The sequence below is a fragment of the Budorcas taxicolor genome, chromosome 5, assembly GCF_023091745.1.
Source record: "Budorcas taxicolor isolate Tak-1 chromosome 5, Takin1.1, whole genome shotgun sequence".
Classification (NCBI taxonomy): domain Eukaryota; kingdom Metazoa; phylum Chordata; class Mammalia; order Artiodactyla; family Bovidae; genus Budorcas; species Budorcas taxicolor.
This window is the reverse complement of record NC_068914.1, coordinates 155,761,852-155,874,516: the sequence shown is the minus strand read 5'-3', so window position 1 is coordinate 155,874,516 and position 112,665 is coordinate 155,761,852. Positions and strand designations below refer to the sequence as shown.

The following is a 112,665-nucleotide window of genomic DNA, read 5'->3' as shown; positions in this document are numbered from 1 at the left end:
CCTTCCCTGGTGGCTCAGAGGTTAAAGCGTCTGCCTTGGAATGCAGGAGACCAGGGTTCGATCCCTGGGTCGGGAAGATCCCCTACAGAAGGAAAATGGCAACCCACTCCAGTACTCTTGCCTGGAGAATCCCATGGAGGGAGGAGCCTGGTATGCTACAGTCCATGGGGTCGCAAAGAGTCAGACACGACTGAACGACTTCACTTAAGAAGGTACTGTTCAGGCACCCTCCAGGAAAAACCTTGCCCTCTCCCTGATGAGAAATTAAATGTGCCCTAGTGCGGGGATGCCTAGCAGAGAGACTGTTCCCTGTTTAGGCAGAAACTGGAATACTCACTCTTAGGTCCAATGGTATAAATGTCCCACATGCTTAAAATTCTGCAACACTCTACCTTGCATCACCATCTCCTGAAATAAACCTCAGATATGAGGCTCTCTGCCTCATTCTTTTGGGACCCACAACGGTCCTGTAAGGACCCACAACGGTCCTTACTCACAGTTCTAGGTGCTGTAGTAGAGCTTTAAAAATATATATATTCATTTGTTTGTCTGTGCCGGGTCTTCCTTGCTGTGTGGACTTCAGTTGCAGAGAGGTGGGGGTAGGGTGGGGGCCACTCTTCCTTGCAATTCGTGGGCTTCTTATTGCTGTGGCTTCTCTGGTGCAGAGCACTGCTCTAGGACACAAGGTCATTAGTTGTGGCACACCGGTTTAATTGCTCCACAGCATGTGGGATCTTCCCGGACCAGGGATCAGAACCCTGTTTCCTGCATTGGCAGGCGATTCTTTACCACTGAGCCATCAAGGAAATTCTATCATGGAGCTTTACAAACATCTTAAATCAGGGACAATCAGTCACTGTTTCACAAATGAGGAAACAGTGGCCCTTTGGGTTTAGACACTTTTTAAGATCACATTTGATTGGAATTCAAGATTTATTCCAAATTCTTTGCCTATGCTATACTATACTCTTAATTGAGAATCTAAATATAATAAGTAGGCCTTGACATGTGTTAAATATATTTCTAAATTTGAGGTCCACTAGATACATGTGAAAGTCTTTCTTAATTTATTTGCTTTCTTCAAGACTTTCTACCTCCAACCACATACCCACGCTGTCCACGAGTACTGTTGGTTCTTCTGCCACCAAAAGGCATCCTATATTTTTAAAAACTATGTATTTTTTTATTTGACTACACCAGGTCTAAATTGTGGTATGGGGGATCTTTAGTTGTGGCATGAAGGAGCTTTAGTTGAGGCATTTGAGTTCTTAACTGTGGCATGTGGGATCTAGTTCCTGAACTAGGGATCAGTCCTGGGCCCCCTGCATTGAGATTGTGGGGTCTGAGCCAATAGACTTCAGGGGAGTTCCCAGACACAGAATTTAGAGGAGGAGGTAAAGGGCCCTAGTTGGCAGAAAAATGTAACCACAAACCTGTAAAGATTTTTAAGGAAATAAGTAGATTGTTTAGATTTTGTTTTAAGAGCTCACTCTCTGGATGCTGCGTGGAAAGTGTTTTGGAGGTAGATCAAGGGAGCAGCAGGGGGACCACTTAGAAGGCTCCTGTGCTGATCCAGGGGAGGGATGCTGGTGACTTGGACCAGGGCAGACTTAGAGGATGTGCAGAAAAGTAGAAGAATTTGAGAAGTATTTTGGAGGCAGTAATTAATTGTATGGAGTAGGTTTGGAAGACGGTGGAATCCAGAATGACTTTGGGTAAATGTGTCAGATGGGTTGACCATGTTCTGTAGTGGGTAAAAACTGTACAAGGAATAAGTGAGTTTGGATGGTTGAATAGAGGGAATTAGGAGTTCTGCTTAGCCTGATATGCCTCCAAGAGGGCAAGAAGGTAGTGGAGTTCACCAGAGAGTCCTGAGTTAGAAATATAAACCCTGAAATTAAAAAAAAAAAAAATTATTTGGCTGCACTCGGTTTTAGTTGCAGCATGCGGGATCTTTCGTTGTGGCATATGGACTCTGTAACTGTGGTACACGGGCTCCAGAGTGCACAGGTTCGGCAGTTCGGGCGCACTGGCTTAGTTGCTCTGTGGCATGTGGGATCTTAGTTCCCCAACTAGGGATCGAACCTGCATCCCTCATGTTGGAAGGAGTCTTCTTAATCACTGAGCCACCAGGGTAGTTTCCTCAACACTTTGTTGTTGCAGTTTTCAACAACCTCCCTTTAAGATGGAATGAGAGTCCCTAAATCCATCTTCTCTGTGATGTATTATTTTTCACCTCTCAATGGATATATCATCAACAGTAGAAGAAAGCAAAAACCTGAGCTTTCCAGTTTCGTGGCATTTCCACAAAAGTACCCAGCTTTGGGGGAGGGAAGGAAGCTGAGGCAGGTCCCAGTGATGTGAACTGTTAGCCTAAGTTGAAATGGCAGTTAATGAGGAATTCAGTTGAAACATCTTATTAAACACAGGTTGCTAAGCAACAGTGGCTACCCTGAAATAGAGTGGCTGTTTCTTCTGCAGTGGAGCTCCTGGGTCTTTGGTCTGAGCTGTCACAAAGGTATGCTTTTTGGCTGGTCTGAGCTATGCCTTTATATACAGTCTTATATAGTCCCCTCTTTCTGAGGCCTTTCCTCTGTGAGTCACTGCCCCTGTCTCTCCTGGATCATTAAATCTCTTGCTCTCTGTTGGATCATTCCCAAATAACTGCACACATGTGCTCATGTGTCACCTATTCTAGACAAATAAATCCCTTGAAATCACCTCCTCTGTCCCTGACCATTGCTCTCTTCTCTTCTACCCCTCGATGTCTTGAAAGAATTGTCTGTGCACACTACCTACCTCCACTTCTACTTCTCCTCAATTCTCCATCTGTCCCTACACTCCACCAAAAGCGCTCTGTCAAATTCAAGTACAATTTCTCTGATGTACATCCACATGGCTCTTCTCTCAGTGGCATTTGCCAAAACTGATGCCTCCATGCTTCCTGAAACACTGTTCTTTCTGGGTCCCTCATGGTTTTCCTCCTGTTTCTCTGGCCAGTCCCTTCTCCTTTGCAGGGCCTCCCTCTTATACCAGAACTCTAAGTCCAGGTGATCTTCAGGGCTCTGTCCTGCTTGTTTCTTTTCTCTTCTCACCATAAGTGATGTCTTTCATTCTTAATGCTGTAAATACCATTTATATGGCCCGCATTCCCACCTTCAGTCCATGTGTTTGTCCGCTGAGTTCCAGGCTTTTATATCTGTAGAGATAACTTACATCATAAATAGAAAAACAAACACTTTATTCCCTTAACCTAAACCTATTTCTCTCCTAGTTTTCCCCATTTCACTGTCCAGCACCATCAGCCACTCAAGAACTGCTTCATTTCCTCTTGCTCCGTTCCCTACTTTCAATCCATCAGCAAATCCCCTTAATTCTCCAAAACCTATCTCAAACATTTCCCCTTCTATCTCCACTGCCACCTCCACTCCACCATCATCCTGCTCTGGGTTTCACTGAAGCCTCCTAGCTGGTCTCGCTTCACCTCTTCTGTAAATTGGATTAACTCCTCTGCACAAGTGCAGGCTGGGAGCTCTTTTCCATATCATACCCCTCCGATTCTTTTACAAGCTTTTGAGGAGAAGGCTAGGTGACTCAAAGTTGAAGTTAGAGAGGTAGGCAGGGCCGGAGTAAGTCATAAGTCAAATGATTTACTGCGTGCCCACTGTGCTCGGGGCACAACACCGAACCGCACAGTTCCTACCCTCTTAGGGCTTCCATTCCAACATAAGCCAAAGGAAAGGAGACCAACGATTTCCCGCCCCAAGCAGGGGCCGGCACGGTGCTAACCGCTTTGACACCGGCCGGCCTCCACCGCCTCCGCCTCCCACCGCCCCGTGACTCTGGGCTGGCCTCAGTTCCCCTCATCTGCAAAATGGGATGATAATTGCTAGGCCCAGATCTTGGCGCGCCCCCCTGGGGTTACGGGGCGGGAATGCCAGCCTGGGGCGGAGTTGCTCGCAATACCCGCCCCGCCCCATGGGTCACGTGGCCTGCCAGCGCGCGCGGGTTGCCGGCGCCAACCGCCGGCTGCCCCGCCCCGCCGCGGCCTGCGCCCCGCCCCCGGCCCGCGCCCCGCCCCCGGCCGCTCCGCGGGAAGGCTGCAGATCCTGCTGGTGCGAGCCCGGCCAGACTGGGCAGCTGCTGCGCGGGCTCGACCGGACTGCTGAACAGCCGGGGGCCAGCCAGGGCGGGTCAGTGACCGCCGTTTAGGGTAGGGGCGCTGGAGTCGTCGCGGGGCAGCGAGATAGAACTACTGAACCGAGGGCTGCCAGAGCTGGATGCCCGCCTGCCCGTGTTGGGGAGGATAGGGCGGCACGACCCCCCACACGCACACCACCACCATTTGTCTTGGGCTGAGGAGGGGGTCGCGGTCGCCCAGAGCCACGAGCACAGTGCCTGGCACTCAGCGAGCCCTCAAAGTGTCCCGGCCTTGACTGCAGCCCCCCGAGCGGGGAGAAAACAGGAGAGGGAGTGCCAGCTGGGCTGACAAGAAGCTAACTGCCATTGTTAGGTACCCAGGCTGGCCAGGCGGGGTCGCCACCCCTTCCTTCCCCTTAGGCGCACGAAGCAGACGTGTGTCCTAGGAGGTCGTGAGAGGCAGCGCTGTGGTGCGAACCCGGGGCCGTTTTGGTCTCTTGCCCGATGCGCTGGGCTGAGGAAAACGCGTACTTGAACCAGGCTTTGAAAGTTGAGAAGGGTTGGATGGTTGCAGATAACCGAGCGAGCTCTGCCCTGGTTCTCTGTGAGACCTTGGGAAGACGTTTGAGCTCTGTAAGCCACACTTTGCTCTGACGTGAAAACGGCTGGACTTAGGAAGACATAACTAGTATGTGAGTAGTGAGTGCTTTGCAAAGAATAGAGCACTTTCAGATACGTTGTCAGAGATAATTCCTCACAACGCACTGAGGAAGCGTTTTATTAGCCTCCCTATATAGATGGAGAAATTGTGTCCTAGAGACGTTTATAAGATTAGGGAGCAGGGGCAGAGCCTTAATGTTGAATAAATCAAAGGTATGCAGGATAACTGCCTGGCTGAGCATAGAGCTCTGAAACGCTCAAACATGCTGTGATCTCATCTGAGCTCCTAGCTATTTGTTTAAAGCAGCTCTTTTGCGAAATCTGCTTGCCCCTTCCCAAGTCTCAACGACTGTGTCCCAGCAAACAAGATCACCAGGCCGTTTTGACTCTTACTGTTTTTTAAACGTTTCTTGGTTTGGGCTGGACCAACTATGAGGAGTCCTTTAGGCAGAATCAAAAGTGGGAGGTAGGTGAAGTGGGGGTTGATTGAATTCTGAAAATTCCAACTGAGTGTTTTGGGTTTTCTAAGTGAGTGTTCTTTTGAGGGCGTTGGCGATAGATAATTTTTGTCCTTCTATTGACAGGTTCACCTCCTAGCAGATTACTGGAAGGCAAATGGAAAACGTAAGTAGGAATTTTGAAGTATCAGTTAAAGGAACTGAAATAGTTTATTTGTAGAATAATGGCAGTTAATTTGGTGGCACCATTTCTAGGTGTACAGTTAATTGATGGGTGCTTATCAAATGCCCATTTTGGAGGGGTGTATTTACTAATACATGTAGCAAGGTCTACGCAGGTGGCAGTTTATTATCACAGACACTGCCCGGGACCTTAAGAGATGCTGTGTTTTTCTCAGTCCCCACTGGCCTGTGAAAGGGAAGGAGGCCAAGTGTTTCCTACTGTGATGTGTGTCAGGTGTTTCCAGGCTGCCTGTTTTCACCGATCCTGTAATTTTGTTTTTCCCCACAACAAACTTAAAAGGCCGGAGGGGTTTTTATCCTTTTTAGAAATGAGGAGAATGAAGCTTAGAAAAGTTAAGTAAATCAGCCTTGTTGGTGCTGAAAAAGCTTTTCACTAAACCACACTTTTCCCATTGTTGATCAATTCAGGTTCAGAGTCTGTGAATAATAAACAGCTCCTTAGGCCTGGTGCCTTTGAGTATTTTATTCCTCATGACAACCCATCATGCTTTTTGCTCATTTCAGCTGATCACCTTGAAATCAACTAGGAAACCTTAAAAAAAAAAAAAAAAGCCCAATCCCTCCTGCAGGGAAGGGGATAAACATTTATAAATCCATGGTGATGTTCTAGCCCCTCTTTCTAAATGTGGTGCGGTGCTGTGGGGACACGTGAAGTAATTCCTTTAATGCAATCCTGACATTTCAAAAAGGGGGATGCAAAACAGGTGTGGGCCTTATCTAACAAATTGAATAGCAGAAGCATATTCTTCCACTGACCACAATTAAATCTGAAAATGTCACTGGTTTCCTATGATAAGCGCACTCAATAGTGATTAGTGAGACTAACCACTAGTGTGACACTTGGACCAATTCAGTTCGGTTGCTCAGTCGTGTCTGACTCTTTGTGACCCCATGGACTACAGCACGCCAAGCTTTCCTGTCCATCATCAACTCCCAGAGCTTGCTCAAACTCATGTCCATCGAGTTGGTGATGCCATCCCACCATCTCATTCTCTGTCATCCCCTTCTCCTCCTGCCTTCAGTCTTTCCAAGCATCAGGGTCTTTTTCAGTGAGTCAGTTCTTCGCATCAGGTGGCCAAAGTATTGGAGCTTCAGCTTCAACGTCAGTCCTTCCAATGAATATTCAGGAATGATTTTCATTAGGATGGACTGGTTGGATCTCCTTGCAGTCCAGGGGACTCGCAAGAGCCTTCTCCAACACCACAGTCCAAAAGCATCAATTCTTCAGCATTCAGCTTTCTTTATGGTCCAACTCTAACATCCATACATGACGACTGGAAAAACCATAGCTTGGATTAGATGGACCTCTGTTGGCAAAGTAATGTCTCTGCTTTTTAATATGCTGTCTCAGTTGGTCATAACTTTCCTTCAAAGGAGCAAGTGTCTTTTAATTTCATGGCTGCACTCACCATCTGCAGTGATTTTGGAGCCCCCCAAAATAAAGTCTGACACTGTTTCCATTGTTTCCCTTCTATTTGCCATGAAGTGATGGGACCAGATGCCTTGATCTCAGTTTTTTAAATGTTGAGTTTTAAGCCAGCTTTTACACTCTCCTCTTTCACTTTCATCAAGAGGCTCTTTAGTTCCTTTTTGCTTTCTGCCGTAAGGGTGGTGTCATCTGCATATCTGAGGTTATTGATATTTCTCCCTGCAATCTTGATTCCAGCTTGTGCTTCATCCAGCCAGGCATTTTGCATGATGTAGTCGGCATATGAGTGAAATAAGCAGGGTGACAATATACAGCCTTCTTGTACTTCTTTCCCAATTTGGAACCATGTGGTTCTAACTGTTGCTTCTTGACATGCACGCAGATTTCTCAGGAGGCAGGTAAGATTTTCTCAGGTGCTGCAGTTCATGGGGTTGCAAAGAGTCGGACATGACTCAGGGACTGAACAACAGCAACAACAACAACAATGCCTTCAAGGTCCACCCATATTGTAAATGGCAGGATTTTTTTTTTTTTTTTAGTGACTAGATCATATTCAGTTGTATCTTCTGTGCTCAGTCCTGTCTGACTCTGTGACCTCATGGACTATAGCCCGCCAGGCTCCTCTGTCTCTGGGATTTTTCAGGCAAGAATACTGAAGTGGGTTGCCATTTCCTACTCCAGGGGATCTTCCCGATCCAGGGATCCAACCTGAGTCTCTCTTGTCTCCTGCATTGGCGAGCACATTCTTGACCACTGCCCCACCTGGGAAGCCCCTATTCAATTGTATACATTTAACATATTGTCTGTATTCATTTATCCTTCAGTGAATGGACACCTAGGTTGTTAATATATCTTCACCATTGTAAATATTGCTGCAGTGAATGCAAGGGTGCAGATATCCTTTTTTTTTTAAATTTTTTTTTATTTTTCAGATATCCTTTTGATTTAGGGTTCATTCCTTCAGATAGACACCAAGAAGGAGAATGACTGGTTCATATAGTTCTATTTTTAATTATTTTAGGAAACTCCGTACTGTTTCCATAGTGGCTGTACCAAATTTACATTTCCGTAATGGTGTAGAAGGATTCCCTCTTCTCCACATCGTCACAGACACTTGTTATTTCTTGTCTTTTTTGATAATAAGTGTGAGGTGGTCTCTCACTATGGTTTTTATCCGCGTCTCCCTGATGTTTAGTGGTGTTGAACACCTTTTCGTGGGCCTGTTGGCCATCTGGTGGTCTTGGAAAAATGTCTTTTCAGATCCTCTGCCTATTTTTTAATTGGATTGTTGGCTGTTTGCTTTGCTGTTGAGTTATATGAATTCTTTATATATTTAAGATATTAAATCTTATCAAAGATACGATTTGCAAATATTTTTTCCCATTTGGTAGGTTGCCTTTTCATTTTGCAGATTGTTTCCTTTGCTGAGTAGAAGCTTTTTAGTTTGATGGGTGTTTATTTTTGCTGTGTTTGTTTGGTTTTTTGAATGCCAGTTTTTGTTGTATTTATGATTTACAGATATTTACAGATATCCTCTTCATATAGCTTGTTCTCTCATCATTTTTGCAAAGCAAGTTTTAAATCTTGATAAAGTCCGGTTTATCATTTTTAAGGAGGTATATCTGGGAACTCTTTGCCTAACCCAAAGTCATGAAGATTTTCTCTATGTTTTCTTCCATGAGTCTTTTTCCAAAAAAGATGTATTATTTATTTTTGGCTGCTGGGTCTTTGTTGCTGCATTTGGTTACTCTTTAGTTGCCCAGAATGGGTGCTACGCTCTAGCTGGGGTGCACAGGCTTCTCGTTTTGGTGACTTCTCCTGTTGTGGAGCACAGCCTCTAGGGCATGTGGGCTCAGTAGTTGCAGTGTGTGGGCTTAGCTGCCCCTTGGCATGTGGGATCTTCCCAGGCCAGGGATTGAGCCTGGGTCCCCTGTAGACAGTGGATTCTTTTCCACTGAGCCACCAAGGAGGTCCATGTTCTTGAATCTTCCTGCATCTCAGTTTTCTCACGCGAAAACTGGAGTACTAATGGAACTTACCTTGCTGGGATTCTGTGAGTGTTGGGTGAGGCAATGTATGTGAAAGCTTAGCGGTACCTGGCAGGTGAAGTTCCCAAGAACTTTTGGCTGCAACTGTTCCCACTGACCAGAATCACCCAGCCAGTGGGAACCAGGGCTTAAACGGGTCAACAGGGTTGAAACAAATAATCAACAGGAAAAGTATCGGTTAGAGACAGGGCTCTGGAGCACGTCGACACAGGGCAGTGTGCCAGAGGGCGGTGGACAGGACCTCTTTGAGGAGGTGATGCCGTCCCGAGAGCTGCGTGCTCAGCAGGTGCTCGTCACACGCTGCTGGGGGTGGAGGCAGGGCTGGCAGCGTGCGCACGGCTGGAAGGCAGGCCAGCAAGGAATGTGGCGCTGCACAGTGGGGATAGCATGTGGCCAAGAGCCCAAACATGCTGTGACAGCAAGTGCTCTGTCCCTCGAAGGAAGGAGTCTGTGCGCCAGTTATCAGGGCAGCTTCCTGGAGGAGGAGGCCTTGCGCCACCATCAAACACTTACAGTGTGTCCCTGGCCCTATGCTGAGCCCCATGGCTGGTGTGGTCCCCCACAGAGGAGACTTGCAGAAGACCTGGGGAGTCCCCTGGGAAAGGCCAGCTGCCCCTGGACAGAGTCCAGCGAGGGCCCCTCATCACTTTCACCAGCCAGCTTGGTCCGTGCGAATCTGCGCCTGCAGGCTCAGAAACCTGCCTCAGCACCAGGAAGCTCTTCCAGTTCTCACGTCCCAGGTGCCACAGCAAGGGTGTGGGCCTGATGGACACACGCTAGTTAATGTATTTGCCTGGAGAAGTAGAGGACTATTGCAGCCGCGTGGCCAGGGGCCGGGGGTGGAGGGAGACAGGCAGTCCCAGACTGTGGCCCCACATCTGGGACCGCACCCTGGGAGGTGGTTGGCATGGAGAGTCTGGATATCCCCGGGCCGACCCTTTGCCGGGGCTGGGACGTGTGTCTGTAACAGCCCGTCTTCTCTCAAAGCCATCGCTGATGGGCCCTTCTGATGGGGTAGCAGCGACGCTGGGGACGTCAATGTAGGCGTGGCAACTGTGCTGTTTCTTTGTGATGATTTTGTATCTTTGAGCTGATCCATTAGAGGACAATCAATTTCACGTTTCCTTTTTTAACCTGAGTGGGAGAAGCTTAATATTTTCGCCATAGACTGACATTAGGGATCTCGCAAGAATCCCACTTTATTCACTTGTAAAATAAGGATTATGGTCCTCACTTCTGGGAGAGCTGGAGCTGTGCTGTCTACAGTAGCCATTTCCCTTTCAATTCACTAAAATTAAAGAACAATTCAGTCCCCCAGTTGTAGGAACTGCCTTTCCAGTGCTCAGTCACCACGTGTGGCTAGTGGCTCAGTGTAGGACAGATGCTTACTTTATATTTTAGGGTTAGGGCCAAGGTCTGCACCATCGCAGAACATCCTTACTAGAGAGTTCAGTGAAACACTGTGTGTCACGCACTCTGCACAATGTGAAGTTTGGTGTTTGCTGGCGTCAGTGGCCTGGCAGTGGGGGAGGCTAGGAAAGATACGGCCTCTGGCTGGGAGTCTTCTCTGGGGTGAGGTGAGATGCGGTGAGTCTGGTTCAATGAGTACCCTCACTCCCACACAAGAAACCAAGCATTCCCACCATCCCAGGGAGTTTACTTCACAGTCGGGCCATATCTACCCCCATCCTGGCCCTTGGCAACCACTGTTCTGATTTTTGCCACTAATGGACTAGCTTTGCCTTTTCTAGAATTTCACATAAATGTAATACAGTATATGCTTTTAAATTTGGCTTTTTTCATTCAGCATCGCGCTCTTTCAAGACTCATCCTCGTTGTTGCATGAATGAGGTTGCTTCTTTGCCGGGCAGTGTCCTGGTGGCTGAGCATCCATCCACCTGGTACTATAGACATTAGGTTGCTTTCAGTTTGGGGCTGTTATGAATAAAGCTCCTGGGAACATGCATGTGCAGTTCTCTGCATGGACAAATGTTTGGGATAAGTACTTAGGAATTTCAAAGAATTCCTGGATCTTAGAATACTGGTATGATTGAATTTATTAAAAACCGTCAAACTGTCTTCCAGAGTTTGCCATTTTACGCATTGAATGGCACGCTGGGAGAATTTTAGTCGTCGGTGTTCTTACCAACACTTGGTATTGACAGCCTTTTCAATTTGAGCCATTTTAGTGGGTGTATAATGGTATCTTGTGGTTTTAATTTGCATTTCTCTGAAGACTAATCTGGAGAAGGCAATGGCACCCCACTCCAGTACTCTTGCCTGGAAAATCCCATGGACGGAGGAGCCTGGTAGGCTGCAGTCCATGGGGTCGCCAAGAGTCGGACATGACTGAGCGACTTCACTTTCACTTTTCACTTTCATGCATTGGAGAAGGAAATGGCAACCCACTCCAGTGTTCTTGCCTGGAGAATCCCAGAGACAGGGGAGCCTGGTGGGCTGCCGTCTATGGTGTCGCACAGAGTCGGACACAACTGAAGTGACTTAGCAGTAGCTGAAGACTAATGATGTTAAGCATTTTTCATTTGCTTATTGTCATTCACATATCTTATCGTGTGAAGTGTGTGCTTAAATCTTTTGCCTATTTTTTAATGGGTTATTTGTCTTCTTACTATTAAGTTGTAGGGGTTCTTTATTCTAGATGCTGGTCTTTTTTTTTAGTATATCAAGTATATGTATTGTGAGTATTTTCCCAGGTTGTGGGCTGTTCACATTTTCTTAACGGTGTTTTATGCATATTAAACTGTGTTTTACTCAAGTTAATAAAAAAATTTTTTTTATGAGTCTTGATTTTTGCATCCTAAGAAATCTTTGCCTCTCCACATTTGCAGAGATTTTTTCTTTTTAGTATGTTTCCTTCCAGAAAATTCAGTAGTTGTAGCTTTAACTTTTCAGTTCAGTTCAGTTACTGAGTCGTGTCCAACTCTTTGCAGCTCCATGAACCGCAGCACGCCAGGCCTCCCTGTCTATCACCAACTCCTGGAGTCTACCAAACTCATGTCCATTGAGTCTGATGCCATCCAACCATCTCATCCTCTGTCATCCCCTTCTCCTCCCACCTTCAATCTTTCCCAGAATCAGGGTCTTTTCAAAGGAGTCAGCTTTTCGCCTCAGGTGGCCAAAGTATTGGAGTTTTAGCTTCAACATCAGTCCTTCCAGTGCACACTCAGGACTCATCTCCTTTAGGATGGACTGGTTGGATCTCCTTGTAGTCCAAGGGTCTCTCAAGAGTCTTCTCCAACATCACAGTTCAAAAGCATAAATTCTTTGGGACTCAGCTTTCTTTGTAGTCCAACTCTCACATCCATACATGAGCACTGGAAAAACCATATCCTTGACTAGATGGACCTTTGTTGGCAAAGTAATGTCTCTGCTTTTTAATACGCTGTCTAGGTTGGCCATAACTTTCCTTCCAAAGAGCAAGGGTCTTTTAATTTCATGGCTGCAATCACCATCTGCAGTGATTTTGGAGCCCAAAAATATAAAGTCAGCCACTGTTTCCACTGATTCCCCATCTATTTGCCATGAAGTGATGGGACCAGATACCATGATCTTAGTTTTCTGAATGTTAAGCTTTAAGCCAACTTTTTCACTCTCCTCTTTCACTTTTATCAAGAGCCTCTTTAGTTCTTCTTCACTTTCTGCCATAAGGGTGGTGTCACCTGTATATCTGAGGTTATTGATATTTCTCCCAGCAATCTTGACTCCAGCTTGTGCTTCCTCCAGCCCAGCATTTCTCATGATGTATTCTGCATATAAGTTAAATAAGCAGGATGACAATATACAGCCTTGACGTACTCCTTTTCCTATTTGGAACCAGTCTGTTGTTCCGTGTCCAGTTCTAACTGTTGCTTCCCGACCTGCATACAGATTTCTCAAGAGGCATGTCAGGTCCCATCACTTTAAGAATTTTCCATAGTTTATTGTGATCCACACAGTCATAGGCTTTAGTTTCTATATGGTTTGATGTGTAAATCAATTTTTTTTTTTTGATGTTTTGCTTATAACTGCTTGTTTCACTATCATTTACTTAAAAGATTATTCTTTCACTGTCAAATTACCTTGGCACCTTTGGTGTGCATCAGTTGTCCATGAATATGTGGGTCTCATTTTCTTTCATTATTTCATTTCACTGCCCCAGGTCTTAGTTGCAGCATGTGGGATCTAGTTCTCTGACTAGGGGTTGAACTTCAGCCCCATGCATTGGGAGCACAGAGTCGTAGCCGCTGGCTCAACAGGGGAGTCCCTGACTCCTTTGCACTTCTACTTGCATTTTAAGATCAGCATGTCAATTTCTGCTAAAAAAAAAAGTACATATTCTTGATAGGGATTGCATTGAATCTGTAGATTAGTTGGAGGGTAGTATAGGCATACCTCAGATATAGTGACAGTTTATTTTCAGACCATTGCAGAAAGCAAGTATTGCCATAAAGTGAGTTACATGAATTTTTTTTATTTCCTAGTGCTTAACTCTTAAACATAAGAGTTATGTTTCCACTGTCCTATAGTTTATTACATGTGCAATAGCATTATGGCTAAAAAACAATGTACATATCTTTTAATTTTAAAATTGTGAGACTTCCCTCATGGTCCAGTGGTTAAGAATTTGACTGCTTATGCAGGAGACACGGGTTCGATCCCGGATCTGGGAAGACCCCACATTGCCTTGGAGCGCAAAGCCCATGCGGTACATCTGCTCAAGCCTGCTCACCTATAGCCTGTGCTTTGCAATGAAGAGTAGCCCGCGCTCACGACGAGAGAAAGCCCATGCACAGCCGGAAAAAGACCCAGTGCAGCCAAAAAGAAACAAGTAAATAATTGAAAAATACTATTGCTAGATTATTCTATTGTATAAAATTATACTATTGCTAAAAATGCTAACCATCTAAGCCTTCAGTGAGTTGTAACCATTTTGCTGGTGGAGAGTCCTGCCTCAATGTTGATCAGGGTGGTTGGGGTGACTGGTTATTTCTTCAAATCGACAACAGTGAAGCTTGAAACATCAAGTGACTCTTCCTTTCCCAGATGCTTTCTCTGTAGCATGCACAGCTGTTTGGTAGCATTTTACCCCCAGTAGAATTTCCTTCAAAGTTGGGGTCAGTCCTCTCAAGCCCTGCCACTGTTATCACCTAGGTTTCTGTAATCGTCTACCCCATTGTTGCCCACAGTCTTCACAGCATCCTCACTAAGAGTAGAAACCACTTTCTTTGCTTATCCATGAGAAGCAACTCCTCATCCAAATTTTATCATGAGGTGGTAGCAATTCTTCAGGTGCTACTTCTCATTCTCTTGCTGTTTGCACCACCTCTATAGTTACTTCCTCTCACTGAAGTCTTTTTTTTAAATTAAAAAATAACTTACTTCTTTTTGGCTGTGCTGGGTCTTTGTTGCTGCATGGCTTCTCTCTACTTGCGGTGAGCAGGGGCTACTCTGCACGTGTGGTGCTCGGGCTTCTCATTGCCGTGGCTTGTCCTGTTGTGGAGCACAGGCTCTAGGGAGCTCAGGCTTTAGTAGTTGTGGCTCCTGGGTTCTAGAGCACAGGTTTAATAGCTGTATCACACGGGCTTAATTGCTCTATGGCTTGTGGGATCTTCCTGGATCAGGGATTGCACTGATGTCCCCTGCATTGGCAGGCAAATTCTTTACCACTGAGTCTCCAGGGAAGCCCTCCACTGAAGTCTTGAATGCCTCAGAATCATGCACGAGGGTTGGAGTCATTTTCCAGACTCCTGTTAATTGTTGACATTTTGACCTCTTGCCTTGAATCTTTTGGCAGCTAGAGTGGTGAATCCTTTCCTGAAGGCTTTCGGCTGATTTTGCCTGGATCCATCAGAGGAATATCACTGTCTGTGGAAGCTATAACCTTATAAAATGTGTTTCCTAAAAATAAGACTTGAAAGTAGGAGTTACTCCTTGACCCACGGGCTGCAGAAGGGATGTCAGCAGGCATGAGGACAACAGGAATCTCATTACATCTCTGCCAGAGCTCTGGGGGCCAGGTGCATTGTCAACAAGCAGCAGTATCTGAGCAGTATGTCAACAGTGGGCTTAAAATATTCAGTGAACAACATTTATACAGATGTACTATCATCCAGGCTTTGTTTTTCCATTTATAGAACACAAGCAGAGTAGATTTAGCCTAATTATCAAGTGTCCTAGAATATTCAGAATGGCAAACGAGCCCAGGCTTCAACTTCAAGTCATCAGTTCTATTATTCCCTAACGAGGGAGTCAGCTTGTCCTTTGAAGATGTGAAGCCAGGCATTGCACTGACTTCTCTTTAGTTATGAAAATCCTATATAGTGTCTTCATTTGTTGTTGTTCAGTTGCTCAGTCGTGTCCAACTGTTTGCGACCCCATGGACTGCAGCACGCCAGGCTTCCCTGTCCTTCACCACCCCCTGGAGTCTACTCAAACTCATGTCCATTGAGTTGGCGATGCCATCCAACCATCTCATCCTCTGTTGTTCCCTTCTCCAGCCTTCAGCCTTTTCCAGCATCAGGGTCTTTTCTAATGAGTTCAATTCTTCACATCTTCATTTGCTGTTTTATCTGCATTGAAAATGTTTGGTGCAACCACTGCTGTTAATTATCTTAGCTAGAACTTCTGGACAACTTGCTGCAGCTTCTTCATCAGTTCAGTTCAGTTCAGTCGCTCCGTCTTGTCCGACTCTTTGCAACCCCATGAACCGCAGCACACCAGGCCTCCCTGTCCATCACCGACTCCCGGAGTTCACTCAGACTCACGTCCATTGAGTCCGTGATGCCATCCAGCCATCTCATCCTCGGTCGTCCCCTTCTCCTCCTGCCCCCAATCCCTCCCAGCATCAGAGTCTTTTCCAATGAGTCAACTCTTCTCATGAGGTGGCCAAAGTACTGGAGCTTCAGCTTTAGCATCATTCCTTCCAAAGAAATCCCAAGGCTGATCTCCTTCAGAATGGACTGGTTGGATCTCCTTGCAGTCCAGGGGACTCTCAAGAGTCTTCTCCAACACCACAGTTCAAAAGCATCAATTCTTCAGTGCTCAGCTTTCTTCACAGTCCAACTCTCACATCCATACATGACCACAGGAAAAACCATAGCCTTGACTAGATGGACCTTAGTCGGCAAAGTAATGTCTAGGTTGCTCATAACTTTTCTTCCAAGGAGTAAGCGTCTTTTAATTTCATGGCTGCAGTCACCAGCACTTGGTATTTCACTTTGTACTTCTGTGTCACGGAGGTGGTTTCTTTTCATTAAACCTCATGAACCAGTCTCTGCTGGCCTCAGATTTTTCTTCTGCACCTTCATCACCTCTCTCAGCCTTCCTAGATTAAAGAGTTAGGGCCTTGCTCTGGATTAGGCTTTGGTTTAAGGGACTGTTTGGGCTGGTTTGATCTTCTTTCCAGATCACTAAATCTTTGTTTTCCATATCAACAGTAAGGCTGTTTTGCTGTCTTATCATTTATGTGTTCATTGGAGTAGCAATGTTAAATTCCCTCAAGTATTTTTCCTTTGTACTCACAACTTAATCTGTTGGGTTCAAGAAGCCAGCTTTCAGCCCAATCTTAGCTTTTGACATATCTTGCTCACTAAGTTTCATCATTTCTGGCTTTTGCTTTAAAGGGAGAGATGTGTGACTCTTCTTTTCACCTGAACATTTATTTAGAGGCCATCATAGAGTTATTAATTGGCCCAATTTCAGTACTGTTTTGTCTCAAGGAATGGGGAGGCCTGAGGAGAGGGAGAGAGATGGGCGATGGCCAGTCAGTGGAGCAGTCAGACCACACATATTTATAGATTAAGTTCGCCATCTTAGATGGGCATAGTTCGTAGTTTCCCAAGACAATTTTAATAGTAACATCAAAGATCACTGATCATAGATCACCCTTTGGTTGTTTAGTTGCTAAGTCATGTCCAACTCTTTGCTACCCCATGGACTACAGCATGCCAGACTCCTCTGTCCCTCACTATCTCCCGGGGTTTGCTCACATTCATGTCCACTGAGGCAGCAATGCTCTCTAACCATCTCGTCTTCTGCCACCCCTTCTCCTTTTGCCTTCAGTCTTTCCCAGCATCAGTGTCTTTTCCAGTGAGTTGGCTCTTTGCATCAGGTGGCCACAGTTTGGAGCTTCAGCTTCAGCATCAGTCCTTCCAGTGGATATTCAGGGTTGATTTCCTTTTGGATTGACTTGTTTGGTCTCCGTGCTGTCCACGGGTCTCTCAAGAGTCTTCTCCAGCACCACAATTAAAAAGCATCAATTCTTTGGTGCTCAGCCTTTTATTTATGGTCCAGCTCTCACATCCATATATGACTGCTGGAAGAACCACAGCTTTGACTGTACAGGCCTTTGCTTTTTTCTTCCAAGGAGCAAGCATCTTTCAGATTTCATGGCTGCAGTCTATCGTCTGCAGTGATTTTGGAACCCAAGAAAATAAAATGTTACTGCTTCTGCTTTCCCCCCTTCTATTTGCTATAGCAAATATAATAATGAAAAAGTTTAAAATATTGGGAGAATTACCAAAATGTGACACAGAAATGAAATGAGCAAATATCATTGGAAAAATGGCATTGGTAGAGTTGCTTGATGTAGGGATTACACAAATCCTGCTTGTAAAAAAAAGTATCTGCCAAATTCAATAAAGTGAAGCACAATAAAACAAGGTATGTCCGTACTTTCTTAACAATATTTGGTCTTTCCAGTCTTCTGATCTGTGAACAAGGATGTCCTTTTATTTCTTTAGGTCTTTAATTTCTTTCAGTGATGTTTTGTAGTTTTCAGTGTACAATTGTGCATGCCTTTTGTTAAATTTATTCTTAAACATTTTATCCTTTTTGATGCTGGCCTGTGTGCTCCTTGAACAACATGACTACGTCATGAAACTCAACACTTCGGGAAACTGTCTAGAGATCAGGTTCCCTGGCTGGGGAAGCCTGGAACTTACCTTTATTATTGCTTTCAGTTTTTAGTCTGTGCTTTGGATTTGTTTGGGATACAGCCCTGTGTCGTCAGTTACTGTGCAGCCATCACAGGGGCTTCTCTGCAGGGAGAAAAAGGATGCCAGGGGAAGGCAGGGCTGGAATCCAGCAGCCTTTGGCTCGCTCTAGCTGTATGACCTTACGTACACACCCAAGATGCATTCTTCTCATTTGTCAGCTTTTGGAGCTGGTTTTCAGGATTCAGTGAGCTAGTAAATGAAAAAGCACCTGGACACTGCTGCACCCATCGGGCTCATTTCCTAGACTGATGTCTGAGAAACAGCCCAATTGGAAACTTGGGGCTCCTTTTAGACCTTTTCAGTTCAGTTCAGTCGCTCAGTCGTGTCCGACTCTTTGCGACCCTGGCGCAGCACGCCAGGCCTCCCTGTCCATCACCAACTCCCGGAGTTCACTCAGAGTTGCGTCCATCGAGTCAGTGATGCCCTCCAGCCATCTCATCCTCGGTCGTCCCCTTCTCCTCCTGCCCTCAATCCCTCCCAGCATCAGAGTCTTTTCCAATGAGTCAACTCTTCACATGAGGTGGCCAAAGTACTGGAGTTTCAGCTTCAGCATCATTCCCTCCAAAGAAATCCCAGGGTTGATCTCCTTCAGAATGGACTGGTTGGATCTTCTTGCAGTCCAAGGGACTCTCAAGAGTCTTCTCCAACACCACAGTTCAAAAGCATCAATTCTTTGGCGCTCAGCCTTCTTCACAGTCCAACTCTCACATCCATACATGACCACAGGAAAAACCATAGCCTTGACTAGACGGACCTTAGTCAGCAAAGTAATATCTCTGCTTTTGAATATGCTATCTAGGTTGCTCATAACTTTTCTTCCAAGGAGTAAGCGTCTTTTAATTTCATGGCTGCAATCACCATCTGCAGTGATTTTGGAGCCCAAAAAACTAAAGTCTGACACTGTTTCCACTGTTTCTCCATCTATTTCTCATGGAGTGATGGCACCGGATGCCATGATCTTCGTTGTCTGAATGTTGAGCTTTAAGCCAACTTTTTCACTCTCCTTTTTTACTTTCATCAAGAGGCTTTTTAGTTCTTCTTCACTTTCTGCCATAAGGGTGGTGTCATCTGCATATCTGAGGTTATTGATATTTTTCCCGGCAATCTTGATTCCAGCTTGTGTTTCTTCCAGTCCAGCGTTTCTCATAATGTACTCCGCATATAAGTTAAATAAGCAGGGTGACAATATACAGTCTTGACGTACTCCTTTTCCTATTTGGAACCAGTCTGTTGCTCCATGTCCAGTTCTAACTGTTGCTTCCTGGCCTGCATACAGGTTTCTCAAGAGGCAGGTCAGGTGGTCTGGGATTCCCATCTCTTTCAGAATTTTCCACAGCTTATTGTGATCCACACAGTCAAAGGCTTTGGCATAGTCAATAAAGCAGAAATAGATGTTTTTATGGAACTCTCCTGCTTTTTCCATGATCCAGCGGATGTTGGCAATTTGATCTCTGGTTCCTCTGCCTTTTCTAAAACCAGCTTGAACATCAGGGAGTTCACGGTTCATGTATTGCTGAAGCCTGGCTTGGAGAATTTTGAGCATTACTTTACTAGCGTGTAAGATGAGTGCAATTGTGCGGTAGTTTGAGCATTCTTTGGCATTGCCTTTCTTTGGGATTGGAATGAACACTGACCTTTTCCAGTCCTGTGGCCACTGCTGAGTTTTCCAAATTTGCTGGCATATTGAGTGCAGCACTTTCACAGCATCATCTTTCAGGATTTGAAATAGATCTACTGGAAGTCCATCACCTCCACTAGCTTTGTTTGTAGAGACGCTTTCTAAGGCCCATTGGACTTCACATTCCAAGATGTCTGGCTCTAGATGAGTGATTGCACCATCATGATTATCCTGGTCGTGAAGATCCTTTTTGTACAGTTCTTCTGTGTAGACCTTTTCATTGTGATAATTTTCAAATACACAGAAACACTGGAATTGCTTTCTGGTATCCCTGGCTGTGTATTAATTCACATCTTACCCCTCCCTAGTACTGCCTCCGGCCTGGGTGAGGACAGCTTGTGTCCTCCTCCCCATTTAATTATTTCTGTCCCTACTTCCTCCTTGCAAAATTGCTGTTAACACTTCAATCCAGCTGTATTTGGCCAGAGAGGCTAGGGTTACCTACGCTGGGAATGGACTGCTTGGAGATAGATGGAATTCTAAGTGTCTTCCTTGCTCGGCCCTCAGCTCTACCCTGGGTCTCTAGCTGTGGGGACCACACTGGGGACCTTTCTCTAACAGGCACTCACGTCTACTCTCTGGTCTGTCACGTGGACCTGAAGCTGTTTTTCTCCCAGTAGGAACTGACTCTTCTCTTCAGGGGCGGAGACCCTCCTCACCTCTCTCCTCTGGATCCCATCCATCTCCCCCACAAAGCTGTGGATAGTCCCCACAGAGGAAAGTTAAGTGCTGTCCTCCCCAGAAACTTCCCAATTGCCAGCTTTTACCCCTACTTCCTCTGTTCCCTGCTTGTACCACTTAAGACTTTCCACTTTATCTTGTTTAAGCATCATTCTGTCTTTTCTTCTAGATCACTAGCTGGCCAGCCTGAGGGCAAGGCTGCACCCCATCCACGTGTGTTGTCCAGCCTGGCACAGAACGTAGGCGCTGCGTGTATGTCTGCTGGACCACTGACCTGAGGCAGGTGAACGCTGGGTAACGTTTTCTGGAGTGGGCGCTGAGTATGCTGGTCCACCTCACATGGACAGACTGGTTATTTTTGCTGAGACCAAGTAAACTAGTGCCAAGGCCAAACAGGAGTTTGAATTAAGGTACTTGAAGAGGGTCTTCTTTCCTTAGCCTTTAGCAGATGATCGAGTCAGTGTAAACTAAAGCTCCATTAGAGGAACAAGGAAGACCTGCCAAATGCTGCCAGAGCAGCTCACTCCAGGGTCCTTCTGACTTTTCAGACTTGTCCGCAGCGGATGTAATATTCTGTAGAGGAAGGGCCGGTTCCCTTTCTGTTCTTCAACACCGTCTCAGTATCAGACTAGCCTCTCTCAGCCTTCCCATTGTGGGTTTTATTTCCAGAGTGTCTTTTCCTACAGCCTCGTACCCCTAGGACTCCCTGGCTGGCAGTCAGCAAAATAAAGTGTGTATCACAAGAGAACAGGGCTGTATTGTTGCCTCAGCTTCCAGTGGAGCTACCTGTGACTTCAGCAGGTGTGACTCCTCTTAGGTGGTCCTTCTTACTCCTGGAAGATGAGGATGACTGAATGAAGACCATGCAGTCATACACAGGGGACCACAGAGAAGGAGCTTTATCAGGCTGATGAAGGCTCGTATCAATTCAAATGGATAAAATTAACGTTTAGCAGGTACTTGTCTTTTTCCCTGACAAGTCTTTTTCCAGAATTTTGGATGAATTTATAAAAATCTTATCACAAAATCACTTCATGTAATAGTTAGGGAGGGCTGTTAAGCTAGTGCTTCCACCTTCCGCCCGAAATCCTAGGTGTCAGGCATTTAAACCAATGCATTCCAACACAAAGATGCAACCGCAAGAAGTGAAACAAAATCAGGTGTCTGTCTCACACGGTTTATTTAACAATAGGTAATAAGAAATCAAATTTAACAGTCTATACAGTGATCCAAAGTTCATATTTATAAGTAATCAATTTTAATCGCATGATTTACAAGTTGAGGGTTTTTGCTTTCTATTTTCAAGTTTTACAGAAAGTGTGTGTGTGGGGGGGGGGGTTCGGGGCAGGGTGAGGAGGAAGAAAGCAAGCACAGAAGAAACCCCAGGGACATTCTGCGTGTTAAAATCATCCCACTGGAATCGTTTCTTACCCTCTTTTTAATTTTTTCCTTTGTTAGATGTAAAAATAACGAAAAAAATTCTTTCAAGAAACAGAACCACAATATATATAATACATCAATTTGGCAGCTGCCCCTGTATATTTTGAAAAAGTCATTTTTCTCTCTACATGTACAAATTACTTTAATACTTGAAGTTTTTACCATCAGACTTACGGAATAGAAAATTTTCTGGAGCACAAAAGTTGACTTGAGGGGAGCAAAGGGGTTTTTTTTTTTCTTTTTTTAAACATTTTTAAAAGAATGAACGTCTTTGCACCCAGAGAAAAAAAATTGGTATTTTAATATATATTTATATATATTTATATATATATAGAATGTAATTTTAAAGTAACATTAACCCCTTTTGTCCTCTGGTTTTAGAAATGTTCTTTTTTAACTCTTTCATAAAGTGAGGAAAATAGGGAAAAATGTCAACCATCTGCACCAGTAAATAATAACTATTAATATTACATATTTTCATTAATTTAAAAAAAATAATAAAACCTATTGGAGGTGCAAGGCAGGAGCGTGTGGTTGGCTTCACAGACCTCAGCCTCCTCCCAGTGCACACTTGAACCAAACACACAAGGGAAAAAAACAGGCTGGTGGTAACCAGCCATAACAAAAATATATTCTTTGTATTCTATCACCCCTCAGGTTCATCTCGCATGTTTGCTCGAAACCACAAACAGCTACTGCACAGTTCTTATGTGTTCCAAGGAAAATTGTCTCTTAGGCTAAGAAAGATTCAAAAAAATTGTTTGCAGTACAAAAAGTCTTAAGAGAAAATAATTTTTTTTTTTGCTCCCAAAATACTACAAGGTGTCTCTAGTGTATGTCTAGTGTACTCTGTGAGAGGTTTGAATTCAAGTCTGAGTTGTCGGTGCCAAGTCCCAGGTCCGTGGCGCTCGCACCATGGAGGTTTGCCATGCCTGGATTGCTAGCGAGCTGAGAGAGCATCGAATTCTGGTCCGGGCTGGCAAAATGCCCTTGTTCCATGGGGTTGCCCTGGGCAGCGACCAGTCCAGGATGTGGAGAACTGGTCTGTGGGGAGACGTGGTGTGGAGAAGGCTGAGGCTGCATCCGTGGGGAAGGGCTGGAATGGGGGGGCTGGGACTGCGGCCGCGGAGAAGGGACAGGCTGGGGAGATCGCACTTGATTGGAGAGAGACGGGATCTGCTGGCCTTGGAGGTGCGGGGACTGAGCCTGACTCGGGAGCATGTGCTGCTGGGGGCTCATGGGGTTGGGCTGGGCCGGCGAGCCCATCTGTTGCTGAAGGAGCCGCTGCTGGTAGGCCTGCAGACTGGCTCCCGCCTCTGCTCCCAGGGCCTGCGGGAGCTGGCCCATCTGTCCCATGTTCCCTTGCGGCATCTGCTGCATGTGGTGTTGCATTCGTGGCGGCGGCTGCTGCTGTGGGGCAGGGTAGCCCACGCCCTGCGGGGGCTGGAACTGGTTGTGGTTGGCCAGCCCCGGGCCCATCCCTGGCCCCGCTCCCTGCTGCTGCTGCTGCATCATCTGCTGTCGCCTCAAGATGTCTCGGAATTGCGAGGGCATGGTGCTGTGATTCATGTTCATCTGCTGAGCCTGCGGGCTCATCCCACCCATGGGTGGTGGGAGCTGTTGCTGCTGTGTGGGCTGCTGGGGCAAGCCAGCCCTCGGGACACCTGCCTGCATGGGGTTCAAGTTCTGCATGGCGGGGCTGGAGTGGACCCCCTGCTGACCTGGCATGGCGGGGGGCTGCAGGCCTGGCTGCCCGGGGAGTGGCTGCGGGTTGGAGTTGGCATACTTGGCAGCCCGCTGTTTGATGAACGCAGCCAATAGCTGGGGGTTGGCATGAAGGATACTGAGCACCTGTTGCTGCTGCATGGGGGAGCTGGGAGACCTGAGAGTCCGCAGGAGGTTCTGTAAGGCTTGTTGAGACACAGTGCCTGGCTTGAGAGGGCTCACACCTACCTGGCCCAGGCCCGTCTGGGGAGGCATGTTCAGGGGCTGCCCATGCTGTGACACCGACATCATGGCTGGCCGGGGCATCCCAGACTGCAGCTGCTGGGGCGGGGGCAGTCCTCCCTGGGCCCACGGGGGTTGCTGCTGCATGCCGGTGGGCCCCATCCCTGGCTCCAAATGCCCACCAGGCCCTCTGGCCATGGGGGGCGGGTTCATACCCATGGGGGCCATGGGAGTCATCTGCGGCATCTGGTGCTGGATTGGCCGCTGAAAGATTTGCACGTGGGCCATCTGGCGTTGCGTCTCGGCTGCCCTCTGAATCTGCATAGCCATTTCCACTGCTGCAGGTGGAGGTCCCGGAAGTGGGGGCTGAGCAGTCTGAGGCGGGGTCGGGGGGGTCACTTGGCCTGCTGCCTTGCCCTGGGACACCGGGCCAGCAGCTTGAGTCCTGGGCAAGTAGGGCGGCATGTTGTTGGGAGGTGTGGGCTGGGGCTGAGAGGGGGGCGGGGGCTGGGGTGTCTGCGGGGTGGTGGGCTGCTGGCCTGTCGGCGTGGTTGGGGTGGCAGGGGTCGGGGAGGGCAGGCCCTGCTGCTGCCCCACCACGCCAGTCCGCTGCATGCTGGCCATCCGCCGGCGCAGCATCTGGGCCTGCTGGAGCCGGTGCTGCAGCTGCTGCTGCCGGAGCTTCTGCTTGATGTTGAGACAGAAGGGCACGGGGCACTTGTTCTCCTGGCAGTGCTTGGCATGGTAGCAGCACAGGGCGATGAGCTGTTTGCAGATGGGGCAGCCGCCGTTGGTCTTGCGCTTGCAGCCCTTGGTGTGCTGCACCACCCGCTTCATCTTCTGGCAGGACGGCAGCGAGCAGTTGGCGTTGCGGCACTGGCAGGCGTGCACCAGCGACTGGATGCAGCGCTGGATGCTCAGGCGGCGGGAGTCTCCCGGGCTCTGCGTGGCGGCAGCCTGCTGGTTGTTGCTCTCGTCATCAAGCCCCAGCCCGAGCTTCTCCATCTTGTGGTCGTGGTTTTTAGTGTTGTAGCAGGTGATACACAAGTCATAATCCTGGGGAAAACAGGCGCAGGTCAACACTCCAAGATTCAAGCCATTCAAAAGCATTTACATATCCTGCTTGGGCTGAAAAGCCCCATTTTAGAGAAAGCTTCTTTAGCCCAACCATTCAAATCTCACACCAGGCCCCACCTGGCCTGTTCTGGTCCTCACACTGGCCCCGGAGGCTGCCCTCAGGCCAGCACCACCTCTGAACCGCCTCTCAGGTACCTGGAATCCCCCAGCCCTCCCCGCCAAGGGACCCACCTCACACACGGTGCAATGCCAGCGAGTCTCCACGTGGTGCTTGCACTCGTTGCAGGTGTAGACAAAGCGGTCCTGGCTCTGGGTGTGCAGCTCAACCAGCATGCACATGGTGGACCACTGGGCTCTTCGCAGTGACGAGAACTCCAGGTGCTTGTCCCTTGCGAGGGTGAGAAAGGCATCCCGCCCATCCATCAGGTCACAGGGGATGAGGGGGTCGGGGTCAACAATGGGAGGCAGGGAGTTGGCGGCAGGGCCAGCGATGAGACGGATCACAAAGAAGACCTGCAACACAGACAGTCCCCTCTGGACTCTGGAACTGAACACTGCAGGCAGCTGGCCAGGCTCTGCACCCGGGGGCCGGGAGGCCTGGCTTCCTTCTGTGGCCACCCTGCAAGGCTACACGACACAGCCCGCGTTCTCCTGCTTCACGCATTTGTTCTCTTTTTTGAAACTGACTACAGTGGGCCTAAAACATCTGCATCTTACGTCTTCTATCTCATTCAGTTAATTCTTCAAAAGAATGGTCAAACACAGGGCCATACAGGGGACATTCTACTTCAACGAGGTCAACTTTTAAGATGCAATCCATGGTTTAACCTGACTCTAATTATAAGGAAATAAATCAGAAAAACCCAAACGGATAGGTATTCTACAAAGCAATTGGCCTGGAGTCTTCACAAAATGCCTATGTCATTAAAGAAAATAAAGCCAGGAACTGAGACATGGCAACTCAACATGCAGCAGAGGAGCAGATGGGAGGTGGTGGCAGGGGAGAGGTTTCCTGAGTGTGAAGTCACAGCACGCTTATGCAGAGCGTGTCCTCTGTCTTAGAAGGAGCTTACTGAAATAAAATGTAGTAGAACGTTAACTGATGAATCTAGCTGAAAGCAACAGGAGGGCTTCTTCTGTAGAACTTTCCTGTAAGTTTGGAAGGAAAAAAAATTGGTAGGGGTGGGAAGAATAAAAAAGCAAACTCTTTTTCCTTGCTACAGAAACAAAAAATTTTTGTTTAAAAACACAACACAACCACTGATTCCCATAACCACTGGTTTAAAGGCTGCAAGAAGAAGCTGCTATTTCTGTAATAATAAAATGTAAAAGGGAACCTTCAAGAGATCAAGAACTTGTAACTGCTGTATTGCCCACTATAACCTGTCCATTTTTTTGAGGCTGAAAATCTATGCAAACTGGCAATAATATTTGTTATATATCTGGGCAGCAATGTTGGCATAGAACAAGAGTCTAGAAAAAGAACACAGTGACTTTCTTGGTGGTCCAGTGGTTAACACTGCCCTGCCACTGCAAGGGCATGGGTTCGGCCCCAGGTGGGGGTGGGGGACGGGACATGGGACTAAGATTGCACAAGCCACGAACAACACAGGACAAGAGCATCCACACTAAGTAAAGACGTTCAAAGCCAGAGTTAAAAGCTCAAGGGGGGACTGTGATACTGGGTTTGCTACTGTGGCTCAAAGCAAGCACTCACAGAGTAAGGAGGAGTGTCCTGAAAATGTGATCACACACAGGGAAGTACTGTATCTAACAAGTGGGGGCAGATCAAACCATCTGGTGACTCCCTAGGAAACCTTCACTATGGCCAACCTCCAATAACAGCCATCGTGACTGACTGCTGAATGTCACCCTAGAGCTAAAACAATACCTAAATTTAATAAAATGATTACATTAGATTCTAACTCCTAACAGGAGACTACTACCCACATATTCTTCAGATGATGTATCTACAACTGAAGTCATACCTATTACAACATACTCTAAGGGCCTTTCCCAGTCGCTGTTATGACAGAGTTCCACACCTAAAATCAAACCATCAGTTCCCTCTCCACATTAATAGCCTCTTCCTGTAAGAACCTGATGTCTGAACAGGGAGATAAACAGATGTTTAAACAAACCAACATGACCCTTCAAAACGCCTCATCTTACCAACAATAATGTTGAAGGGGAAAAACCCCAACATACTCAGTTCTATTCCCAAACAACAAATAACCAATAATGAAATAATTCCAAGTTTTAACTTTGCTGTGAAGGCATTCATGAATGCATATATCAAAGTTTAACTTTTCTTCAATCCTCTCCATTCGCCAATTCCCTTTCAGTAAGGCAAAACATTCATTAGTTTCGCCAAAGTTCCATTAGAAACTTGAATGGCCAAATAGAGTTCTAAGGGGCTTTGGTATAAAGAAAGAGCACAAAGATACCCAAAAGATATCCAACAAGCCCATCTTCTGAACAATGGACAGAAACACAAACATAAAATGGTTACAAACAATAGGGTCAGACAAACTGCTTACACTTCTCCCAACACCATATAGCTTTGTAACAGCTACAGATCTAAGTAAGACACCTTACCATTTCATGTTCTCACTACCCTCTTTTTGCTTTCTTCTCCCTCAAATGATTTTCCTTTTTTTTTCTAAGGGAAAGTGAAGTCGCTCAGTCGTGTCCAACTCTTTGCGACCCCATGGACTGTAGTCTACCAGGCTCCTCCGTCCATGGGATTTTCCGGGCAAAGGTACCGGAGTGGGTTGCCATTTCCTTCTCCAGTATGATTTTCTTCCTTCTGAGTTTCAAACGATCTGGTGCTCACATCATAAATACCAACTATGGTGGGCAGTTCTGGAGGACCCTGGCCTTGGTTTTCCTACTCTGGGGGCTGTTCTTTTACCTCTTTGTGCTTCTCCATGGTGGCATACAACTTCTGTGAGAGGTCGTTGGATACGTTGGGCATGCCTGGCTTCTTCTTATTGCCCCGACTCAGGCTGCTCTTGTTTTTGCTAGTTTTCTTGTTGTTTTTCTTTTTAGCGTTTTTGCTGTCTCCCTTTGTCACCTGCAGGTTAGCATGAGAGAACAAGAAACGTTAGTAACTCTTTGTTAAGAGACTGTTTACAAGTTTAGAACAGTTATTTGTTAATAACTGTTACGAACAAGTTTCTGATGGAGCAATAGATCATAACCTTCTAACAGCTGCTCTCTCTTCATTGCTCCTTTCTTTTTAAAGCTGTAAACTAAGGTTTACTAATGTTTTTGCATTAATTCTCTCCCACTGAAAAATCTCTCTGCTGATCTCTCTTCATTAGACAACAGCAGCCTTAGCTCTTTGGCCAGCAGAAGCTGCGGACCAGGAGACACCTCAGGTGGAGCCAGGCCAAACCAAATCCGAGGATGGAGAGGAGCGAGCGGCAGGTAGTGAAGTGTGCGTGGGAGTAGGGAGCCAAAGGCCCTGGCTCTATTTCCTTCGACTCACTTTCTAAAATTTCATGGACTTACTATTAAAAAAAAAAACAACCTTGAAAAACATTAAATCAAGGAGTCTAAACTGCAGGCTGTAAAGAATTCTTAGACTAAGGGTGATTTCAGGAGTTCAGACTCAGCAAGGGCAACCGACACATACTGCAGGGAAATAAATGACAAGGAAACCTTGTCATTTGACCTTGTCAGATGACCTGCTATAAGGCAGCTTCTGTAGGGGGGACTGGTAAATTCTGGCCCAGATTTGTTTTTTGTACGGCTAAGAATGATGGTTTTTACACTTAAACAGTTGTTTAAAGAAGAAAAAAAGAACGTGCTGGAGACAATATATGGCCTGCAAGGCCTGAAACATTCATAATTCAGACTTTTGCAGAAACAGTTTATCAATGTCATGTTCTAGACAGGTAATGTTCTGTTCTCCAGGGTTTCCATTATTAGAAATCCAGGATTCCATTTAAAAATGAGGTCTGGTGCAAAAAGGGCTTAAAATCTCTAAGCTAGAACCACAGTAACTTATCTACACCAATATTCCGCGCCTGCCCGATTCAGAGAGCTAGAGCTTCAGGGGCCGCTGGAAGCCTCAGCTCACGTCCGGGTCACATGAGCGGAGGCAGAGGTGGGAAAGGGAAACGCAGAGCGCTCACATCTGTGCTCTCGCTGCTGGTGTTCTCCTCCCGCTTCCGCTCCTCCTCCTCCTGCTCCAGTTCCTTAATGCTCTCTTCCAGGACATTGGGCCAGAAATCTCCCTCAAAGTAAGGCAATTCCTTCGCGCTTGTCAATCGATCTTCAGTAGCTTGTTTTAAAATATCCTGTGAAAATATCCAAAAACAAATAGCAATATCTATTTTTTTGGGGAAAAAAAAAAAAGGCATTTATTATATAGCATCAGAGTCACAGCTAACGGACACAACAAGTGCAAAGAACCAGATGTGTCTTCTGGAAGACAGCAGGGATTTTGTGCCCAAGTCTGGTGCCTGGGGAGACAGCGTCACCAACAGGGAAAGGTCTGGTCTGAAGTCAGTATTTCTGGCTTCCTCTTTCCTCTTCCCGTGAGGATGGGGAGATTATCTGCCTTTATGTAACCAAGTGACAAATGCCTCTGTCAGGAACAAAGGCAGAGGCAGCAGCATTCACACCCATCCCTCCAACACTTCTGAGACAGAATGCAGTGTGATGGGAGGCACGCTGGCCTTGCAAAAATCCTAGAAATGCATTTTCTACTGAGAAATATGTTCAGAAAAATCCCAGTTACAGATACTGGAAACCATATAGCCAAGAACGATTTTCCGGGCTGCTTATTAGGACAATGCCAGTTCATGTTTTCCTCCCCATGAGTAAAAACAGGTGAGACATTTAATAGTTCAAGTTTCTTATTATGAGACACCCTACAGTCACAAACGGTTGTCAAATGTTTTGCCAAGTCTACTTCATCTTAAATTACATGGAAGAGTGAGAAGAAACACAAGATTTTTGTTAAGGTAGTAAAACAAGCCAAATACAGAGCAGCAGGACTAGTCAAGCCACGGTGCTGTCATCCCTCGTCCTGACCTTATAATCATGGACAATTCGCTCGGACACAGCTTTGTCGAGCATCTTTTTGTACCACTCCTGCAGTCGCTTGGGCTTGGGTATCTTCTGGTCAGGGGGGTGGCAATGGAAGATGTAGTCATCTCCTTCACTTGGCGGACACGCCCAAATATGCCCTGTTGTGTATCTAACAACACAGACAAAAGGAACATTGAAGAGAAAGATCATCCATTCTAGAAAAAATGCTCCACTTTAAACCACAGAGCAATCAGCACAGAAACTAACAATTCCCCAAGATAACATGAAGTGTGTGATCTATGCCAGAACTAGGCATGACCCTGGATCAAAAAAATCCTCAATTTGTATTTAAAGACCAAACAAAAGCTACAATGCAAAGGAAAAGTCAATCCATGTCAACAAGAGAGTTTAATGAAATGCAAAATATCAGGAGGAATAACCTGCAAGGTGAGGTGCTAAACATTCTCAAGCACATATATACCTTGAAGGTAAGGAACCCGTACGAAGGTTTTGATACTCAGAGGTGTGAAAGGACCAAGTGTAGTTTAAAGTTCTGGCTCTTCAAATCAAACTGTATCAAACAGCTTAATTGAACAAAATAAAGTAATTTGGGATGGGTGCAACTAGCATCACAATATCCATTTCTTTCCCATGGCAAAGCCAACAATTTCAAAGGGTCTCTAAATTATAGTTCTGCCAGATGAAAACCAAAGTGGAGGAGAAAAAACCAAAAAGTTACATATTTGCACATACTGTATCTCACCAAAATACCACAGTGGTGATCAGTTTAAAACTAATCAGCTTAAACAAGTTGTTTTTAAAACTAGCATTTGTTTTTATGCTTACCCTAATTTCTTGACATATTCCAAATATCCAATTAGGATTTCATGATAGACTGCAGTCCTCAAGCATTTAGGACGGAAGAAGTGAACACTATCGAGGTATGATATGTATACTCTCCTGTATCAAACGAGGAGAAAGAAGCCAGGTCAAGTTGCATAATGAGTTTCTAATGATGTGGCTAAACACATCTCTCTTCTCTGTGCCCTTTGCTCACCTTGTCATTTTTAATGCTTATCACACAATATTACGTTTATTTAGGTAAATGACTAGATCATGAGCTCATCAGGGGAGTTTTGTGGGTCTGTGGCTCTATTACTATCTCAGCACCTAGCAGGGCCTGAGACACAGCATAATTAGTCACTACTGAGCGATCCAAATACATTCTGGCAGACTCTTACTCTGGCCTTTATACTACGTGGAAAATTCTACACCATACTCTCCTTCATTTGTGTGACATTCTTTTACATCTCAAGAAGGTACTCAGCCTAGATTTAAGTACATTTTCTGAAAAGTCATATTTTAAGCTGCCATTCATATCTCTTTCCCTGTTATTATGAACATGAAAGAGCAGTATTTTCTATTTTTTTTTGTTTCACTTCTACACTACACACTTGAGAACTTACATTTCCAAAAGAAGCACATCAAACATTTTCTTATCCACTATGCTTGTTCACCTGACTGTAATTTCAAACTTCCACGCAAATTAGAAAGTAGCCACAGTAAAGTCCTACCTCTGGTTGGGCGGAGGGCAGTCAGAGCCATACTCTTGAACATGCATACCAAAGAAGCACAAGTCAACACCATCGATTTCTTCGAAGGCAAAGAGGGCTTTGGTTCGATATGGAAAGGATTCTGCCATCTCTCCACTATCTACAAATCTATACAATTCATAGTGGAGGGAAGAAGTACAACATTTCATTCAGATGAGAATCATCAACAGTAACTATGTGTGAGCAACTGTGGATCCACAGATAAGAAAGGGGGAAACTACTACATACCTTGCTTTCATGCCTGGTTTGACTTCCACAGTTTTGTCAGAAGCATGAACTACTCGAACAGTGACCTCTCCTGACTCAGGGTGATTTTGTCGCCTCAGAAACTCATTCACACGATTCTCCAGAAATGTCCCAAGCCTGGTAGATGGCAGTCCTAGGATTTACAAGTGCCAAGTTCAGGAGTAGCCAAGGTGCACATTTATTACTACCACTCAAATTTCAATACCGTATCTCACTTCTGCTTTTCCAGCACTAGCAAGATCATCACTGACTCAATGGCCATCAATGTGAGCAGACCCTGGAGATGATGGAGTACAGGGGAGCCTGGCATGCTGCAGCCCAAGGGGTCGCAAAGAGACGGACTCACCTTAGCGACTAAACAACACAGAACAGCAGAACCTGCACAGGCATCTATCTCCAGAACTAAAGCTACTGCCACCCACCACGTGAAAAGATCACATAGGGCTAAATGCAGCCCCTCCACAAAACTGAGGGAATCACTCACGGGATGGCAATGCTGGCCTCTGTCAGGAAATGTGTTGGAACAAGAAAAATACATCTGTGCTTTTTTACACATTATTAGGTGTAAGTAACTTCACACCAAAAAGGATACTACAGTTCAACTTCAAGTACATCATGGAAAAATTATTTGTTGTTTAGTTTGGTTAAATATTTTAAATAATGTTGAAACAAAATAATTCATTCTGGATGTTAATTTTTAACGATGTTTCAAGCAAAGTTTTCCCATAAGTTACCTGTAAGAAAGGAACTTACTTTTAGCAGAAAATTTATTTTCTTTTCTAGTTCGTGCAGTCTTCTTTAAACAACCATCACAGACAAATCTAAAATGTAAACCAAGACTTTGTTTAACAACTTAGAGGAGTATTTCAAATAATGCACTCTACAGAATCTATCTTATGTATGCGTAAGGTTGAAAATAAACAACCTGGGAGAAATACAACCAATATACAAAGAGCTTTCAGAAAACATTAAGAGAAAAAAGATAAATAGATAAAAGATACAAAGAGCATATAAACTAGCTTACATGTGCAAAGATGGTGAAGATCACAGATGAAAGCAGAAATTTTATTTTTTAGTCAATCACATTAGCGAAAGTGTATATGTTACCAGTGGGAATATAAAAAGGGACATTTTGAAAGCAGCATGAATAGATTTTATATGTACATTCTCTTTGTTCCTGAAATTACATAAGGATGTGTGCATAAGTAGAATTTTGAGAAAAACTGGACACCACATAAGTACTCATCAACCAGCTGGCTAACCTTCAGTTGCAAGGATCACTGCAAGTCTCATGATCCTTGCCTACTCTGTAATTAAGAAGAGAAACCTATCAAAAGACAAGCTTATCTACTACAATTTTCCTTAGTGTTTTTTTTTCTGGAAATTTTGTTATTTAGCCTCCTTTTCCCCCATGAACTCTAAACTATCAAGTTAGTCCAGCAAAAAAGCAGAGGAGAGAGTAGAGCTCCCATCTTGATGAGAGTCACTTAATGCACAGACATCCCCTCCCCAACCTTTCCCTTGAACAGAGCTGGGAGCAGCCTCATTCCTCGAGAGAGAGAGGTAGCCGTGGCAATAAACACTTGGCAGTGTCACAATGGACAAAAATCCACTTATTTCCATGAAAGGCACTGATGATATGCAGCCTGAGTAGATATGTGGAGAATACTCAAGAAACAAAACATGAGGCCCAAGCGTATCTAGTTCACTGAAGTCTGTATCTCATCATTTTCATGCATCTCTGCCTTTCAGTGGGGAACACCCGTGTTACCTGTTATCCAACTGCCCAAAAGACTTTAAATAATTCAAGTCTAACCAGGGCCACCATTCAGTATACAATCTCACTGTAATGGTCTCTCAGAGGCAGAAACAAAGTCATCGTTTTGGTGTTCTCCATTACTGATATCATCTAGTCTGTCCTCTGCGATATTAGCAACCCTCAACATCTCTCAAGTTTAGCTGACACAACTGACACTTTCAGGGCTTTCCTGTGGCTCGGTCAGTAAAGGGTCTGCCTGCAATGTGGGAGAGCCGTGTGCTATCCCTGGGTTGGGAAGATATTCTGGAGAAGGAAATGGCAACCCACTCCAGTATCCTTGCCTGGAAAATCCCATGGACATGGGAGCCTAGTGGGCTACAGTCCATGGGGTCACAGAGTTGGACATGACCGAGTGATTAACACTTAGTTGTGCCTAACATTTCCTTTCTAGTTTCTTGGTGCTACAGATTTCCTGTTACCTCTATTGATAAATCCTCTGTATTTACTTTTGATGCACAATAACCACCAAAGAATTTAGAAACAGTGAACCAGCAGGGCGAAGTGTCTCTACATGGACTAACACACTGTAGTAAGAGAAGGCCTGTTCTGGATTCCAGGTTGATTACTGTTCCAAAACTGAATTTTAATGACCTTTTCCCAATCCAGAGAATAATTCTAAGAGGCAGTAATTTTGACAATAAAATACAATCATTGCAAAGATGACAAAAACTTGCTGAAGTCTGGGGAAAATACTGATGCCTCACCCCGATGGCCAGATGATCTCATGATGAAGGACACAGATCTGATGCATCTTTCTCCCACACTCGGTACACTCAACAAACCTGCAAAGGCAAAACGTCGAGTTAAATCCAAAACTTGAACCAAATCAAAAGTGCCGGTATTTCTCGTTTTCTGACAATTCAAAAGATGGCCAAGATCATGTCCAAAGAATTGAAGTAACAGTGTTTAAAAGCTCTTTAGTGTAACAGGTACAGCGAATCTCAAACGCAGTTAAATTCAGTCATTTTATGGAGTAAAAAGTGATAGAAAAGATGACTGCTGTTTAAACCTCCGAGTCTGACACCATCCTGTCCATTCCAGGAATGTCTAGTACCAGTACACTTCTGTACCTCTGAAAGGTGTCACAATAAAGGAGGTGATTATGAAACGGTTGGAAAACACACAGGACAAGGCTGGAATAACGGCACTGAGCAGAAACAGCCTGGTGCCTCACATGAGCACCAAAACACTAGGGAGGGTTAGTGAAACGCAAATGTAAACCATAGCCTCGATTTTTCACATTTCTACCTTGTCTCCTAGATGTAGGCTACAGACTTAGCCCAAGAATAATAGCATCACCACACCGGCTGCACAAACCAAAAGAATGAAAGGAAGACGGAAAATGAAAGTGTGCTACTCAAGGGGAACTACTTACAGTTCAGGGTCCAGAGTGTCATTTTTTCTCTTTGAAAATTGTTCTTTATTTATTGTACTAAGGAAAGAAGAGGATACAATAAGAAAAAGCAACCCAGGAAGATTAGCAAGTTGACTACTGTTCTAATAACCAAATGATAAAAACCCCCACCCTGTAAGATTATTTAAACCTAAGACTATATCAAGGATATAGCTGGTACATTCTTAGCTCCCGCAAAACGCACGTGTAAATGCCTATGTTTTGGGAAATGACTTTATAGTACCTCTGTTCCCACTGACAGGAGAACCCAGTAAGATCTAAAAGCATGAATTAGTACTTTTTTATCTTCCTTTTAAAATCTTGCCTACTACTCTTAGTGTTAGGTATTTATGCCTTTGACTAGTTTACTGTTTCTAGACAGCTCAGTCTAGCAGTATGAAAGACAGTGTGTACAGAGGGAGCTAAACCACTATTAAAAAAAAACAACAGCATTTTTTAGGACAGTCCAGTCAAGCAACTTTTTATATTAATAAAAAATTTTAGCATTAAGAATACATAGTTCAGGTTACTGACAGGATTAGTGGAAAAAAAGGGGGGAGGTTCATTAAAAAATTTTCACATGGCCTTCTATCCTGAAATCTAGCCTCCTACTCTGCTCATAGTCTCACAAACACAGGAGGCCACCTACAACAAACTTTTGACTACTGTGATTCTTCCTCATAAAAATGGAGCAATTTCCCCATTGAAACTGTTTTCTCCTAGTTACAGGCTCCAGATTCATTGCTACGTGCCCTAAGGTATTGCTATCCGAAGTGTGTTTGGAAGACTATCAGCCTGGATGGACCTGGGAACTTGTCAGTAACGCACACTCTCAGGCTCACTGCCAACTGTAGAACTGCAAGAGGGGTTCCTACACACTTCAAAGTCCTAAGGCACAGAACTTGTGGTAACGGTGCCTCCCTTTTTTCAGGGAAACCGACCTAGACCTGACTTCCCTGGTTAGCCAAGGGTTAGAAAATCTCAAGGCTCAAGGGGACCGGTACCAGTACCTGAGCCCACCATTTTATATGTCAGTGGTGACTGAAGGAAAAGGACAACTTCAGAATCCAATTCGAAGACACCAAGCTTTTCTCAGAAGCCCTGTTTTTACTAGTAACATAACAATTCTGAATCGCTATGGGAAATGTTCTGAATTGTTTGTTTATTGTAGGTTAAATCGGAAGAGAAGCTGAAGAATATTTAAAGGATACCAAATAGTTCTTTCTTCCTAAAAGAGTTAAAATTTGACAGTCTGAATCTTATAGAGATTAGAGGCAGTTTAGGCAATGTTTAAAAAATTTTCTTGGCATTTACCGAACTACAAGAGCTTGTGGAATGCAGAAGTCCAACCAAGTCTCTTTATAATAAGTCATTCTCACAACCTCCTAAATCCCTAATGATATTATGATACACATGATTCTAAGGATTTTGGTATTGTTAACTTCTATGAGAAGGCTGTATGGTGGTTATTTGTTCAATTCTCCTCAAACTCAAAACAATTAATGATGAAGTTACCTTGCACTCCACACTTTCACTTTTTGGGAGAAGCTATTTCCTTATAGAAGGAATCTATGACCATCCAGTACTGTTGTACCCCCCTGAATCAGTACCGAGAGAACTTCTGCTATGATCAAAATGTTCTCCATCTATGCTGACCAAAATGGCAGCCACGAGCCACAAATGTCTACTGAGCAACTGAAATTAGAAATTTTAAATCTTATTTAATTTGTATTTAAATAGCTACCTGTGGCCATACCATCCTGGACAACAAAATCTAAGACCACTTAGAAGCCTGAGCACGATCATCTGACAACAAACTGAAACGAGAGTACTTTCTAAAATAATAGCTACTTACGTTTGAGGTTGGGAAGGGTCATCCCCCAAAGAAACGCTCTCCCCTTGGATTTCATTGAAACACTTCTCACAGAAATGATACCTGTCGGCAAGAAGGCCATACTGGGGTGAACTGTTCCGTTCACACAACACAGCCCAAGCCAAGCAACGAAGCCACCAATCACAGCAGGCCAAGGAGGGGGACGGGAGCAGAGAGCAGGTCATCAACGGCGACAAGGACATTCAATGATGCAGATTTATGGGCACCACAGTTTGGGTTTTGGTTTTTGCAATCAAAGCCAAGTGCAGACAACGACAAGCATGAGGAGAAAAAAAAAAACACAAAACAAACGAAGAAATGAGGGATTGCAGGGCAACAAAAAACATAAAAGCAAGACAAGACAACACAAAGCAGAAAGCCAAGGCAAAGCACAGATTAGCATTAAATCTCTCAATGAGATCACAAGTAGCAAATGATCACAGCAAATAAACAAGTCTCACACAGACCTATACCCTTTCATTTGAGTAGTTAATGCTACTTGATGCAAATAATCAAAGATAGGATAGTCAAAAATCCACAATGAACATAGTACTAGGAAATAATCATCTAGAAACAATTTTGGTCTGAAAAAAACAAAAAACACCACTTTCTCTTTGATCCCAAGGAAACCACAATGTACAATAAAAAGTCTGCACAAGCAGTTAAATACTGATTGTAGCCACCTAGCTTGAGAGGTAAATTAAAGGCAGTGGTATGTGCAGACACGCGATTACATATTCCTTGGTACAAAGACTACAAGCGCTGTAGACTGGTGTTTAAAATCCAAAAATGGTATATAAATGCCAAGATTATAGCATGAGACTATAGCATGCCAGCTGTCCCTTGCTTTTTTTAAACACAAGGTACTAACAACTTGAGACCCATTTTTCCCTAGGTTTTCGTGAGTAAAAAACTGTGGATTCTTACAACTACAAAGCATTAGGAGAATGCACCTAACTTTTTGTAAATAAAACAAAAAGTTTAAGTGACTTTTTCAAAGCCAGAAATACAGCTGTAGTGCACAAGTTCAATAAAAAGCCACCACCATGGGGCTGCTTTATCAAAGTACTGACTGTCCAGCCATGCTCTTACACTGTCTTAGAGCCCCAAGTCAGCACCCTATGCCAGGCACACTGCTGACTGATTTCACAAAATAAGAGACAAATCATGATTAATGAATGCACTCTGTATGATCACGGTCCGTCCTTTAGCAGGAGAAAAGAAGGCAGAAGTGTCTAACCTACTAAAAGCATAACCATCCACTGTCATGTGCATCCTGTAAGGAACAGTCCAGTACTGAGCTGTTTTTGGAGGTGTTCCTTTTGATGTACTTAACAGAGAAAAAAGCAAGTACCCTGGGATCCTCTGATTTCATATGCTCCAAGAAAAACTGAGGAATCCATTGCACACAAAAAGGGAATTATTTCTTAAAAAGATACAGCTGGCTAACAAATTTATGGTTAAAAGTTTTCTGGGTAGTTTTGGGAATTTCATGGAAAGACAGACCAATTAGTTTGACAATTTTCTGTTTGGCCAGAGGCTGTGGTAAGCTATAAAAATACAGTGGGAAAAGAATGTGGGGCCTGGGACATAATCCCATGTATGCTACCAACTCATAAAGCTGCTTGACTTCTTCATGCCTTGGGTTCCTGCTTTATAAAAATACAGGCACAGACAATTGACCCAAGGCTCCTTTCTACTAGAAAATCATGCAATTTCGCAAAGGCAGAATGCTAAGACCAGGACTTGTGCTGTACAGCTGTTTTCAAGCAAGCCACACACGAACCATGACTGTATGTGTGCTGGTCCATCCGCATGCACTCTCTGGACACGCGGACACTGTGACCTTGGTCCACACAGGTCGAGCTTACCTGTTCTGATAACTGTAGTAAGTGGCATCACGAGGAATTGTGCATAACTGTTTGCCATAGCAACAGAGTGTCTGTGGAGAGAACTCCAACTGCAAGAGAAACCATTCAATGAGTATGGTTTGAAGGGCAAGCTAAAATATTTACACTGGCAAATCAGAAAGAGAACGTAAGCCTTAGTCCTCATTATGTCTCTCACGATGGGCAGTTTCAGTTTCCAAGACAGTTCACCAAACTAAAACTACACTAGTTTACTGCTGTATTATTCCACCACTCTGAGGTAAGCTTAATAGTTGTTACTTCTCCACCAGTTGCCAAAGAACTGAAGAGGGCAGGAGCAGCCCAGTGTGAATTGGCATGCACAGGGAAACTAGCACATGCCAGGCACAGTGCCCCACAGGCAAATACGACCAAGTTCCTAATTCAAGATGAACTTAAAAACCTGATGATCCAAGGATTCAAACTGGTCAAGTTTTCACTGTAATTCTTATCTGTGCAAAAATTTCCTACCTTTCTGCCACAACAGTATCCAAGGCTTTGCATGACAGGGTCAATTTCTTGTTCAAAGACCTCAGACAGCTTGGAGCAGTATTTGTACACCCGTGATGTTTTCCGATTATATAACCAAGCATTGTTGAACATGAGCCAAATGTCATCCACATACTGCCAGGGCTCCTGATACTGTCCAGTGTCTAACTTCCTCTTGATGGTAGAAAGATCCATAGGGCTCTTCACAATATCAAAGTAATCCTAGAAGGACAAGTGACACCAAACAACATTACCAAAAACCTCAGTATATTCAAGGTCCACAGCATAACCATTCAAAATTTTCTAGGTAATGCTGAATCTTTGATGTGTCTGAATGTCCAAATAAATGACTGATGCCCATCACATCTTTATTATTTAAAGTATATGTCTGTCTATTTGGCTGCATCGGGTCTTAGCTGTGGCATGCGGGAGCTGTCCTCGTGGCACACAGGCTCCCGAGTTGTATCGTGTGGGCTCTGGAGCACTCAGGCCTGGTTGCGCCACAGCATGTGGGATTTTAGTTCCCCAACCAGGGACTGAACCCAAATCCCCTGCACTCAAGGTTGATTCTTAAGTCACTGGACCACCAGGGAAGTCCCCCAACACTTCCTTAAATCATCAGTCTATAGACATATTAAGCACACAGGGGCAGAGAGAACAACTATTCTCGACTTTCTGGTTGTTGTTCAGCTGCTCGGTTGTATCTGACTCTTTGCGACCCCATGGATTGCAGCACGCGAGGCTCTTCTGTCCTTCACTATCTCCTGGAGTTTGCTCAAACTCATATCCATTGAGTCAGTGATGCGATCTAACCATCCCATCTTCAGTCGCCCTGTTCTCCTTTTGCCTTCAGTCCCAGACTTTCTAGTAGCAAGCTAATGGTCTATCGGAGCGATTTCAGACACTTTATTATCATATGTGTGTGATCAACTTAAAGACCAAGAAGTCAAAGACCCTTAGCATTTTAGTACTAGATGGGGCCTACAGATGAAACAAAGACCATCTATAAAAACAGAGGGGAAAAAAAACAAAAGATTCCAACAGATCTTTATCCCTTGAAGCACTCCAATGCCTTATCCAACACCACTTAAAATCCTCAAATGAAACTTGCCAGTAGTTTGGTGTATAAAGGCAACTTTAAAAGCAGATGAAGCTAATTTGGGTCTATCTTTTCTATCATGAAACTACTGCTGCTCAACTGATAAAAATAAAGCATATGAGCCAGCAACCCCATTTTTAGATATATACCCAAGAGAAATAAAAAGACACACACACAAATTTGTACGTAAACATTTACAGGCATGCTATCTTCAACAGCCAAAAAGTATAAAAAACCCAAATAACTACTGACTAATGAGTGGGTAAAGAGAATGTATGTATATCCGTACAAATAACGGTGGGTCATAAGAAAGAATGAAGTACTGATTTGTGCTACAATATGGACAAATTTTGAAAACATTACGTTAAATGAAAAGAACCCTGTCACCAAGAACCGCATACTACAAGACTCCATTTGATGAAACGTCCAGAACAGACTGAAGGCAGACCAAAAGCTGGTTGGGAATAGGGGGGCTGTGGGCAAAAATGGAAGTGACTGCTTATGGACAGTTTCTTTTTTGGGATGATGAAAAATGATCCAAAACTGACTGTGGTGATAGTCGTACAATTCTGTTAATACAAAAACCCATTAAATTGTACACTTAAATGGGTGGTTTGTATAATATGTGAATTCTATCTTTAAAAAGCTGTTAACAAATTGTAAGAGAAATAAGAAGTACCACCCACATACTTACAGGGATTCCTAGAAGCTGAGGGTCCACAGGCTGACGAAAGGGAAGGGATTCCGGATCCTGTCGGTAAAGTGCCTCCAATGTTGGCATTAGTGCCTGCCGTAACTCTTCAGGTTTGAAAACTGAAGAAGAGCATATTAGAAATTAGTTACCAATTAAGAGAAAGAGGGGAAAAAGTTCAAGTCGAAACTATATAATATATATCTCAAGAGCCAGAAAACACTAAATTCCTTACGTGGTCCCCATGAAAGATCACTATGGGTGTTTCTATTTTCTGGTTCAGACAGATCCTTTAAAACACCCTGTCTAGGCATCTTTAAATACCCTTCATGATTTAGTTAAATTTCTTAGTCAGAAACCCACTTAGTCTTGACCAAGTAGCAAGAGAATCCTAAGTGCTCCAAAAATTTATGAAAAGACTTTTGTCAGCATGTTCCAAACGATACGATGGGCAGGGGATGCTGTCAAGCAAGAAGAGAAAGCAGCCCCCTCTTCACAATATCAGCGTATAACAAGTCAGAAATTAGACCTGGTATTGTCTTATCACCAAAGGAATCAGAACCACTGAAGGCCAAGAGTCCTTCGTTAAAATGTTTGATGTTTCAGAGCTTCAGCAGTAGACATATTTACTGTTTCAATGGCAAATGTTAGTTTTAATTCTAAAAAAAAAAAAAAACTAAATTGTTATCACCAGAACGATGTACTCAGTTATCAAATTATGCTCAAATGTGTTCTCAGTATGTTTCCCAAAAGTGAGGAAGATTTGCTGGTGTGTGCCAAATGGAATTACGCTCCGTTTAAGCAGCTGGCCATTCAGGGTCCATCACTCTGAGCAGAGGCTTATTTCTTCTATTTACAAATTAATTTCATCTTCAAGATGGTATATCTGTCAGTACCTTGAGTATTTTTTTCACCACATGGTGGGGGCTGCCATGAAAAATTCAAACAAATAGATGGGAGAAGCCTGTCTCATATTAATATTTTGCTGTGTTCAAAATAAACAGAATTTGAGCAAATTTGTGAGATTAGCTGTTTTAAATATAAATTCCTAATAGTAAGACTGGGTGTGTTGCAGCCTACATCAAAATCACATCTCCATATATAAAACTTTATTTTTATTTATTTTTTAGCAGGATCTTAGTTCCCCACAAGGGATCGAACCCCACCTCTCCTGCAGTAGAAGTATGGGGTCCTGACAGTAGACCACCAAGAAGTCCCAACAACCTTATTTTCAAGTAACTTTTTAGCCCCATCATTTTAAGGTACATTGTATTCATGGAACACTTTCATAGATATCGTCTCAGGAGCTAGCAGATCCCCTCTAAGGTAGGTCCTACTACCTGTGACACTGAAGGGGTCACTAGAGCCGTAAGAAGTTCTAGTCCTAAACTAGCTAGTAAACTAACTTCCGTGGGACCTGTTAAGCACTCTCTGCTTAGGCATGCTTGCTTGCCTCGTTACCATTCAGCAGCATGGTTCAGCCTGCCTGGACTAAGTGAGCTGGGTTAAGTTACTGGACCTTGCTGAGCCTCAGTTTTCCCGCCTGTGAAACAGGGGTCAGGGACCTCACAGAGGGGCTGTGAGGTTCTCAGATGAGACAAGGCAGCTTGTGGTACAGTGCCTGGTGCGTAGCAGTTAACAAAGAAAACAAAGATTATTATTACTACTGTTATTTCCTGCATTTTGATCCAGAGTATTATTTAATAATTTTTGTCTCTGAAAGAATTCTGAGAAGTTGTTTGCCACCCAGTGACTGCTGGAAACAAATACACTTAAAGGAAAGAAAACTCCTTCTCCAACATTAGTAATAATGAAGACCAGGCCCAGGGCACCAGGCTTAATGAAATCGCATGAAAGTTCAATTCCAAGGCCCAAGAAGCCCAATCTCACTCTACAGAAGTCTTTAGTTTTCCCTCTGCCTCCACGAACCCAGAGCCTAAGAAACTTACTCTTCTTCTTTGACTGTCCCGGGGCTGGAGATGACTGGGTTGCTGAAGTACTTGGCTGGTCTTCTTCCTCTTTCGTCTCAGTTTTTAATTCAGTGCCTCGCTCTTCGCTTTCTGCAGGTTCTACTTTACAGTCTTCGGCTTTAGGCTAGAAGGCATGGTAGGAATTTTTGGTATTCCAAAGACATGTAACTGAGTAGCAGTACCATCATTATCTTATTTACTCTCCCCTGTGGATGGAGCTCAAGACCCTTTCTCATATGGAAATCAGTAAAATGAGACCTAATTATCAGAGTCCTTTCCTGTAACATGTTCCTAACCCCAAAAGGCAGTAACTGCCCTCCTCTCACCTCTGGAATATCCTCCGGCTGAGTATCTGCTGGTTCTGGTGCCTCCACTTCCATTTTAGGCTCTATTTTTACTTCCTGTGAAGGCTGCTTCTCAGGAATGGTCTGAGAATTCACTTCCGTGCTACTAGTAGATGGAGGGTTTGATACCTGCCCTTCGATGCTGACAGCTGGCTGGGAAAGCTGGGTAGAAATGGGCAGGGCAGAGAAAAAAAAAAGTCTATTACAAAACCAGAATTTAGGCTATATGACAAGATGGCAGAATAACCACCTATTTCTAAGCTAGTGTCATTACACCCATTTATGGTGTTTTGGGGCTAGTAAAAAACTCGCCTGCAATGCAGGAGATGCAGGAAACATATTCGATCCCTGGGTTGGGAAGATGCCCTAGAGGAGGAGCGCATAGCAACCCACTCCAGTATTCTCGCCTGGAGAATCCCCGTGGACAGGGGAGCCTGGTGGGCTACTGTCCATAGGGTCGCAGAGAGTCAGACACGGCTGCAGTGATCTAGCACGCATGTGCACGCATGGCGCTTTCACTTACTCTGCCTAGTTGGCCCCCCGAAGTAAATTTTGCTTAAGAAAAGGAGACTGAGGACTAACAAATATCGGCCGGCTTGTTGTAGACACAAGAGTCAGCCACTGTTTCTCCAGTAACATTCTGGGACAGCGCCTGGGAGGGAGGCTTCAGAAAGGGCTGCCTCAGAGGAACTCATGTTTATAGAAAAATGGAAAGAAAATAAGAAGGACTGATGGGCAATCTTTTAGTTTTAACTTCTGCTTAGGAAAAGTTTCATATGTACAAGTTGGGAGAATATAATAAATTCCCACAATGAGCAGCTCTTTTGAGTCATCACATTCTAATGGATAACTAACAACCTCTATTCTTCCTAAGTCTTCCAATAACATACTTCTTAATGGGAAGTTAGTATTTTCAGAATCTATCCTATGTATAATACAGATGCCTTTTTGCATCCTGCCTTTTCTTACATATCAGAGGCTAAGATGAACCAGTCACACATGAACAATGTATTAAGAAGTAGCGATGACTCCCAGCACTTCTCAGTTTGCCAACAGGACAGAGAACTATCAGTGATCATGTAGGAAGTTTCAACAGTGGCACGCAGAGTTCTGTTAATAAGGATGTAACTGGTGGACATCTGGATCTCTGCTACACAGGTAACAAATCCTTCGCAAGGAGTGTTTCAGGCCCTTATGAAACACCTTCTCATGAATTTTCTAACTTTGGCTAGTACCATAGACATTCATAAATCAATGATTTTGTTCATCTGCTCTTGAGAACAGCAGTTCAGGCTGTTTGAAAAGATTCTTTAAGTATCTGTAAAATTCATGTGTAGTATTAAACGTCTGGTCGCTCTTCTCCCCTTACATGCTTTCAAGCCTCTGAATACAACGTGACCACGGTCAACGTAAGATCTAAAGAAAATCTTTGAGGTCCTTCTATGTGAGGTGTGACAGCAAAAGTCCGTGAACATAAGAGGTTCCAGTCTGAGGAGGCGACAGTGAGAGAAGAATGGCAGAGAACAGGCATGGCACAGGGACGCTCCCCCGAGGTCCAGTGATAGGGACTCGGCGCTCTCACTGCCATGGGGCCAGGGTGGACGCCTGCTCAGGGAACTAAGGTCCTGCAAGCTCACCACCCCCACCCACCTCCCACGAAACAAAAAAAGAAACCGCACTGAAGTAGTGTAAAACTACAGTACAGCTGACATGGTTCTGCCCAAAGCCCAGACTCTGCTTACTGGAGTTGCCGGCTGCGGAGGCAGCAGGGGTGCAGTCGGGGTGGGCACAGAGGCTGCTGTGCTTTGCTGGGACAGAGGCTGCTGCTGCGCCTGGTCGACTGAGGGAGCAGTAGGAAGCGAAGGCTGCACTTGGGGAGGAAGCTGCGTTGGCGGCGGCGTAGGAGTCTGTCTTGGAGGCGGATGGAGAACCTGGGACTGTGGGCCAGGTGGCATGGCTGGAGGCGTAGGAACAGGGGCTGGGATTGCTGTTGCTGGTGGCTGCTGAGCCCCTATGCTAGGGGGAGTGTGGTGAGGGGTGGGGGTGCGACTAGGTACGGGTGAGGGTGAGTTCTGATGCAGAGCTGGTTGAGGGAGAGGGGGACAGTGAATGTGGCTCCCTTGAGACCCGGGAGGCATTATAGGAGAGTTCACAGGACAGGAAGAACTGGACATCTGTGCCTGTTAAAAGGAAAAACATAACAAGATGCGATTCAGAACAGAATCAAAGAAGTATTTACATAGGCAGGCTATATACATTTAACAGAAATCAACAATGAATGCCTCCATTTCAAAATGTGTCAAAACCCCTATTACTGGGGGCCTGTCTTTGGGAAATCCAACCAGTACAGTACTCAGTTAAGTGGATGTCTCGGGCTGTGGGGGCACAGGACAGGTGAACCTATTTGTTTTCTAGCCGTCCAATGCTCTCTTCAGCCAAAGTTCTCTCTTGTGCTTCATAGCGCTCAGTAAGATACCATTTTTAAAGAGTTCACTGTTTTAAAAACTGGCCAAAATGGTTTCTTTAAAATCTAATCTCTTTCTTACTTGGGATTCCCTGGTGGCTCAGTTGGTAAAGAATCCACCTGCAATCCAGGAGACCCAGGTTCAGTCCCTGGGTGGGAAAGATTCCCTGGATAAGGTGATGGCAACCCACTCCAGTATTCTTGGCTGGAAAATCCCAGACAGAGAAACCTGGTGGGATATAGTCCATGGGGTCACAAAGAATTGGACACAACTGAGCAAATAAACCACAATCACTTTTTTCTTACTTATTAACAAGGAATACCACTGCTGCATCACACAGTCATCACTTCATGTTCAGAATACTATGTCTATAACTATTTTAATTAAAAGCTTAATTTTGCTGCCCTTCTCTGTAAAAACCTACATCAAGAGAAGCTTTAAGAACTGCACAAATTTAGAACAACCATCTGTGAGACATACTTGAGACACTGGTGCTTGACCGCCAGACGGAGCCAAAGGCATATTTGTTACATTCATTCCCTGTGTTGAGAATTGAGTCTGAGGAAGAAACTGGCTCTGGCTGGAAGGCTGCTGCATGCGAGGCCCGTAGCCCATAGGCTGTACACACACACACAAAACAAAACAAAACACAGAGCACCAAGTTGCTTCATTTTAGTTATTCTGCTAAGGCTGGAACCACCAATTAATTGCTCTGGCCCTGCTATGGGAGGGTGGAGAAGAAAAAGAAGAAAGTGGCATGAGATCAGCAGACACTCATGCCAAGGTAACAGAGAACAGCCTCACTACTTAACCTAAAGCCCACTCTAAGGAAGTTACACACACGCATCTAGACCGGGGTACAGAGGTAACAGTCTTTATACACTGCCTATTTTATAAGTGAGAAGAGCAAATCAGTTTCATGAGGTTTTTGCTTATGTAGGTATTATTAAAGCACAAGCTGTAAGACTCCACAGTGAGTAATTATGGATACCAAAGGCCCAAAACTTCATAATCTAAGAAAGGCATTTGTCTCATAGATTAAAATGAAAAATAAAACCCCTCATTAAACACAGCAGCTCAGAGGCGAGACAACTCCAAAAAGGCCCAATGACTGACAGTACTAACTCTGGGAGGTAGGCTAAGGGCTGGGGGCCAACATGGAAAGGTGGATGACAGGTTTAGAATCTGCGTAAGGAGCAATGAGATGCTCAGAGTCCCTCTTCTCCACTTGAGAACCAGACAACTGCCCCTCCACCATCCTTGACAGCTTCCTCCCTGGGCAGGCTCTGTGTTTGGGGAAGATAGGCATTACGGAAGAGAGAGGACTCTGCCAAAGTGTGCAGACTACTCAACACTGAGTGAGACTCTAGGCAGTGCTGGCTGGGTGCTGTTACAAGCTTTCTAGTACTGTGACTAGATATGAACAGTATTTGGAAGCAAATCTTTCTTTTAGTGTTTATATAAATTATAATCCAGAGAGTTCTTAACTGTACAGGATCCTATATACTTTAGACACATGCTTTTCCCAATTAAAGCTGTAAACAGCTTTCATGCTATCATATAAGTTCTGAAATTACCACTTATGAAGCATTCCAATTCACAGATGTACCATAATTTAACCATAATGAATCCCTTAATGTACATTCAGGCTATGGCCATTTTCTAAAACACATTATATAATATACCACCCTTAATATGAATTTTCTTCAAATGATATCCTTTCAGTATCTCAGGAATTATTTCTATAGGATAAATTTCTAAAAACAACAAATATAGGTAAAAAGAGATAAGTGAAAATTAAGGACTTTAGTATTCACTGCCTAATTGTGGTATATGGTTTAGTTTTAATCATTTAATCAGGTCTGTGTTAAGGGCTAAATACAACAAAATTCTACGCAAAACAAAAAAACCCAAAAACAAAAGCATTAAGAACTAATTGCATATAGTTAGCTGTTTAAGCAAGTGTTAGAATTTGTTGTCTCAGAGAAAAGAAACTTTAAAAAGGTCAAGTAAAGGCCAAAAAGATGACCCAGAAGTCAGACTTACCGGGTTAAGTGTTCCAGTTTGAGTTAACTGTACATGGTGCTGAAGAGGAGAGGTTTGCCGGGGTCCGATAGGGGGCTGAGGCATATTCATCTGGCCAAATTGATTCAAACCTGTAATCAGTACAAAATACTAAATCTGAACACCATGTGACTGGAGAATAAGAGAGCTCTTTACAATTCTATGTCATTTTATCAGGACAACTAAAGGAACCTGCTTCCAACTGTGAAAGAATCTCTGTTTCATTCCAAACAGCTACAGAAAGGCATTGTTAATTAATGTATGGTCTCAACCAAATTTGGATGGCATAAATCTCATCTTGGCTAGTTGTTTTTAAATGAATGCTTGATCGTTTGTATCTTTTGCTCCTAGACCTGCCAGCCAATCTGCTCTTCACCCTTCCTCCCTCCCTGGGCTCCTAGTCTCAAAGGCTTTCTGATTTCTCAAGTAGACAATCGTAATACCTGCTGCTGAGTGGCAGCAGGAATCAAGGTGACAATTTTAAGCTTGGACTACACTAGGAATTCTGCTAAAAAACAAAAACCTTACCAGGCTGTGGAGTTACCCGAGGCATCATCTGGTTTGGCACATTGCCACGGATCATAGACGGATCAGGGAGAGGGCCATCTAAAGCAGAACAGAGAAATGGTTAGAAACGCACCTTTCAGCCAGCTGTTCCCGTTTAAGTAAGAGTAGCAACTTACAGAATTCAGTCTATCAAAAGAATAAAGGTTTGAACTAGAGAGGAATCTGAAGAAAATGCTTTTCTGCAATACAAGAAAATATCTCGAAATGATTTTAGTCCATTTCTTTATGAATCAGGGTGCTTTTGGTGTTGATAGGAAATAATGTAAGATCTTATATTTAAAAAGACTAACATCGGAGAAGGCAATGGCACCCCATTCCAGTACTCTTGCCTGGAAGAATCCCATGGACAGAGGGCCTGGTGGGCTGCAGTCCATGGGGTCGCCAAGAGTTGGAAACGACTGAGCGACTTCACTTTCACTTTTCACTTCCATGCACTGGAGAGGGAAATGGCAACCCACTCCATTGTTCTTGCCTGGAGAATCCCAGGGACGGAGGAGCCTGGTAGGCTGCTGTCTATGGGGTTGCACAGAGTCGGATACGACTGAAGCAACTTAGCAGCAGCAGTATTTAATATGCTGTCATTTGATTAAGCTTGATTATTTCACTGGTAAAAAGAATATCTCTATAGACAAGAGCCACGGATTTTGTCCAGTGACCAATTTTGATTGTGTACCCCCCAATAATGTGTTTTGATGTATACATGTCCACTGTGAACACTGACTTTAAATAATATACATATTATATTGCACTATATATCATGTACCTCTTAAATACAAAAATAGAAATAATTAAGAATGATTAAAATCTATATAGTCTAAAATCACTTTTTATGAAAGGTGGTTTGCTTCGTTTCCCTGGTTTGCTCATTAGTTATGTTTATGGTTAAAAAAAAAATTTTGGATTCTTCTACAATTGATTTCTGTGTATGGGATAAGAGAGGGATTTCATTCTATAAACATGAACTTAGGGCTACTCAGTTCCACTAATATTTGTTCCTGCCTACACTAGAACCTGGAGAAGGCAATGGAACCCCACTCCAGTACTCCTGCCTGGAAAATCCCAGGAGCCTGGTAGGCTGCAGTCCATGAGGTCGCTAAGAGTCGCACACGACTGAGCGACTTCACTTTTACTTTTCACTTTCATGCATTGGAGGAGGAAATGGCAACCCACTCCAGTATTCTTGCCTGGAGAATCCTAGGGACAGGGGAGCCTGGTGGAGCTGCCGTCTATGGGGTCGCACAGAGTTGGACACAACTGAAACGACTTAGCAGCAGCACACTAGAACCACTGTTTGTATTTTAAAATAAAGACTACAATTTAATACCTGACAAACTTTAAACTTGGCTCAAATTTCTAAAGAAGTCAAGTAAATTGTACCACATTCAAATATCTCAAACTTAGCCACTTGTCTCTATGTTGTAGTTACTGCTCTAATTCAAACTATCAGCACTGAAGCAGCGTCCTCAACTCTAGTCTTAACTTTGTTTCTGAACAATCATTTTACCTATCTACTCAGGAAAAAAAAAAAAACCACCCAAACCCACACACCTGCAATTTTCCCTTGCTAGTGGGGCTTCAGTGCATGTTGCTCTCTCTGCCAAAAATGCTGTTCCCAATTCTTTTCACCATCATGGTCCAATGAGAAAATGCATCCAGCACACCACAGTTAACACATGAGGCTGCTGAAAGCTCTCCACCTGACTCCTTCAAGACCTGTGGGGTGTGAATTTCTCAGCCCATTCACCATCCACCAATGGCCTAAGAGTTGGTACCTGCTGGCTCAGTTGGCACTACTTATAGGTAGCCAGCTTTTCCTGACTCAAAAAACACCAGTTTCCCCATCATAGCCGTTCACACATCATTTAAACAGTTCTTAGCCTATGAACATACTGGGTCAAGAAGAAAGTGTGACAAGGTAAGTAATCTGATACTGTTTAGGATGTATCGAAGCCAGTGAGGTGCTTGCCTGCTGAGTCTACATCAATTGGCTGCCTACCACATGCAAGTCAGTAAAAACCCATGGGCTATCAGTTCCTAGGTGTCACTATGTGGCACTAAAAATGAAGCCATATTGTTAAGACAAGTAGCAAGTCTAGGAATCTTCAATATACTGTTTACTGTTTTCACTAGAGAACGAACCAAGTTCTTTGAAAAGGCAATAGTCATTTGAAAGCTCTAGAATAGTAACATAAGCTAATGCAAATTAGTGAATTTGGTTAGAAACCATTTTATTTCAGCTTCTCCTAAAAATACATAAAAAGCACTTACTAGAAGTCATTCCTGGTTGTGGCTGCCCCATGTTGGGCCCTGTGCTCATAACTGGCACCATGCTTGCAGCACTTGGTAGCATGTTCTGCTTCTGTAGTCTAGTCCTTCGCTTTTCTTCCAGTTCCTTCTGAATCTTATAGATCTTCTCAGCTAGCAGGTGGTAGTATTCCGCCTTTTTGAATTTTGTTAAGTAGAGATGAGGAAAAATGATGAACTACCATCAGGTAACAGAAAAAAATGAACTAAGAGCAAATATTTGCTTCATTTAAAAAAGGCAGAAATGAAAAGGGAAAGGAAGCATTCTAATCTACTTTCTTAGATCATTCCAAATATGAGCTCACATTTAAAATGATCAGTAAAAAATTGCTATATAATGATCCACATAGTAAGGCATGACTTCTCAAAGTACAATTCCCAACATGTGCAAAAGAATATGCTACTTCTTAAAGAAGTGCGAATTTAAAGAAAGTTCAACTGATACAAAAATACTACTTGAGATGAAGATACTAAGCAGCTGATTCACCACCATATTCCAGTGAAAATAGCACAGAGCATGGTAACAGCTCAACCACTGTTTAGCTGCCAGAAGGACAACCCAGATAAAGTGCCACATGAGTGCGCTGTATTAAGAGGAAAAATGTAAGATTCTTGACATACACTTTAAGAAAACTGTTTTGTTATCGCAACTCCACAGTGCATTACAGGACAGAAAGGCTAAAGGGTGTCTTCTGAGGTATAGTGTTCTGTGTACGTGCAACAAAGGGGAACAAAAATAAACAACCAGAAGAGGTGCACTTTTGCTTTAAATAGAAAAAACAGATGCTCACTCGATTGTTTGCCGATTCATACATGTCCCCTTCCACTTTCCGGGCATATGCAACTAGGTTTTCCATCCGTCTGTCTTTTAAAGCAGCAGGATCCGGAGTGGGAAATATGGCTTGAACACTAGGAATATAAAATCCTACCACTATTATATCACGTCAGCTTTTTTTTTCTCATCATAGAAACACACAGTATTTTAAATAGTTTCCTGGTTAGTATTTTCTCATTTTTATACAATGAATACTTTGGGTAAAATTTTAAAATAAGGCTTGAGATGTGTTCAAATATAAATTACTGACCAAAAGAAATATCTGTCTGTATTAATCAAATCAAAGGGTTTTCCTGATCAGAATATAAGAAATAACTCCATAGAAATACTCTCTGGTCCCTATTACCCTAATGTAGGGGAAAAAAACCACACCTGTGCTATCTGCATAAAGGGAAGTGAGAAAACCTGACCTCTCCTATAGCATCATGTAGCAAAAGCCTTAAGATTCTTCTACTCTCGTACTCAGCTTAGTAAAATAAAACCTAATAATCTCTACAAAATCTTAAAAGATCAAAAACTTGAAGTGAAGGGAGCAAAAATGCAAAGAAAATTCTGCTAAATTCAATGTCTTTTACTCTCTAGCAATTTCCCAAAATGCTTGGCACTAACTTTCCTGAAGGCTGACAAATGTGATTTTAGCTACGAATTTTATCATCTGGACAACTCATGGTCAGCTGTGTGTTACACCTGAAGGAACCAGGTGGAGAAGAAATAAATGGAAATCCGAGTTAGTAAAAAGTTCTCAAGCATAAATTATTAACATCAAGTCAGATGATCAATCCCAAATACCCTATTGTTTCTATTAAGTTTCTAAACAATTTGATCACAAGGTAAGTTTGTTTTGGTTATTCCTTATTAATTCATTGTATTAAAAATAATCTCAGTTTTCTCTTTGTGTCAAATTCCATTTCTGGTGCTATCATTTGAGAATTCCTAAATGAAGCTCAAGTATAACTGATGAGCTAATGTAACATAAAAATAAACTAAGAAGATAAGACAGACTACCTGGTTTTAAGATAATAAAAACAACTGGATGAAGTGGAGATCCCTCTGCTCTATTTTTAGGGTATTGGGTATATTACATTTTACCATTCTATATGCCTTACGCCTCTTTCAACCAACAAGACAGTGTTTGTGAGGCAGTGTGCCTGGCATACATTAACTTCACAAAAAACAGTGCACAGGTATTTCACAAGTAATTGCTATGTATACATTAGAAGACCAGAAGACCACAGAGGCCACCCAAATAGATTCAATTTGTCAAGATAATAAAAATTTTACCAAGGATAACAGAAGGCTGTGTTGCCACTACTATTCTAATGATCTAAGTTAAAACCTAGTTTTTCTTTTAAAATATGAGCTTTATAAAGGAAATGATTATTAAAATGAATAATCTTTAATATATATTGATTATTGTCACTAGACAGAATCCTTACACATGGTTAAAAGCTAAAAGACACCTAAGAAATGATGGAGAAAAAGTTGAGAAGCAGAGAATAGGAAGCAGGAAAGCCACAGGAGAAGTATCAGCAGCAACCAGGCTATAGAAAAATCAGTAATTTCTCGTGTTTAAGTGCCTGGCAGATTGACCTTGTAACTCCTTATGAATAAGACATGCCAACAAGCTTACAGTTTGTGGACAAGATGATTTCGAAGATCCTGAGTAATATCTTCATGCCATTGCTTCCGAATTCCAGTACTGGATGGTTGAGCTGCTGTTGGCATAGGACCCAGAGAGGCCACACTGCCATTGTCACTCATCATTGGGCTTTAAAGAGGAGTGAAACAGTTTTAGCAAAGAAAGGTAGGAGAAAGAGGCTCTCATTTAAGTAGAGCTAACAGTGATGACTGCAATAGGGCCAATACACTATGACAGGTCTATTTACACATAAATCTGGGGGAAATGGTATGTATGTATTTGTATTTGTGAGGGGAAACAAAACACGCAACATTTCACTGTGTGGAGGGGTGGCTGATAGCTTATGTTTAAAAGACACAAGATATCTTGTGTTAGAAGATTAAGCCATCATTTTGACACAGCTTACCCAGGAATCCACTGGGCAATGGACTAATTGCTAGCATTGGGATAAAGCAAACTTGCTTTTTAAGTAGCTGCATTTGTTAACTTCCTATTGTATTTGTAAAGGTGTCAGTTACTCCAAATAATTGATATAATTTCTAAAGAGGTTATACAGAGCCTAAAGAAAACACAACATTTGTTATCATTCATCAAGGATATTATCAAATCAAGTAAACTTAAAAAGCTCAAATATGGAGCTCTAACAAGTGTCTGAAATCTGACAAAGGGCACAAGCCAAGATTAAAACTTACTTTTGAGAATTTATGGCTGAATGCAACATCGAGTCAGAAAGAAGATTCGACGGTTGAACCCCTACACCTCCATTTACTCCCATAGGACTAGCACCTACGTCAAAACAAAAGGCAAGAGACGGTATTTTAAATACCAAAAAATGGTAACAAAAACAAAAATTAAGGATAAAAAGAAAGGAAGAGGGAAAACTATGAAAGTACTAGAATAAAACATTACAAGAATTTTTTGTCCTTTCAAAAGACCCAAAACAGAAGTTTTAAGGATATTTAGAAATGTAAAAGTAATTAGTAATAAGTAAAATAATCACCATAAACCAAGTCAAGAGACAGATGACAAATCTGGGGGGGGAAATGATAATATATGATAATTACTTGCAATATAATCAGCAACACATATATAAAGGCTACTACACAAAGTACCTTTATAGCATAATAAGAAAAACACGAACAAGAGGAAAAGAATTTACATTAAAAAAGAAATACAATAGCTTAAAAAATATACATGAAAAACATATAATTTTTTTTTCATGTATGAAATTCCAAAAACTTTTTTTTGGGGGGGCCACTGGGCTTGTGGAATTTCAGTGGCTTGTTGGGGACCTTAGTTCCCTGAACCAGGGGTTGAACCTGTGCCTCCTGCAGCTGAAGCATGGAGTCCTAATCACTATACCATCAGGGAATTCCTATGAATTCCCTTAAAGTTTGACAATATAAAATGTTGAGAAAAGTTTGGGAAAAGAAGCATTTACTATGAAACTTCATAGGTGTGTAAACTGATCCACTCTTGGGAAAGCTATCTGGTAACTGTTAAACAAATGAAAAAAAAAATGTACACACATTTGCACCAACTTAGATTTCCACTTGCTATTCCATCTTACAGTTATACTCACATATGTGTGGATAAAGATAAGAGTGATACAATGGAGTATTACTCAGCCATTAGAAAGAATACATTTGAATCAGTTTTGATGAGATGCATGAAACTGGAGCCAATTATACAGAGTGAAGTAAGCCAGAAAGAAAAACACCAATACAGTATACTAACACATATATATGTAATTTAGAAAGATGGCAATGACGACCCTGTAAGACAGCAAAAAAGACACAGATGTGTATAACGAACTTTTGGACTCAAGAGGGAGAGGGAGAGGGTGGGATGATTTGGGAGAATGGTATTGTAACATGTATACTATCATATAAGAACCGAATCGCCAGTCTATGTCCGACGCAGGATACAGCATGCTTGGGGCTGGTGCACGGGGATGACCCAGAGAGATGTCATGGGGAGGGAGGTGGGAGGGGGGGTTCATGTTTGGGAACGCATGTACACCCGTGATGGATTCACGTCAATGTATGGCAAAATCAATACAGTATTGTAAAGTAAAATAAAGTAAAAATAAAAATTTAAAAAAAAAAAAGAAAAAAAAAAGATAAGAGTGATGGTGTCAAAAGGAGCAAAAAACTAGAACTTCAATTGTTTAGGGAACCGAACTTAAAACATGCACATATTTTCATAAGCACCATCTATATAAGAACATAGGCAACCTAAGGATGATGATCCCCAGGGAGGGGAACGAAAGACAGTATTTGCATTACACATTTTAAATTGACTACTCCTTCAAACTGGCTTGGATAGCTCTGTGTATTCCTATTACTTGTTTAATTAATGATTTAATGAATATTACTTCCTTAAAACAAAGAAAACCATCAATGGCAGTATTTATACTAAACCAGATTTTCATGTGGTTAAAATTTTTTGATTAACCATTTTATTAATATATCCTTCAAGATATTTAGTTAAAAATAAGAAAACAAAACCCCTCCCTAAAATGCAAATAATTGACTGGATTTCTCAACAGTGTCTAATAAAAATCCTACTGCCTTCTTTCATCACACTTCCCAAATGGTTAGGCAGAACTCTCCTAACAGCATCAAGGCAGGCTCTGAAATGCTGTTGCAGGTAGTGGCTTATCTGTCACTATGAAATATTCATTTTTAAGAGAATTACACATCCTTAACACAGATTTGTTTCACTGGTGGCAACAGTAATGAAGGTAAAGAAAAAAGTGATTATACTATTACCGATTTGCTTATTTTACTGCCTTCTGATGGCATACAAAAAAAAGATACCGACAATCCCTCCAAAGTATCCAGGTTCATTTAATCTTTGGCATTGATTGCAAGTAATGGCTCAATCTAACTTGAGAAAGACACCTTTACACAGATTTGTATTTAAGACCCTAAGAGTGAGCATTCACTTGAGATACAAAAATGTAGGAATAAAAACACGACTGGCACTGACAGAGTAAGTCAGAAAGAAAAAAAAATGACCAGAAGAAAAATTCAAAGCACCTAGTAATCAAGAAGAAAACACATAATATTTTAAGCCCTAGGGAGAATCTTAAGCCTTAGGAGAACCTACATTTTTTTCTAAGTCCCGACAAAACCTTTATACATTAAGTGAATCCAACAGTAATCAGAAGATTAAGAATGTGGTTAAACAGGGTCATGGGGGCCTTACAGTAAAAAGTTCTAATGCAGAGTTCCAGGAGTGGCTCCCTCCTGGCCCTCTCTGCTACAGAATTTGTATTACCTGAAATATGCAGTAGAGATCCTGCTGTTTTGTCTATTTGTTCACTTACCTGCTCATCCACACTAGAGATGTCTCAAAAGTAGGGACAACCAATTACTGAGCCCCTGCGCCACAACTACTGAGCTCGCAAGCCTGTGCTTTGTGACAAAGAGAAGTCACTGCAAGAAGCCTGCCCACCACAACGAAGAGTAGCCCCTACTTGCTGCAACTAAAGGAAATCTACATACAGCAATGAAGACCGAGTGCAACGCCCCCACCCCCAAAACAGTAGAAGAGATCAAAATTTAAAAAAAGACTCAGAAAGGTAAAAGAAATCCAACTGCAAATAAATTAAACTCCTCTCTCAATAACTCTTTAACAGGTTAGCATTCCTTGCTATAAGAGAGTGTATACTTTAAGTTAAAAATAATAAAAATCAACAAGATTTATATTTTTATGAGTAGTGTGCCCAACTCTGCTTTCTCATTTAGAATCAAACAATAATGTGCAAAAACTAAAGCCTATTGCACCTATCAATAGAATAGCAAAAATGAGTTTCACAGAAAAAAGCATGGTAGATTACTTCAAATCAGACTGCTGTCTAGTTACAGAGAACTTCATCACCAAGAATGATTTTAGAGTAAGAAGCAAAATATTAAGTCATGGGCTTACCAAAACTGCTTTATAGATGTTTAACTGCTTGACAGTAAAGAGATAGTCTTAGGGCCAATCTCTTTCCCCATATAATTATAGAATAAAAACCACCCTCAAATTAGGGTATAAGAACACAACTCGCTCTTCCCTTCCCTCTGTTCTATAATAGAGAGAGGTTAGGCAAACAAGTATATCTGATAAACTATTTCAAAGGCAAATCACTCCAGCTATCAGATACACTGAAATCTATATAAACATAATCAAACACCTCAAACCAAAAGAAAACTTCCAGCCCAAACACAACCATTTCTTTCTATACTTTAAAATATCAAAAAACTTGGAAACTTAAATGTCCACCTGTAACAAGACTGTTCTATACAACAAAATACTATAGAAGCATCAAAAAGGATACATTAGGTACAGAAACAGAAAGATGTTCACACTGTATTAAGAAACAGTCTGTTAAAACTCATGGGATCCCATTCCTAGAAACAGAAACTAATATATGTACAACAAGATTAAGAAGGATATACATCAATAGCTGTTGCCTCTGGTATATGGATTACAAGGTGATTTTTACACTATAATCTTTTAAAAGTTATTTCAAAAACTTATTCACATAACAACAACAAAAAAGATGGGGAGATGGGGGAGCAAACAGAGACGGAGTAAAAGAGACATACGCATACACGTAGACTAAAATGAACCAAGGAGCTACCCTTGCATGTTACACGGCAATCACACACACAGCTGGTGTCACCTCTGTCATGACGAGGAGGACACAGACTTACTCATGTTGCTCATGGGCCGCATCCCTTGGGGAGACTGCCCAGACTGCTGGTTCTGCGGATTCTTCGCTTGCACCTGGGGCTGGGTCGGCATCTGATTTACTTGATAGGGCAGTCCAAGGGCTGCATAGGCTCTTTCTATAGAGCTGGGATCAATCTGACTGACAGTGCTTAGGCTGGGAGTGGACTGCTGACCCACCCCTAGAGAGCTAGTATTGCCAAGTCCAGCTGGTGTTCCAGTCAAAATTGCTAGGGAAAACAGAAGAGAGAGTATTACAACATTAAAGATGCTGAGACAGGAAATACTATCATGTCTGAGTTTTAAACACAAAAATACTGTTGTGTGATTATTAAATATATGCACCTTGTTTCCCATTATTTCCTTAAATTTCTAAGCATAGAACTGATTGGTCAAAGGGCATCACTGGCATGAAAAACTTTTGATCCAAAATACCCGAAAGCCTCCCCACAAGCTGTATCAATGTTCCCACCAAGAATACACGACAGCCTGACAGGAAAGAAATGGTATTTTATTTTATTACTTAATTTAATAGGGAACTTTTGGGTATTTCCTCCTTCTAGTGAACTATTTCCTAGTCCTAATTCTCTACTAGGATATCTATGATTTATTTACTAATTTATGGAATTGCATTCCTTTTAAAAATATGCTATATGCAGTTCCAAATTTATCTTTCAATCCTAAATGCTACCTTTCAATCCTAAATCCTAAATTTAGGATTTAAATTTTTAAATCCTAAATGAGACGTGCTGGCTGCACTTTCTACTTTTGATACTTTTTTTTCTCTAAGAAAAGCTCATCACTCCCAGGCTTCTAAAAATAACCTCAAACTTTTCTTTAACATTAATTTCAAATTATCTAAATATTAGGATCACAGGTAGAGAAGAAGAATCTGCCCAATGTCAAAGCAATGATCTTTCTGGATCTTATTTTAAGTAATAAATACTTCAGTTCTAACCTTATCATCATGAAGTCTGTGATAAGTGGAAATAATCTAGGATGGCAGCACTGGCAGTCACAGCAACTTCATACAATCAAGAAGCACATTAAATCTCACCTAACTGCACTGGTGAAGAGTCTAAGAATACTTTGATATAAGTTTCCAAAGATTTCATCACTTACACTGTTGATTTCTCTTATCTCCAGCATTTTTAAGGGGTAGACACACAGGACAATCATGCCTTGTACAATTCTTCCAGTGTGAAATGATTTGTCGAGAAGATGCACAGTGTGCCACTAATAAGAAAAATGATTTTTTACATTAGTATTAGCTAACTTAGCAACCATATAATGAGTGCTACAAATGTTATTAATGCATCTTCCTAACACCCCCTAAAGGGTAATTATTAATCCTTGTATTTTATAGTTGAGAAAATAGGCAAAAATTGGTTAAGTAATTTGAACGAAGTCACACAGCACCCAAAGTGGCATTCAAATTCAAGCAGTCTGATTTCCAGAGCCTCTATTTTTGACCACAACACTGTGTGAGAAAAACAGATTTAAAAAATAGATTTCTCTTTAAAAAATAAAAGGGTACAGGGCTTCCCTGGCGGCTCAGTGGATAGGAATCTGCCTGCCAATGCAAGGGTACCCTGGTCCAGGAAGACTCCACACGCTACAGAGCAACTAAGCCTGTGGGCCACAACTTCTGAGCCCTCGAGCTCGAGGCCCCGAGAGCTGCAACTGGTGAAGCCTGAGCTCCTAGACCCTGTGCTCTGCAACAAGAGAAGCCGCCACCAGGAGGAGCCCCCGCGGCCTGCATGCAGCAATGAAGAGCCAGGGCAGCCTTCCCCCCAAAAAAGGTACAAACGAACTTATTTACAAAACAGAAACAGAATCAGAGGTGTAAAAAAAACTTCTAGTTACTGGGCAGGGGAGGTGGAAAAATTGGGAGATTGGGAAGGACATATATATACTACTATACTCTATAAAACAGGTAACTAGTAAGAATCTACTATCTAGCACAGGAAACTTTACTCAATACTTGACTTACATGCGAAAAGAATAGAGAGTGGATATATGAATATGTATAATATTCACTTTGCTGTACAGCAGAAACAGACACACATCGTAAAGCAACTACGCGCCAATAAAAAATACAGATTCCTAATGGCTCTATAATTATATTAAGATGGGTAATATTCTTTTTAGTGTTTGCCTACATGACAGCAAACTCTCAATATTTAAAGCTATGCTGGGGCAAATAAAAGTTCCTTGCAAAAGAGAAGTCTCTAAAACTTCCTCTACTACCACATCTCTAGATACTCACTCACCAAATGATACTGAATTTTATCGTAACATAGAGTAAGGTATTATCAGTAAGGAATCTCAGGAGAGAGAAAATGTGATCAGCTCTAACTATAAATAAATATTGACTGCGAAGCATAAAAACCTCTGAGCCCACTCACCTTGGCAGGACTTGCCCGACTGGCAGTGTGTCATGTGGTTAAGGACGTTCTTCATGGTTCGACAGTGGGGAAGGTTGCACTGCCTCACCTCCCCGTTGGCCTGCTCCCGGCGCTGGCACTTGTGAGCGTGCAGGAGGAGGACAAGCTGCTGCTGGATGAGCTTGCGCTTCTCCGGATCAGCCGTATGTGCCCCAGAACCCATCCCCTGGGCCACCGGAGCCACCAGGCCTGGCTGCTGGACCTGTGGGGCCTGCTGCTGGCCCTAAGGGATACAACAGTAAAGACACATTCAATGTTAGGTGTCACTGGGTGCTACCTCCTGAATAAATACGGACCTGGAGATTTTCAATGAAAAACCTTTAACGACATGTCATCTACTAGGTGCCAGACCCAATTTTTTAACACAGGGGATTCTAAGATAAATAAACAATGGCTTTTGCCATCAAGAAGCTTAATTTAACAAGAAAATAAATTACTATTACTATATTAACAAGTAATATAATCAAAGGATGTGTAACATACAGAGAGTAAAAGAAAGAGAAGGACATGGTAAAGTCCAATGCAAGGGGGTAAATAAAGGAATTTGTTGTGAAGGGCATGTTCAAGTTAGGTCTTGAAATAGTGAAGAGCTTCTCGGGAGACCTGGCAGGGGCCTTTCAGGTGGGTGATAAACTAGTTTTTGTAAACTCTGGACAAAATTCGTTTTTTCCTATAGAAAAGTAAACATTTCTGGAGACTAAGAAACGTGTTAATCTTTTGTCTCCAGTACTTAGCAGAGCATCTGAAATACAGGCATTCAGTGACTATGGGACATAAAGCAAAAAACCTAAAATATCTGAAAAGGAAATAAAAATTTTTGAAGATGAACATGGACTATTTGACACATTTACAACTAGAGATAGTTTTACTTTAGAAAAACAACACTGTTAGAAGAGTTGGAGATTTTTCCATAACAACAGTCACTGTTAAAAATAATGTGTAACTTTGGGAGGGAGGGAAGTTACTTCTAACAGTATCAGATATAAATCAATAGATATCCAGATGACTGACCAAAGAGGAAAATGGTTCCACTTTCTTATCCTATAGAAAGAATTGCGTATACAAGGAGTTGAATATGGCAGGACCCCAAAACTTTCATTGTGGCAGCCCCATTTACTTCTGTTTGGACTAACACCCTTACTGGTGTTAGTTTTTTTACCCAAGTAAAAAAACACCATGTGAAATGGAAGGCAGGCATAAGCTTCCTTGATCACAGGGACCATCCCATTACAACCCTGTTCTGCTTTACAGCAGAATAGAAAACATAAAAGTTTAACAGAATTCTTAAAAAAAAAAAAAATCTTTTGGCTGCACGAAGCATGCATGGCACGTGGAATCTTAGTTCCCCAGCCAGGGATGGAACCCACGCCCCCTGCATCGGAGGCACAGAGTCTTAACCACGGGACCACCAGGGAAGCCCCAAACACATTTCTTTTGCTCAAGTGTCAGATGGAAAACAAATCTGCAGATAGATTACTACCCACCATATTGGGCATTCCTCCACCAGGAACTGCCTTTTTGTCCATTGCAAATGGAGATAAGCTATTTGGTAATACAGACTTTGTCGGAATCTGGAGACCAAGGCCACTGGCTCCCATCTGCTGTCCAGAATTCTGAGTGTATGGTGAACCGTAAGGATTAGGGTTGTTCATCATTCCCATCTGAGAACAAGAAACAGAAAAGAAATCACATCTTATTCCCCACACTAACAGGACATACTATTCCCTTTCCTTTTCCGCTTCCTAATTTACAGACAGTTTAAAAAGAAATTCTCCATATATAAAAAGACTAGGGGCCTGAGGTACAGTAAATTTAGAGGTATTTCCTGTAAATATGAGATGTTACTAAAAATTTGTCTTCATTTAGCTACACCTACTAAGCAGGTTCTGCCATTCATCTCCACTTTCAATGTACTAAATCATTTTCATTTAAATTCAATTCAACTCAATAAACTATCTAATCCTTAAATAATATTAGAGAACTTGATATATCAAAGCATTTGAATGCTTATTCCAGCATTAAAAAAAAAAAAAAAAGGGAGGGGACTTCCCTTATTGTCCAGTGGTTAAGACTCTGCTTCCAGTGTAGGGGGCCTGGGTTTGAAGTCAGGGAACTACGATCCCAAATGCTGTGTGGAGCAGCTGGGTTAAAAAAACAAACAAATACCAAAACAAGGTAGAAAACTGGTAGTTTGTGGGATATGTCTTTTTTTAAATTTAGGGACACAGTAGAACAGTGATTTAAAATTTTTTTGAATCTGAATTATCTAGATACAGCATGTAAGCTTTAAAGCCTGCATTTCTTGGTATCTTACCCCTAGCTGCTTTATTAAATTGCCTCCTTGGCTGGTAAAGCAATCTGAGTGTATTTGCAATCCCTATGTACTTTAAAAAGGAAGTTTGGGGACTTCCCTGGCAGTCCAGTGGTTAGGAATCTGCACCTCCAGTGCAGGGGACACAGGTTGGATCCCTGGTCGGAGAACTAAGATCCCATATGCCGCAGAGCGTGGCTTAAAAAAAGTATTTCCCTGTCTTTATTTAAGTCCATGTGGAACCATCATACTGTAGCTTAAAGAACACAGCATCAATTATTCAAAAGCCAAATGTTTTAATGATAACAATGATGCAACTCACAACTCTATTCTTCCACGTTAAGAGCCCTGTGTTAAGTCAATCACTGCCTACTTGCAAGCACTCAGGATAGAAACTAAGGATGCTAAAGGAGTCACGCCAGATTTCTCACCTTTCTCAGACAGATCCAATCCTATCAAAGGGTCCTTCAAATTCTATCTCTAGCCACCGAGTCCCATGTATCCGTGCCCACCATCACTGTCTTAACTCAAGTCCCTGATCACAGCTTTTGTAGACTGCATCTAACAGGTTTTCTTGCCATCTGTCCTCACTTTTTTCTACTAATAAGGGGGAAAAAACGATGGTATACCAGACCTTTCATTATCTTCATGAGAACTTGACTACTTCTCCATGGCAGAAGTACTACTTATCTCCCTTACTCATTTACTTGCAAACCTGAGCATCATGTTTCTTGACTCTCCAACATTTGCTTCAGCTTTTCCCTTTCCCTATAACTAGGCAGTGAGTGGCACACCTTCCTTCCCTATTTTTTGGCTCCTGAATGCTAACCTGTAAAGGAAATAAAACACTAAATTCACAAAGAGGCAGGGATGATGATAGGGAATGAGACCAAGGGAAGTGGCATCGTTCCGGTGAAAGCATAAAAAAAAAAGGCAGCCTCAGTGGGACGCAGCCAGAGTAAAAACTTATCTGGTCTCCGATAACTGGAACTTCCTATGTGAATCTGACCAGTGAAAATGTAGGGATACTCAAATACAAAAACAGGCTTACGTGAAGTTCCAGTTTCTTCTGGTAGTTCCAAATGGGGCTGGGAGCACTGCTGCTCCATACTGCTTTTAAAGTACTGATATTTACACTAACACAGTTGCAACAGTGTGATCGCCTACACTTGGGGGAGTTGGATTTCACTTGTGTTTCTTATTAGCATGGAAATTCACGGTAGATGTAAAACGAAAGCCATTTAAGAGTCCACAATTTATATAAATAAAACATTGGAATTAGTAAGATGCCTTCATGTCTCTTGTTAAGATGCATAATGTCTTTATCAAGTACATCCTAGTAGAGTTTGGTCCTTCAAACATTTGTTCACAAAGACATCACCTTGACTGCCTACAACAAGTTTCAACAATTCCTGACACTGCTTCTTCCCTCAATCACAATGCATAGCCTGGAAACTCCAAGTTCCCTCTAGCAGACCCTGGTCTCAAATATACAGACTGCACTAACTGCTGATCAGACGGCAGTAATTCATTCCTAACACTTCTGGTCACTGTGACCAACAAAGACCCTCAGGCTTTCTGTGTGCCATCTCCCTCAGAGTTTTGCTGCCTGTGTTAGAAAATAAAGACAACCAACCCCTCACCCCTACCGTTTCTACCTACTCAACCTCCTCTACTCTCTCACCAAGTATAATAGGAAGGGAATATACTGTACTTAACTTCTGCTACACTGTAGTTAGTGATCCCACCTTGTTCCCTTCTCTACAGCTAATGTGATCCAGGTGTCCAGCTACCTGCCACCTACCTGGACCAGAGCGATACACATCTCCACCTCAACTGGAAAGGCAGAGGACTAGGAAGCCACAGTTAGTTCTAGGCAAGTAAAACCAGAGGAGCTGCAGGGGAGTATTTTATCTTTCTTTAAAAATAAGTCTGACTCTACAGGTTGTTTCTTACCGTCCGATGCATTAAAAACAGAAACTTAGGGAACACAGGAACACATAAGACACACGATGGTAACAAACACTGACAAACAAAAACAAGTGCCCAAAACACAACAGTGTGAACAGTCCAGGAATATCTAAGAGACAGAATCCCCGTAGTAAGACTTGCATGTATCAACAGTAATGCACACCAGTAGTAAACGTGAAACGTGGAAATGTGACTCCATGAATCCCCAAATAATAAAAACAAAATTAAACTACATCCTGACCTGGTCTACCTAATGGATTTGATAAATACATCTATATCCAGTCATTCCCCAGGCACTGTGTGAACTGGTGGCGGGTGGGAGAGGAGGTGGCAGGGGGATATGTACAACGATAAGCAAAGACGACAAGGCATCTTTCAGAAGTGAAGACACCTAATCCTGAACATTTTCCATACTCATTCCTAACTCTTACACTACTGACTTCATTCAAACTGATACAGCACATCTAAAACCACACCCATCAAGACTGCAAATTTGGGAGTAAGAGTCTCCTTTAAAATCCATCAGGATTTGGCATAATGACTTGTCTTTTTCTCTCTCAGGATCGATTCTTCCTCTCTGCCTTATACTTAATACTCTTACTTTTAAACTTTATGGGTTCAGTACTCATATAAGTAATAAAGTCTTTATATTTGAATTACGCCTCCCCATGAAAATATAGGCTCCACAGAGCCAAGGATTTTTTTGTCTGATTAATTTACTGCTATATATCCAACCTGAAACAATGCTGATGTAGAAATGTGTGATTGAGATTATAAATAGAACAGTGACCCACTCTTAACCTAGGCATTCTCCTAATGAGCCTTTTCTTATTTTTCTTCACAGCACTACCTGGAATACTATTAATTTACATCTTACGTGTACCCTAGAAAGTAAGTTCCATGAAGTGAGCTTATTCACTGCTCTAGCTTCATCATCAAAGCTACGACTCAGTAAATATTTGCTCAATCAGTGAAGGTGTAATGTTTGTCATCCCTGCCCCCATATAAACATCAGGAGGGCAGGGACTCTTAACAGGCATATCCCTAGAATCTAGAAGAGGTACTTAATAAATACCCTACCTTTCTGTTTCTTTCTCAGTCCAAATATTTTAAGTAAACATCAACACAGCAACATGAAAGTGCCAGAAAGGGAGAACCTACAGAGTAGGTAGTTGACACCAAACAGAATCTTTTCCTAAGTTGTCTATATTTTTCACCCTGTAGCTATAAAATATATATATACACACACACACCACACACCTTTAAGGGCTTTCATTTATCTACTTGACCTCAGGGTTCCCACTCCCAATTCATCCACGTTTTACTTTCATTCTAGAACTCTCACCATCATGATTCTCAGGAATACACAAGTCCTAATGTTGCTCAAATTATTCTTACAGAGCACGCTTGCTCCTAACTCCAAGTGAAAAATCTCTCCCACCTCTAATATCACCTTACAAGTGAAGCCATCTCTTTCATTCAACAAGAACTTAGGAATAATTACATGTCAGAGACTGGCAACTATAGTGTGATGTCATTTCAAGAAAAAGAAATAAAATGTGTAGAAAGAATATGGAAGAATAAACATCAAATGTACGCTGATAAAATTTTAATTATACAGAGAACATATTTAAATGTATTTTAAAATGTATTTAACATTCTCTACTTGATAAGGCTAAGAAAGTAGGCTTTTTAAAAAAGAAAAGTCTTTCAAATAACAGCCAAGATCAGGTTAATTAGAACACCTGGAATGTTGGTTGGGGCCTAATGGCAAACTAACGCATCTTAGGGTTTCCCAGGTGGCTCAGGGGTAAAGAACCTGCCTGCTAACGCAAGAGACGTGGGTTAGATCCCTAGGTTGCAAAGATCCCCTGGAGAAGGAAATGGCAACCCACTCCCATATTCTTGCCTAGAAAATCCCATCCACAGAGGAGCCTGGCAGGTTGGAGTCCATGGGTCGCAAGAGTTGGACACAACTTAAGTGACTAAACAAAAACGCATCTTAATATCCATCAACCAATAAGGAAAAAAAATAACACATCTGTTAAAAACCAGGGACATTCCAAGCAATGGGAACAAATGAAGTCTATCTGAAGATAGTATGCCAGCTCTCTCAAAACTGTGTTTTAAGGGAGGCTATGAAGGCTAAAATGAGATGAAAATATTCTAATATTTGTGTCACAGAGAACAGGAATTAGCTGGCAATCAATTTGAAACAAACTGTGAAGGTACCTTCACAGCTGTTAAAATAAATGTATCACTTAACATTTAATGTAAGAGCATTATAAAATTTGTGACAATAGATCCCTGGCATAGAATATGTAGGAAATGCTACATAATGTAAGAAGATTAAACATAAACAGTAAAGAATACATGAGTAACTGACCTCAGGCCCTCCTCCTCCACCCCTGAACACTCAGAAATACACAGACAGGGCACACAAACTGCACTCACCTTAAGAGGCTGGGGCCCTCTCAGTCCCGTCTGTCCTCCCATCTGGGGAGAGCCTTGCTGCAGCGGCTCAGTCATTAAGTTGCCAGCATTTCCCATGCCTGGGTTTGGGTACTGCATATTAGGTCGCCCCCGGCCTGCTCCAATTGAACCGTTCATGACTTGATTAGGCATCATCCCTTGGCCACTGCCGGCAGTCAACATTCCAGGATTCATGCCAGCATTCATCCCCGTGTTCATTCCCATGGCAGGCTGATTGACTGGACTGCTCATCATACCTGTTGCAGACGGCGTGGGACCCTGATTTGGTCCACTAGTGCCCATCCCCATGTTGGGAGAAGTCAAGCCTGCCTGGGCCATTGGGCTTTTGACCATGCTATTTATCAAACCTAATCCAGGACTGTTCTGTTGGGCTTGGCTGGCCATGCCTTGGCCTGGGCCACCAACCCCCATATTGAGGTTAGGGGAACTACCAGACCGTAGCAATTCTGACAGTTGTTTATGTTTAGAGGCTGCATCTTGTACTATGCCAAGACTTGTCTGAAGCTGACTAATATCACCACCATTGGTTAGTCCCAATTCTGTAGAGTTGATTAATTCATCTGGTAAGTCGTGCTCCAAGTCAAACAGAGAGCCAAAATCTAAAAACAAAGAGGGAAGATAAAGGTTAAAATATGACAGTCAAAATTACAAATTTCTCTACACTTGCTCTTGATAAGCATTAAATGTCATTTCTAACCCTCACCCCATGGAATACTATCTGCTTGTATTAGTTTTTCATGTTACACTAAAGTTTTATCTTACATGTTTGTGTGTGTGTACAAATAAAATATACATAAAAGAGTACTATCATGCCAACAAGTTTAAACATTTATAAACTGTACCTAAAATAAAACCAAAGTATACATATTAGTGTGATACCCAGAATTTCTTACAAGAGGTTAAAATAACTAATCTGTACACAGACTAAATCCAGAATCTATACACAGACTTAATTCAGAATGAAACAAAAGATTAAAACTATAATTATAAAAAAGACAACTGATAAAAAGGAAAAGATCTGTTCTTTGTAGACCACTCAGGGTAAGCTCCGGGAAGACGGGGGCTGCTTACCTCTAACTGCTATCACACAGCACCTGCCACAAAGCTGAATGAAGTTGTGTTCACCTGACTTCAAACCACAGATTAGTGTTCCTTAACCAAAATCTAGCTGACTAAGATACGAAACCATGCATCTAGTTTCTTCACCAACCTACAAACCATTACCACTCCATCTCTGCCCTACCCCTGTGCCAAAAAGAAGATGTGAAAATTATAGATTAACCTAGGTTTCCTTGTCCTTGGCACTATTGAACATTCTAGGCTAGATAATTCTGCTTGGGAGGAAGGAAAAATTGTCCCGTGCACTATGCTCAGCAAATCCCTGGTCTCTCTTGTTAATGCTAGTAGTACCTCTACCAATTTGTGACAATCAAAAATGTCTCCAGATATCACCAAATGTGCCTTGGAAGTGCAAAACTGTCCCTGGTTGTTGACAGTATTAATTCATTATATGCTGATGGTGGAATGTTTCCTTGTGTACTCCAGGGGGACAGTAGAATGAAAGCTGCTTAAAAGTATACACGATTGCTGCTGCTAAGTCGCTTCAGTCGTGTCCGACTCTGTGCGACCCCACAGACGGCAGCCCACCAGGCTCCCCCGTCCCTGGGATTCTCCAGGCAAGAACACTGGAGTGGGATGCCATTTCCTTCTCCAATGGATGAAAGTGAAAAGTGAAAGTGAAGGCGCTCAGTCGTGTCCGACCCTTGCAACCCCATGGACTGCAGCCCACCAGGCTCCTCCATCCAGTGTTATGTAAATAGAAGGACTGAGGTGTTCCGAGTTTTAATTCTCCAAGTAGTTTTAACATTAAAAGGGCACTGCTGAACTTCCTTGGTGGTCCAGCGGTTAAGAATCTGCCTGTCAGTGCAGGGCAGTTCCACCCCTGACTGGGCACGGGGGCATGTAAACCTGTGAACTGCGACTCCGAGCCCAAGTGCCACAGCCAGTGACCCCACGTGTCCCAGAGCCTGTGCTCGGCAGCTAGAGAGGCCACTGCACTGAGAAGCTCCAGCACCACAGCCAAAGACTGCACGCAGCAAAGAAACACCAGTGCAGCCAAAAATAGTTAATTTTAAACAAAAAAGGCCCTACTGGGTATTTAAAAAGTAAATATAGTTGAATCTACAACTGATAATCCTATTAAACATAATTCATCCAAAGACAAGATACCACTTTAATAATTATCTTCTTGGTCTAATTACCCTCAGTTCGTAAGTACAATTCTTCTTTTATGTGAACTTCCTGTTCTTTTGCATTCTGTCATGGCACTGAAATTACGTATGTGTCTCTCTTCCTCCTCTCCTGCCATCTTTTCCCCACCACCACCCCTCACCCCACCTATGCACCCAGACTGTAGCTCTGGGAATGACATGAGTTACTTATTTACATACCAACTCCTCAAAGGGTGATATTTTAGTTGAACTGAATTGTACCTCAGGATCTCAGGACGTGATTTAGAGTACAGAATTATTCTCTTTCCTTCTGAAAAATCATGTGCCCCTCCATCATAAAAATAAAGTATCTCATGATAAGTTTTGGAATATAAATAAGGTTTCAAATAAAATTTACCTGACATCACTACTCAAGACAACTGCTTAATATAATTACATATTTCCTTCATTTCCTTCTATTTACATAATTCACAACACTGGAATCATACAAACTTTTAAGCAGTTTCCATTCTACTGTCCCCCGGGAGTACACAAGGAAACATTCCACATCAGCATATTTTTAGTGTTTAAGAAAAAATAATCTCTACCTATTTAGAAATTTAAAATATACACATGGGGAATTCCCTGGCAGTACAGTGGTTAGGACTCCAGGTTTTCATTGCTTGGGTTCAATCCCTGGTTGAGTAACGATTAAGAATATGTTTCAAAACTTAAAGGAAATAAAGCTAGAAATCAACAAATATCTAAGATATTTGAAAAAAAAAGTAAGAAAAAGATGATCAAATACAAAAGCAACGCAACAAAAAAGAAAAATGGAGAGGTTACTAACAAAACCGTAAGTTGGTTCTTCGACGAGAGTAATAAAAGATAAACTTCTGAGAAACTTAAGGAGAAAAGACAATAAAAAGAGAAAGTGGCATTACTAATCGATTTTATACCAAAAAAACCAGAAAAGAGACAAAGTCAATAAATCCCTGTTAAGCACTCAATAAACCTCAATCAAAAGGCAATTTACACGTATCCCGGCATCTCCAACAAGCCAACGATAGACGTTCTCAGGAGACTCAACAATACCTCGTTTGAATACCTGATTCAAACCCAACTGTGGAAATGCATTTTAAGAAGAGAATCAAGATAACACAAATACTGATTAATGGATAATATTAAGAAAATCATTAATTTTGTTGGGTACGACAACAGAATAGCTATTAAAATAAAGCCTAAGAGATACATATTTAAGCATTTCTAGTGAAACAAGAAGCCTTGGATTTACTTGTAAAAACTCCAGCAGAAAAAAGAGGGGAGGAGGGGACAAAATTATCAGTAACCTGAAGTAACAGGCACGTGGGAATTCTTTTTTTCTATTAAATTGAATTCTTCCATTTAAAAAGTTTAAAAGGAAACAGGGAAAGCCTGAATATTCCTATTACTATCAAAGAACAATTGCTTAATTTTCCCATAAAGACCAAATATAAGTATTTTTGCAGGCATGTCCTACTGAACTTTCAAGGAAAAGACAATTCAACCTCACACAAATACTTCTAGAAAACAGAAATACTCTAAAAACCACACATGGCCAGTACAAGAAAAGAAAATCATTAACACAGAAGCAAGAATCCTTAAAAAAGAGCAAACCAAATTTATCAGTGTCTTAAAAGTGTAATATCATGACCAAGTTGGGATCATTTCAGGAATCCAAGAAAGAGAGGTTTGCATATTCACCATAGTAACAGAGAAGAAAGAAAACATTAGGTTCAATGACTGGAATAAAGGCACTGGATAAAAGTCAATACCCAATCACGACTTTAAAAACAAAACTACAGCAACCAAAACCTGATGGGAAACAGAACAGAGAAGCGTATAACTGAATCACTTTGCTGTAGACTTGAAACTAACACAAGTGTAGATCAACTATGCGCTCATCTGCAGTCGCGTCTGACTTTTTGCGACCCCATCGGCTGTAGCCTGCCAGGATCCTCTGTGGGATTTTCCAGGCAAGAATACTGGATTGGGTTGCCATTTCCTTCTCCAGTGTATCTTCCCCATCCAAGTATTGAACCCACATCTCATGCGCTGGCAGGTGACTCTTTAGTCACCAGGGAAGCCTGTGTAAATCAGTAACACTCCAATAAAACACACACACACACAACTGGTTAAGAACTTCCTTAAATTGATAAAAAGGGCTCTTCCAAAACCTAAAAACTGACAGCAATTATGGATAATGCACCAACATTAAAAATAGCCTCTTCAGCATCAGAACAAGACAAAGATATCCAAAACAACCATTTCTATTCAGTGCTGAACTGGAGTCTCTAGTCAAAGCAATAATACAAGAAATATTCATGAGTCAAAACTGAAAAAGAAGACACATAACTTACTGTATGCAAACAATACACCTGTCAACAGTGAAATTCCAAAGCCAAGAAGTGGAAATAGTAAGAGGTTAGCAAATTAAATTGCATTTCTGCATATCAGCAAAAAATGATTAGAAATAATTTTAAGAAATGGGGGGATCTTCTAGTATTAGAAAATATACGTGAACTATGAAACTAAAGACCATCTAAATAAACAGAATAACATCACAAAACATATGGGTACAAATCCTCAATATTATATAAAGACATAATTTTAAGAAATGGGGGGGGAATCTTCTAGTATTAGAAGATATACATGAACAATGAAACTAAAGACCATCGAAATAAACAGAATAACATCACAAAACATATGGGTAGAAATCCTCAATATTACATAAAGACATCAATTCTTCCCCAATTTAGACCTATAGATTCAATGCAATGCCAATCAAAATCCTAACAGGGGACTTCCCTGGCAGTCCAGTGGTTAAGACTATGCTTCCACTGCAGGGGGGCACTGGTTCCACCCCTGATTGGGGAACTAAGATCCCAAATGCCAAGCAATACCACCCCCCACAAAAAAAAACCTAACAGTTTTTCAAACCACCAGACAAGACTATTTTAAAGTATACACAGAAGAACCTAGTTTCCACAACAGGAGAAGTACTCACTTCATGGGTTATTTGTGAGAATTCGACAAGTTACTATAAGTATTCAGAGCAGTGCTTGGCACATATTAAGAACTATGAAAATGTTACCTATTATTATTCAATAGAATCCTCACTCTGTTAGGAGGTAAGACTAGCTTATAATAACGAAAACAAATTTTTATAAGGCACTTCCAATGTGTCATATTGTTTGTTTCCTCAATAAACACATTATTCTCATTAATCCTCCAAGAATCTCAGAAGTAGTTAAAAGCCACATATAGAGAGTTCATTGAGGAGAAATCAACTTCAGTAATGCAGAAGCCTTACTCTAGGCCCTCATCTTGAGGATTTAACTTAACCTGTACTACAGCCAAATCTGCTGCACTCGGTTACTGTTTCAAAATATTCAACATCTCATTACAAAGTTAGGCTCCACTGTGAAACAGATAGGAAAGCTAACACTGGTAGACCTTGACAACGGTTATAGGGTTGTTCTTTTAATGGCAATCCTGTATTTTCAACAGACCTAATTTAGTGATCACTACAAAAGATCCACTCAGGTTTCAACTCGAAGTCTGATTCAAGTACTCCTATTTTCTAAGATGGTTCACTGTTACAACCTCAATTGTGTACTCCCTATTCTACTTGTTGTTATAGCTAAATATTTGTGTGCATCTTCTTTACCAAATTTTAAGTATTGAAAGGTAAGGGTCTCATTTAACATTTACATTTCCCATAGTACCTCACATATACTCAATTAATGAACATGATAATAAACAGTTCCAGCAATTCTGCAACTGCACGCTATATTTATATCTGATTGGGTAATTTACAAATTTATAAAAGTTCTCTTAACCTTTCCTTAAAACTTGTTATTTTCAATGATTAAATTAAATTTGGAAGACTATGCCAGAGTGTCACGGGCTTCCCTGGTGGCTCAGCGGTAAAGAATCCGCCTGCCAATCCAGGAGACACAGGTTTGATCCCTGAATCTGGAAGATCCCACATGCTACAGGGTAACTAAGCCCCTAGGCCACAACTAAGGAAGCCCATGCACCTACAGCCCATGCTCCCCAACAAGAGCAGCCATCGCAGTGAGAAGCCTGCGCACTGCGAGAACAGCCCCGCTCACCGCAGAGAAAAGCCTGCAGAGCAAAGAAGACTCAAGAGTCGCATCTACTGTGACCCATGACTAAACAGATCTTACTATTTCATTTGATTACCACTGACTGTTCTGAGCTAGTCTGATTGTGCCTCAGAGTTCTGCACATTTAAGATTCCCCAATGCCATCAGCCATCACTGGTACCTAACTTAGCACAGTTCAAGGGGTCCAAATATCTGGAGTTTAAAAGCTAATTCTTAAGCCGACTTAATTTACCAATTACTTTCCAACTGAGCTCATGTTACCTCTTCTATCAAAAGGCTACTTATTCTACCCCCATGAATGAATGGAGTTTTTTTAAAAGAACGAACAAGATGGTCCTTACATATTAAAAACAGAGAAAAATTCCAAAGTATATAAATGTATGTGTCTATTAAAAAACGTGTAAATTCATTAATCCTCTTTTTAAAGTTATATACCAGGCAGGACTGAGCAAAGGATCCTCAGGATCACCTAGTAGTGTTTACTTGCAAACAGACAAAATATAAAAGCAGGACCACATTGGGCTTCCCAGGTGGCACCAGTGGTAAAGAACCCACCTGCCAATGCAGGAGACTCAAGAGACACGGTTCAATCCCTGGGTGGGGAAGATCCCCTGGAGGAGGGCATGGCAACCCACTCCAGTGTTCTTGCCTGGAGAAGCCCATGGACAGAGGAGCCTGGTGAGCTACAGTCCACGGGGTCGCAGAGTCAGACACAACTGAAGAGCCTGAGCGCCCAACACACACCAGGTAGGGAGGAATCGGGAGAGAGAAGATGTATTTTCCTCAGGCCTCTGAGAGAACACTGCCCCTCTCAGGGAGAGCCCAAGATTAGAAATGACTGATTCTCTCATTTTACAGGTGCAGTTGGTGATCCATCACTGGCTTCCCTGAGATTGTACTATTTTGTTACTGAATAGGGACTCTGTTAAAGTCCCTGGATCCCAGCTGAATGTTCTGTGTAAGTAAGCAAATAGACTTCATTTTTAGCAGTTGTTTTATAGTAGTAGGGAATCTTATGAGAAGCATAACTTTTCTGAACATTTTTAAACTGCGAAAACATTTTTAAACAAAACTTAAATACTTACAGACTAAGAAAAATTACCCAAACTGTATCAGTTCTATGTTGGTACAGTTAAGAGGTGTGCTCAGTCGCATCTGTCTCTTCCAGACTCTCTGTACTACAGCCCGCCAGGCTCCTCTGTCCATGGGATTTTTCAGGTAAGAATACTGGAGTGGGTTGCCATTTCCTTCTCTAAGGGATCCTCCCAACCCAAGGATCAAACCTGTCTCTCCTACATTGCAGGCAGACTCTTTACCCGCTGAGCCAACAGGGAAACCCCAAAGGGTTAAGAGTACTAAAGCTCAATAAATGTAACATGAGGGTTTTATTTTAACAATCAAACTTCCAATCTTTCCCGATTAGGTTCTTCTGCAAGGGGCTTCCAAGAAAAAAACCTGGTTGTGAGTTCATGAGCAGCATATAGGAAAAAGATTACTAAAAATGAGAGATTATGTCTTTAACCAGTTTGTCATAAACAGAAATAAAACCCAATGGTCTAAAACTAGTAGAAAAGCAAATCCCAAACAAAAAGTAGTATGTATGAAGATGCAAGGGAAAAATAATTAAAAATTTAAATGCCAGGATTTAAACAAACACTGAACAGTGTGTTTCAATACTGACCAGCCTCAATCCATGACTCTTACTAAGCTCCTCAGCTTCTTCCTTTGCCTTCAAGGAAAGGAAAAATATAAAGGTTTAAATAAATCACCTTCCCAGGCCCCCATTTCAACTTGCCCTTCACAGGGATTAGTTCAGATCAGCTGAATAAAATTTACGTGTTCAGCAAATAACAGCAACAATCTAGAGGACCCTTAACGTTAATACCTTGCGATTTTTATTGCAAAGAGAAAAATTTCCCAACTGAAGAGTTTTAAGCAAAATATGACATGAACAAAGGGCTTCCCTGGTAGCTCAGCTGGTAAAGAATCCACCTGCAATGCAGGAGACCCTGGTTCAATTTCTGGGTTGGGAAGATCCACTGGAGAAGGGATAGGCTACCGACTCCAGTATTCTTGGGCTTTCCTGATGGCTCAGCTGTTAAAGAATCTGCCTGCAATGTGGGAGACCTTGGTTCGATTCCTGGGTGCGGAAGATCCCTGGAGAAGGGAACGGCTACCCACTCCAATATTCTGGCCTGAAGAATTTCATGGACTTAATATAGTCCATGGGGTCGCAAAGAGTCAGAGAAGACTGAGCGACTTTCACTTTTCAGGATATGAATGAATCTGCATGCTCTAGCCCACTCAGACAAAGAAGATGAAGAATAAATCGACAGACAAGTCTAGAGTAAGGCAGACTGGTGAGGAGGCTGCTGCTAAAGGGGCATCAAAGAGGTCTATCAGAAGAACTCTCTAACTACGGTTGGGGGTTACAGAGAGAAAAAGAGGGATGACTCTGAAGTTACTGGCTTGGATAACCTAGACATGCCCATATTTAAGGGACAATGATCTTACCAGCAAAGAATGCTAAAATTCAACACCCTCCTCCAGCCCATCTACCAGGAATACTGTCCTGGAAACCAGGTTCCAAGAAGGCAATGCTCGTGGTGTTCCATGCTTGAGAGAGAATTCACTGAATACAGGTAACAGGAGATAGTCGGCGGTCTAAGTTAAGAGCAGTGAAGCACGTAAGCCAGACTGCAGTGGACTGAGAAATAGGAGGTTAAGATAGTAAATGACAGAACTTTTTCTGGATACTAAGGTGGGCTTCTAACATGTTTAATTTGCTGACTCCCCTTTCTCTTTGATTAGAAATGTACAAATCTGAAATTTATCCCATTACCTTTAAAGTATCCCATGACAAACACCGTAGAACGGTATCACGAACAACCTGAAACGAATGAACTCACACTATGCAGTAAGACCTTTCCTGCTTACTTTCCAAAGTATCAACCGATCAACATCAACAGCAGGCTACTTCTATCAAATAGTTTATTGACAGGTTTCCATATACAGTTCTCAGATGCTCAAATACAAAAGGACTTTGACTAAAATGCTTCTTCAGGACTTCCCTGGAGGTCCATGGTTCAGACCCCACACTTCCATTGCAGCGGGCTCGTTTCAACCCTGGGTTGGGGAAGTAAGATCCCAAATGCCAGGCGATGTGGTCAAAAATGATGTTTCTTCACCTGAGTATACATTCAGTCCAAACATGGTGGCACAAAATGAGGCTACCAGGACAGATTTTAATCTGGTTTGAAAAGTTCAGCATAATACATTAGGTTTATCCAATGGACTGTGGATAAGAAATGTGACTATTTAAACAAAAATGAACTTGGACTGAACATGTAGGAAACTAGTGTTGAGTCAAAACACCCTTTCATTCTTACATTCTGATTCTGTAGATTACCCTTGGTGTCTTCTATATTTCTGTGGTCCTCATGGCAGATTTAGCTGTATCATCTCTTGTACAAGAAATACTTAGCTGAGAAATTGGGCAAATGTTCACTACTGTGAAATATATGACTGAAGTATAACTTTCAAAATTAGGATTACTAACAATATAACCCCAAACAGTGGATTGTCTGAGTATAAAGAAAAGTTTAAAGCTACAAACTAGGATGCAAAACTGAAATAATTTTGGCTCAAAATCTAATTCTACTGCATAAGAGAATCTCTTGCACTAACTTTTTCCCCATTTATAAAGTTCAAACTTTATTTTCTGAATAAACAGGCTTACTTTTTGTACTTCAGGTAAGCTGAATTCAAATAAAAACTCACCTCTCTTAATGTAACTGTGTACATTAAGCAAAATACCTGTACAAATTATTCTGAAACTAGTCAATTTGCAAGTATCTGCTTAAAAGACAGAATCTATCCATCCACTCCTTTAAGCTAGCTTTCTCTGTGATATTAAAGGGCTTCCCTGGTGATATTAAAAGTGCCTTTAAATGAATGTACAATCCAGATCTCAAAACCTTTCTTTAATCCCTGTGGTGGGGCGAGAGGACGAGTAGGAATGGGACAAGAGTGGAGAGGAACTGAGTCAAGCAAACTGAAGGGGAGCCAGGTGAGTGACGAGGTGGGCAGAGATCTGAGGTTTTAAAAAAACAAGGATTGGAGACGAAAGTCAAATCTACAGAACTTTAATAATTCTGAAAACGGTTTGGCTAGATATGAAACTATCAATCTCACAAAGATCTCTCCTTAATGGTTTGGGGCACTTCTATTCTTACATTAACTCAGCTGTTTTAGGTGCTTAAAAAAGCACAATGTTGGCCTTTAAAATCAAGGCAATTTTGTAAACTTCATGATAAATAACTTCTACTCAGTACTGTAATTCAGAAGTATTTTAATACTCTGTAGATGAAGCAGAATTAATCTAACCATAAAAACCCACCTGTCAAGGAAAAGATCACAGACATTCAAAACTACAATACTGAGCTTAAAGGAACACTAAAAAATGTAATGAAATATCCACAGTGGGGGCTCCGTGGGGGCTCAGTGGTAAAAAGCCTGCCTGCCAATACAGGAGACAGGGGTTCAATCCCTGATCTGGGAACTAAGCCCGGGCACTGCACCTACTGAGCCTGTGCCCTAAGGGCCCAAGAGCCACCACTACGGAAGCCCAGCGTGTGCGCCCCAGAGCCCGCACGCTGCAGTAAGAAAAGGCGCTGCAATGAGAAGCCCGCACACTGAAACTGGAGAAAAGCCTCTGCAGCAACAAAGACCCAGCACAGCCAAAAAGTATATTATATTAAAAAAAAAAAAATCCACGCTGGAGAGACAGGTAAGACTTCTAATACTTTACAAAACATCTCTAAGTTATACAAGTTTGATCAAAGACAATAATCAATGTAAGTTTTATAATCAATATCAAGTTTTATAGGATCACACAGGTATGCATGTTGGCTGGTGCTGAATTTCAAAAGCCAACAGGCAACAGCACGTATTAATTTTCAAAATATGCATTCTTAACAGTCTTGCAACCATGACAGCAAAAGGTGTACCTATACTTGGGGAAGCGACTGACTGGAAGTTTTATTCTTTACCCTAACACATTTATGATATTTCTTGGTGTGAAATTAAAAAGATGAGGACACTATTATTTTCATTTTAATAAATACCCACTTTACCAATCAACTCAATTACATGTTTATATTAAGCCTAAACGGCATGCTAACTTAACTACCACTGATCATTTCTTGATTTTGAGTACAGTAACATCCTGTGAGAAGCTTTGCTCTGAGGGCTGGATTTGTTTGCCTAATTGGGAGTTTGTTCCAAGGGAATGCCTAGGGGGCTCCTAGGGAAGCTATCATACCCTTTTCTTTTAAAAAAAAAAAAGCCTCCTAGAAACTACATCTGTAAAGAAAAAGAGGAGCATGACTTTTTTTAATAGGCTTATTTTCTACATGTATGACAAACAGCTAGTAACAAAACCTGGATCTTAAGAAAATAAACAATTCACTTTGAAAATGACAACTTACCAAAACCCTCAAAGACAAAAGATATGTGCATGTCCAAGAGATAAATAAACCCTAAGTCTTCCAGCCATTAGGTTCTGTCACTGTTACCAATTCCGTGCAAGGCTTCTGGAACTACCCTTCCCCTGACCATGCCACTATTCTCATAAAATGTTTATTCTGATGGTGAGATAAATGTCAAATTCCTTAGCATATTTCTGTCTTTTTCAAAATAGGACCCTAATATCCTTTTCCATCTGTCTCCTACGAAAACATTCCACCATATAGTCATAGGTGTTCCAGTCACACATAAACCACTTACGTTTGTTCCACCTGAAATACCATGCCAACTTTCCCTACTTCTTGTTTTTTGTTTTTAAACTGCCCCATGCGGTTTGCAGGATCTTAGTTCCCTGCTAAAAGACTGAACCCAGGCCCTTGGCAGTGAAAGTGCGGGAGTCCTGACCACTGGACTGCCAGGAAATTCCCAACTTTCCCTACTTCTAAGAAAAGGCAGGTCATGCTCTCCTACCCTTATTCAAATATACATTTCCTCTATGAAGTTTTTCCCTAATACTTCAAACCCATTCTGTCAAAAATAATCCCTGGACTTACCTGGTGGCACAGTGGATAAGAATCCACCTGCCAATGCAGGGGACACAAGTTCGATCCCTGGTCCAGGAACATTCCACGTGCCTCGGAGCAGCTAAGCCCACGTGCCACAATTACTGAGCCTGTGAGCCACAACTACTGAAGCCCACTCAACCTAGAGCCAGCAAGTAGCCGACTACTGAGCCCGTGCACCTAGAGCCTGTGTTTCCCAACAAGAGAGGCCTGTGCACCGACAGAGAAGCCCCCGCTCCCTGCAACGAGAGAAAGCCTTCCTGCAGCAACAGAGACCCAGCATGGCCAAAAACAAATAAATAAATATAGCAGCTGTACATGTCAAGAAAGAAAGAATCCCTATCCTCTGCCTTCATCTAACCCATTTTAACAACTTGTATCAGAGTATAACTTATGGAAAAACTGTGTAGATATGTATACCAATTCCAGCAGATTCTAAAGGCTTTGAGACCAGAGACTGCACCTTGCTTCATCTTTATGTGTGAACACTTATAACTTGGTAGGTAGTCAATGTTTGTTAGCTGAAATGAAAAGTTTTCCAAATGAAAACAGTGACTACTCAATTCAGGAGAATTGCACAACTTCAAAATGTGCAAAACTTAACTCATCAAAACCCCTCCCCCATCCATACCCACACACATCTCTTCCTATGCTTGCTGTCTCAGTAAATGACATCCTCATCAATCCTGCTGCCCAAACTTGAAATCTGGGAATTTCCCTCTCTGGCAATATCCTGACATCTAATTAATCACCAAGCTCGGCTGACCACCCATGCCCCCTCAAGCCTCACTTCATCTACTAATCCAGGCCTCTCTCATCACAGCTGAAATTCTGAAACAGTTATCTCGCTGGTCTCCCTATTTGCTCCTTTTCCTTTCCAAACCATTCCTCATTTGTCTATCATCTAAGCCTTAGATTCTAAGGTACAATTCTGTCTACACATTAAAAAAAGCTAAAATGGAAAGTCTAAACTCTAGGAAGCAGTAACGCCAGTAAGTCCTGTATGACTGGCCCCTTACTAACCTACGCAGTTATATTTCTTGCTGTCCCCCAACTAGATGAAATGTAAAGATTCCCTGACAGACCAGACTCTTCTCCTTAACCTGTGCTCACTCTTAGCAGCCCTGTCTATCCTTCAAATCCCAAGATCAGATTCCAGTTTCTTCAAAGACAGCCACTAGAGCAACAGTAGCTACAGGTTAGGTATCCCCATTTCTCCCACTGTACACTGTACTTCCCAAATATAATACTGGCCCCATCAGACTTGAATGTTGTTCTCCTCTCCTTATCTGCAAACCCCAGGAAGGAAGGGTCCATGACTTTCTGGATTACCACAATATTCCTCATTCTGAGCAAATGCCTAGCACACAGAAAATGTTGGTCCAACACAGGAACACTAACTGGCAGACTGTCAACTCTTTTAAACTAGTATTTTTCAAATACTAGTCATGAGCCACAAGCCATAGTGGCTCATGAAATCAATGTAGTGGACCACAACCACCACTGTTTAAAAAAATAAAATGCAACAGAAAATATCACAGTAGATCACAAGAAGTAAGGGTAAACAGGATAAGTACTGTTTGTTCACTTGCTGAGACAGGGTCTCTGGTTCTCCATGTAAAATGTAGTTCTTATTGGGTGTGGCCAAAAATACTGAAAAGCTGTACCCTGCTCCTCCTACTTTTCTTCCTCCTCCTTTAAGAAAGTTTTAAGATCCAGATAAATAAAAAATAATGCTCAACCACACGATTCTTTAGGAAAAAAGACACTCTTACCTTGAGCATCTCCAATAAGAACAATCTTTCTTAATTGCCTTCAATATGTGATAGTATATATATATGTACACACACACACACACACACACACACACACACACACACACACTCGATCTCTGCTGCCATATTCTTATATTCTCAAAAAACTTCACATTTGAGTTGATGATGTATAGGCTAACTCTGCACCATAAGCCTTACTTTTAAGACTACTCTCTCATTATCTTTAGCCAACCTATCTGTATATCCATTAAAAAATATACCTAGCACTGCTTTGTGCGGTATATTTAGCAGTAAGGTTAAAAACACTTAACACTTAAAAAGCTCATACTATGTTACAGCAAGCACCATCCTAAGCGTTTTTAATATTTACTTATTTCATTTAGTTATTTGGCTGTGCCTGGTCTCAGTTGCAGCATGTAGGATCTAGTTCCCCAACCAGGGATCGAACCCAGGCTGCCTGCATTGGGACCACAGTCTTAGCCAGTGGCCCACCAGGGAAGTCTCTATTCTAAGCATTTAATAAGGAGAACTCTCATTTATTCCTCACCACAATCCTACACTTTGGGCACTACAGGTAACGAAGCTGAGACAGAAAGATTAAGTAACTAGCCTAAGGCTCACAGTTAACAAAGGCAGGCCTGGGATTCGAACTCTGCTAGTTGGACTCTAAAACCCATTCTCTCAGCCACTCGCTTTCCCAGTAGTGTACATTTTACTTTTTTTCCAGTAGTTTAAATTTTACACTCTCAACTAAATTACTCCTAACTGACTTGGGGGGCATTTATTTTAAAAGATGTACATTCAAAAACAAATGATATCCAAATTGTTCAGAATAGGCCTTAAAACCTCAATATTTATTCTCTTAAATCTTTTTCAAGAACTGAGGCAGTAATAAAAAATTTTCCCATTAAAATTTTAGAAGAAAACTACTATCCACCTAATTTAAAAAAATCATCTGCAATAGCCAATGTTTTAAATATTTTACACATGGCATAATTTAAATTTCAGCTTGCCCATTAATTTCTCTTAATGCCTGCCATAGTTGGGGGGGGGGGAATCAACTTCAGAAATTCTCAAAGGAGGAAACCTTAAAATTTAAATCACACCAAACAAGATGTCTTATTTTTCCATTAATTGTTGGGTGTAAGAACTGGCAGAATAACTCTTGAATTGTTTTTGTAAATATACCAGGAAGAAGCTTTTTACACTCCCACTTGCATCTGCAACATTCTTCCTACTCTTTTTTTCTTTCCTATTTACCGCTTACTGTTCTTACAAACCCACTATGCATTAATACTCAAGTTTTTCTTTTAATTCCCCTCCGTTTTATAGAACAGACTAAGGAGAAGGTTCAAAAGCAAAGTAAAACAGAAAACAATGCCAAAAGGCAACCAAGGCAGAAACCCTTTCCTCCCTCCCCTTCATCCAATCACTGGACATGGCAATGCATTTCTTACCTCTGCAAAATAATATGAACTCTAGCTGGAAAAGGGAACCCTACTGTGACACACACAAGATTTACAACTTAACAAACGTCATCTTATCTTACTATCAACCATAGACAACTTTCTGGGAGCGCTATAAGTGAACTTACAAAGTCTTAAGAATAAGCAATTGCCAGAGTTTAAGGCACTTAAAATGTTCTGTAATTTAACTTAAACACAAGGTCAGCAATACTTTGCTGGACTGAACAGCCATAACTCAAAAACTTCAGAACCAGAACTCTCAAGCAAACCTTCATGCCCCCAACATAAAATTAAAACATAATATCACCGGTGTAAGAGCTAAGGAGGAAATAGTCTCCAATCAAAAATATTTCCTTTGATGATAAACCACTAAGACACAATGGTGTCCTGAGAAAGAAACAGACATTTAAAAAATCCTTGCCATACACACAAAAAATCCATTGCATACCATAATCTAGTGTTCAAATGCAGCTATAGCTGTCCTTTGCCTTCAAAATGAAAACAGGCATAAAATCCAAGCTAATTCTGACACAGAGGACACTGTAGAGCCACAAAACTGTATCAAGACCAGAAAGAGCCTACTAAATATACCAGATCATGCTGTCATGCCTCTTTTCAGACTGTATACAAAGCAGTGCTAGAACATGTCCAGTGAGCAATGAAGGCAACGCATCATCCCCATCTTTCCCGTCACTCAAGGCATCACGACAAACAGGTTCAAGAAATATTTGCAGGACTTACATAGTAACTATCCTGGTCAATAATTTTACCAAAACAATTTTTTTTAAATAAATGCTTTTATGATGCAGGGCGGTAACAGACGTGGTAGGACAGAAAGTCATTCGATTTCTCAAATAATTCTGATCTAACCATACAAAGTTACATAAAAATTTCAACGGATCATGTGCGAATATTGAGACAAGAACATAAAGATGCAAAAGCTATAATTCTCTTTCTCCTCATTTTGACATGTAAAACTTGAACTTAATTCAAGCTACTATAATCAACCTGGAAAATTTTTTAGAAGAATCTCTGAGAATTAAATAAGTCATTTTCATTCTGCATCAGTGGATAACTTTAGAAGTTCAAATTTGGAGATTCAAGCACTAATTTTGTTTTGTAATGTTTCAGCATGTCAACCCAATTGGGTTCCAACTTTCTTCCCTATAAAACTGGCACACGCAAACACTCTTGGCAGGTACACGTACACTATTAAAACTGCAAGCCTCAATCATTCAAAAAAAGTTTCTGGAGTCTAGAATTTGGGGATCATTTTGAACAGTTCTAGATAAAATCAATCAGTAAGTACGGAGGCATAATTTACATTCACATTTATAAACTACCTAGGGTGGCAACTCTAAAAATGCAGAAGTTATAAGTTTAAAATGTGAAGTTTTAAAGAGTGAAGTGTTTCTATTAAAGTTACCTGCAAACTTAAAACTACATCATGCTGGATGTAAAAACAGTCTATCGATCAAAATACAATGATGCCCAATGTGAAGTTCACAGGGGGACAGTATATTCTTAATGCTCATTCTCCTTCCTCCAGCCCCAATCAAAAAATCCAGACTGGTGAGGATTAAAAATTAGACACCAACCAATTCCTGGATTAGAATCTTATGTGGGGCGGGGCGGGGGTACAAAAAACAATCTTCACTACAAAATTTGGAGAAAAGTAACTAACATAAACTCTTAACACTAAGACTGAGTTAAATCTCAGTGTTGAGGAATTTTTTAAATATAAAAACCTACTTGATACATTTAGTACTCTTACAATTATTCACAGGTATTTCAAGTAGCAAAACAGTTTCTGTGTATAAATCAGGGGAAACACTACCAAAATAAGTTAAAGTTACCAAGTACACAGATCAACCTGAACAGAACTATCTGAACAACAGAGCACAGTCTCCCTTTCAGGCTTTGCAGTACTCCCCAAGACTAAACTGCTTAAATGAGGAATTGGCAAAATAGTACAGGTAAAAAGTTTTCTTTACAATATCCCCAAGTCACTGGCTAACTCAAATCTATTACCATATTACACAAAAACTAAACAGCAAAAACTACCACAGTACACAAAAACTAAAGACACAACACAAAAATCCACAGGTGGAAAAGGAGTCTAAAGGTAATCTGAAAGTCCTCCCGGGCGACATTTTAATAAGCGCAAAGGAATACCACGCTCAATACGTGTATGAATTCTGAGGGAAAAAACAGGTTAAAAAAAATATCCCTGAAGACTACAGAAACTTCAAGTAATGAGGACAGATCAAAGTTCATGTGCTGTCAACGTTACAAGCCTGAAGCAGAGGAACTCTGCAAAAATCCTCAATCTTTGCAGGTTATCTTAAACTCAGGATACATCTTTTAAGAGCAAAAAATCCAAAGCATTTTGCCATATCCTTACATTTTCACCCACTGAAAGGAAACCTACTTAGAACCATGCTTTAGAAGTTCTCTACAAACTCAAAGGGCACATTTAACTCCATTATGCACTATCACTGGCAGATGGAGGGATGACGTTGAGCTTGTTTTCTCAGGGTGTTAAAGAGATGCTCCGTAGTAAAGGGGAACATCTTGTAGACTGTCAGATGGCCAGCCATTCTTCGTCTTCATTATCCTGGCACCTCAAACAACTATGACAGCCAAAGAGAAGGTCGGTGCCCATCAGGATAGCACCAAACTCACTGTGACAAGGGAGTGATACAAGTCTCATTTCTCTTGACAAAAGGCTGGTCCACAACTGAGTGAAGTAAAAAATTTTAAGTTTTTTTAAACTGCAATCTGGATCCCCATACATTGTTTAAAGTTTTAAATGACAAAACCTACAAATGCAAAACTTAACACACATTTTAAATTCTTGTATGATCAGTTTATGTGGGCAGTTCTTGATTGGGACTCTCTCAATTTCTAGTCTTGATTTCCAAGTACATAACTCCACAGAATCAGTTAACCCCCCAACTCTTCCCAAAGAGAAAGTAACTACAAATTGCAAAGAAAATGCCTCTGCTCTCCCCCAACCTAAAACCCCAGAAATTCAGACATTTTGGTCTGGCACCAAAGAAACGAGAGAGATAAAATGAACTGCGCTCCATATTGATTTTAAAAGCAAATAAGGGGGCGGAGGGAGCTAGGAATGGTTAGTAAAATAATTCATACCAAGTTTCAGGTTTGACGTTTAACTTCACATCAAGCCTGAAATCCTGGATCTCACACACACACAAACAAGTAAAACCAAGAATTTTTACACCTTCATCCTCAACAAAAAATCTTATGCAAAAAGGAATTCTTGAAGAGTAGTAGAAAGTAGAGAAAACAGAACAAGTAACGATCAGGAAGAAAGAATTCACAATTCCTCACTTAACCACAAATTACAACTAAAAGTGCAAAAAAAAAAAAAAAAAAAAGCCCTTACACTCAAATGCATTTCCAAAATTAAACTGCATGATAACGACAATAAAGGCCATTTTTACAGCACCACTCAAGAGCCCTAATTCCAGAACACACATCGATATGACATAGTGTGGCAACGAATGTTTAGGAAGCAAAGAAAATGGTTCGACTACTGGACGCCTTCGATCAGCTCATTCAAACACCTTTAAAATCAATCAAGAGGCAGAGAACTAGGAAGAGAAAAGAAAATATGGACGAATAAAGGTGCTGCGAGCAGAAAAGATTGAGAAGGAGGTGGAAGACCAGGGCTCCCGAGACTAACCTGTGCCATCGCTGGCGGACGCCGAGAGGGCCGGAGATGAGAGTTTAGGCCGCTTGGCTGAAGGCGGCCCCGGTTCCACGACATTCTCGGCCATTTTTAATTCTTTCGGAGATACGGGCGAGGAAAAGGAGAATCCTCGGGAAATCTCTTCTTCAGCCCGGGGTCCCCGCCCGGATCCCGGGGGTGGGCTTAGGGGGCTCCGCCGGCCCCCGAAGGGGGTGGGGGGAAGTTCCTTTTTCTCTCCGCCGGATCGCGGTGGCTGAAGAGGGATGTGGACTCGATAGAAAAGGTAGGGGCAAGTGCGAGGGGCCGGGCCTGGGCCCAGGCCCGGAGGAGGGCACAGGCACACAAATGCGCCGAGCGCGTCCGCTGCGGCGAATCCCCGAGAACTCGCGACTCTAGAGGCGCAGTCCCCGGCCCGCCACGGCCGGCCCCTGCCCAGCCGAGGTCTCTCGGAGCTCCGCCGCCGCCATCAGCTTCTTCCTCCTCGGCGCTGTCCTCCTCCTTCTCATCGCCACAAGGAGGCGGGGGCGAAAAGCGGGGAGAGGAGGAGGCGACAAGAGACACTCACCTCCTCCCGGTGCCCCCTCCCGGACCTGAGCCCCCACCCTCCGAACCCTCCTCCTCCTCCTGCCGCCGCGCTCCGCGCCGCCGCCGCCGCACCGGCCCCTAATGGCCGCAGAGAGCTCGCCCGAGCTGAGAGCCAGGCTGGCGCCGCCGCTTCACATCGCGCGGCGGAGGCACGGCGAGGACGCCGGGCGCGGAGCTCGCCGGCCCAGAGGGCCGAGGGGGGCCGGGCTGAGCAGCGCCGCCTGCCCGCGCCGACGCCGAACCCACCGAGGAGGCCCCGCTTCTGGCGAGCGGCGCAGGCGGCTTCCTCTCGCGCCGCGCTCTCTCCTCCTTCGCCCTCCCCTCCCGCGGAAAATAAATAAATACGGCCGCCGCTACGGCCCCCACCCTCGGCGGCCAGGTGCCTGGAGCGCCCGCCCCCCGGGGCTCCGCTCGGGGCCGCCCTCGACGGCGGGCGAAGGCGCCGCGGGGCGCGGGGTTATGTAATGGTCCCCCCTTAGGCGTCGACGCCGGCCCGGCTCCGGGGCCGCGGTGGGGGTGTGTGCGGGCGGGAGGGGGCTGGGGGTCGCCTCAGCCCGTGCGCCCCGGGCCCCCTGCCACTGTCTCGGCCCCCTGCCGCCTCTCTCCGGCCCAGCTCCCCTCCGCACTCTCACTCCCGCAGTTCGCACTCAGCCCGGCGTCCCGCTTGCCCACTCTCGCCCGCTCCCTCTCGCCCTCTCTCCCCCCCAGCCTAGCACACAAACAAGATGGCGGCTGTTGTTTCTTCCCTCTGCCGAATCCTCCTTACAGGCTAGCGGTAGCAGCGGCGGCCGGAAATGAGCCAAGGGGGGGGGGATGAAAAAAAGGGGAGGGGTTGGGCCTCCGGAGGGAGGTGGCAGGGGGCGGGGCCTGGGCCCAAGCCGCTCACACAATGGGGGAAGAGGAGCCGGGGGGCGGGGCCGGGTCAATCACGGGATCCGCCCAAGGCCCCAACGCGGTTGGCGCTTCCGCAAACTCCCCCGGCGTCACCCGGTGGCTCCCTTTAAAGGGGAGGATTTGGGGGGGGGTGGTCAGGGGCGGGCTTGGGATCTATTTTCAGTCGGTGGACATTTACGGGGGAAGGTGCCTGGGTTGGGTCTTTGCGTAGGAGATCGGTGGGAACTGGGTGGCGGGGTGACGGGGCCGCGCAGCTACTCAGGGAAGGCGACAAGTCGCCACACAGGTGGCCGAAGAGGAGCGCCCTGGGGATGGCACTGTTAATTTATTAGGCAGGGGTACCCCGCCGCCCAGTATTCCAGGCCACAGATCGTGCGTTCCTCTCGGTCGCCTTCCCAGGGCTCCCATCCAAAAATCACACCAACTACGGGTTGTTTCCTTTTTCTTTTAATGTTAGGTTTTTTTTTGACAGTGAACATATTTTATTTTGATAATCAGGAAACAAAAATCACAGCAGTGGGAAGATGTTTTAAGACCAGATCTACTAAACTCGTTTCTTGCCCACCACGTGTACACATGCCCCTACCAGGCGGCACTCTCACCAAAGGAGCATTAAATTATTTTTCAACCTGAGGACATTTTAGGGTGTTTCTTTTAATCCGCTCTCGATAAAACAGCTTAAAAAAAAAAAAAGGCCATGTTTAGGCAGTGCTTTAAAGATAATGTAGTTCTGGGGAAAATGATGGAGGAAAATGCTTGAATATAAATAAAATGTGTTTATGACATCAATTTTGCAGAGGAAGGCCTCACCAGCATTCTTTCAGGTACCTACATGTTACAGGATTTCTCTGTGTTTGGCCTTGGGTAAATTGATGGCAAGGTCTCCCCAAAGAAACCCCTAAACCAGTTTCTATGGAGATAGTTAAAAACTTTTACACATGTTTCAGATCTCATGCTTCTTAGTTGATGTTTCCTTACTGTCAAGTTTACTTTGATTTTTGTAGATGTTGTCTATTGCCTTTTAAATGAATGACTAGGAGGATAAATAAGAACCTAGAAGTGAAAATCTTAAGCAACTCAGGTTGCCAACAGGGATGAATTCTGTCCTGTGACTTCAGGCCTAATTTACCCCAAACTGCAGTAGACAGGCAGGCAAATTGAAAAGGGCAGTACCAACTTACCTTAAAGTTGTTATCGGATGGATTCACGTTGTTGGGCTAAAGTCAGAACTGGCCTTCAGGAATAATTCAGTTCTCTTTAGTGATTTATATCTGCGTTCACGGTAAAGAGGACAGAGGGAAAAAATATGCACAACACCTGAAAATTTTGCCCTTCATTTCCTCCTGAGAGGTTTCTCATCTGATTTTTTTTTTGAAGAGTTCATGACTTTTGGGGAAAGATTTGCCTTGTTTGCAGACGGTGCAGCTTGAGGCTAAACGCATTCAAACATCCCTGGCCCACCTAGCCCAAATACCGTGGGACTAGGTATGGAACACCTAATGGAGAAGATCTTGTGAAACATCTCAGGGGAAAATTCTGCAGAGAGTAGTCAGGGGCCATGGACCTGGCAAAGGGAAGGCTCTGCTGTAAACCAGGAATTCTGATTTGACGCCCTTCTCTCCAGGCAATTGACTCCTCTGGGTCTTCACCCTGAATCTGACACTGAAGTCAGCCATGTTGCGAGTGACTGAAGAAATTTTATCACACAAAAGGTGATCAGGGTGAAAACTTCACATGGTTTCAAAAACACGGAATTGAATCTTCAGCTTGGATTATATGTAGCCTAATCAAATGAAAATTTAACCAAATGTGGAGTGCCACGTGTAAATGAGAAGTACATTCATAAAGAAGAAATTGCCTGCTGATAGCTGGGTGGTGGGAAAGTGGGGGACACACGCTAGACAGTAGAGATGGGCAGGTAAGATGTCAGTCAAGACGGGCTTTAAATCCTGACTCTGTCACTTGGCAGGTGTGTGACTTGGTTCCTCATTGGTAAAGTGGACTTCTTGATTAGACTTACTTTACTGTTTCGCAGACGAAACATGATAACTTATGAATAATGTTTACACAGTGCCTGGCATACAGCAAGTACTCAGTACACCTTAGTTGTTTCTGGTCATTCCTTCTGAAAGGGAAGAGGTCTTACCTAATTCAGAGAGTTGCTGGGAGAATGCAAATGAGATCACTGTATGTGAGGTGATGAGGCCTGCATGTCAGGCCTGGCTGTTGCTCCTGAGCTACCACCCTCACTTCTCCATAGTCAGAAGGAAATGTCTCACAGGGCCATCCAACTTCTTTTAAGACATTCTCGGTTCACCTTGAAACCCTCTGATCACGAATTCAGCTTTCCAGATGCCCTGATTGCCAAAAGAGACGTCTAGATATTGGGGATTCCCAGGTGGCAAAGAATCCACCTGCCAATGCGGGAGATTCAGGAGACAAGGGTTCAATCCTTGGGTTGGGAAGATCTTCTTGAAGAGGAAATGGCAACCCACTCCAGTATCCTTGCCTGGAGAATTCCATGGACAGAGGAGCCTGGTGGGGTACAGTCCGTGGGGTTGCAAAGAGTTGGACATGACTGAGCACAAACTAGATAACGGGCACAAGAATAGGAAGAGATAGATATTACCGCAGGGTGTATCCATCAGTTGCATCTGGTCGAGATGCTACGCCTATGACCCACTGGCGCTGAGCTTAGTTCACCCCTGCCCCCTTCCCCCAGGATCTATACCTTTTGTTTTGTGTTTCTTATTCCTACGAACAACCCCACTATCCCTCTATTTGTGGATGGATATCTGGGCACCATCCATGAATCCACGTAGTCTTCTTCCCTGTTCCTTCTTCCTCACACCAAGTCATCAAGCCCTATGAATACTACTTCCTGAATTATCTTCCAAATTGAGGATGTTGAACCACGTGCAAGTATCACCTATTCACAAAAATTAAAGCGAACTCTTACAGGTGTGGCCTCAACAGAGTTTTTTCCAAAGCACTTGTCATCAAGGGAAAAACAGTTCACAGACTTGTGTTGCTCCGGCAAATGTGAACATGCACGGGGAGGTGAAAGTGACTGTACACTCATTACAAGGAATTATTGATTGATATGCTATATGTAAAATGTTGTCCACATTTGCAAGAACACATTTTTTATATCACTCATTTAATAAGATCTGTTCTTAAATTTAGTGATAGCCGATTTTGGCAAGGATGGGCTTCCCTGTCTCAGAGGTAAAGAATCTGCCTGCAATGCAAGAGATGCAGAACACGCAGGTTTGATCCCTAGGTCAGGAGGCTCCTCTGGAGGAGGAACTGGCAACCCACTCTATATTCTTGTCTGGGAAATTTCAGAGGACCCTGGTGGGCTACAGTCCACAGGGGTCACAGAGTCGGAAACAAGTTAACAACTAAATAACAACAACAATTGGCAAGGATATGGAGAATTGTGGCTTTCTTACACCGTTAGTGGGGATAGAGCATGATACGAACGTTTAGATTCATACCAAATGTTTACAGACTTTGAAAATTCCTGTATCTCTAGAATGTATTATACAAGTACACAGAGATGAGAATGTCCCTCACCCAAAAGGGGAAACAAACCAATTGCCTATCTCTATGTGAATGATTTAAAAAGCAAAACAAAACGCTATGGATATGTTTCCACTTATATAAAATACCTGGAGCAGTCAAATGCATAAAGACAGAAAGCAGAATGGAGATTGCCAGGGGCTGGGGGGAGGAGGGATGGGGAAAGTAAAAGAGAAAATCACTCAGTCGTGTCCGGCTCTTTGCGACCCCATGGTCTATACAGTCCATGGAATTCTCCAGGCCAGAATACTGGAGTGGGTAGCCCTTCCCTTCTCCAGGGGATCTTCCCAACCCAGGGATTGAGCCCAGGTCTCCTGCATTGCAGGTGGATTCTTTACCAGCTGAGCCACAAGTGAAGCCCAAGAATACTGCAGTGGGTAGCCTATCCTTTCTCCAGCGGATTTTTCTGACCCAGGAATCAAACTGGGTCTCCTGCATTGCAGGCAGATTCTTTACCAACTGAGCTACCAGGGAATATACTTTTTTTTTTTTTTTTACCACAATACAAAGCAATCAAACAGCCTTACAATGATGGGATATTATGTGGTCATTTAAAAACTAGTAGGTAGATATGTACTACCATAGAAAGATATCCGTATTACTAAGGACAGGGAGAAAATGATAAGACAGCAGGTAAAGAATGGCTCTATGTTTACAAATGTTATTAATGATAATAATGGGAGTGAATATGCACCCAACTGTTACCAGTGTCGGAGAGAGAGCTTTCATTCTGCAATATGAATTTCTGTGGTGTGTGACATCAGAGCCCCAAAGTGTTTTTTCAAAACCCTTCAATAGTTCCTCTTTATCGTGAGGGCAAAGTTTCATGTTCAAGAAATGGCTCTTGCCCACCTGTCTTATTCCTTTCAACTTCCCTCGTTGCAGCCAAATGGAATTATTTCTGTTCTGTTCGTGCCGTGGTTTCTCTGTGCCTGGGACAGTCATACAAATATTCTTTCTGTCTGAAACACTCACCACCCTCAGCCCTTTGCCCCACCTAATTGCCAATTCACCCTTCAGATCTCAGCTTACATGCCCGTTTCCACTAAAGTCCTCCCCAGTCCCTGAGTCCAGGTTAGTGATTCCTCCCAGGGCCTCCACGGCCAGCACCCTATACTTCTGAATTGCCCCACGTTACATGCTCTTACAGTCCTTGTTGGTGTTTCTCTGTGATAGTGAGAAGGGTGACCATATGGTCCATTTCTCTCTCCCCAGCTCCTAACTCAAGTGATGGATTAGTCGCTAAGTCGTGTCCGACTTTTGCGGCCCCAGGGAATGTAGCCTGCCAGTCTCCTCTGTCCATGGGATTCTCCAGGCCAGAATACTGGAGTGAGTTGCCATTTCCTTCTCCAGGGGATCTTCCTGATCCAGAAATCGAACCTGGGTCTCCTGCATTGCAGGCAGATTTTTTTACCAACTGAGCTACAAGGGAAAGCAAGAACTCAACTCAAGTTTCTTGAACAAATGAATGGATATCACTGGCTTGTGAATCTGGTCTGGGTGGGCGGGTCTCCCTTCCCACCCTCATCTGTTCTAATGCAGCAAGGAGGACTTTCTGGTGCTGAGAAGGACTTGGTCTTTTTTCCTTTCTTTTTTCCTGTCCATCAAGATGCCAGTCTACTTTCCTCTCTCCTGGCATTTTGAATATCTTGACCCAAATTATTTACAATTACAACAGAAGAAGAAGAAGTGTTTGTATTCATTGATGATCTAGGAAACTAGGACTCTGAGGCAAGTGAAATGTCCTGTACAGGACCCCAAACTGAGGCAAAGGCAAGGCTTTCTTGACTGTAGGTCTTCCAACCCCACATACAGGCTTCTCACCACTGAACCTTTGGGGCGGGAAGCACCACTTCTAGGAACTGCCACAGAATTCAGTGCCAATGCGTGTTTGTTGAATGAATGAATGAATAAAGGAAGAAGACAGTTGTATACATAAACACACAGTCACAACGTCTTTTCTATAAAATAAGAACACAGACTGCCAAGGCCACAAAAACAACCATAGATTGTGTAATAATTGTCCATATCATTAGGCATGGTGTCCCATCACCAGGACTGAAGTGGACTAGCAGAGCCTGAAAGGTTCCTGAGGAACTTGCATTCTTTATACCTGAACCAACCTTTCCTGAGCATCTTCTCTGGGCCCAGTGCTTCGCTGGATACTGGAGATTTCAACAAGGCAAAACCGCTCTTCCTGTTCTCTGGGCACACTATTTGGAAAGAAACTCAGGGAGGTAAATAGTTCCTGGACAGAGCGATAGAGGCTCTCTCAAGGCAAACAAAGATGGATAATTCATGAGCGAAAGCGTTTGTCACATTGATGCCTCGATGCTGCTCACCAAGGCTGGAACATATGCTAATGAGAACAGCCAGGGAGGAGAAGATCCTGAAAAAGCGGGCCTGGCCAGGCCACAAAGGGCCCAAGTGTCATGCCGGGAAGTTTGGGCTGAGACCTAAGTCCTGCTTTTTGTGGCCATTTGATCTCTAAATTAGCACATCTGTACAGTAATTCAGTGGAATTTTAAAATATGTTAGTAGTATTGCAGATGAAAAGCTCATTGACTGCACAATAAGATAAACCATGACCTAAAGTGTGGTACTTCATATTCTAAAAGGGTGCTCCAGAGGATGGCAAAAGAGACAGATATGCAAATAAGATGTTTTCAGTGCCTTGTACCTCTAAGCTGAGGGTAACTTGCCACAACGCGTGGGCCTATCAGACTGTGACTTTACCTAAAGGATCTCAAAATAGCTCTGCTCTCTGCGGCAGGCAAGCTTCTGCTCTCTGCGGCAGTAGCTCATTCTTTACTATTGTTGCTATGTGACAAACTATTGGCTCTCAGTGTTAATCCAAGCCTGCTAGAGAAGGAGGGCGGGCAGAAGACTCTGGAAGAAGCATCTTTCCTCGAATCTAATGGAACAAACGTGTCCTGAGCATTTCCCAGGTACCTGTATGGTACCTGGGCCTGAAGATATAGACACCCAGTTCAGTTCAGTGGCCATTTATTCAATAGCTCCTACATTGGAGGGCTGGGCTGGGCTCCAGGGATACAAAGATAAATAAAATTCATATGGTTCCTGCCCCCAGTTTCTCACTATCTAATGGGAGAGATAGTTTTGTAAACAGAAAACTACAACCTACATGCAAAATGCAATGAGAGGACTTCCCTGGTGGTACAGTGGATAAGAATCTGTCTGCCAAGGCAGGGGACACGGGTTCGATCCTTGGTCTGAGAAGATTCCACGTGCCATGGAGGAACTAAGCCCATGCACCACAACTACTGAGCCTGAGCTCTAGAGCCAGGGAGCCACAACTACCGAAGGCCGAGCACCTAGAGCCACCAAGTTGCAACTACTGAGCCTTTGTGCTGCAACTACTGAAGCCCGTGCACCTAGAGCCACCAAGTTGCAACTACTGAGCCTTTGTGCTGCAACTACTGAACCCCGAGCACCTAGAGCCACCAAGTTGCAACTACTGACCTTTTGTGCTGCAACTACTGAACCCCGAGCACCTAGAGCCACCAAGTTGCAACTACTGAGCCTTTGTACTGCAACTACTGAAGCCCGTGCACCATAGAGCCACCAAGTTGCAACTACTGAGCCTTTGTCCTGCAACTACTGAATCCCGAGCACCTAGAGCCTGCACTCTGTAGCAAGAAACATCACTGCATGAGCAACCTGGGCACCACCATGAAGGGTGGCCTCCACTCGCTGCAACTAGAGAAAGCCCTCGAGCAGCAATGAAGACCCAGCGCATTCAAAAATAAATACATAAAAATTTTGAAAAAAGATGCAATGAAAGAGGCTTGGGTGCTATCTGGACACTTGGGGGGTAGGGTGCATCAAGTGAGTTCAGCTTTGGACAGGGTGATCTGCTTGTGGGACACCTGTATGGAGATCTCCAGTGGACAGCTGGACATACAGGACTGGAGGAAAATCAAATTCCATCCTTGCCTTGGAGGGTCTTGCTATGGAGTGAAAGAAACAGAAATGTGAATATATTAATAATAGACTGATTACAAGTCTCTGCAGTGAAGGCTAACACAGAGGTTCACAAAGTTGATGGTATGACCACCCTGGCCTGGAAGTTGTGATGTCCCTCTAGGAGACAGCCTAGGAGCTGAATCTGGAATGATTCAGAGTGGTTATCCTTGTTTTTGTTTTTTAAAAAGGAAGAGGCCTTTGTGAAAGAGTTGAACAACTCCTTTTTGGCTCTGTAGTCCAGGCACAGGTAAGGGAAGAGTGCCCAGAACTGGCACAGCACACATTATAAAGCTCAAGCCGGGACAATGGCCCACTGGTAAAGTGGCTTACAGGGGAGCTGAATGTACCACCTGGTGACATAAAGTGCTTTGAGGTGCTGAGGACATTAGAAACGGATAAGATCGCAATCCTGTTGTTTTCCCCACTCTGCCAACCTACAGACATCTCATTCCACAAGACTCAGGCGGAATACCCTCCTTGTCTTCCTAGTGTCTTCCTACCTAGTTTGCTGATTCCTAGAATGTCGACGTTCACCCTTGCCATCTCTTGTTTGACCACTTCCAATTTGCCTTGATTCATGGACCTGACATTCCACGTTCCTATGCAATATTGCTCTTTACAGCATCAGATCTTGCTTCTGTCACCAGTCACATCCACAACTGGGTATTGTTTTTGCTTTGGCTCCATCCCTTCATTCTTTCTGAAGTTATTTCTCCACTGATCTCCAGTAGCATATTCGGCACCTAATGACCTGGGGAGTTCCTCTTTTGGTATCCTATCATTTTGCCTTTTCATACTGTTCATGGGGTTCTCAAGGCAAGAATACTGAAGTGGCTTGCCATTCCCTTCTCCAGTGGATCACATTCTGTCAGACCTCTCCACCACGACCCGCCCGTCTTGGGTTGCCCCGCAGGCATGGCTTGGTTTCATTGAGTTAGACAAGGCTGTGGTCCTAGTGTGATTAGATTGACTAGTTTTCTGAGTATGGTTTCAGTGTGTCTCCCCTCTGATGCCCTCTTGCAACACCTACCATCTTACTTGGGTTTCTCTTACCTTGGGTGTGGAGTATCTCTTCACGGCTGTTCCAGCAAAGCACAGCTGCTGCTCCTTACCTTGGACGAGGGGTATCTCCTTACCTCCTTTCTTTTTAAAAATGTATTTATTTATGGCTATGCTGGGTCTTAGTTGTGGCATAAGGGATCTTTAGCTGCAGCGTGGGGGATCTTGTTCCCTGACCAGGGATTGAACCAAGGCCCCCTGCTTTTGGAGCACAGAGTCTTAGCCACTGGACCACCAGGGAAGTTCCTCTTGGCACTATTTCTTTGGTTCATCTCCACATAAATCAAAGTCAGAGAAACTTTAAGTCAAGTCCAAATCAATCTTCTCACCTGTCCTTGAATTTTAATTAACTTCTGTGCTTTGACCCAGTTCCGCTTTCCAGGTAAGGGAAACAGACTCTACAAAGGCCCAGTGAAGTCACTGTTGCTGTAGCTAAAAGTGTGTGAAAGTGAAAGTTGCTCAGTCCTCTCCGTTTCTTTGGGACCCCATGGAATTCTCCAGGCCAGAATACTGGAGTGGGTAGCCTTTCCTTTTTCCAGGGGATCGTCCCAACCCAGGAGTCGAATCCAGGTCTCCCATGTTGCAGGCATATTCTTTACCAGCTAAATAGAAGATTCATGAAGTCATTTATTAATTTATCAGAAATGATTTGAATTGGCACTTCATGCGGCAAACAAAGGGTTAACTTATCCACCGGTCTCTTGCAAATAGATAAAGGAAAAAAATAAAATAGAAAAATATTGGGGAAAAAAATCTTCCCAAACAATAAACAGTTGTGGCTGACAAGCGCTAAGGTGACTCCCAGTAATTCCCACCTCCTGGTTGGTGTCCATGCCTCGGTGTAACTCCCTCCCCTTAAGTGTGGGCAGAATGTGTGACTCACTTGTAACCAGTAGAATACAGCAAAGATAATGGGAGGACACTCCCAAAACATGCTGTGTTACCTATGACTGCATTTAGAGCAGCCCCACTGGGAAGCCCACCTGGCAAAGTGGTCTCAAGGAATTGGGACAAAAACCTGGGGCCCTAAGTCATACAGCTACTAAGAAATGAATTCTGCCAACCATCTGAATGAGCTTGGAAATAGATTCTTCCCCATGTGAGCCTCCCAATGAAAATACTGCCCAGTCCTTATGCAGCCCTGGGAGACCCTGAGTCAAGGACTCAGCTAAGCTATGCCTGCACTCCTGACCCACCTAAGTTCAGTTCAGTTCAGTCACTCAGTCACGTCCGACTCTTTGCAACCCCACAGACTGCAGCGCGCCAGGCCTCCCTGTCCATCACCAGCTCCCAGAGTTTACTCAAACTCATGTCCACTGAGTCAGTGATGCCATCCAACCATCTCATCCGCTGTCGTCCCCTTCTCCTCCTGTCTTCAATCTTTCCCAGGATCAGGGTCTTTTCAAATGAGTCAGCTCTTTGCATCAGGTCGCCAAAGTATTGGAGTTTCAGCTTCAACATCAGTCCTTCCAATGAACACTCAGGATTGATCTCCTTTAGGATGGACCCACCTAAACTGTGGGATAATAGAGCCACTAAATTTGCCACCTAAACTGTGAGATAATAGAGCCACTAAATTTGCTACTTGTTATGTAGCAAAAGATCAAGAAAGAAAATATCAACAGAACTTGTTTTCTTTGATGCAAATGTATTTTTAAGTGAATAGTATATTAACATGGTTTAACACTGTGAAAGGTATCTTTTTCTTCTTCTTTTTTTAAAAAAATATTTATTTATTTGACTGTACTGGGTCTTAGTTCAAGCATGTGGGTTCTAGTTCCCTGATCAGGGATCAAACCTGGGCCCCTTGCATTGGGACCATGGGGTGTTCGCCACTGGACCACCAGGGAAGTCCCCCAAAGTGTCTTTTTCTTTCTATTCTTGCCCTTCAGTGACCCATTGCCTCATTCCAGTGATGATCTTTGTTACCAATTTCTTCCATAAGCTCCCAGAGCTGATCAGTGCATAGATGAGGAAATAAATGTCTATTTCTGTATATTTTTAAAACTTTTTTCTTTTTAATTAAGTGGTATTATACACATGTCATTCTGAACTTCTTTTTTTTTTTTTTATCATCCCAACAGAGGAGCGTATGAAACATACACGTACATTTTAAAGACATAGCCAGCACTTGTGGACCATTGTCCACACAGTGAAATAAAATAAAGCAGCATCTTAGCAGGGCTTTTCTTTGTTTGCGGTGAGTGGGGGCTACGCTCTAGTCATGGTGCTTGGGCTTCTCGTTGCAGTGGCGTCTCTTACTGCAAAGCACGGTCTCTAGAGCCTGAGGACTCAGTAGCTGTGGCACTTGGTCTCTGGAGCACAGGCTCAGTAGTTGTGGCGCACGGGCTTCGTTGCTTTGTGGCGTGTGGGATCTTCCCAGATCAGGGATGCAACCCACGTCTCCTGTATTGGCAGGTGGACTCTTTACTACCGAGCAACCATGGAAGCCCTTCTTTATCTTTTCAGTGTAGCTTTTCCTCCTGTGTTTGCATCCTCAGACACTGTACAGAAGTTTAGCTCCACCTGCTTTTGACCTTTATATAAGGTAAGTCATGTTCTTCTTTTGTGACTTATTTAGCTTGCATTTTTATGCAACCCAGCTATGTGGATGCATGAAGCTGTGATTTCTTCATTCTGTTACTGTATGGTTTTCCATTGTTGTGGAGGTTTATTTTTTCTAAAATATTATATATTTTATTTTTAATTATTAAACATTAAAATATTTTTATAAAAATTATAAAAATGAGTAAACAACTTATTTTCCACTTTACTAGAATGGATGGTTAAGGTTTTACATTTTTTTTCTAGTAGAAACAGTTTTGCCCTGAAATTCCTTTATACAACCTAGCTGGTACACATGGGCAAGACTTTCTCAAGGACCATAGATGCCGAGAGTAGAATTTCTGGGATATAAAGCGTTCATATCTTCAGTTTTTCTGAGCAGTTTATCAATTTACACTCCTGCCAGAAGTCTATGAGCGTTCCTATTCTCCACATCATCGGGGACATTTGGTATTGTCAGACTTCTTAATTTGAGCTACTCGGGTGAGTATACAGTGCAGTCTTGGTGTGATTTTAATTCATATTTCCCTTAATGCCCATTTGTATATCTTCTTTTATGAAGTGCCAGTTCAAGTTTTGTTTATTTTTTACACCTTTTTTTTTTTTTTTTTTTGCTGTTCTGCACAGCATATGGGATCTAGTTCCCCCACCAGGGAACGAACCCATGCCCTACAGTGGAAGCGTGGGAATCCTAACCACTAGAGCATCAGGGAAGTCCCCAGTTCAAGTTTTCGTTCAATTTCCTGTCAGTTTGTTTGTCTTTATCTGATTGATGATTTGTAATCTCCCACGTTGTCATTTGTCTTTTAACTTTGCAAATGGGATGCTCACCCTCAGTTATAAAAAGAGATGACAAAACTATGACGGCATTCTTTTTGCTATTACCAGATTAGCCAGAGATCAAGGAGTCTGGTAATATTGTGCTGACAAGCATGTGAAGGATATATAGCAGTACATTGCACACGGGCGTGTAAACTAGCGAACTTCTAGACTAGTTTGGCACATCTGGCACACTGTGGAATGCAGGTGTGATTTGACTCCAGCCATTTCCTTTCTAGGAATTTATCCTATGACATACAGACAGTCCCCAACTTCTGATGGTTCAACCTTAGGATGGTGTGAAAGCAACATTCATTCAGTAGAAAGCATGCTTCAAACTTTGAAGTTGGCTCTTTTCCCAGGCTAGCGGTATTTGGGAGAAAATTCTCTCAGGATACTGGTCAGGGCAGCAGCCACAGCTCCCAGCCAGCCACGTGATCACCAGGGTAAACAACCGATATGCCTACAACCATTCTGAACCCAGTCATTCTCTTTTTCACTTTCACTACAGTATTCAAAAAATGACATGAGATAGTCAACACTCTATTATTAAATAGGCTTTGTGTTGGATAGTTTTGCCCAGCTGAAGGCTAATGTAAGTGTTCTGAGCATGTTTAAGGTTGGCTTGGCTAAGCTTGATGTGCTTTAGGTAAGGAGTATTAAATGCATTTTTTGTAAAGATGTATTTATTTTATTTATCTTATTTATGGCTGTGCTGGGTCTTTGTTGCTGCATTTGGCCTTCTGCAGTTGCAGCAAGTGGGGGGTCACGCTGTGGTTGCAGCGTGCAGGCTTCTCGTTGCAGTGGCTTCTCTCGCTGCAGAGCAGGGGCTCTAAGCACACAGGCTTCCATAGTCGCTGCACGCGGGTTCAGCAGTTGTGGCCCATGGGCTTAGTTGCTTCTCCGCATCTGGGGTCTTCCAGGATCAGGGATCAAACCCATGTCTCCTGCGTTGGCAGGCAGATTCTTTACCACTGAGCCACCAGGGAAGCCGTGAAGGCACTTTTGACTTACAATATTTTCAACTTATGCTGGGTTTCTAGGGACATCACCACATTTTAAGTTTGAGAAGGGTATGGATTCAGTTATCTGTGGAGTGATATGTTCAAAGATCTTCAGGGTAACTTTGTTTATAATAGCAACAGATGGAAAAGGAATACCTAGCGGCTGGGGACTGCTTCGATAATTAAAGATACATCTTTACAAAGGAACATGCAGATTATTTTTTAAAGTTATACAGGCTGAAAATGAATCTCTTTTAAGATACATTGTTAAGAAAAAAATACAGGGAATTCCCTGGTGGTCCAGTGGTTAGGACCTAGTGCTTTTACTGCTGTGGCCTGGTCTGGGAACTAAGATCTTGAAAGCTACACAGTGTAGCCGAAAGAAAAGAAAGAAAGAAAAGGAAAATAGCCAGGTGTAGAATACTGTATATAATATGCTACCGCACCTGCAGTATATGTACATATATGCTTGGGTTTGCACAGAATATCTTGGAAGGACCCTTAAGAAAATAGATACAGTGATGATTGGATAATCAGGGTGAAAAGAGATTTATTTTTTACTGTACATCCCTTTGCACCTTTGGGGTTTTCTACCAGGTGTGCTGGTAGAAAATTTCACCTATTAAATGTAAGTTAAATAGTTTTACTTTATTTTACTTATTATTTCTTGGCTGTGCTGGGTCTTTGTTGCCGTGCATGGGCTTTCTCTAGTTGTGGCAAGCAGGGCTACTCTCTAGTTGCGGTGCCTGGGCTTCTTATTTCAGTGGCCTCTCTTGGCAGAGCACAGGTTCTGGGCACCCGGACTTCAGTAGTTTCAGCACGTGGACTCAGTAGTTGCAGCTCATGGGCCCTAGAGCGCAGGCTCAGTAGCTGTGGCCCATGGGATTTGTAGTTCTTTCGTGGCATGTGGAATCCTCCCAGTCCAGAGATCAGACTCCTGTCCTGTGTATTGGCAGGCAAATTCTTATCTACTGTACCACTAGGAAAGTCCAAATAATTTTAAAATGTACTGAGATCCAATTATGGGCCAGGCCTGTGCTAAATCCTAGAGATACCGTGGTGAACAAAACAGAGACTTTACCTTTTGGAGTTCCTGGTCTAGTGAGGGGTGGCAGTCACTAAAGCCTTCATTATGGTGACGTGATGAGTGCTATAATACAGGACATTGAGGCACTTTGGAGGAAACTGGCAAAGAGTAGGGCCATCTAAGAGAGCCTTGTAGGTGGGCAGCCTGATGTTTACATGAGGAGCAGAAGGACAAGGGAGCCAGCCTGTGGAGCTGGAGACCACAGGCCCGGAAGAGGAAACAGCATTTGTGGAGGGAGAACAGAGAGCTCTGGCCATTTGAGGAACTGAAAGAAGTTTGGCCCAGCCGGAAATTGACATGAACTGAGTTGGTTTTCAGAAAAACCCACAGTAGAAGTGTGAGGAAAGGATTGGAAGGGGACAAAAGTGGGGTCCAGAAGACTGGTTAGGAAGCTTCTGGCATCATCGGATGACAGAAGACAGGTGGTTGGACTGAGAGGGTGGCAGTGGGGCCAGTGAGGATGGGACACATTCCAGAGATTGAGAAAATAGAATCACCAGACTTACTGCTTGGATGGCAGGGAGAAGGAGAGAGAAGATCAGTATAATAATAAAAGCTACTATTTGGTAAGGACTTTCCATGTGGTATTACCTGCCCAGCATGACTCTGACGTTCAGTGGTCTCAGTGATCAGGAAGGTATGTCTGCCACGATGAGAATGTACAGATTTAAAGACGGTTAAGGAGCTTGCTTGAAGCCACCTAGGTACTAAGCAGCAGCACTAGCATCTGAAGTCATTTATCTGGCTGCCAAGTTCATGCTCTTAACCCATTTCTTCAGAGCGACTCCCAGATGTCAGGTTTGGGCAATTCAGTGGTCAATGATGCTATTTATTGAGAGAAAACACAAGGGAGGAAGTTTCGAGAAAGAAAGTGTTCATCTGATTCTTCCAATTTGAGGTTCCTGTGAGACCCTACCTGAGTAGGTTAAGTTCAATAGGCAGTTTTATATATATAACTGGAGAAAGTTCTGGGCTGGAAATTTGGGCATCATCAGGATACAGCCTGAGGTCAAAACAGTGGATGAAATTAGACTGAGACAAGTAAGTAAGGGCAAAGACAAGCCCAGGTAGTTTTTTTAGCAAGGAAGTCACATGAACAAATCTTGTTTATTGGAAGACAACTCTGGCAGCAATGTAGAAGATTGACTGATTTGGAGAAATAGGTCGTAGAAAATCCAACACGTGTATTCATGTGTTTCTATTGAGTCATCTTCCAAGTATCACCACACACTTTGTGCCAGGGATCACCAAGCCCAGGGACCACAGAGATAAACCAGACGCTGTCCTTGACCTTGTGGGACTCTGGGGCCAGGAAGGAGTGAGATTAGGGAACCTCGTGCTACAAGAGGAGTAGGTGGGCACACTGTGCTGTGAGAGCACAGAGGATGAAGAGGAGACCTAAGCCCACTGCGGGCTGGGGCTTCCTTAATAGAAAGTATGGCTGGGGCTTTCCTGGTGGTCTGGCGGTTAGGCTTTGGTGCTTTCACTACCATGGCCCGGGTTTAATCCCTGATAGGGGAACTGAGATCCCGCAAGCCATGAGTCATGCCCCCCCCGCCCAAAAAAGGCAAAGAAGATATGGATAGAGGTAGGCCTTGATGAGCAACTAAGCAACACCTAGGTGAGTGAGGAGCAGAACACTGTAGACAGAGCCAGCAGGGTGGGTGAAAATGAAAGTGAAGTCGCTCAGTCGTGTCCAACTCTTTGCGACCCCATGGACTGTAGCCCAGCGGGCTCCTCCGTCCATGGGATTCTCCAGGCAAGAAGACTGGAGTGGATTGCCATTTCCTTCTCCAGCGGATCTTCCTGACCCAGGGATCGAACCCAGGTCTCCCGCATTGCAGGCAGATGCTTTAACCTCTGAGCCACCAGGGAAGCCCAGGGTGGGTGAAGATACTGCTAACTTAAAATGCTGCATTCAGTAAATTCACTGGGATTCAGTGAGACTGGGGGAATGGCTGCCTGTATGGGGAAGGAGTAAGCTTGAAGATCTGGATAAGCTCCTGAAAAACTGGGGTGTGCTTAAAGGAGATTGAATTTTTAAATTAAAATTTTTTACCGCGCTGCTCAGCCTGTGGGATTTTAGTTCCCTGACCAGGGATCGAATCTGTGCCCCAGGCAGTGGAATCTTGGAGTCCTTACCACTGGACCGCCAAGGAATTCCCAGGAGATTGAATTTTATCTGAAAAATGAGGCTTTGGAGGTAAGCAGAGAGGTCGTGTGATCAGATATGCCCTTTAGAAAGATCTCTGTGTCTGCAATGTGGAGAATGGGCAGGAGGAGCCCAGATGACCAGCAAGGAGGACGGTGGGGAGGATGCTGCAGTGGGAGTGGGGAATGCTGGCGGTGATCCAGGTAGAAATGATAAGGACTCAAAATCAGGTGTATGTAATACTCAGCTTTCTCTAAGTTATGCTGCATAACAAATACTTTGAAATCTCATGGCATGTGGCCACATATACTTTATTTTTTGCTCATGGAACATGAAGGTTGTAGTTTACCTATCTTTCCTCTAGATGTGTGCATACTAAGTGGCTTCAGTCTTATCGGACTCTTTGCAACCCTATGGGCTGCAGCCTGCCAGGTTCCTCTGTCCGTGGGATTCTCCAGGCAAGAATACTGGAGTGGGCTGCCATTGTCTCCTCCAGGGGATCTTCCTGACCCAGGGATTGAACCCACGTCTCTTATGCCTCCTGCATTGGCAGGCTAGTTCTTTTCCACTAGCGCCACCTAGGAAGTCCCTTCTTCTAAATGCAGCTGCACAAATCTTTTCTTCCTGGAATCCAGGATGAAAGAACAGCCACCTTCTGAGACATGTTCTTATAGTGGAGTGTTGGCACAAAGGCCCGCTAGACAAGCCACACGATTGGGTTTAAAGCTCTGCTCAGTTGTGATAAAGGTTGCCTACACTCACATCCCAGTGGCCAAAGCAGATCAAGTGGCAAGATCCAAAGCAGTAGGCCAGGGAGATATGTGAAGGGTGGGGAAAAAAAAGTATTAGTCTCTCAGCTGCGTCCAACTCTTTGAGACCCCCATGGACAGTAGCCCACCAGGTTCCTTTGTCCATGGAATTCTCCAGGCAGGAATGCTAGTGTGGGTAGTCATTCCCTTCTCCAGGGGATCTTTCCAGACCTAGGGATCGAACCTGGGTCTCCCGCATTGCAGGCAGGTTCTTTACCATCTGAGCCACCTGGGAAGCTCCATGTTATGGGTTGGAGGGAATGAATGACTGTGAACGTATAAGACAGTTTATTGCAACCTGTCATTGAGGAAAGAAAGGAAAAGTTGATTAGAATCTTGGCATTTGGTGGGATTTGACTGGATGTGGGAGACGGGCCAAGGATTCCCTCAGATGGTTAAGTTAAAGATGGTACTGCTCAATAAGAAAAGGGAAACAGGAAGAGGAAACTCGCAGAAGATGATGATCTGCGTCCAGTCTGCCTTCTTGAGATGATGGTGCCCTGGTTTTGCTTTAAGGGAACCATTCTTCCTCTACTTTCAACCATGACGCTCTGGATGAAGCTTCTTCCAGCCCCTTACCAAGGATGAAGCATGTGAGCTAGTCTTAAGCTGATAAAAACATTCTATAGTCTTGAACACAATCGTTGGTTCAAGACTGGGTTCATGATGCAAATCTGGCCAATCAGAGCCAGTGAGGCTCAATTTTAGGTCTTGCTTCCTGACTTGAATGAGAAAGACCAGAGTATCTGCAGCACAGGGGGCATGGAACCTAGGGAGAGTCATCATGGAGGAAGCAGAGCATGGAGGAGATATGAGACTGGTTCCTGATGACGTCACCTGAACTTTGGCCAAGCCACAGGAGGAGCAATCTCAGGGAAATGTTAATTCTAAGCAACAGAAACCTAGAGGGAAAAGCTAGAGAAAGTGGTTCATGGAAGTAAGATAGTTCAAGCAAGAGATAATGCGGAATGGAAAAAAAACCTGTGACTTTGGAAATGGCTAGAAACACTGAATGAGAAATGTCTTTAAGGAACACGGAATTTGTTGGCTCACAGCATATATGGATTAAGGAGAGAAAGACGATGATGATGTTCTAGTAGATAGTGAGGAATATTTGGAGAGATGGTGAAAGCATTGAGATCAAGAGTACAGAAAATGGGGCATGATTGAGGGTCAAAGAATAGGTTCTGTTTTGGGCATGCTCAGTGAGGCACCTATGTTGGACAGAAAGACACAACACGATAAACAAGAGCGGAGAGGCAGACTTGGAAAATGTCAGCGTATAGTTAACAGTTGAAGCTAAGGGGTAACTCAGATTTCCCAGAGAGAGCTAATAAAACTGGAGTGGAAGAGGGTCATGGGCCTTACAGAATCACATCCTTTAAGAAGCTGGCAGTGACTGTGGAGCAACAGCAAGACTGAGAGTCACCTCTTGGGGGAAGAGTGAAGTGCTGCAGAAGATGAGGACTTGCCGCTGCTGCTGCTAAGTCGCTTCAGTCGTGTCCGACTCTGTGCGACCCCATGGACGGCCGCCCACCAGGCTCCCCCGTCCCTGGGACTCTCCAGGCGAGAACACTGGAGTGGGTTGCCATTTCCTTCTCCAATGCATGAAAGTGAAAAGTGAAAGTGAATTCGCTCAGTCGTGTCCGACTCTGTGCGACCCCATGGACTGCAGCCCGCCAGGCTCCTCCGTCCATGGGATTTTCTAGGCAAGAGTACTGGAGTAGGGTGCCATTTCCTTCTCCAGACAAGGACTTGGGGAATCTCCAAAAGTAAAGGGTTTTTCTTAACAGCCCCCTCTCCCATAGAATCTGAACCCCATCTATTGGCATGCTTAGACCAAAGTGCGTGCTCAGTCGCTCAGTCATGTCTGACTCTCTGGGACCCTGTGGGCCGTAGCCCACCAGCTCCATTATCCATGGAATTCTCCAGTCAAGAATACCGAAGTGGGTTGTCATTTCCTTCTCTAGGGGATCTTTCTGACCCAGGGATCGAACCAGAGTCTCCTGCATTGGCACGCAGATTCTTTACCACTGAGCCACCATGTTTATTTTATACTTTATATTATTCTTTTATTTTTTGGTGGCACTGTGAAGCTTGCAGGATCCTAATTCCCCAACCAGGGACTGAACCCAGGCCCATGGCAGTGAAAGTGTGGAGTCCTAACCACTGGACCACCAGGGAATTCCCTGAACAATTCTATTTTAAAAATAAATCTGAAATCTCTCCCTGTATCTCTATCCCCACCACCAGCAATGTGGTCTCAGCCAGCATTTCACCTGCATCAGAAGATGTCCTCACTGGTCTTTCCTGCAGCTGCTCTTCCTCCCCCCGGCCCATCACCCCCCCCCCCCCCCCCCCCCCCCGCCCCTGTCAAAGCCGATCTCCACACAAAGCCAGAGTGACGTTTCCAACATGTGAATTGAATCACGTCTTGCTCAAAGCCCTCCGGTGGTTTGCACTGCTCTGAGAAGGAAGCGCTCGGATGATAGGGTTCTGACAGGGAACCCATGGTGGGCTTTAAATAAAAGAATGACATCACCAAATTTCTGAGAATTTGGAAGGCATCTGAAAAGTTACTGTAATAGCTGGCTGGAGTAATGGAAAGGAGAGAAGTAGGAGTCCAATGAAGAATTTGTTTTACACATGAAAGAACATTGCAAAGGGGATGGGTGTGAGGAATATGTAAGCAATTGAATCTATAAGGTTGGTGGCTGAGTGGCTGGCTCCTTGTGGGGCTGAGGTTTCCAGATAGGGGACAGTAGCATTATTAACCAGGAAGAGGAGATGGGGAGAGGAGGCAGCGATGTACCCAGGCAGCTGTACGCGGTATGGGCAGGCTGGTCTGGCTTAAAATTCAGGGTCACCCATCTCCCTGGGCCTTCTAACATTGCTGAGAACATTACCCAGCATCTCTGGTCAGCTCTCTCTCCTGGTCTTCACAAGACTCTTGCTAATCTTTTTTTTTCTTTTTCCGCTGAACTATGTACTTCTTTGCCTTCCTCTTTCACTCTCAGTAAATGGCCTTGCGTCGTACATTGCAGGGCAGAGAAAAAGCATCAGAACACAACTCCTACTCTTTCTCTGGTTTCAATAGTGTGGCAGAAGGAACCAAACCTTTCCTAGATTAGAGGAGGAATTTGGGAATCAGAGAAGACTTACGCCAGAAAGTGCTATCCTTCCCTGGTACCTCAGGTGAAGGCATTACCATATAACATTTTTATGGAAAAAATCCCCAGGAGGAAAGCAAATGCATTTGGGGGACAAAAAGTCCAAGGAATTTTTATTATTTCTTAGGAAACAGAACAAAATCTTATCAATCAGAAGAAATTGTGTGTGTGTGTTTGTTTAAAATACTTATTTATGTATTTGGCTGCTCCGGGTCTTAGTTGTGGCATGCAGGAATCTTTAGTTGTGGCACATGGGATCTAGTTCCCTGATCAGGGTTCGAACCTGGGCCCCCTGTATTGGGAGCTCAAAGTCTTAGCCACTGGACCACCAGGGAAGTCCCGGAAATTGTGTTTTTCATTGGACTGGACAGTGTGGAGTTAGAAGAAATGAATTCTGTGGTGGGAAGTTCAGTTTGCCTTTTGGGAACTGAGGGGCAAAACGGCTACAGCTTCTGCTGATGCAGAGTTTAAACTGGACACCTAAGATGTTATATCCCTGTTGAGAGTACAGGGCAACCCCCATTTCTACCCCCATCCGGGCATCATCCTCTTGGAAAGTGGTAGACACCCAAGCTCAAGGGGGCTGCACTGACATCCAACTGAAATATGACACCAGAAGGGCTTCCCTCATGCCAGGAGGGATGGGGAGTCCCAGGGGGAAGAGGTGCGTGTGCATTCAGTGGTGTCTGACTCTTTGTGACCCCATGGACTGCAGCCCCCCAGATTCTGTCCATGGGATTCTCCAGGCAAGAATATTGGAGTGGGTTGTCATGCCCTTCTCCAGGGGATCTTCCTGATCCAGGAATCCAACCTGTCTCTCTTTATGTCTCCTTCATTAATAGGCGGTTTCTTTACCATTAGCGCCACTTGGGAAGCCCCTCAAGAGGCAGGAGCGGGGCTCAAAGTGAGGAAGGGCCAAAGAGCCAGAGGAGAGAATGCCAGAAAGGGCAGCCTTCACTCCTCCTTAGTTTCCTTTTCTGGGCCCTCCTCTGTCTTTAAAATGCTGAGTGGAATTCCCTGGTGGTTCAGTGGTTAGGACTCTGCTCTTTCACTGCCAGGGGCACAGGTTCGATCCCTAGTCGGGGAACTAAGATCTTGCAAGCTACGTGGTAGAGCCAAAAAAAAAAAAAAGTGCTGCACTCCCCAAGGCTTAGTTCTTGGCCCTCTAATACCATTCTCCACCCCTGGGCAGGCTTTTAGTGCCATCTCTATATATGTCCAGTATAAGTTTATTGAATGAATCGTGCATGAATGAAAGGGAAGATTTCTGGAGCAAGATGATGTTAAAAGTTAGTTATGTCCCACCCACAAATTCATAAATTTCCAATGCCTAGTATCTCAGAATGTAACTTATTTAAAGATAAGATGTTTAAAGAGGTATTTAAACTAAAATGAGGCCCTTAATCCCCTATGTGTATGCGAATGAAAGTGAGCTCAGTCATATCTGACTCTTTACGACCCCATGGACTATGTAGCCCACCATGATCCTTGTTCCATGGAATTTTCCAGGCAAGACTGGTGTTTAATAAGAAGAGGAAGAGACAGCAGTGATTGGACCACACAGAGAATAGACTGTGTGAGCACACAGGGAGGTGTTTGTGATGTAATGATGGAAGAAATGTACACTTGGTCTTTCGTCCCCATTTTATGGGCTTCCTATGTGGCATTACTGGTAAAGTACCCGCCTGCCAGTGCAGGAGACATAGGAGATGTGTGTTCGATCCCTGGGTTGGGAAGATCCCCGGGAAGAGGAAATGGCAACCCACTCTAATATTCTTGCCTGGAGAATCCCACGGACAGAGGAGCCTGGAGGGCTACAGTCCATGGGGTCAGGAAGACTGGGACATGACTAAAGTGACTTAGCACGCATGCCCGAGTTCATGGCAAAGACTTCCTAAAATCCTAGTGATTTTCTGAGTGATGGCAGGGAGAGGAGTCTCCTGTTATTCATAATAAGCCCCTTTCAATCATACTGAAGTTTATGCTAATGAGGTGACTCTTGGTGGGCCCCCTGGATAGCTTCAAGATGGAGGCTCCTTACCAAAGGAGGAAGCCTTGAGATTAGAGAGCTGGAACTTTCAACTCCATCTTTACCTACCCACTTCTGGGAAGAAGGAAGGGGCCTGATTGGATCGATCATTCCCCCATGATGGAATCTTCATAAACCCTACATAATGGGGGTGTTTATGGAGCTTCCAGGTTGGGGAACACATCAACGTGCTGGGAGGTTTAACCCCCTCCCCCGTATCCTGCCTGCCCTGTGTCTCTTTCATCCCCTGTTCCTGAGTTGTGTTCTTTATAATGGAGAATAGTAAGGAAACTGCCTTCCTGAGTGAGCCATCTTAAGAAACAGTTGAATTGGAAGAGGGGTCATGGAAACCCCTAATTTAGAGCCTCTGTCAGAAGTATGGGAAGCCTGGGACTTCCCTGGCCGGCCAGTGTTGCAACTCAGCACTGTCAATGCAGGTTCAATCCCTGGTCAGGGAACTAAGATCCCACATGCTGTGTGGTGTGGTCAAAAGATTAAGGGGAAAAAAAAAAAAGATAAAGGGGGAAAAAAAAAAAAAATATATATATATATATATATATATATATACACACATATGAGAAGTCTGAGAATGGTGATTGGCATCTGAAATAGGGGACATTCTTGTGAGACTGAGCCCTAACCTGTATGGTCTGGTGCCTACTCTGGGCAGTTTGTGTCAGAATCGATTGAATTGTCGGGCACCCAGCTGGTATCTCAAGAGCTGGAGAATTGGTTGTTGGTGTGGGAAAAGAAGGAAATGGCACCCCACTCCAGTATTCTTGCCTGGAAAATCCCATGGACAGGGGAGCCTGGTGAGCTAAAGTCCATGGGGTCTCAAGGAGTCAGACGTGACCGGGTGACTGCGCACACGGAAGGAGAACCATGCGTGTGGTCACGTGTTGTTGTAAAAAGAGTTCAGAGTAGCCATCTGCCAGTCAAGGAGAGCGGTCTCAGCAGAAACCAAACCTGCTGACACCTTGATCTTGGACTTCTAGACTCCAGAAGTGAGAAAATACATTTTGTTTTTTCTTTTCTACTTTCAGGCCGGATCTTAGTTCCCCGGCCTGGGATTGAACCTGCACCCCCTGCAGTGGAAGCATGGAGGAGTCTTAACCATTAGACTGCCAGGGAAGTCCTCCCCAAACACATTTCTGTTGTTTAAGCTCCCCACCCTATGCTGTGTCATCGCGGCAGCCCTAGTGAGTTAACACCGATGGTGATGTCCTTGCAACAGAGGGGCCTGAGGATGGACCGTGCCCCGCTGGCAGTGGACAGTTGGATGTGTGCGTCTCAGCCTCATGTGGTTGTGTGGGCTGGGCTGGACAGAGTGGTTCTGGAATTGTTGGATGAAATGTGTAGCAGAGTCTTTCGTCTGTGTCTCCACAGGAGACTATGGGAAGTGAGAAGGAAGTAAACCAATCTTCACCCTCTTATACGGTATTCAGTCTGTAAGAACACTGTTGGTCGACTTCCCAGCATTCACACACGCTTCCTTCTTCCTACCAGAGCCTCGGTTTTGTTCAGGTGTTTGCCCCCTCACCACTCAGCCCCTGAGAACCTTGGGAATCTGACTCCATTCCCAGATTGTTTCGTTTGGGCCAATATGGCCAACTCATTCCTCTCTCCAGTGATCTGTTCCACAACTTTCATTGAAGGTAATCACCTCAAGCCATATCTCTGGTCACTGTCATTGTTCTAGGGATGGGTAGTAGTTCTCAATATCCCTTCCTCGCTTAGAATTCTCAATTTTTAGCTGGACATTTGCCATTCTCCGCGTAAAGACTATGCTTTCCAGCACCGCTTGCAACTGGATGTGGTCATGGAGCAAGTTTTGACCAATCAGCTATAGACATGCTTGGTGAAGGTACTTCTGGGAAGTATTCTCAAAGGGGAATGTTTTATCTATTGCTGCATTAAAAATTATCCCAAAGCTATGAACCTGGAAACAAGAAACATTTGTTTCTTGAAGTTTCTGCAGGTTAGGAATCCAGAAGCAACTTAGCTGGGTGGTTCTTTCTCATTTGATCAAGGTATCACCTGGGGCGACAATCACCTCAAGACCCTGCTGAGGGTGTGTGTGGTGGGGGATTTACATTTGAGCTCACTCCTGTGGCTATCGGCAGTCCTTGAAAGATGCATTTCCAAATTCCCTCCAGTGAGGCTCTGCACAGGACAGCCTTGCAACATGGCAGCTGGATTTTCCCAGAGTGAGCCATCCAAGGGAAAGAGAAAGCTAGCACATAACACAGAACCACCATCTTTTCATGGACTAATCTTGAAAGTAACATTTTACCACGTCTCCTGTATTATCTTCTCTGTGCTCAGCCACTCAGTCATGTCCAGCTCTTTTGCAACGCCATGAACTGTAGCCCACCAGGCTCCTCT

At 43.3% G+C, this 112,665-nt stretch overlaps 1 protein-coding gene across 1 annotated transcript; it reads right to left on the bottom strand.

Moving 5' to 3' along the window:
* Nucleotides 1-21,515: 21,515 nt before the first annotated feature.
* On the bottom strand, nt 21,516-87,086 carry EP300 (E1A binding protein p300). The gene is made up of 31 exons (XM_052639740.1): nt 86,530-87,086; nt 67,067-67,704; nt 61,815-61,991; nt 60,292-60,553; nt 59,006-59,119; nt 57,868-58,113; nt 53,851-53,944; nt 53,150-53,287; nt 51,476-51,593; nt 50,649-50,820; nt 48,342-48,419; nt 47,796-47,905; nt 46,230-46,367; nt 45,027-45,464; nt 43,267-43,446; nt 42,920-43,064; nt 40,974-41,092; nt 39,163-39,402; nt 38,656-38,744; nt 36,767-36,847; nt 34,894-34,950; nt 34,223-34,300; nt 32,453-32,520; nt 31,682-31,832; nt 31,415-31,561; nt 30,687-30,800; nt 29,844-30,009; nt 28,940-29,104; nt 27,712-27,873; nt 25,029-25,310; nt 21,516-24,776 (listed from the first exon to the last, which is right to left on the bottom strand). Exons 1-31 carry the CDS (start codon nt 86,621-86,623, stop codon nt 22,602-22,604), a joined length of 7,236 nt encoding a protein of 2,411 aa, XP_052495700.1. The 5' UTR covers nt 86,624-87,086; the 3' UTR covers nt 21,516-22,601.
* Nucleotides 87,087-112,665: the final 25,579 nt, after the last annotated feature.

Coding starts and splice junctions, on each gene's coding strand:
- EP300 (XM_052639740.1), bottom strand. CDS start 86,623: ATGGCCGAGAATGTCGTGGAACCGGGGCCGCCTTCAGCCAAGCGGCCT. Junction 39,403..40,973: donor CTCAGCTTCTAGGAATCCCT/GTAAGTATGTGG, acceptor TTGTCCTTCTAG/GATTACTTTGATATTGTGAA. Junction 31,562..31,681: donor AAACCAGGCATGAAAGCAAG/GTATGTAGTAGT, acceptor TGAATTGTATAG/ATTTGTAGATAGTGGAGAGA.